The following is a 144,179-nucleotide window of genomic DNA, read 5'->3' as shown; positions in this document are numbered from 1 at the left end:
AAAAAAGAAAAAAAAAATCATACTTTTGAAAGGGACATAAAAATGTAGATGAGTATAGTTGAACTGCACATTTCACTTAGCTGACTATACAAAGAAAAGAATACCTAAAGGAAACATCGTGCTTTCGTTTCATCATAGTACTTTTGATGCACAGTAGGAAAAGAAGTAAAGGAAAACATACATCAAAAATTATTATCAGCAGTCCCTTCCAAACCAGAGACTACACTAGACTTAAAGTAGTGAACAGTATAATAAACAATGTAATATGTAGGTGGGAGTATTTCTGCAGGAAAGAAAACACCACAGATTATGGTGAGAAGAAAATTTTAATATTTAGACTTTGTAGGAAGATAATCACATCTATACTGCTCACACTACTCATAGCAGGTATCTGTACACATCTGCAACACAAACAAAAATTTTTCTAAATAACTTATTAAAGATAGTACTGGCCTTGGATTTTGATAATATCCAAGTGATTTTAGAGAAGAGATTAACTTGTGTAAAGCTTTCTTTTCTTAACAACTAAAAAAACCCTCAACTTTCCTGCACTGAGAGTTCCAACTTTCAATAACTTCATCTATCTCTGAACATTGTACCTTAATCTTTAGAAGTTTTTTTGAGTATTCATGAGACAAAAGAAACAGCTGTTCTATAATTTTGAAAAGCTCTGTGTACTGGGCACAGCAAAGATGAAATGACTACATGGCTTTTTAAAATTTCTGGTTCATTACCTGAAAGTATTGTGGCACGTACAAATACCATGCATATTTGTACATGCCTACAGTATCTCAGCAGTTAACCACAAAAATCTTATGCAGTGACTGCCTCTCCCATTTCTTCTCCTTCGTAAGTGGACTCATGTAAGCTCAAACATTCATAGGTGAAGAGAAATTTCAAATTTTGAAAACAGTTATGAGTCTAATTACTACAATCTAAGATGAGGAGAAAGCATCACAAGGAATGCAGCAAAGACATATTTAAATATCTGCAATTGAATGGGCATCTACCCATGTTCAAGTATTAATGTTATGGCATGGTGAGTCACCAAGCAGTCTCCAATATTCTTCTTGCAGTATTGATCCAAAGATTTTTTCAGTCTCAGACAAAGCAAATGGTTTACTGCCACTACGTGCCACATAAGTTCTCTCTGCTGTGATCTAGTCCACAGTGGAAGGTGGACATGATATTTATATATGTGATATAAAAGAAAGAAAAACAGTCTATGTATGTGTAATTTTCCATTTCTTAGCCATCACATAGACATAGACATTGACAAAGGTGTAGATGAAGATAAAGGTGTACACGTAGATGTAGATGTAGACATGGGATGGATATTTTTGGTCTGGTCTAGTGTCAGTCAAGATTTCTAGTGCCACTATTGATTGCCCTTAAAAAGAAGAAATTATTGTAATATGATGAGGCATATATGTATGTATTCTAAATATATATGTATATTTAGATGGATTTTTCCTCACTAATATTTGTTCAAATCACACAGTTCAGGTCAGTTTCCATGAAAATATTGCATGAAAGTGTTTTAAATTGGTTCTTCTTAGACATTCCTGACTATATGAGCTAAGCTTACTGAATCAAGGAACAGAGACAGTAACAGGTGAAGTAAATTTACAAAAAGCATACATGCTACTCTCTCAGGATTGCAAAAGACAGAAGTTTATCTAAACCATCTTAAAATATTCTCATTTATGATGATTCCACTCCCTTTCCTTCAATAAACTTAAAGAGTTTTCTGTTGATATCATAGCTAAGTGAAAATGAATAAATAAAAAACAGAGTAAAAATGAAGAAAATGTAAGAAATTATGAAATTATATTTTAAAATGGTATATCTAAAATAATTGCTACCTGAATCAAAATCTTTTGAAAGAAGGCTTAGAGAGCAAAGAGAAACTGTTAGAAACTTTCTGCTATGCTGTAATGAAGGTAATGTTTCTCGCACTGTGCAAGCATTCTCTATTTGAGTCTAAAAGGAATTTTAGTAGATATTATTTCTAAAGCTCTTTAATATTTCTTGAAAATTTGGTTAAAGCAGTATTGAGACTGTCCAGTAAGCCTGTGTACAGTTTGGATGCATATACAAATAAGTTCAATTACCTCATCCCGAATTCATTCTAACTTCTGAATGTTGACTTCATGTTGAGTTTTGAGTCACGTTGATTTGCAATTTGTTCGTTAAGTTAAATAAGAGAAGTACTGGACATCCTTCCTCTAACAAGAATAAGATTAATAGCTCTTCTGCATGCAGCAGTTGTCTATGGTAAATCAGTTTCATAATCCTAATTCTGTGAGTCATTGAGCAGTGTGACTCACCCAATCTCACCCAGCAGTACCTTGAATTCTAGAAAAATGCTTTGCTCACCAGGTAACTGTACAGCTATTCTGATGTCTTTTGTTCTTTTTCCTAAGAGCCTCTCTTAAGTACACGATATATGCATGATCAGACTTTTCACTGATTGCGAGAACTGTGACTGTATTTGAGTATATATATAGTTCTGTAATGTGGAGCTACATGTATGCGTTCTCTTAGTTAGAGCTCCAAAATCTATGCCTTTTTGTCCCTTTGAATGAAAGCGAAAGTGGTGTGCACCATTCTTCTGGAAATGAAATGTGTTTGTAATTCCTGAACAGGAGCTCAGAGTTAAATTTTCTTAGGTGGTAAACTTTTAATACAGAAAGATAAATGTTTTAGGGAGGAGGAAAAAAAACCAGAGTAATAGTGTGATCTGTAAGTGAAAAATTCAATTAAAAATTTGTTAGAAAAAAAAAGTTAGACGATTTTACTTTTAATTCCTTTACATTCAAATACAATTGGCTTTTCATTTATGTTAAACATTTATTTCCTACAGTGATCTTAGCATGTGCAGGAAGAAATTCTCCTCTGGATAACTTGTATCACCTGGCATTTACAGTTTGAAAATGTGGCAGACCCAGATCTTTGCATAGTTTTTTTTGTTTTTGTTTTTGGTTTTGTTGTTTTTTTTTTTTTTTTTTTTTTTTTTGGTTGTTAGCATACTGTGTTCAGGGTGTGATGTAAAAAGCATGTAGGTAAAAAAAAAAAAAATGACCTGAAATGGGGAAGGCTGGGTAATGGACCAAAATGCTGGATTCCACCAACCCACCTTGGGACTTTCTCAGTGCATGCTTACAGACCATGTACAGGCACAGTGAAGATTCATAACATTGCATTCCATTTGAAATGCCAAAGGGGTGGAATTTTATTTCAAGCAGAGATTTTTAATATTCAATTTTAAATTCTTTTTAAAACTGTCAAGTCTGAACTCCTTCCTGGAATTCCTTCAGATTTATCTGGACTGTGTTGTTTAGTTTACTGATAGCAGTTAAGTTGTTGCCTTGTGCAAGATGATGATGTGTGCAGAAAATTTAATCTACTGTGGCTGGTCCATTCTTGTAATAACATGTAATGTGGTTGAGCTGGCTAATTTAAAACAGGAGAAACAGATCTGCTCAGGTAACTGCTATTTTCTTTTGGTGTTATTGCTGCTTCTGCTAAATTGTTTTCCTCAATACTACATGCCCAAAGGTGTCTGGTGATCTTAAATTCAACGAAATGCAGCAAAATAACCTCATCAATATCTTGTAAGCTTTGAGTGTGAAATTAGCTGAAAGGGCTGTAACTGCTTGGGGAGATGCAGTTACTGGGATTCAGGCTGGGCTGGGGAAGAAAGAAAGAGGACGACATGATATTTTTCATGATGCAGCAAGAAACATAGGCCTGTAGATTGCCCTTATTGGAAGGCTCCAGAATTCTAACAGCTCTACTTGCCCTCCTCTTTTCCATATAGCACATCCACAGATGAGTCTTCATTAAAATGGCAGCAATCAGTATTGGTCATACAAAAGACAGTCTTATCTTTTGTGTTTGGACTAAGACATTGCAGAGAGGACTTCATCTCCTGTCATGGCATTGGCTTCATTTGAGTTAAAACAAAGTCAGCCCCAGATGTCATCTGTATAACACAGATAATTTCTCATTCAGGGAAGAATTTCAACTTAATTTTTTTTACTTCTGGATTTCAGAATACAATGAGCTGGTAGGAAGGTGGTCAACACTGTGTCCCTCTGAGGGGAGGGATGTCCTGTTAGTGCTGCTCTACCAGAGAAACAGTAGAAAGTACTTTAAGACAGAGCTGAAAGCAAGCAGTTTTTGCATTTGTATTTCTGGACTTATCATAGAGTCTGTGCAACCTGGATTGTACATTTAGAACAGAAAAGTATCATAATTTCTTTATTATATCATGTTTTCCCAAGTTATTACAGCATAAGTAGTAGAAACACTCTCACTGCACATCTTACTGTTATTCTTTGAACTCATCAGTGTCGTGTTGTTTCAGTATGCTATATTTGAATGTCAGTGCCATATGTCACACATAGGAAAGTAATTTATTTTAAAACTAATTAAAAATTAGGGAAGAAATTGAAGTGAAACTTACAAATTTCCATTTCAAAGCAAATAACTCGTTCCTTTTCTAATATCACTAATTAAACTGAAGTGTTCTGATAAGTGTATTGGAAGTCTCAAAGTATTAAAAAATCTTACCTTCATTTCAGTTGTAATACCTCTTGGCTTCACAATAAATTAAGGAAAATGTAACAGTTTATATTCAATATTTCACAATTTGATCTTCTCTATGATTACTTTAACTTTAACTCTATGATAAACTTCAACCAAGAAAACCAAGACCACAGAACTGAACAAAAAAATTCATCCTTTAGAATTAATTTTCACACTCAGGCTGCCAGCGCCTACTGTGTGAACACTCCATCCATAGTGCAAGCTGCTCAGCACTTTGCAGATAGGAAAACTCATTTGTAAATTAATGCTGGGTGTCTTACAGTTTCAAGCCAGGGTGTGTGGCACCTGAGTGCTCTTTGGTTTGATGAGAAGTCTTTCATAGGGCAGCTCGGCACAGATTGATTGCAATGATCACTGAGAATTTCTGTAAAACAATGTCAGCCCCAGCAATGGGGCTCTGTGCCTCTGGGCGGAATTTACTTCATTATTCCTGTCACAGGAATAAAAGCTCAAAAAACATGAAAATGTCTGTTAGCTGAAGTTGCTGGTGTATTTGTTAGGGTTTGAGACCTATTCTGTTTATATCCTTGTACAGTACATGGAATGTGGATATTGAAGCATCTGCCAGTGCAACATTGTAAGATTTGCACAGGATCTATCTCAGGCAGACTAGATGCATCTCTTTGCATAAAGGGAATGATAGTGAAGACAAAAAATGCATTAACTTTATGGCATTCTCTTACCTCAGCATAAGGATTAGTATGGTTGAAGCTTATAATAGAATGGCCTGGGTTGAAAAAGACCACAATGATCATCAAGTTTCAATCTCCCTGCTATGTGCAGGTTTGCCAACCACCATACCAGGCTGCCAGAGACACATCCAGCCTGGCCTTGAATGCCTCCAGGCATGGGGCATCCACAACCTCCTTGGGCAACCTGTTCCAGTGCGTCACCACCCTCTGAATGAAAAACTTCCTCCTAATATCTAATCTAAACCTCCCCTTTCTCAGTTTAAAACCATTCCCCCTTGTCATATCACTATCCACCCTTGTAATTTCTTATTGTTATCCACCTCTCTTATTCTTGCTTATTCTGTTATCCACCTCTGTAAACAAGGCACACAACACCAAAACAACACCGTCATTTGTATTAATTGCAGAGGTCAAGATATGCAATTCCTCTACGTAGATCTGCCCAGTAAGTGAAAAAGCAGAACGACAAGTTGTGTCTGTCCCAGGAAGGAAAAAAGGGCGTCTTCAGCTCTGTTCTTGTCCTTCTGTCTTTCTGTTTCAAAGGTCAGGATGCAGGAGAAGGTTGAACAAAATGGGTGATTCAGATCCTTTAGCATGTGTGATTAGGACAGTCCAGCAACAGCTTCATCTCTTCAAAGCTGTAGGACCAGCATGAGAAACCCACGTCCTGTGGCTACCCCCTGCCCCAAACCATCATGGCAGAGGCTCTGCCCCACCAAGTGGCCAGACCTGGCCCCAGGCACACAACCATCACTCAGCAACAACCACTCATCCGTATGTGATCAACACTGTCTGGGCTGAAACCAAAACAAGTGGAATGCACTCTGTGTGCTAATCTCATCCTCTTGCGCTCACCACACCATTAGTCGAATTGAAAACTGCACGTGTTACACATTGCATGCACTTGTTTCAATTGGTGAGACACTGATTTCAACCTAATGCTATCCTAAAAGAAAACAGAACCCCAAAAAAGAAAACTCATGGATGAAGGAAGTGTGTTCAGTGAAATGTGGGCTTATTTGTTGAGATAAGTAATATGGCACTCTGTGTAACTTGTAAGGAAATCATGTCCATTTTCAAGGATTGCACTTTGAAAAGAGATTGTATGCAAAAGCATACTGCCAAATTCAATGCATATCAAGGAATGTTTTGTAAAGACAGAATAGCAGAACTAAAAAATGTCTGTCATCTCAACAAGTTTGTTTTTTAAGCTGCAACTCAATCAGACTCTATTATAAAAGCCAGTTATGTGGAGGCAAATCTGACTGCAAAAAAATAAAAACCATGTACTGACAGTGAGTTAATTAAGCAGTGTCTGGAGAATGTGACAGATATAATTTGTCCTGATAAACAGAGTGGGATTTTCTAAAATCAGTTTGTCTCTCCAGACTGTAGCCAGGTGAACTGAAAAAAACAGGAAAATCTATCAAAGGAAATTTGAAGAGTAAAGCTGCTAATTTTGAATGTTATGCTGTAATAGTAGATGAAATTACCAACGCTACAGATATGATTCCATTTGTCATCTTTATTAGAGGTACTGATATCAAATATAATGTCACCAAAGAAATGGTTTCTTTGGTGCCATTAAAAGACATAACTTAATCTCTTCACTTGAATGAAGCAAGGAAGTAACTGAAGGTGGAAAGGTAGTGTAATTAAGCACCATGAGGATTAGTAAACTCCTCAGCAAGGCTTGAACCTACATTTCTTGATCTGTGGAGATTCTTAAATGGTACTTGCTCTTGTGCTTTTTGCACTCCATCCTAAGTTCCTTAGCTACCTGTGCAAGGTACCTGCTGAAGAAATGCAACAGCATTGCATAGTTCTGCTCTTCATTTATTTCAGGGAGTTAAACATATGCACATGGGATTTTTTTTTTCAAATTTCTAATTCCATTAAGGTGTAACAGACCTTGCCTGAGGGTGCTTTATGCAGACTGCCTGAATCTTTTATCATTTCAATTTGCATATTTTATATAAAGAGTACTCAATCTCAATGTTGAATCCCACCTATGCAAACATGCATGCACAGATTGAAGAGTTTTATCCATTATTTTTCATTCATAGTGCAATATTCCCACATAAATTTATACCCAGATTATATTTTATATGGTATAAATTTATTTTAATATTATTTTAATTTGACTGATGAATAACAGCAAAATTTAAAGATGTTAAAGTGAGAAGACATTAAAACTTTGTCCAAAATTTACCAGAATAGATGACATCAGAATTATATTTAATGAAAACTGCAGGGGAAGATAAATTTTCTCAGTGTTGAAATAATCAGATTTGAAATTTTTAGAATAATATTTGAGAAAGTTATTTTTATTTGAATTTAATTATTTAAGGACACTATTAATTTCAACTTTGTAACTTTTTCTTTCATTTGAGTAATCAACATAGTATCTCTCCCTATCATTTTTTCTCCCAGCATTTTAACTTCTTGAGAAATAGTGAAATAATTTCATTTGGAACAAAGCTTGGTTTTGAAATTTTTAAATCCATTAAAAATGGCATTTTGGTTTTCAGATGAGCCTTAGTCTGTCAATAAGTAATGACCCCAAACTAAAAGTCCTGTCAGTATTTGAACTTGCAGATTGCATTCTATTTTGTGGTAGCACATTGCAGAATACTGTGTAAATTTTAAGAGCTGATTAGCATGTTCATTATCTGTTTGGATTATTGAGATAATGGTGACGAAGTTTTAATGTAATTTGAGCTATGAATTATTGACATAAAACACATTAAATATAGAAGTGCAGGGAAGACAAGGCCCAAGTAATGCAGTCAGAACAACTGTTTCAAGTATTGGGCATTTCAGACTGGCTTTCCAGGCAGAAGGCTTAAGCTTCCACCTATGGCATGGACTTTGTGTATAATTAAATATTTCTTCAAATTTAATTTGTGTTAAATAATGGACAACAGATAAAAAGAGTAATGAGGGACAAACTGAATGCACATTGATCTAAATTTGCATAAGTTTGCTATGAAATGCAGCGGCAGCGGCTCTGAGTTGAAGGTTCTCTCTACAGAGAGAGCAAAGGAAAGGTGAAAGAAATTAAACAGGTTTTCTATTCTCATTAGCTTTATTTTCCTGAACATTTCATTAGGCTGTTTCTGCCCCAGGGAAGAGAGAGGAGATTAACTGGTGCCATTTAACTGTTATATCCTCTCCCTCTGCTCTCATCAGGGGTTAAATGGTTCTTGGAGCTGTGTCTGTGACAATATTCCCTACTTGGAGCTACACTGGAATGGCACAAGTGACTACACTGGAAAATTTAAGAACAAATTATCTAATGAAAGATTAACTTTTAAATGCTATGAAGCAGGAGAATGCGAAACAAAAACTAAGGAGGAAGCAAATTTTTATTGGCTGGTTTCTTCCACAAGAAAATCCATAAGAAGCAATATATTCACAGGCAGAAGCTCCGCATTTAATACATTGACAAAAAGTAAACAGTTCTGATCAAAATAGAAAGGTGAGGAGATGTATGTCTACACATTGTTCATGGGACATGCATCTGGATACTTCCAGCATTAATGAAGACCATCAGCATGCTTTTATTGACACACATTTTGAGCAGGCTCAAGAAAAAGGATAGGTTATGTTTTAAAATATTAACACAGCACGTTGTTTTAATTCAAAAAGGCTGCAGGGAGTATAATTTATTTGAGGTGATAATTGCTGGTTTTCTCTCCTTTCATACATAAGAAATCAGCAACGTAGAGATTATTACTCCAACTTTAATTAAATATTTCTACCCTCTAGATGTCAGGTTATTGTTTTCCCAAAGTAACTTTTCCATACTTCTGCTGAAGTTCTTCTGCTGAAACAGATGTTTCAGCTACTCTGCAGGTAATGCTTCCTGTTTTATTATATTAGCCCATGACATCAGAGGTGAATGTTGGTTGATCTTTGCTAACATGCCAGCTTTAATACAGAAACAAAATTAACTGGTGTGTTGTCTTTCTCTAGAAAGAAATTTCATAAAGGATAAGACATAAGGAAAAGCTTTTTCTCTCAGACAGTGATCAGGCACTGGAATGACTGCCCAGGGAGGTGGTGGAGTCACCATCCCTGGCAGTGTTCAAGAGGCATCTGGATGAGGAGCTACGAGATATGGTTTACTGGCTTGTGGTAGCAGGAGTAATGAGAGGATGTTTGGTCTAGATGATCCTGTAGGTCTTTTTCAACCTTGTGATTCTGTGGTTCCATTAATGGCTCTACAGTATAGTAAGGTAGCCTCAGCTATCTGTATTATTTGCTAATAGGACTGTGGGAACACTGGTATGGGAATGCTTTCCCAAACAGGACCTGAAACAAAAAAAAGTCATGCTGAAAAAAAATGTATTTATTTCCAGCCCAGTTGTGTTCCCCTTCCAGGTTGTTTCCTGAATCAACACCATCCATGGCTCATTTAGAAGACATTGCAGCAAAGAACAAACATCAGGTGATTCCCATGTTCTGAGACAAAAAATTACAGTCATTATTTAAGGCAAAAATTCATCAGTTCTACTTTAAATGTAAGAATTGTACTGAAGACCACATATTAGAGCTGCATGTAAGGATATAATGTTTGATGCTCTGTGTTCATGTTTTTTGACTAGGAAAATTAGGAATCATTTAGTAACCACTTTCATAATCCTTTCAGCCTTGTTTTCTATCACACTGCCAGTTAAGGTAGTGTCAGTACAGTCATGCTTTCAGTTTAAGATCTTGTTTTCAGGACTGCATTCAGTAATGTACTTTTGGAGAGGACAGAGTATATCCACTCAGTACATGTCAGTGTTCCAAAATTATTTTTATAATTAATAATCTCAGAAAAATTTGTTATATATACAATCCCTCACACACAGAGATGAAAAGTTAAGAATTGTGACATGATCCAGAGTGGGAAGAAAAGTTGAAATTAATAGTTCAAAAACTAGTCACTAATTTTTGATAGATGTCTATTAAAATATTTTCCTTGTGTATTTTTCTCATTTAGCTGGAAGAGAAAGTCCATACCCACCAGCAAATACAGCTATACTTGCAAAAAATACTATAGCAACAGTCAAATGCTTTTGTTGGCATAGACTATGTTATTTATGGAAGTACCGGAATTATTTAGGATGAAGAGTCCCCTAAAATGTGAGACTTATTCCACTTTCCAGTCCCAGTTCATTATATTTCTATCCAGAGTTTGGTCTTCTAAAGGAACTTGGTTATGGCTCTGTTGCTCTTTTCTCCTAAACCATTATCTTCTTCCTTCTCTAGAGTAAACATTTTCTTTACACATTTTTCAGTCTTCTGTGGATTTCACTTTTTTCTGTCACTTTTCTGCAGCTAGTTTTACTGTCTGATGATATCTGAATTTACTAAGCCAGTGTAGTGAATCACCTGCTTCCCTCTTACAGGTCTCCTGGTCTTCTCCTGATTCCCAGCAGACCTGAAATGACCTGAAAGTTTCCTGCACAAGCACATTTCTCCCAGTTCAGGCTCATCCTGTTCATTGCTTAATCCCACCTTTTTGCTGATCCATTTAATTTTAAACAATCTGTTCAGAAGTTCATGAGAAAATGTAAAATGTTTTACTTAATTAAACAGAGGTAGGTGGGCAAGAGGTCTGTCTTTGTGGAAGAGCTTTCTGTACTTAAAAACAAACAGGAAATTTCCAGTGGATTAAGTAACAGGGAAGCGTTTTCACAGCTTACTCTCAGAGTGTCGTCTGGTTGACCACGATCTTTTTATAAACTGCAAGGAAGAAACTGTGATGTATCACAGTTGTTGAAGTTCTGTTAAATGGCAGCTAAATTTTGTGTGCATGCTGCAAGGGTAGTTGTTTTAAACTTTTGTAGTCTTCTGCGTGGCCTTAGTGTCTCTTTAAGGCTGTTGTGTGGGAATGAAATGCTTAGTGCTGAAGGATCAGATCCAAAAATAGAAAAGGAATACTTGAGTACATGAGCAACCAGCTGAAATACAAAGCCTAATGATGAATATTATTATTAAAAATAGGAAACAGTGTTATAAATGTTACTGAACTATTCATTTCTAGTAACAGTTTATTTGTTCTGTCTCCAGGAAGACAAGAGTTCTGGAGAAACTCTAGAGTTAAAGGTAGTAAACTGCAGCTTACCACCACATTTTAAAAGCTGCAGTGCACACTCCACTGAAGTGCAAACTCTGGAGAATCCTTAATCCTCTGGAGATTAAAAATAAAACAAAAATGTGTAAAGCTGACACATCATTAAATTTCTTATAGTTTTTGGTGTTCTTTTTGTTTGTTTGTTTGTTTTTAATCCAATTAATTATTTACAACCACTGCTCTGACTTGAGAGAGTCTCTTCCTAAGCAGTGTTTTAAAAATACTTAGGATGACATTTCAGCCCGTGTGTCCTCTTTCTGAGGTGGTGGTATGTGAGGCAGATGTTGATGTTTCTGTTTGCAAGGTGAAGGGTCGTGGAATGTTTTGAGTTTCAATTTAGGCCCAGGAAAAAGTCCTGTGGCCACTTGGGAAGAATATTCTCATCTGAGAAGCAAAACATTCCATAGCCCTTAACCAACTCAGACATCAACATCTGACCTTCATACAGTGGCATGAATGAAAGATTTGGAATTCAAGAATCATACTGCTTTAGATCTGAGTTCTCCATTGTGTCTGGCATTGTTATATGGTGACTCAGTAATGTTAAGGGACACAGTGTACTAGGAATGTGGTATTCACCTAATAAGAAAACAAAAAAGATGTTTATCAAACGTTCATTATTGCCCTGATGTATCAAATACGTAAAGGACTACAGGGCTTGGGGCCACAGAAGTTGATGTAAATTTATTTCATAAGAGACAAAAATTCTTAAAAAAATTTTCTTTAAGATACTATAATAAAGTCTTCCAAATCTCATAGCATCATAGCATAACAGAATTATTTAAGTTTGAAAAGACAAATAAGATTGTCAAGTCCAAGCATTACATAGCACTGTCAAATTCACCACTAAAACATGTCCCTAAGCATGTCAAGCTTCAGAGTAACTACTTTGAAACATGAACTAAGCTAAGACATATTTAATTAAGGTTTAAGTTACAAATTGTATCTAAAGTATTAAAAGTAGACTGCCACTATTTTTTTAGCTATAATTTATGAAGTTCTGAATTTAAAATGATCTCCAGTGAGCAAATAAACTCTAAATCTAGAAAAATGTTCATTTTACATCTAAATAACTATCCACCCAATGCATTTTTAATATTTATTAAACCTCCTCCTCCTGCCTTTCATCACTTTTCTGTGGTGCAAACAGAAATAATTTTTTGCCTCAATTCCTTTTCTGGATGACCAGATAAAAGCCTTCGTTGTTTATTTAGGCATGTTTAAGTTGAATCAAATCAGTTTCGGCCTCCCTCTAGGCCCCAGGACCTCCATAAAGAATGTAGCTGATCCTCAGGACACGTATGAGGAATAACCCCCTGTTGCATCACTACACTTACTATAAAGGAACACTCCCTTTAGTTAATCTACTATATTTGAGTAAGCCTACTGTAGACAACTAAATTTAGACAACTAAACTGAGGTGGGAGGAATTTTTCCCCATCAGTTTACATGGTAGTCAGAAATGATTATCTCACTGTCGTGGGCAAAGATGAAACTTGCTGCTTATCTTGATGAGACTGAAAATCATAGTATCACGACCTGGGGAGGCTTTCAGAATTGCCCTGTTCTGTGTCTGAGAAGCTACTAGAGTCTGGAATTAGTCTCTCTGGTGTGTTACTTATACTGTTCATTTTAAAACAAATAGTCATTTCATTTTAATCTATCATGATTAGATTGTCTCACGCAGGGTTAAATTGTTATATTCCTACAGTGTACAGCTCTGGGTAAATTTGCTGTGTGAGTTAAAGGCCAGAGATAAAAAACAGTACAGGAAAATGTCAGGTTTTTGTTTTGTTTTGTTTTGTTTTTCCCAAGCATATTTCTGGAATCATATGTGACAGTGAATATTTTTTGTCTGTTTCCATTTTCATTCATATATTGAATCTCAAAGTCCTTTTGCAATAACTACCATGATAGTAGTTTGTCTTTCAAGGTATTTCAATATATATTTACCTAGGTAATGAAATATTTTTATTTTTTTAATCAGTTCACCCTGAAAGATGCCGTTACAAACAACTTATTTAGCCACGCTTTAATTTGATTTACAGGGTAAGGATGAAGGAGTGAGTTAACCTACAAAGCCTAGAATTCTGCCACTGGCAGCTGACCTGTTAGAGATTAAGAGTGATGTTCTTACGGGAGTGAGATTGTACAAGATGACAGTCCTTTCCCTTCTGTGCTGTATTATGATTTTGATGAAACACTCTTTAGAGCTACATTGTTCTGCAGAACTCCAGCCATTAAAAAGATATACCAGACCATCTTTAAAGATTTTTTATGCAGTTGGAAGATTATCCTTTACTTCACAACAGGCTTCTTGACATCTGCCTCCATCTTCCAGCTGCATTTTGAAATTATGCTAGTAGAAAATTCAAGTCATATGGACATATTCTCAAAGGAAACATCCACACTGAAGATACAGTTGATCCATATGATCCCTTTAATTTAGAATACAGCTATGTCTACTGAAGCTAACTTGAAAAAAGAACAAAGTTGGATCATGTGAGGAGCCATTTTTAGATTTCTTTTAGCAATAATCAGAAATAGTATCACAATACAATGTAGCTCCAATTAGGCATTTGCAGGTGATGTAAGGAGAACATTATCTTAAGAGAAAGGATATACAAAGCATCTTTATTCAGACTCATTATAGCGGGAAACAATGAGGAAGATTTGCTTCTGGATTTAAAAAGCCATGAGGTAATGAGTTCAGCAGCTTTTGTGGTTTCTAGATGGTAGAGTTGGTTCTGACCTGCAAATGAACATAAGAAATTGCAAATCCCTAAATTACTGTTCCTAGGTAACTTTTCTGGAGATGTCTTAAGCATAAAATACTTTTGCATTGTCGGACCGTCTGGAGCAATATTTCACTACCATGTTTGATTTGCAGAATTTCCAAAGAATGTTTAAAAAGGCAAATTAAACTTCTAATATGTTTAGCACATTGTACATTTCCACCTCTGCTGTTCTATTGTCTATAATGTTTCTATGATCTTAAAACAGCTGCAGAGGTTTGCAGAGGTTTGTTTTCAATCAAGAAGGAGCAAAAAGTAGATGTAGGTAGAGACAAATCGCTCTTGACATATTCTAGAGGTCATTCTGGACAGAATGTAATGAATTTGATTTTAAAAGTGTGCATTGCTATCCAAAATAGAATTACTTGCTCTTCAACATCTTCATCAACAACACAGATGATGGCATCGAGTGCACCCTCAGCAAGTTTGTGGATGGCACCAAGCCGAGCAGTGCTGTTGATACATTGGAAGGAAGAGAAGCTGTCCAGAAGAACCTGGACAGGCTGGAGAAGTGGGCCCATGAAAACCTAATGAGGTTCAACAAGGCCAAGTGCAGGGTGCTGCACTTTGGTCGGAGCAATCTCAGGTATTTATACAAACTGGGGGAAGATCTCCTTGAGAGCAGCGCTGCAGAGAAGGACTTGGGGGTCCTGGTGGCTGAGAACCTGGACATGAGCCAGCAGTGTGCACTTGCAGCCCAGAAGACCAACGGTATTCTGGGCTGCCTTAAAAAAGGGGTGGCCAGCAGGGAGAGGGAGGTGATTGTCCCCCTCTACTTGGCTCTTGTGAGTTGGACCAGAGGAGGGCCACTGAGATGATCAGAGGGCTGGAGCACCTCTCCTATGAATAAAGGTTGAGGGAACTGGGCTTGTTTAGCTTTAAGAGAAGGCTCTTGGGAGATCTCATTGTGGCCTCGCAGTACTTGAAGGGAGCATATAAACAGGAGTGGGAATGGCTGTTTACAAGGATGGATAATGATAGGACAAGGGGAAATGGTATTAAACTGAGACAGGGGAGGTTTAGGTTAGATTTTAGGAGGAAGTTTTTCACACAGAGGATGGTGACACACTGGAACAGGTTGCCCAAGGAGGTTGTGGATGCCCCATGCCTGGAGGTATTCAAGGGCAGGCTGGATGTGGCTCTGGGCAGCCTGGTCTGGTGGTTGGCAACCCTGCACATAGCAGGGGGATTGAAACTAGATGATCATTGTGGTTCTTTTCAACCCAGGCCATTCTATGATTCTATGATTCTATACTTTTCTTTGTTTAACCAATATATTCTGCTTACTTTATCAGTAGTTCATGGTGCGTAGTACTAGACAGTCCTGAATGCAGAACCTAAGACTTGACTCTTCCATCCAAGTGCCTATCTTTAGCATCACACTCAATTGCTTTGTCTAGTCTAGTCAGTTTTATTTCTGTTCTTCGGTGGTGCTTTTCAGAAAGAACACTGAAAAATATGGCCCTTTAGAACAGCACTTTCATTAGGAGAGAAGAGTTTAAAACATCTCAGAATGTTTCCTTGGAATCTTTGGAAATGCTGCCATTTTGAGACCCCACTCTGAAGGGTTTCTGAAAAGTTTTACTAAACGCTGAGTAAAAAATCAATTCATGCGATACAGGGCAATCCTATCATCTAAGTAAATGAATACTTCTGTCCTCACATCAAGTGTTTTTTAAAAAAGTATACTACTAAGTTTATGAGCCCCCAGAACCTGTGAAAATAACTGTAATGCTCTCATGTATCAGTGAGGTAGAGGGAACTTTCTTATCTATTTAATGATCAGAGCAATTTACCTCAGTGCTTTAGTTTCAATTCTGCAAATAATGGATACAGATACTGTAGCTATATCTAGATCAATCTGTTACTATATCATCCCTTTAAGTGAATGTCCTTATTTTTTTCCTGCCAAGCTTCGTTTGACATTGCAGCATGTGAAATACATTTCTTTGCAATGACCAAAAGCCAGAGCATGCACTCCAAGCCCATGCTTAGCAAATCCCAACTGCTACCCCTCAGCTCACAGGACCAGAATCACAGAATCACAGAATCACAGAATGGCCAGGGTTGGAAGGGACCTCATGGATCATGAATCTCCAACCTTCCTGCCACAGGCAGGGCCACCAACCTCCACGTTTATTGCTAAACCAGGCTGCCCAGGGCCCCATCCAGCCTGGCCTTGAACACCTCCAAGGATGGGGCATCCACAACCTCTCTGGGCAGCCTGTTCCAGTACCTCACCACTCTCTGGGTAAAGAATTTCCCCCTGATGTCCAAATTTCCCCCTGATGACCAGGACAGTATTCATCTTAAGTAAGTCCCATGAAATACAGTTCTCAGTGCCTTCTGTGTCAATCAAGATATCCGTTCCTAATGCATTGCTTGTGGTGAGGGGCCCAAAACCAAACATAGTAGCAGGGCTCAGTCTGTTAGGATGATTGCCTCCCTGCTCCTGCTAACTATACTATTTATGATAGAAGCCAGGATACCATTGGCATTCTTGGCTACCTGGGCACACTGCTGCCCCATGTTCAAACAGCTATCGACTGACACCCCTCAGATCCTTTTCCTCCACTCAGCCTTCCAGCCACTCTGCCCCAAGCCTGTAGTGCTTTGTCTTGTTAAGCCTCATACAGTTGGCCTCAACCCATTAATCCAGCCTAGGGCCTTCCTACCCTCAGGCAGATCAGTGCTTCCTCCCAGTGTAGTGTCATCTGCCAACTTACTGAGGGTGCACTCAATCCCCTTGTCCAGATCATCAACAAACATGTTAAACAGGGTACGCCCCAATTCTGACCCCTGGGGAATAGCATTAATGGCCAGTTGCCAGCCTGATTTATCTCCACGTCACCATACTCTGGGCCCAGCCATCCAGCCAGTTTTTTACACAGTGAAGAATATGCCTGTCCAAGCCCTGAGCTTCCAGCTTATCGAGGAGAATACTGTGGGAGACAGTATCAAAGGCTTTGCTGAAGTCTAGGCAGACTAATTCCACAGCCTTTCCCTCATCCATTCAGTGGGTTGCTTGATCACAGGAGGTGAGTTTTGTCAAACAGGATCCCTCTTTCATGAACCTGCATTGGCTAGATCCAACCCGCTAGTCTCATCGAGTGAGGTTGGACTTGTAGAGAAGACATAGAGCTGGTCACAGGCCAATCCAGCTCTTCACTTCTACCTTCTCACCTAACACAAAATAAAGTTTGAAAGATAGGCTGCTAACAGTTTTCTCAGGACAGTTGGCTTTATTTCCTTATACTTACTATTTTTAGTTCACTCTGTTATTTTTTGTTTTCACTGGGGGAGAGGTGTGGATGAACCGAGAAGTTAATTGAAAAATTATGAAGGTAAAGATAAGGTTAAAAACTCTTGCTTCATGATACTACTGAAGATGGCTTATGCTGTCACCTCTGAAAATATAACAGCAACAAATCATGAATGTACTAAAAACCACTGTTCATTGTTCAATAGCAAAAGGCACACATATAACCAGCATATCCCAAGTCTTTGTAGTTAATTGATGGCGTACATGAAAATAGCTAGGTGGAATCGTTGTCAATAAGCAGGCAGTTGACAACATGTACTTAAGTAGGTCGTTATGATTATAAATAGAAGTAATAGGTTGAAAGTTAGCAAAGTAAAATATCAGCTTAATATCTCAAAAGCCTTTTTAATACTGAACTGTGTTGGGCTGTGAAACTTTTCCCTGTGGTGTTGAAATACTTGCATATGTATTCATCATTTATATTCTGTGGTGTTTTGCCCTTCTAATGTAGTACGAAAACCATGTATCTATGAAAATTATTGGGAAATCTTGCGACCTCTGAGATAAACCTGTCAGTGTATAACTCTAACAGGGCAAATACTGAACCGAGTATCATAGATCGGGAGCACCAGATGGCAGCCCAGAAGGACTCTGACGTCTGCTCAAATGTGGTGTAACAAGGTACCAAACTGTGGGATGATGACACCCTGTTGCCTGATAGCACTTCATGTCAAGGCAAAAACTTTACTTGCCCGCAAAGTGCCTGCAACAGCTTTGTATGTGCCAAAAGATAACTGCTAATGTATCATCTCTTACTTTCTCAGATACAGATTTAACAGAAGGCATTCTTGACTTCATTATCAGCAGCAACAAGTACATGGTAAACTCCAGCTCATACGGTGAGGTGCAAGTACCCATCCATGCCAATATGTTACTGTCTTCTTTGAAGACAATCTTTGCTGGCCTTCTAACATCAGCAAGAAAAGACATGTTGCTTTCCAGCCCTTTGACCTACTGTATGGCTTTTTATAGACTACACTGGCAGGGAGCACTTTGGCAGTAGCACCCTTGTCATTGCAACCGCTTTGTTGTGCATCATGTGTATTCCTTCTTCCTCAGTGAATTTCTGAACTCAGTGTATTCCTTGGCTGTTCTTAGTGAGTAACACTGCAGAGTGTACCTGCTGAGAAAGTACTGCCTGTCATGACTTTTTCTGGCTCCATTTCAGGGACCTCTTCTTTCCCTACTCACATTTTATATCTGGCTGCTATTAATTTTAGATAATAAAGCAGCCATGTGGTAAATCTTTGAACTACTGATATGACACTCAGGTATGTCACCAACAGCACTGATTCTTGGGCAGCATGCTAGAAAAATGCCTTGTCTGTCATTCCAGAGGGCATGGGTCCCCAGTGGTCTTGTTTCATGCTTGTTAGTCCTTTGCGAACATCTCTGACACCCTAATGTACCATCCTATGACTCCAGCCAACACTATTCAGGCAAGTGAGTTCTGCTCAGAAGGGGGGATTCGGCTCCAGACCTACACAGGATCTATATACAGGTGTCTGTAAGCGTGACAGTGTAGCCTGGAGAGTGTTGCAGCTAACTAATACGAGTAGAATCACTTTGTAAATGCTGCTGTTTGCACTGAGTGAAGTTGTGAAGTGGCCTAAAGATAGGTGTCTAATGCCATCTGAGATGGCATCCTATCTGCCTTACACCTATAGCCAAAGAAGCATATACTTATTTATACTTATTTCAGCCAGTCTCCAGAGGTTTCTCAGGCATGTAAGATATTCTAAAGATCATCAGATTCTTTGTTTAGCAAAATTAATGCCATCCTGGCTATCTTCTGACAACATAGGTTATTTAGGGACTTACCTCAAATGCTAGTGTCTACATATAGACAGTTAATGTAGGTGTCTTAACCCTGAGCTGAATCCCACCCACAGTTTTACTCTCCAAAAAGGAGTCAAAGGACACGAGATTGCCAGAAGGAACTTGCCAGTAAATGACTGACAAATATATGCAGCACTTTGACATAGCTCTCATCCAAACAGTTGGTTGTTTCTCAGAAATAAATGAGTATACTTTTAGAGTCCCCTGACATGAGCTGTGATTCTCAGCTCTGTGTCATTTGTGATATTTGGATGGACACATTCTGTTGCTTGATCCACTGCCCATTCTGTGTGTACATGTGTTACAATTTCACTTCTGTCCCAGTCCTGCCAGCTAAGCCACTGCTAAAAGTGGTGAACATTTTCTTCTCTTACTGATCTCTACAATTTGCAGAATCAAGCTACCCTCGTTCATTCAAACAGAATAATTGTGTCTGACAAGAGTTTTATTACCAGCTGCCTTTTCTACCTTGGGGTTGACCTTATGTTTTCAGACAATTAGTTTGATTAAGTTCTTCCTGACATGCCACTGTGCGATAAGCAGTGGAACTATCCCGCACAGGATACATCCAAATTATACTGCCTTTAAATTGTTTAAGCAACTGAGTGTGATTATTCTACAAAGACTGTGACTTCTGAAAAGCACAGTTGATGGGCTTTTTTTCCGTGAGAATGGTTAAAACCTCTCCCAGCATTTCCTCCCTCAGCCAGAGTTGACTAAGCAGTAAAGCAGAGAACAAAGCAGTGTCAGATTTATTTTCCCCTTTGTTCTAAGTAGTGAGTTTGGCAGAAAGTGTGCTCCATGAACATGCTCCTTCTATGGCTCCTGTAACTCCTTCTAGAACTCTACGAAGTTCTGCAACTTCATATAACTCCTTCTACAAAGGAGTGACCAGACTGGTAGACAAGGGAAAGGCCATTGATGTAGTCTATCTAGACTTCAGCAAAGCCTTTGACATGGTCTCACAGTATTTTTCTGGGGAAACTGGCTTCTCGTGGCCTGGACAGGTATACTCTTCTTTGGGTAAGGAACTGGCTGCAGGGCCCACGCCCAATGGGTAGTGGTTAATGGAGCTAAGTCCAGCTGGCGATCTGTTACAAGTGATGTCCGCCAGGGGTCGGTACTGGGGCCCATCTTGTTTAATATCTTTATTGATGACCTAGATGAGGGGATTGAGTGCACCCTCAGTAAGTTTGCAAATGACACCAAGTTGGGAAGTGGTGTTGATCTGCCTAAGGGTAGGGAGGCCCTTCAGAAGGATCCTGTTGCCGGGTCTTGCACTTTGGCCACAATAACCCCATGCAGCTTGGGATGAATGGCTGGATGACTGTGAAGAGGAAAGGGACCTGGCGGTATTGGCTGATACTTGGCTGAACATGAGCAGACAGTGTGCCCAGATGGCCAAGAGAGCCAACGGCATCCTGGCCTGCATTAAAAATAGTGTGGCCAGCAGGAGCAGGGAGGTGATCATCCCCCTCTACTCAGCTCTGGAGAGGCCGCACTTTGAGTACTTGTTCAGTTTTGGACCCCTCACTACAAAAAAGACACTGAGGCTCTGGAGCATGTCCAGAGAAGGGCAATGAAGCTGGTGAGGGGTCTGGAGCACAAGTCTTATGAGGAGCGGCTGAGGGACCTGGGATTGTTCAGTCTGGAGAAGAGGAGGCTCAAAGGACACCTTATTGCACTCTACAACTTCCTGAAGGGAGGTTATGATGAAGAGGGATTTGGCCTCTTCTCCCAGGCAACAAACAGGACCTGAGGAAATGGCTGCAAGTTGTACCAGAGGAGGTTTAGGTTAGACATAAGGAAGAACTTTTTCTCTCAGAGTGGTCAGGCACTGGAATGGCTGCCCAGGGAGGTGGTGGAGTTGCCGTCCCTGGCAGTGTTCAAGAGGTGTCTGGATGAAGAGCTACAAGATATGGTTTAGAGGCTTGTGGTAGCAATGGTAATGGGAGGGTGGTTGGACTAGATGATCTTGCAGGTTGTTTCCAACCTTGCGATTCTATGATTCTATTATTCTATGCTATCCTCAGCATCTGATGACCTTACATTTTTTTTCCTACAATAAAACAATATTACTTTGAATTTTTTTATTCTTAATCCTTCCCAAAAAGAATCATCTTTTCATTCACCAGCCTTCACTTTAAATTGGCTGCTTTTAAGATAATTGCCCACTTTTTCCCACAGAGCCCTGGTAAAACATATAAACTGTTTTTATAGTGAATGATGACAGGTTAAAAATGATCATTTCTCAAGGGCTATTGCACATCTGGAACTGTAGCTCTCAACGGAAAAAAAAAAATGTCATTATATAATTTTAGATTTCCTCAAATAGAAAACACCATTGTTGGTTAGAACATCAGTGCTCTAACCCACTAACATCACTGTTCAGTGTTCAGCATAGTTGGCCACGTGTACCGTGTGGGGAAGCATAGGAGGGACTGATGGAGATCCCTGCAGAGAACACCAGGAGGCAGTTTGGTGATAGGGAAGTGATGGCTGGAGTGCAAGTTGCTGAGATAAAATGTGCTAGCCGTGCTTTCAGGGAAGATGTTACTGTCAAGTCAGAGTAATGTGTTCTTTATTTAGTTAATGCACCCTGTGGGCATGGAATTTATAAGACAGTCGTTAATTTTTCAGCATTTCTTTGCAGTTTCATTTGTGCTTTGCTCTTCTCTCTGAATACCTATCCTGGATACTTGTTTTTCTTTCAAGTCCAGACATGTCCTCTCTAATCAACTTCATGGACAATTTTCTCTATGTCTTTCCTTATCTCTTTTGCAAGTTTTCCTGGCAAACTAAAATTCATCTTACTTGGATCTTCTGCTTTACACTGGAACCTGAAATCAACTTACTTTCTGTTGATCTTCCTGCGTTCCAAAATCTGAGTAAACTCTTTGCGATGTGTTATGACTTTATTTTACAATTTTCTGAAAGTCTTCATTGACTGGAATGAAACCTGAAGAATGTTAAAATAATTTTAAAATGTCTTGATATGAATTTTTAGGCCTGTGTTTTGAAACTGTGTTTATGATTCATAGTATTGGCCTGATCTTATATTATCATGGCAATTTAATAACTGAGAAGATGAAACAAAAAAACACTGTAGATTGCATCTTAGCATATATTACTTTTACATTACTTTTTTTTTACTGCACCGAACTGTTATTTTCATATTAGTAATATTCCTTTGTTCCTTGTCTACAGGAATAAGTTTATTTATTACAGAAGTTCAGCACCAAAATAGCATTATTTCAATTTCTCCTTATTTCCTGAAGTCAGAGATAAAGCTGAATTCCTTCCTAAGTGGAAAATGACAATTCAGGTGATCTATCTATTTCTGTTAAAGATAACTTTAATTCCTCCTTTAAAATGAATCCCAGAGTGACTCAGAAACTCAGTAAGAGATATTATTGTTTATAAAAACGCATCATGCAGTTGGGAAATTAGAAAAGTTATTCTATAAGCAGATGTTTGAACAAGAAAAACTGTCTACAAGAAATTTTAGACTGGAAATTAGATTTCTAAACAGGTGTGTTCCGCAGTGATATTTTAATAGAAGCATGGAGTTGAGAAACTAACTGCTTTCAAGATAAAGCATGACAATGTTGTAGTAGAAGCACATAGCAGTATTTCTAAAAGCCTTTTTGGATTCACCAGTAGTTTTGCCTTTGGTTTATGTGGCTTATGCTCAGCTTCATGTACCATTTCATTTTTAGAAGAAAACTATATTATTTCTAAATGGAAACTACATCACAAGCAATTCTTTTTGAAATAAATCCCTACATTCAGTAGGTAACTGTACAGTGGTAGCATGCATTAGGCTACAGAGAATATGGGATACACTTTCAGAGAGATGATTATGTATCTGCACTTTAAGGTCATCTTGGAATGGAATCCCTAGGGAGGTGTTCAAGAAATGTTTAGACGTACTAAGGGTAGGTCATCACTTCTGCTATGAGCATTCGTATTTAGAAGGGAATTAGAATTAGGAATAGGTTTCCTGTAAAGTGAACTCTTCCTGAACTCAGATCACCCCAGATCCTGGAGTTAGATTATTACTTTACATAATGTACAATACTGGCAGGCACCTACATATCCCTTGAAAAACGAGATATCCCTCATCAAGGTAGGAACATGTCTTCTATCATTCATCTTCCTTTGGTTTTGACCAAATACCATGTCAGATTTGAAATTTCTTCCTTACAAAATGAACTTTCTGAGCATCTTTGGTTCAGAAACTTCTTAACATGCACATCTTCAGGCTTAGATTCAAACTGATTTAACTGAATGTTTGTAGCAGAACTCTCATTGTCTTTCTCCAATAATTTTAGAAGGACTCCAAGATATATACGTTTCATCTTAACAACTCTAGAAAGATGTCTAAATTTAGGTAGAGTGGGTCTAGGTGCAGCAACACTTAATGTAGTTAATATCTACATTATTTATTCCTTACAGTTGCTAGTATGAGATAGATTCACTTTATTGACTTGGGAAACTGTAAACACTATAAACTTCTCTTTTTGATGACTGATTACTGTTTTGCCTCACTGACAAAAATGACAAAATGGAAGAAAAGATTTTATAAATCAAAGAACAAAATAGTTTCTCAGTAAAGGAAAATGATGACAGGTATATTTAGAACAAACTTTTCAAGAATAAAGTTCATGCGGTTCACAGGGAGCATTTGACATTCATAACTACAAGAGGTCTTAGAGTCAAAGACTTACTAACAGATCCAGAGAACTATGTGATGCATGTAAGTAAAGAGAAAACTCACTAAAAATAAAGCACTGGATTGGGAACTGATTAATGCAAGGGAAAGAAAAAATATATCTTTTATTTATACACATCACAACAGAATTAAATACTTGCTTCATGAGGTTTCTTTTGTTTTCCTCCTGAGGTCAGTTATTTCACTAGTGCGGGAAGGAAAGTACAGTTTAGACTAACCTATCAAGAACAAAATACAAACATAAGACTTATAGAAGAAAAAAAAGGTCCTGTAACTTGATTTTTAATTTCGTGGCTTTTTTTTTTTTTTTTTCATAAACTGAGACAGCCAAGGAGAACATGGGTTATCAGCTAATGGAAGGCGATGACTGTGATACAGCTTTGAACAAAGTAACTGCTGTTCTAGAACTCTACCAAGCAAATTATCTAAGCATGAGATAGGAAAATATTTAAGGAATTGTCTATGAAGGCATGGAAATGTGTCTTGAAGTAATGCATACACTTCAGTTTACTCAGAGAAGGTGGTATTGCAAAGAAATAATACAAACTTGAAAGGAGACTGAAAATTCAATTTGATAGCTTACTTGTAGACATGTATTACCCTTTGAATGCCCAGGGTATTTGGGGTCTGACACAAGAGCTGGCAAGAATGTATGTCCTTCCAGGGAAGTGGTTGTGCACAACACCTTGAGGCATTTAAGGTAATGTAAATGGATGAGAAATTGGCTAACGATAGAACTAAATTTGTGCAGCCTGGCAAAATGAAGTCTAAGAGAAAGACGGTTTTCTCTCCAAATATTCTGAAGAAAGGATAATCCTGAAAGCAATCCTCAACAGCTGAACTTGATTTAGGATTGAGATCATCAGAGAAATAAAGTTCTGTTCCCCACTGCTCACAGGAACAGCAGAGGAGAAGCTGGGTCAAGCCTAGGGATCCCAGTTACTACTAACAGGAAATCTGATTTGCTCTTAAAAAAAAAAAAAGTTGTCTGTGGGAGCTGCGTGCAATAAAGAGGCTGGACTTGGTAATCAGGTTCTTCTATTTAAGGCTTCCCAGGATGAGGAAGCAGTGCTGATTTTTTCTTGATTGCGTGATGTTCATATGAGATATTTGAGCTAATCTTTACATCTGTGGCTCTACTACAACAACTCCTTGACAGCTAAAATAATGTTTCAAAGAGTTCCTGGTAACCAAGTTTCATTTTACTGAGATATTTATAGCACTCCCTGTTCTTTTATCTGATTAATGTGCCAAACAAGTATTCCTGTATTGAGAATTACGATTGCAGCTCTAAGATGGGCTAGTTTGTGTTTTGACAAACTTGTCCCCTTTTGGTTCTAGGTGCAGGAACCATACCACAGATGCTTTTAAATGAAGTTGCCTACTCCCTCATTCCAAGGATAAATCTGAATTATTGCTGATAAGCTAGATAATTGGAAAGCTGTCCTAAATGAGCACATAATTAATCCTCTGTTGATTGGAAATCGTGACAGGACATATTTTCCACAGAGAAAAATTTTTACATCAATTATTGATTTCCTATTTCCATCTCTGTCAAATATAATTTTCCCATGAATATCATACTGGAATTATTATGTGTTTGGGAGAGGAGTCATTGTTTAAGATAAAGGGCTTTACATAGTACCTAAGTGTGTGTTTGGTAGCTATATTTGTTGTTAGCATTTTTAGATAATCTGCTTTTAAAAGCTTTGTGTTATAATACGGTGACTAAAAATCTTCTGAATTTTTAATCCAAGAAAGAAAATATAAGTTTCTTAAAAAGTGCTCAATGTATTCTGTCAGTTCTCAAGTTTAGGTAATTACTGCGTGATAGAAGATCTGTAGAGCAGTATATTAGATGTGCCTATATGAGGTAGGGTATCCACATGAAAACTGTTTTCACCACTTAATTATGAGAATTCTCTTACTGTTATTCTCCATGTTTTAACTTCTATTCTCATTTAGCAGGAGACTTTTACTCCTGAATTGTGATGATTAAGGGGCTGGAGCATCTTTCTGGTGAGAGGAGGCTTATAGAGTTGGGCCTGTTCAGTCTGGAGAAGAGAAGACCAACAGGAGATCTCATTAATGCGTACAAGTATTTTGAGGGGGGAAATCCATCCACAGGATGGGTACATGCTGTTTTCTGTGAGGCCTAGCAACAGGATAAGAGTCAGTGGGCTTAAACTGAAACATAGGAAGCTCCATCTCCATATGAGAAAAAAACTGTCACTGTGAGGGTGACAAAGCAGTGGAACAGGCTGCTCAGCGAGGTTGTAAAGTCTGGAGATGTTCAAAACTCATCTGAATGCAATCTGGGGTAAAATGCTGTAGGTGACCTTGCTTGGACTAGATGATTCCAGGTGGTCTCTTCCAACCTCAACCATTCTGTGATTCTGTGATTTGTGCATCTGCATAAGTCGTAATTGCTCCATGCAGACAAATTTCTGAAAAGGAATGTTCCCTTGGATTCAAGCAGCCTTGTGTAATACCTCATCACAGTATTCATTAGGGCTTGTTCTGTGCTATACATTTAAAAGTCCTGAGTGACATGAACCTGTCATTTTATGACTTCTGGTAAATAGAATTTGACAGAATTGTGGTTTTCTATTTTATTCTTTGAAATCTTTACAGCTACAAGGCCAGAAGGGTTAGTTGCCACATGATGATATAAGTTCTTGAGAAATAAATTATGACTAGTTTTGTCAGACTTTTGTCCAGATAGTGGTTTTGCTTTGGTGTTTTAACTAGTTAGCTGATCAAATTATAAATTTGATTAATTTCAATCAAATTCCTTTATCGGAGCTTGTAGCCAATGGAGGATAGTCTTTCCTAGAGTTGTGTAATAACATTTTTTGGAATCTGTTTTGATTGTGGAACATTGCCTGCTATTAAACATAATTGATTTGCTTTGATCTCAGTTTGATTTTGATTCATCATTATAATTCTTTCTGCATGAACTAGTGTGATATTATTAGTAGCTGAACTTAGGTGATGTTTTTCCAATTTTATTTTTTAATGAAGTCTTTTAGTTAAATACATTAAAATGCACTGCCTCACATGCCTCTGAATAAGCAGAGGGCAAAACCATTAAAGGCCTGAGTGGACACAGGCCAAAAAATTCTGAAGACTGACTAGTTTCCCATAACTAGTCTTCATTTCTTGCCGCCTTACAAAGTACAAATACCACTCTGACAGCAATAGCCGGTAATGAAATGTTTATGGGAATGCATATATTTGTACACAGATCTCTTTGTAACCAGCGTGCTATCAGTCCTAAACAATAGAAAGTGTCACAACTTAGTATAGCATAGCTTGTACATTTGAAAAAGGACCCTCATTGGAGTGTGTTTATTAGGATTTCTTTACTAGATGTATTTGGGCAGTCTTCCCACAGCCTCCCATTTCTAGCCAAACTTTATTGTGCCTGGAACTTCTTCATGCGAAGCATGGGAAGATGTACATCAGTGCATAAATGCATCCTGAAGCACAGAAACATCACTGACACTTGCAGCATAACTCCCACAAGTAGTGCTTCAGAAAAAGCCCTGTCCTGACTTTCCCTAGCTATTCTGCCTTTTTCTCAAGTCAACTTTTACAGTCAGAGCATTTCTGCCAAGTTATCTCATTTTTCTCAGCAGAAATTGTGTACTTGTTTTTTCTCCCATGCTTTAAAGAGTTGCATTAACATCACCTATCCTTTCCCTAAGCAGGGGACAGTCCCCTTCCCTTATCTTCTGGGAAATGTTGACTGCACTTGTAAGAACTTTACAGGATCACACTCATAGAGCACAAAGCCAGCACTACTGTTTGGAATGCTGGAAGAAGGTCTTCTGTGTAGCCAGATGACATTGAAGTCCTTTCTCTTAAAAATTATTTTGTGTAATTCCTTAAATTTACCCAGGAGAATAACCCCAGCCAAATAGACAGGGAGGTCAGCTTAAATGGATGGTACAGCCACTGATTAAGATCACTATATTACTGCCTTCTCTGTCCTCCCATCAAACTGGCTGCCTACAACATGTAGGCTGTGCTGCCATCATCCATGCTGCATCATTTCAAAAAGCAAGTTTGTGTCAGTCCATTGAAAACACTCCTCTCTTCTATGCTCTGTTTCAATATTCCCCTCTGAGCACAAACAAATAGTTCAGGATTCATGCTTAATTCCTTATTTTCCTGAGGATCTTTGCATACTATTGCCAAGTGTGGTGTTCGGCTTTTTTTCGTTTGTTTGTCCACTTGGTTGGTTAGTCCGTTTTTTGTTCAAGGAATATCTATTTCTAGTTTGAATAAAACTGGAAAGATGAACAAATATATTATGTACTAGAATGATACTAATGTCTAATAGTATTTGTGTGTTTGTGGTGTTCTTCTCTTGTATCATGAGAGCAGTACTTAATGAAATTATCTTCAGTTTTAGCTGTGAAGAAGTGCTTGAATGCTTCTGTCTTTAACACACAGGTTTGCAATAGCAAGTGCCTGGTCCCAAATCATCTTATTCCGACACAATCCTTTACTCGGTACATCTCATTTCTAATACCACTTTTTTTCAGAAGCCGCATAATCCAGTCTCCTGGTATTTCTCAAGCTGATGACAGTTTTAACCTTAAATGTCACTGTTACAAGAGGAACCTGTCGTTCTCCATTGAAATCTGGTGTGATGTCATTTCTAGAAGATGAAAGTTTTCTCTTATTTGGTGTGGCCTAAGCAAACATACAGAGCATCGTTTCTCTATACATGAAGCATTATTCTTTAAAACCAAAATATTGCTATGAAATAGCAATAATACAGTGAAATGCAACATTCATCACATTCCATGTCAGCATTATATTCTCCTGGGACTCAATATTTAAAGCTTCTAATGTAAGAAGCTGGAAGAGTTTCATCTGTCATATATCTTATCTATTGTGGCTCTGGAAATTAAGAACAACTTCTAGCTGATGTCCTGTTTTGCTGATTGTGAACCCAGAAGATATTTAAGCAGAAAACAAGACAGCTTGCTTCTCAACATCCACTGACAGCTCTATAATGTGTCATTTTCTCTGCTTTACTGTAACTCAGTTACAGGGTACTTTAAGACAGAGGACAAATAAAAGATTGTACTCTATTCCAAATCAATCAACAGCCTCAAAGAGAATGTACACTGTGTTATGCTTTTTCGTTTATCTCCTGCATGCATGAACTTCATGTTAAAGTCCAAATTACTGCATCTGCTATTGTTAGCTTTCAGGTCTGAAGCTGATTACAGAGCTAATAATGACAAATGACTTTCAGGAGAGGACCCTGTATATAGTATTGTCAGATCTAAGAATTGTATAATAAATAGTGCTGGGAGACATGCATGGGCAGTGGATCTCCATTAGCTGTGCCTGACATTGTTACAGCAGCCCTTGGAATGGTCTTGGCTCCAGATAATTAAGGTCTTCCCGCACAATTTCCAGGCACAATGTTGGAGTTAGCATGGACCACAATTTATTTCCAGTAGATAGTTTTCATTCATCTATCCTATTTTTGGCGTGAGATTTTAACAGTATGGGCACAGCTCATCCAGCTGACCTCAGTACTAGAAGCATGCTTAATTTACTTGTCTAAACATTCACTTATACACAGTATTTGGACTAACACTGGGATCAGAAATCAACGGTTTATCTGCATTTCTTTTGTTCCTGTTCAAAACTGACAGTCTGCATTGATAACTGAAATTGAAGGAACTTCATACTTCTTTTGGATTGAGGCTTTCAAGAGCTGGAATTTTGTTTTCAAAAATTCCCTTTAAACATCATCTTTACTGTGTATCAGATAGGACTCTGTATCAGATTAAAGTTAGTCTGTCCCAGATCTATTTTGGGAAGAAAATTTCATGCTTTCATTAATATAACAAATGTCAGAATCTCTCCTTTGCCTTGAAAAGTACATATAAAGTAGTTTCAGGAGACGACAGACAAATCCTTGAGTTACTCACTTGTCTGAACTGAAGGCTACAGAGGCTTCTCAGAAGCCTCTATAGTTACTTCTTAGGAAGTTTCACATCTTGTTTGAAATATTGGTTTGTAGCAAGTAAAAATAAAATAATTGATAAGGACTGACTTCACATCAATTTTTCATTAAAGTATTATGCAGGGAGCACTATATAGTGTGGGCATGCCCATGCTTAAGTGGGTACATCTACTATAAGTTATCTCAGTCAATATCCTATCTTCCAATATCAGTAGCTATTTCATGTTTTTTCCTTTAATGTTGGCTTTCTGAGAGAGGAAAGGATGCTAGAAAATCTAGTAAATCACTTATTATCAGGTCCACCCGGTAAAGTATTTAAATAATTCTCCTTTTCAAGAGACTGTTCTGAGCCTGAAGCTATTTCCTATTCTAAGTCTGTGAATATTTTCTCATAAATTATTTTTCTGATGGAAATAACACCAAAGTGCTGAAAAAATGGCTCTGTTGCTGAGACTAATCATTATGTATAATTACCAGTGCATATGAAATTCTTAGCTTTTGGAATTTCAGCATGCCCTTTGTCAGTATTTCCTTACATCAATGGCCAACCAAATTTATTTGTAGTAGGGGATAACACAAAAGTGCCTTAGTGGTGTTTTTTTTTTTGTTTTTGCTTTTAGTTAGAAGGAATAAAATAGAATTGAAAATTTTACTTTTAAAAATAAAGATGTTTAAAAATGTGTCAAAAAGGATTTTAAACTCAATTGTCTGAGTCATCAGCTTAAAAAGGAAATTAAGAATAACTAGAAGACTACAAAGAAGAGAGAAAGAAGTGATCAATACAGTAAGATAAGTTTTATAGGTCACAATGTGCAATACCATTAGAATAGTCATAAATCAAGATGAGAAGGCAATTAAAAGGGAAATGACATCTAAATTAGCTTTTAACCATGTTAAAGTAAGGTATGACTTTTCTCGACCTATTGCAGCAGTCTAAAATGAGTCAGAGAAATCACCGTTATGAAGTGCCTTATTCTTATACTGTAAATAATGAGGGCAAGAATCAGTTTCCAGAGCAGAATCTGTGTGTTTGAGGCTATTTGAGATTACTTCACCACTGGGCTGGCAGGTGCAACATGAGACCTGAAGAGACCTCAGCCCTTCTGTAGAATCACCAAGAGATGGAATGGTAATAATATGATGACAAATGCTGATATTTAAATACACTGACTTCGCCCCTAATATTGATTGAGATGAATCTTCCAAGGGAAGTTGTACCCCTTTCAGACTTGTCTTGTGCTGTGGAAGAAACCATAAAGCACAATGACTTCCTGTCATTGGAAATGGCTTGAATACGAGAGTCAGTACGTTTGTCATTTTTCTTTTTATTTATGATTGCCTAGAATCATAGAATCACAAGGTTGGAGAGAACCTACAAGATCATTTAGTCCAACCGTCCTCCCATTACCATTGCTACCAAATCACTAGCTTACAGCTAAACTTTTTACCAGCACTGAGCTGCAATATTTTGTAGATTTAATATTCTGTTTTTGAAAAATTCCTCTAAATTGTTAAAGTATGTATATAATTGTTAAAATATATCTTAAAATGTACATTAGAAAACATAGCATACTGTGTGGCCAAAGTAATGGGATGAAAGCCATTGAATAGTTTTTAATAAAAATGAATAAAATGTTAATCAATATTTTTATTAATGTTTGTTGTATTATTCCTACAGCTAGCTTGGTAATGAATATAATAATTGAAACTACTGCTAAAAAATAATGAAGATAAATTTTTGAAAGTATTTGATGGTGTTTTGTTTTGTCTAGTTGTGGGAAAGCTAGGCTCAGTATTTTAATTTGGAGAAATATGCACTTTGAAAACAAATTTATTTTCAGCCATGACATAACTATCTAGTAAAGATTATTTTGAAATGAATACTTTTTTTTTCTTTTTTCATGGAGTGATACTTTTTTTCTAGCGTAAGTCATAATTCTAAGATATTTAAATCTGGGTTTTCATTTATGCACCACAATTTCAAAATATTATTGGCATGTTTTACAAATAGTTATTCAGGTATTCCAAAAACATAGTATCATATAAAAACTTCATATGAATGGTCCTTGAAGAGCGAGTATCATCTTTGCACAGCTTGAAGTTATTAGGTTTTACCTATCTACATGAGACCTAAGTCATCCTGAAGAAGCAGCTGTAGCCAGGTGATATGCCCTTCAGCATTCAGCAAGAGATCTCCATAGCTGTAATGAGAATGTAGCAACCTAACTTGCATGTAGGTATCTATATATGAATATGTACATTTAGGTTTATTTATTTGGAACTGATTGCACACATTCTTGTTTTCTTCTTGAGCCTGAGAAACAAGAGAGTGAATGGCAAACTGATAAAATGCAGTATACTAAAAATAAGAATGTGTTCTCTCTGCTCCAGGGGCACAAAAATGTGCAACAGGTAAGTTATTTTATTTATAGTGACTGCAACAGAACATAATCCACCAGCTGTGCACTCTCTAGTAGCCTATGGTGCAGACTGATAACACCGTGGAGGAAGAACTGGGAAACATTTTGTTTGCAAAGTGCAATTGCTGAGTTTCTATATATATGGATCTACATGCAATTTTTTCCTAGTATATCTCCTTTGCTCCCACCTCTCTGCCTCATGCTCTGTTGATCTGCTCCAGAAAACAAAGAAAAAAACTTGTTAATGTCCTTTCTATTTACCTCTCCTTGCACTGCATACAGAGACTGGAATAGATGAATCACTGCTTCTCATGCCATCTTATGAAATTTTTAATCAATCAAAACCTCACGAAATAAAACAAACATTATGTCTTTTTCAATGTTGGAAAAAAAATGGAGGAAGAGACATTGTGTTAATCAAACTTTTGTTGTCAGCGGAGAAAATGACAAGAAGCTACATTTCTTTGACTAACTGTTTAGCCTTAGCATTTTTTTATGTATGCATACCCTGTTCTTTTAAGTCACTTTTTTTTGAAGGAACTTCTTTTGAAAAAGTTCTTGCTCAGTAAATACAGAGTAAAAGCAAAGTCATTAAAGTCTTCACCAGCTGCAAGACTTTAGAGTTGTTTCATAGTTGCAGTGTTTCAGTATTTGAGTACAGAATTGAATAGTGTGTTATCAAAACCATGATCTTTATCTACCAGCCCTTGTGATTTTATCTTATATAGATTTTGTTTTTCCTTTCAGGCTCTGGATTCTAATTTATATGTTTGTAAGTGCTGTCTTGAAAAGCATTTTGTATGAATGTTTTTCTTAATAGTATGTGAGATTGAATCAAAATCTTAGTAGTAAAGCACACTACTGAACTGTGCTGAGTCTATATATTTCAGATAAGTCAGAAGAGACTAATTTATGCTTCTAGGGTATTTGAAGAGCACTTGGCAGAGCTAACAGCTAACAACTATTCTAACCCTAATGTAGTCTTCCCAACCTAAAGAAACAGGTAGAAAGATCTGTATTCAGTAGACCACACACAGTTACTAGAGATGGATATCAGAGACATTTGTACAGAAGTCTGAAGAGGGAAAGACCCATGCCATGCTGGAGTGCAGGCAGAATAACAGGTGTAATTCAGACAAAGCTAGGTATCTTTAGAAGGGCAAAGGAACAGGTTTCAAAGTGGCATACTTACTACTACTGTCAAGCTCAAAAAAATGTTGCCTTAAGTTCTGGGAAACAGCACCTGCTTGTGAGGATACTCTCAAACTTAAGCAAAGATGAGATAGAAGAACTTAGTGAAGGAATGTGGCTGCACATCTGATGCAAGCTGTGTCACCTCATTCTTGCCACAAGTTTAAGAAATATATATGGTGTGCTGACATCATACTTTGAGTGAGAAGTATGAACAAGATGGTTACATGTCTTCTTTTCTGCATTTGTTGGTGATTTCACAGGTTATTTTGATAGAAGACATTTACTTTTTTCAACATCACTTTGAGTTTTATATAATTATATACTTAAAGTATTAATTTGGTGCGTTGTACCACAAAATACACTATTGATTTAATCTTTCTTTCGATGTTTCAGAGATGAAGTATTAGAATGGCATAAAATATGGCCCAGTTCTACTACAAAAGAAGTGTCAATGCTCCCTACAGAGATCGTATCCCTCTTCGTATTGTACGAGCAGAATCTGAACTGTCCCATTCAGAGAAAGCCTATCTGAATGCTGTGGAGAAAGGAGATTATGCTACTGTGAAGAAAGCATTGGAAGAAGCAGAAATTTATTTCAAGATCAATATTAACTGCATTGATCCCCTGGGAAGAACTGCGCTCCTTATTGCAATTGAAAATGAGAACCTTGAGCTCATTGAGCTGCTCTTAAGTTTTAATGTATATGTGGGAGATGCTCTTTTGCACGCCATAAGGAAGGAGGTGGTTGGTGCTGTGGAACTGCTGCTAAACCACAAGAAGCCCAGTGGGGAGAAACAGGTATGTATTGGATTTGCTCTTGGTGTCTAGTCTGATCTGATCAAAAGAGGAGAATCATGCAAAGAGCATAAGCAAGAAGAAAAAGCCAAACATCATCCTAGAGCATAAATATTTCAGATCAGAAAATCAATGGTTGTGATGCTGTATTCATTTGTGTTTAGACATCTCTGTCAATCAGTCACATCTGCATATGTCCACAAGGCTTATGGGCTTAATATAGTTGTCATGAGATTTGGCATCTAACAAGTAAGAATGAAAATATTTTTCATCCTTCTTACCCCAGACTTAAGAATGTGTTCCACTTACAGCTGAGTGAAGTGTTAACTACCATTTCTATGAAGCTGGGGTGGGGCTCACATTTAGCTTATCACTCTCAAAACTCCCTTTTGGAATACTTGTTTAACTTTGCACTAAATTAGACAAATAGTGTTCATTCAGTCACTTGTAAAGTCTCAACAAAAGCAAAAAGAAATGAACGGATGTGAAGCAATGACTTCCAGTCAGTAAGAAGGAATTGCCAGGGAATGTCTGATTTCCACCTTCTTCAAGCACTCTACCATTTCATTGTTTATGTTACTCTTGCAGATATTTATAGGAAATTGCCTCTCATACTATCTCTAGGTACCTGGGAAAACAGACTGACTCCCACCTCGCTACAGCCTCCTTTCAGGTAGCTGAAGAGAGCAATAAGGTCTCCACTAAGCCACCTCCAGATTAAACCTCCAGGGAAAGAGCAGGCTTCCCTGCAGGAAGGGTCTGCTCAGCCCTCTGTTCCCTTCAGAAGGAGGTCTCCTAAGAATCACCCTTCTTTTGTTCTTGGCAGAGGTAGTCTTAAGGTGTGCAACTGACTGATTTGGCCTTGAACTCACATCACCATCCTCATTTGCCTGTCCCTCAGATTCCAGAGCCTCATATCTATTGTGTAAGGGCACCTGGGAAGACCAAGTAGGCTATGAGGGGATTTGCTTGTCATCCAAGCAGGGACCTTTTTTCATTCCTCCTTATTTCATAGGGCCCCTCTTTTTGCCTTATTACAAGAAGGAATGAGAAGTGCTGCTACTTATGTAGTGTCCCCTCTAGTGCCTTTCTTGTAGGAATGGTAGCTTGTGGCTCCACCAGTCTATCTCCCTTATATACTCCCTTAATTTTTCCACCTCCTCTTTCAGATCTGCCACCACACTGTACAGGTCACATGATACACAGGTGATTCCTCTGCTACCCTTTGATAGCACTGATAGGTTCAGGCAGAATTCTTAATTTCATTGAAGATTTTAATCCCTCCATGTGGTGGTCACCATTTCTTCCAGCTCAGCAAGACACACTGAGAGCCAGGATCCAACTAATTTTAATTCCAGCACTATCTTCAGTAGTCTTGCATCCTGTCTTGTTATGTACATACTAAAAGATACAAACTCCTTCTCCTCCCTTTGCATGGATCTGAAACATCTTGAGAAGATGTTGCTCATGTATGTCTTGTTCATCCTTGCCCTTTTAGGAAAGTAGTGGAGACAGGATGACATAACCCATACATTCTGATACTTTCAGGACTACTTCAGGAAAGAAAGACTTATAAAAAGTTACAATACTGTATTCTGTTTTCATCTATTTCATTATATTTAAATATATTGTAGGTATTGTATGAATGCATTTCAGTGAGTAATATGATGGAATGATTAGAACCCTTTCGGATAATGCTTACAATATACTTTAATTACAGTATTATGTACTTGCTACAGGTAGAACTGCAGATGATAGGTGAAAGTATAATTTTTGCTCACAAAATAACATGAATTCTAAGCCTTTTTTTTTTGTTATGGGAAGAAAGAAATATAGTAGCTCTTTGTACAAATGTGTGTGTCTGCCTTGTCTTCTAGACAGAAAAAGCAACAACAGATTTATGTCAGAGAAGGGGAAGGGAACTAAACTTACTTTGTGTTTGGCTCATTTTATTATTTCTCAGCTGAAAGTACAGATAAGAATACAACATATAAGACCTTCTCAGTGTGATGTACCAGGAGCCAGAAGGCACAATGCAAGGCCTAGTGCCAAGTCAGTTAAATCACCTGTCTCCATTCTTCAGTCTCTGTAATAGGAGCTGCCATTTGCACAGTGAAGTTAATCTCACTTAGTGGTAGACATTCAGAATTGTTTCAACTCTAATCTGGCGGCCTGAGCTACAGTTACCAATGGAGAAAAGTGGAGATACTGGGAGAGGAATTCATGCTGCCTTTTGCAGTTACTTGTCTTAAGATGCATAAGGCTCTTTATATGAATGTATGGAACAGCCTGCGCAGGGCTTTGGGCACAGCACCAAGCCTGACAAAGATCAGAAAGCATTTGAACAACGCTCTCAGACACAAGATTTGAATTTTGGGTGGTCTGTGTGGAGCCAAGAGTTGAGCTCAGTGATCCCTGTGGGTCCCTTCCAACTCAGTATATTCTGTGATTTTATATCTTTGGGTATGCGTCACAGCTTCTGCAATGGAAATGCTAGTGGTACTGCTAGATGGTATGAAAAGCAGTGTTTCTTCTCTTCTTTAGTTTGCTTGTGAGATAATGGTGTTAACATCCTCCTCACATTTCATCTGTCTATTTTACAAATGCTAACACTCTTTTCACAATATATTTGCTGAGGGTCTGCTGATTACTATAAAGCATGAAGAATAATCATGGATCATTTGAACAGTGACATCTCCATTTGTGTCTGCACAATGCTAGGAAAGCTCGTTACAAATGCAGATGCTACATGCAAGCTAGTGCTTGCAAAAAAAGTGTCCTTTAAAAAAGCTGTGATTATTTGCATGTTCAGGCTGTTTGTATTGGGGACCCCAACAATCACTAAGCTTCTACATGTGACATAAATGTAGATAATCAGATTGGCTCATTTTTAGAACAGGGAACGATGAGGTGAATATAAGTGTAGGTTACATTTTTGCAGTAAGCATTTTGCTGTAGCGAAGCAGATAGAATTGCATATTAAGCATAATCAATAGTAGCATGCTGGTTGAAAATTCATTACAACGAGCTAGAGATATAAAATCTGATTGTTTAGAATTATATGCTAAAACTTATATTCTTGGTCTGTGGACAGAAAGCTACATTTTCCTCACAGGATCAAGTTCCTTTTGAAATTCTATTTCAAACTACAGCTTGACTTTGTTTGATTACTTTTGTTATTTGTAAATATTTGCCATTATGTTTAGATGATGATTCAGTTTCAGACTCTGTGTTTTAATAACACGATATCTTTGTCTGTTTGGTTTTCTTCTTCTTTGTGTAAAGTTGGTCATGTGTGGTAAAATCTTGGCCCTTGAAGTTAGTCAGAGTTTTGCCATTAAGTCACTGTGGTCAAGATTTTACTCTCTTGTTGTTTTTTTTTGTTGTTGGGTTTTTTTGTTTGTTTTTTTCTTGAAGAGAAGTTATTTGCAGAGGAGGGAGATTAATAACAAATAAGAAAAATATGTGTGCTAAATATTGCCAACTTGAAGAAGTTTAGTTTCCCAAATATTTTATTGGTGATGAGTATTCAAGTGTATATATATATATTAAAAGCATTCAAGTATATATATATATATATACATATATATATGTATGTATATATATATATATAATTCATAATTTACAATTAAATGAATTAGCTCTATTTTTTTATATATTCTTGAGATAATGTTTTATATATAAGGAATAGCTAATTACAGCTTCATCTTCATCAAATAATCTGGTAATATTTTAAATTAAAGGATTTCTAAGCATAGAATTTAATGCATAGTTCAAGAGCTCACAGGCCACATCAGAAAGCCAGAAAAAAATTTAGTTTGTGCCAGCAGAAAGGTACAGCTCTTCAAGACAATTGAAATGTCTTTGGAAAGAAGTAATTTTCCTTCAAAATTTGGTGCTTTAAAACATTTAAATATTTAAAAGGAAAAGGAGAAAAAGAGTGAAAAGGTGTTAACTCTAAGCAAGAATCAGTGCATTTAATTAAAATAATACTTTTGTTCTGCATTTTTAAAATTTTATCCAAAGAATATTTTCAGAATCAAGAAGGACCACTTATTCTTCTTCTTTGATGTTATCCCCCTCAAAAAAAACATTCAGTCAGATCCTGTTTAAGTTGAATCTAAACTCCCCAGTCTACTTACCCCTCAGCTGTTGGGCTCCACCATATGTAGTGTGCTTTGGATCTCAAAGACTTGTACAAGAGTTACAGTAGTTTTAAGTTGATTATCAGTACATGGATACATTTGGTGCCATCTGGTGACTACAGATGAAGCACATATATTTAACAGCTTAGAATTGTATTTGATTATTTCTTTCAAAAACCTCCTCAGTGAAGTTTTTGTGCTATACGTTAGTATTACTAAGGAAATGGTTATTCGTCACTTGCATTATATTTTCAAATTTTTTAGCTGCAGCAGCTGCTACAGCACATGTAGAGGAAAATAACACAAGGTGAACAAGTTGAGGAAAACTTACCCAAGTACTTTTAAATTATCAGTTTTTCAAAGCCATATGTCCTGAATTATCTGCCAAGACACTTGTTGCTTAAGCTGATGGACAGTTGAATGCCAACTTAAGAGGGGAAAAAAATCACTGTTCCTTAAAATTTAGAATCTGCTGGAAATATTTTTATCTTATTAAACCTTATTAGCATACAGTGTTTACAGAGGGGATTTAGGTTAGATATCATAAAAAAACTGGAAGACAGTACGTGTATTCAAACTATAGTATGCTTTGCTGCTTAACAAACCCAGGCATCATTCTCTATCTGGATGACTGGTATGGCACTATGCTTATATTTGTAAGGAAATATTATCAGGTTTCAAGGATAACACTTTGAAAAAAACATAAGCAAAAAATGTTGCTAAATTTGATGCATATCAAGGAACATTTTGTAAAGACAAAATATCAGAACTGAAAAAATTCTGTCGTCTCAGAATTTTTAATTTTACAAGTTAAAACTGAATCGGACTCTGTTATAAAAGTCAGTTATGTTGTAACGCATCTGACTGAAACAAACAAACAAACAAACAAATAAATAAATAAAAACCATTTACTGATGGTGAGTCTGTTCAGCATAATCTGCAATGTGTGGCAATACAATTTGTCCTGATAAAAAGAACGGGATTTTATAAAAACAGTTTGTCTCTCCAGACTGTAGCCATAGCTAGCTGAAGTAAAGAAACGGGAAAATATATCAAAGAACATTTGGAAAGTAAAACTGCTAATTTTGAATGCTATACTGCAGCAGTAGATGAAAGTATTGATGCTGCAGATATGGCTCGATTTGCCATCTTTATTAGAGGTATTGGTAAGAAACATAACATCTCTGAAGAAATGGTTTCTTTCATGCCATTAAAAGACACAGCTAAATCTCTCCATACGTATGAAGCAGTAAAAATTACACTAAAGTGGTTTTCTTTAACCTTTGTCAGCATATCTGATATAGCTACTGATGGTGCTCTGGTGATGGCTGGAAAAAAGTAAGGACTTATGCAATTAATTGACAATGATAAAACTGCTGCTAGAAACACGTTTGATGAAATATCACTGCATTATATATCAAGAAAACATATGCACAAAAGCTTTAGAAATGAATAATGTCACACAAATGATCACCAAAGCTCTGAATTCATAATATCCAAGGGATTCAATCACCATCAATTCTAGGAATTCCTTAAAAATATTGATTCTGATTATGGGACATCATTTACTCTTCTGAAGTAAGATGCCTAAGTCAGGGTGAACTGTGAAGAAGAGTTTATGATTAATGAAACAAAATCATTTAGGAATCAAAATTTGTGCCAGAACACAAAAATTAAAAATGGTTCACAGATTTAGCATATTTGATGGATTTGACTGCTCATTTAAATGAGTTAAATACGCATCTTCAAGGTGAAAATCAACTTATCAGTGCTATGTTTCAAAGCAAAATAGTGTTTGAAATGAAACTTTATATGGCAAGATCAAGTTACAGCAAATAATTTTATGCATTTTGATACACTGGCTATACTGTCCTGTGAATAGAAAAAAATATGCAGCCTTGCTTTCAGATTTGATAAAGGAATTCAAGAATAGGTTTCAAGATTTCCAAAGAAGTCTTAAGTTTTTTGGTATATTTGTGACTCCATTTTCATTTGACACAAATAAAATACCTGTGAATTTTCAAATGAAAGGTATAGGGTTGTAATCAAATAGGCAACTCAAGAAATTTGATCTTGTGTCTTTATTAGACTTTTTTAAGCCCTATTACCAGAGAAAAAATATGCCTTGCTTCAAAATCACACCTTTTTCATGCTATCAGTTTTTGGCAGTATGTACTTTTGTGAACAACTATTTGTACAGGAAAGTTAAAATTTCATTAAAAATGTCTGAGAATCCACTAAGAATGGCAACTGCTTCCAGTGATCCAGACTGGTGCATTAGTTTCACAAAAACGAGGTCAAACATCCCACTAGTTGCTCTCTTTTTATATGATTTTAATGATTTAATAAAAATAATGAATAATGCAGTAAAATAATAATAAAATATTTAATAAGTTATTAAAATATTATTTTTGTTACTTATATACATCAGTTATAGCATATGTTTTATATGCCACCAAAGACAATTTCATTTCACTCAGTGCTGCCCAGGCTAACCAACAGTTAGGACACCCATGGTCTAGATTCAGGGCATAGGGAACATCATGACTAAAATGTTTACAGACATTGCTTAGTCATGCTTTTGTGACTCCTTGTTTACTATTAGATACTGATTTTGTGACGTTGGTGTTTTTATAGGTAGGTGCTCAAGAGACAGCTTCCTGCAGATGTCTGGAAAAACAAAGTCAGGCTAATGCAGAAATGACATTCACAAACATAAGGAGGTTGCAGGACGGGGGGGGAAGTGATCATATTATGTCCCTTGCTCACTCATTCCACGGTATGGAAGCTTATAAACATGAAAACACAGCTTGTCATGAAGAGGGGGTCATGGAAAGAAGGTGGAAGTTGGATGTCTCCAATCCCTGCAGCACTATTCCAGTCTGCTGTAAACCTGAAATTTTACTAGACATCAAAGTAGACTGGGAGGTATAGCTGCTATACAGCAGATTTTTCAGTCTCTAGCTCGTTGGATGCATCACTCTTGTATACTCTTCAGAAGTGGTGCTGGTGTCCTCAGTGAGACATCTCTGTCTCCTGCACAGTTATCTCACTGCTATCAGTTCCTTATACATCACCTCTTCATTTCTGGGGTGTCCTGGCAAAGTACAGTATACTAACTTTTTCTCATATTTTGTTTGCAGAACTTTAGCAGTCAATGTGTAACAGTGCAAACATTCTGAAGCTCCTAAACTCTTTGATAAAAAAAACACACAGCAAAGCTAGATATCTTTGCAGTGCCTTCAGTCTGGCAGCATTACCTAAAACGGATAAAAATTCCAAAGGTGAAAAGTCAGGAAATAGCATGAAAGCAGAACTGAGCCTGAAGAGTCGTTCTGTTTTACTGAGATGGTGACAGCCTAGATTTGGTATATCTTTAACAGCTTCTGGGTCTCTAGGTCTGACATAGCACCCTGAAAATTCCCCTTGTATCCTCTTCACCCACTCTGGTCATTTCATGTCTCTTGGTATCCTTATACTTCTTAAAAGTGCCTCTGAGAAGTCTGAGGAGTCTGAAATGAAGCCAGTGCTCTTCTCTGAAGCTGTACTCATAGCCTAACTTCAGTCTCAGTTGGAGTCCTCTCAGCATACATAGAGCATTCAGTCAGTTTCAGTCCATTATTTTCTTAACAGGACTCCTAAAATTATCTAATTGTCCCAGCTCTCCCTTGCCTCACAACGCAGTGGTGTTCACAGGGAAGTTGCTGTGCTGGGGTTGTACCTCCTGCTAGTAGCAATGCTGGTAATGAAGGAGAGGATCAGGTAAACATATACAAGTTGAAGTTCCAGATCACATGCCATGGACTACAAAGATGCTGGAAATGCTCTTTCAGATTTTCTCCTAATTAGAGAGCCGAGGCTTACAGTGGTGAAGCAGAGGCAAAAGGAAAGATGTAATGAGTACTGCATAATGCCTTATAGTTTTCCTTATCTAAATCATTTCCCCAGTAGCATTGGAAAATATCAGTCACAGTCACTTGTGTAATGTTCTTTGTCTGTTGAGATTAAAGCATCATTTTTTGTTTTGAAAATGTCTCCCACAGAAGTTCATGAACTAAGTTCCTTTTTGAATGTTCTGATTAATGACAGTCTAGCTAGTAATGAGTATGGAGGAGGCAATGCAACACTATTTTGTCGAGCTTGAAGTATACAGTCTTGAAGTGGAATGTGAGGGCACAAAGTTGAATCTTCCCACTCTGAGTGGGTAGCTGAGTGCTTTTTTTTTTTTCTTTTTTTTTTTTTTTTTTACAGTGGTGTCTTATTAATTGTAATTCTCTGACAGATTTTAAAATATTGAGAGACAGAGATGAATGTGAGAGGCTGTGTAGAGGATAATCCAGCTTATTAATTGCATAGATAGAGCAGTTTATCCACATGTTCAATCTTTAATATAATCATTTGGGCACATGGAAACAACATGTGGCTCCGAAGGAGAGGTGTAACATAGGAATGGAAATGATTAATTGCATGAGAGATGAAGATCGGGATTTAAACAGGTATTGTTCTTCAATTTTTTTTTAGGCAGAACTATTTCAAGTTAAAAAAAAAAAGCTTCAAGTGTCATTAGACCTTGGTAATGCATCAAAATTGTCTGTATTTGTATGCATCACAGAAAGGTGGGTAGCTATGCAGAAAAATCTGTGACAATTACTAAGGAAAGACTTCAGAAGCTGGTGCCATCAAATATTGCTGCAAGTAATTTCAATATTGAGGTAGGCAATGTATTCTACAATATGCACCCATCAGCTTGTAACAAATGTTAAATCATAATATTCCAAATATGAAGTATGGCAAGAGAAACATGCCAGAATATGGGGGAAATGTGACAGCTTTTTGACCTGTACAAAATTATGAACCATTTTGTTACTGGCACCATAAACATTGCAGGATTCTTAAGGCCAGATTACTGGCAGGTGTTATTGATAATGATTTACTAAGCCTCCTTTTTAGCAGTTTTCAGAACTTCATAACATATTGATGAGAACAAATACACATTTAGTACAGTGGCAATTGGTGACAAAAAATACACTCCAAATGTTATTGATTTTGAATTTTTTTTTTTTTTTTGTCATTTTTTGCTGGCTTTTCAACTTTTTGTTTTCAGCTCATTCTGCAAATGAAAGCACTTTGCTACTGTGAGGAGATAAGTGAAGATTAAACCATTGAAAATATAAAATGTACTAAGAATATAAAAGAAAATCTTTAAAGGCTTATGCAAAAATGAGGTCCCTTTTTCAGTGCTGTTTTACTTTCCTCTCTTTATATATTTCCTGATAGCCATTTTATAGCACTCACCCAAGTTTATAATAATAAAAGAAAATGTCCAAAATCTCTGCCTTCTACAGTTAGTAGACATGTACTGTCATTTTCAGAAACTCCCATTCCTTTAACCTGTTTTTCCAAAGCTACTTACCTTTATTATATGTTAACAACTACACAGATAGTTTCAACAGAAGATTTGGACAGATTTCTGGTGCTTGAAAACTTGCTAAAAACCAGCTGTGATACCAATAGCAACAATCTTTTAAGAGGACTGAGAGGCTCAATGAACAATACCTTCTTTGACTGAGATCTAGAAATATTCATAGCCTGAAAATTATGAAATTTATTTCATAAATTACATTTTACTTCAATTAAATCTTTTATTTCATTTTTATTTCATTTATTATATTTTACTCACATTAATTATCCCAGGAAAGGTTTTGGAGCATCTCATTCTGGAGGCCATTTCTACTCATGTGGAACACCAGAAGGTGATCAGAGGCAGTCAGCATTGTTTCACTGAGGGGAAATCATGCTTAATTGATTTGATAGCCATCTATGATAGAATGACTTGCTGGGTGGTAGGTGACAAGAGGAGAGCAGAAAATGTTGTCTACCTGAACTTCAGCAAGGCTTTCAACATGATCTCCTATAACATTCTCATAGGTAAGCTTAGAACATTTGTTTTAGATGAATAAACAGTGAGGTTGATTAAGAACTGACTGACGGGCAGAGCTCTGAAGGTTTTAATCAGCAGGACTGAGTCTGGTGGGAGGACTGTACCTAGTGATGTCACCCATTGTACTGATTCCTATCTTGTTCAACTTATGCATCAGTGATCTGGATGAAGGCACAGAGTGTGCTCTTGGAAGTTTACTGATTATACCGCAGTGCGTATGGGAATGTGGAATTATACCACAGTCCACCTATGTGGAATTATACCACAGTCCACATATGGAAAATCACCCCTGCAGGGAAAGCCCTTGGAGTCCTGGTGGTCAGCAGGCTGACCATGAGCCAGGATCTCTGATGAGGAAAGGCTTAGAGAGCTGAGCCTGCTCGGCTTGGAGAAGAGAAGACTGAAAAGAGGTCTTACTAATGTGTACAAGTATCTCAAGGGAGGCTATCCATAGGATGGGTCCAGATTGTTTTCTGTGATGCCTGGCAACAGGATACGAATCAATGGGCTTGAACTGAAACACAGCAAGTTCTGTCTGCATGTGAGAAAAAACTTTTTCACTGTGAGGGTGACTGGGCACTGAAACAGGCTGCACAGAGAGGTGGTGAAGTCTCCTTTGAAGACATTCAAAACCTACCTGGATGTTACCCTGCTGGAAGCAGGGAGTTTGGACTAGATGATCCCAAGTTGTCCTGTTCAACCTCATCTACTCTGTGTGATTCAGCATGTGTGATTACCTTTCATTTGGCTATGCAAGTTAACTTTTGAAGTTAACAAATATAAAATATTCAAGGAGCACTATAAACAATCTACTGTCCCCTCTGATTAGAGCAGTTTCTCAAGGGGCAATTAATGGTGTTGCTCTTGCTGAGATAGACTGAGTAGGTATGTGTTATATAAATGTGTATACAGGTATATTTATATACGGACTGGGAGCTGAGCCCCAGTTCAAACGCCTGAAGCTGACAACAGTGTAGTTAGTGGTAGAGTCCCATTCCTCTGCAGAGACATCTCTTGTCTCAAGAGATCTTGTCTCAAGATCTTTCTTCATCTGTGAGTCACTGTGCTGAAGAGCAGTTACCTGAAATTTGCCTTCTTTGCCTTCACCTCTCCTAAAAAGACAGACTGAGGGAACTGGGATTGTTTAGATTGGAGAAGAGAAGGCTCTGGGGGGACCTCACTGTGGCCTTCCAGTACTTGAAGGGAGTGTATAAACAGGAAGGGGAATGACTGTTTACATGTGTTGATAGTAATAGGACAAGGGGGAATGGTTATAAACTAAGACAGAGGAGATTTAGGTTAGATTTTAGGAGGAAGTTTTTCACACAGACGGTGGAGATGCACTGGAACAGGTTGCCCAAGGAGGTTGTGGATGCCCCATCCCTGGAGAGCTAGGCTGGATGTGGCTCTGGGCAGCCTGGTCTGGTGGTTGGCAACCCTGCACATAGCAGAGGAGTTGAAACTAGATGATCATTGTGGTCCTTTTCAACCCAGGACATTCTATGAATCTATAAATCTATGAAATTAGTTATATGCAAGGAGAAGTAGAAACAAATGGACTGCTTCATGGTGATCACTTCTGTAGAGAAAACAGACCTGGGGGTGTTGCTCAATGCTTACCTGAACATGAGCCCGCAGTGTGCCCAGGTATCCAAGACCAGTGGCATCTTGGGTTGTATCAGAATTGACATTGCCAGCAAGAGCAGCGAAGTATTTGCCCCTCTGTATTCAGCAGTTGTGAGGCCACACCTCAAGTAATGTGTTCAGTTTTGGTCCCACACTTCAAAAAAGACATCAAGGCCCTGGAGTGTGTCCAGAGAAAGGCAACTAAGCTGGTGAGGGGTCTGGAGCACAGGCCTTATAAAGAGCAGTTGAGGGAGCTGTTATTGTTCAGTCTGGAGGAGGCTTAGGGGGGGCTTACTGCTCTCTATAACTACCTGAAGGGAGGTTGTAGTGAGCTGGGGTCAGCCTCTCCTCTTCTGTAACTAGTGACAGGACGAGCGGGAATGGCCTCAAGTTCCACCAAAGGAGATTCAGGCTGGATGTCAGGAAATACCACTTTTCTAAAAGAGTGGTCAGGCACTAGAATGGGCTGCCCAGGGAGGTGGTGGAATCACCAACCCTGGAGATATTCAAGGAAGGTCTGGACACGATGATGAGGGACATGGTTTAATGAGAACTATCAATGATCAGCAGATGGTTGGACTGGGTGATCCTGTGGGTCTTTTCCTACCTTGGTGATTATGTGATTCTACAATCAATCTTTGAGAGTGAGTCATGCGGTCATCCCTAATGATCTTAAAATGTATGGTTTTTAAAATGTTTATGCACAGGAGAAACCTATGACAATTAAAAGAAAAATAAAAACCAGAAACATGCCACTGTTGAGGAGCTTGCTCATATATAGCCCTACACTCTATCATCAACTTCGCTCTCCTTACAAGACATCTGTCATTTTTGTTCTATGAACACTGAACTTAGTGAAATATTGTTTCCACACACCTGTGTGCATCATAATTGAATTTCCTTTGGTTTTAACAAGTTTTAAATGTTCGTCAAAACTTTTTAAGAGGTTGGTAATTTCATAACTTTTTTTTTGGGGGGGGGGGGGGGGGGGGGGGTTCTTTTTCCTGTGGGCATGTGATTTTTTTGGCATCTGGTAATATAGTTCTATATATTATATATTATATAATATATATTACTATAGTAATATAGTTCTGGTAATATAGTAATGGTAATATAGAATCACAGAACGGCCAGGGTTGGAAGGGGCCTCAAGGATCATGAATCTCCAACCCCCTTGCCACAGGCAGGGCTACCAACCTCCCCATTCAATACTAGACCAGGCTGCCCAGGGCCCCATCCAACCTGGCCTTGAACACCTCAGGGGCAGGGCATCCACAGCCTCTCTGGGCAGCCTGTTCCAGCATCTCAACACTCTCTCTGTAAAGAATTTCCCCCTGACATCCAACCTAAATCTTCCCTCCCTCAACTTAAAACCATTTCCCCTTGTCCTGCTGTTATCTACCATTTCAGAGTTGACTCCCTCCAGTCTGAACAAGCTCAGCTCCCTCTGCCTATCTTTGTAGGGGAGGTGCTCCAGTCCCCTAGTCATCTTCATGGCTCTCCTCTGGACCCTCTCCAACAGCTCTCTCTGTCTTTCTTGTACTTGGAGCTCCATACCTGGACACAGTACTCCAGATGGGGCCTCACAAGAGCAGAGTAGAGAGGGCAATCACCTTCCTGTCCCTGCTGGCCACCCCTCTTCTGATGGAGTCCAGGATACCATTTGCTTTCCGAGCTGAATTTAGATCTCAGTCATCCATCTTCTGAACATTTTCTGGAACAGCCCAACAAATTCCAGAGTCACAGTGGAGTGACTGACAGTACCCATTAATGTGATTACAGTCTTACTAACTTACTTTAGATTTAGATTACTTTACTTTAACTTTAGATTACAGTCTTACTTACTTACAGTTTTAGGAGACCACCACTTACATTCTCAATTTATCAAACATTTTCTGGATGGAGGTTACATATGTCATATATTGTACTGACAGAAATCTTTTAATTACACTTTATGCCAGTGTTGAAATTCACATCTTCCGCATCTTCACCCCAGACTGGCAGGGGTCAAAATTATTTCCCTTTTAAATTGAGCTAGTAGAAGCTGGTACTAAAATATTTTGTAAGTCTGTAGGTTTCTGTTAGGAAAGAAATGAAACCTGAAATATTCACCCTCAAACCTTACTTTTCATATTATGTTCATATTATGTCCATCTATATATAAACATTTATAGAAAATGAAAAAAAAAAAAAATCTGTCACCATTTTATTTGCTTCCTACCTGTTTTGTGATGTCAACTATTAGGAGAAACATACTGCCTGACAAGTTGAAATTTCTCTGCTTATTAAGTCTCTGTTACTACCATGCACTAAGTAGAGTAAAAATCTATTTTCATATGCTCAAATCAAAACTTTTTACATCTTAGTGCATGATAGGGTTAGTTCTCTAACCCTAGCTGCATTACTAGGATGCACTGTGTAAAAGATGTGTAAGAGATCAAGATATATGATCAATCAGTAAGTTCAGGAGGACAGAAACACAGAAATAGAACTAACACAAAATATGAAAAGATTTGGACCAATCCATTTTCGCCTTAGCACCAGTTTCAAAGGCTTCTTTATAGCAGTCTACCCTAAAATACTTTTAATATCCAGCTAATAGTCTTTCAGAGCATAGGGAAGTATACATAGTAAGGTATATCTCTCTCATTTCTCCTTTTATATCTTTGCAGTGGAAATTTCAAAGGCTATGTATCTATATATGCATACATTTAATTTCTATCAGTCTTCTCTGCTACAAGGACTGCTTCATGTTCCCAGAACCTCATAGTCAATCAGATTGTTCTATTGATTTTTAGATGTGGGAAGAATCTTAAAGTGCCTACCATTAAGGAAATGAACACAGGTGAGGATAAAATTATTAAAATGCAATTTTCAGTCCTCTACCTGTTAAAGACTGTTCAGTTTTTCTCTGCCAGTACAGCTGCATTAACTTTAATCTCCTCTATCTTATACAAACTAGTCTTGGTCTTCATCTTCCAAAGTTAGAATACTTGCTGTATGCTTCAAAAGCTAGAGCTGCTGCTAAACAACAAAGCACGGCATAACTAAGGAACATACCAGGAACAACACGGTCATGAAAGTGATTGCTATAATGTTTCTCTGCATCCTTTTTATTGTTTATGGGTGTCGTGGTTTCAAGCATGATAGGACAAGGGGGCCCCTTTCTCCCCTTTTGAGGACAAGGAAAATAAAAAAAAGACCCAAATAAGATAAGGAGAGAGAACAAATTTACTACAAATGGTAAAAGAATGTAAGATAATAATAAGAAATAGAGTTCCAATTAATAACTCAAATGGAAGAGAGAGGAAGGCTATGATCGTACTGCTGCTCACTGTGCTGCCTGAAGCTGGAAGCCATCTCACCTCCATCACCTGGAACTGTAGATCATGTGGAGGCCCTTGGGAAATGTAGTATATACATCTCAGTGTATCTTTTGGAGAATCGGAACTCATGTGGTACAGCTAGAGAGCACGAGACTAGGAAATACAGCTCCACAGTGCACTGTGTCTCTATACCCAACACCCTGTTGCATGATATCATGATATGGAATACTGATATAACCAGGACAGTGGGGTTTCTATATCCTTTCAATATTCTTTCATATTTCCTTGCATAATATTTTGAAAAGATAATGGGCATATTTTTCCTGAAGTGTCTTTTACATTTGTCTGATTTCTGATTTGTTCTTTGACTGTACAACCTTTTAAATTTTCTTAAGATGTGAAGTTTATTTCCCAGGTGTGAAGATATCACATTTCAATTTGAAATACTAAGTAACTGCAATCAGTTCTAAAAAAAATTAGCTAATTCACACTCTTCCCCCTGAACACTTATTTCTCCTTAACATTCTGTTGACACATAGAGAAGCCACCAATCCGTTACTCCTTTTTTCAAAATCTCCTTTTAAAAACGACATATTTATCATTCCGTAGCCAGCAGGACACCTTTTTGCTTTTATGCCTGTGAAGCTGAGGTAAAATCAAAGGATCTATGTCAGACTAAAAGACCCTTTCTAACTTTTCCATTGAGACTTCCATGGAGAAGCAAGACCACTTACTCTCACCTCCCCAACTGACTCTTGGAACCATCCTGCGAGAAGGCTGGGGAAAAGCAAGAGCTCTTCCTCTGAAGTGGTTTCTCTCTGATGGTATGATAAAGTGCACGATACTGCTTTCTCATTCCCTCTTCTCAGTGGAAAAGGGGGAGAAAATGCCATGAAAAAGAGCGCAAGGATTGAGATAATGACAGGGAGATCATGCACCAGTTACTGTCATGGGTAAAACAGACCCAGCACAAGGAGATTAATGTAATTTACAGCCTATTACTAACAGACTAGAGCAGTGAGAAGTAAAAGCAAACTAAAAATACCTGCTCTTCCCCCCAACACCTTCTCATACAGTTTTCCCCTGAACAACGCTAGGGTATGGGGGATGCAGTCAGCCCATAACATTCTGTCTCTACCACTCCTTCATGGTCAATTTACTGCTGCCCTGGTGTGAAATCCCTCCCACACAATTCTGTCTTTCCCAAACTGATCCTGCATGGGCTTCCCTCAGGCAGTAGCTCTCCAAGCACTGCTCCAACAAGGCTCCGTACCGCAGGGTTCACCCTTCATGTTTTGCTCCACACAGGTCCCCATGGGCAGCAGCTCTCCCAGCCCTCCAGGTGACCTCTGAAAACAGAATATCAACAATAAACTTAAAATGATTTTGCCTGTTTGGACTGTCTTGCCTTTGAGAAAAGAAACTGTGTATACATGTAAGAAGATTCAAGTGAGAAGGACTCACCCAAGTCTAATTCTGAATATTTTGAAAGTCTTGATTTTTGCTTCTCTTGCTGAAAAAGGCTTATATGAGTTTGATTACGATGTAAGAGAAATAATTTAAGTTATCCTTAAATTGTTTCCATACGATCTTTTTTTTTTCATATATTTTTCCCTACCATCTTCATTTTCTCTCTACACTGTTCCTAAGTGAAAACAAAACTCATACTTGTCATTTGTCATTCTGAGCACTCAAGGAATGCTCAAAAATCCTACCTGAGAAGCTCTTCTCATTCAAGTTTCAAAAATATATGTGGTGAGAGAACAGGTCCCAGCTGCAGAGCAAAGAACAAATTCAAACTATCCTGACAGTCACTTATTATTTATATAAGTCATTTCTTGCCATTGCTCAAGATACTGAATTGACTGAAGTAAGGACATATCCATCCACTCAGAATGCTCATGAGAAAACATTAATTGAAAATGACCACTTTTATGTACAGCAGTATTTTGGATCAACTCCCAGACATACAAGAAGGAAAAAAAAAGAAAAGAGAAATGAAGTGCTGAAGGCTTTCTCAGCAGTCACACCCAACAAATGTATGTCCCAAATCTGTCAACTGAAGTATCTTTTTCTATGATTCCATCTGGAAACTGTCATTGATACGTTTTACATTTCCTTTCCAATCTCTATTCTCCTTTTCCAAATAAAAGAAAACTGTACTTTTATTACACTAGGAGGATTCCAAAGAATATAATCAAATATACTGCCTGTAAGTACCTAGAAGAAAACGCCGATATGAGTAGCAGGTTACCTGGATTTGTCAGGAATAAATCTTGTCATAACAACACAATTTCCATTCATCACCAGATAGCAAGCTACATAGGTTAGGGCAGAGCAGATCATATAGCTCAAGTTTTGTAAAATTTCAGAAGCTTTCACTCAAAATATTGACTAAGTGTAGTTGCCAACAGTCCTCTGTAAAGCAGAATGAGTGAAGGATGAAATGAGCAATTCTGCAAGGGTCTATTCCAATCAATATATTAATTTATGATGCTTAGAATGAAATAGAAGGAGCGTGTTAAAGCTGTATACGACATAAAACCGAGGCAGTCACAGATCTGTTGCAGGGCACAATTAGAATGCAGGATGATTGTGGCAAACTAGATAAATGATTTCTATGAAAATAGAATAGCTTAGTAATAAGTATCAGGTTGTAAATGAGCAGAAAGAGTCAGCCAAGTATAAACTGGAATTCAATATAGCTAAGACAACAACATGTCATGGGCAATTTAAACAAAACTAATAGAAAATGACAAGACAGTACCACATCAATATCACACTTGGTCACCTCAAAAGAAGATGAAATATATAAATTTGTCCTCGTCTATACTGAGAAGTGGTGAAGAATGTAGAGAAAGAAGTTAGTAGTCTCATAGAAGTTAGAAAACATGCTCCATAGCACAAGTCTGAAGGAATGAGAGTGTTTAAAAGAGAAAAAGGAAAGTATAGTAAATAAATAAGGTTTTCATTGCATCCACATTTTATAAAGCAAAGCACTGTACGCTTAATCTGTGCAAAGGTGAAACAAATATCATAAAAGTTACCAGAAAAGAGTGCAACATATCCATTCATCACTGCAAGACTTCAAGAATAGTTTGATTAAATATCTGTGAGGAACGGTGTAGTGTAGTTACCATGCTTGAACTGCAAGCACTGTCAAGGGGACAAACAAGAGCTTCTCAGGACTGTTTCCTCCCCATTTTATGCCATGTGATGCTTCTATTGCTCTAGTCTTTTACACTATTTGACTGGAATGTTTTTCAGTTGTGTTAAGAATATATTATTATTTGTATCATGGGACAGTGCAAGTCATGATCATTGTTTAGAAAATGTCATTTTCAGTGAATTATGAAATGCTGTTGTAATTATTTTTCTTAATATATAGTAGCATTAATTCTCTTTGTGCATCTAGGCTGGTACAGAAACTGGAAGTCATCAGTCTATGATGTGACTGTTGAAGCACAATAATTCATTTAGCCATAATAGTATGAGCATGAAAAAGCATTAGAAAACCACTAGGTCACAGCTTATGCTAGTTTAAGTGTAACCGATAAGAGAGAAAAACTGTGAGATTTGGAAAACTGAGCTTGAACTTGGATGAAGTATAATTAAAATAACTCAGGCTTGTCAATGTAACTTTAGTAATGTCCTTTGTACACAAAAGGCAAGCCCTGAAGCTTTCTTAAATGTGACAGGGATTTAATATTGGCTATGGCAACTTCCCCATTGCTTGTCATGTCCCAGAAAAGCTGAAAGAAAATTTTTAGCAAAACAAATGGACATGATATTACATAACCACTATTCTAACAAGGAAGAAGTTACGCCTTGCAAACCAGAATGTGTATTAGCAACAAGTAAGGATATGTAGGCCTGATCCACGGACATATTTACGACTCTTACAGTGTACACTGAAGTGGGTTTTCAGGTTTTCAGGAGAATCAAAACTGGCAGCTCGGTGCCCTACTAAAGTAGGATAGAAAAAAGAAAACTCCACCAGATAGCATGTTTTAGCATTAACTGTTAACACCTTCTGCTCACGAACTGGAAAACTGGACAGAATGATGAGTGGTGCAGGTTTGGAGATGTGAGTTAGGGTTAGGTGCGGATTGGCATTAGCATGAAATAGCTCAGACACTAAATTGCGAGCTAGTTCAGAGCACAGTCTGCTAAGTAAATTATTTTGGGTCATACGCTAAAGCAAGTATTTACTTTACCAAACTTGAGCTATCTAAAGTTAGATATCTGTTTTGATATGTTTATTGAAGCATCCCTTTTAAAGAACATCTCTGGGCTGACTTGACAAAATAATACTTTGTTGGGAAAATATTAAGGGCATTAATAAAATTAGTCTTTAGTACTGAAATGATAAAATACTTTCATCATGATAATTTTATCTAAATCCAAATGATAGTTCCTTTCTATTGTTAAGTTATAGGCAAGTTTTGGAGTGAAGCTCTGTTTCAAAATTAAAAAAAAAAAAAAGAAGAAGAGAGAGCATATTTGTTCAGATATGGCCACACCAAAATCTGAGGTTTAATTATTATTTTTTGCTAAATCTTCATAAAATTCTGCATCATTTGTTCAAAAAAGTAGACAAGTCTAGGAAAAGCAGAAAGAGATGGTCTGCCTAGGCAACCTGTAGTGACCAGCAGAACTGGGAACAAATCTCATGTCCTGAGGTCCAGATAAGTTGCCAGCTGGGACTGCCTTAAGTCAAATTGACTGTTATTTTTCACCTGAAATGTATCTCCCACTTTTTCTCTTCATATCAGCATTCGGAATCTGACAGAAGACACTTCCATTTCAAAACTGCAGCCAAAGAAATCTTCCCACCACAAAGTTAGTGGCTAAGATGTTATTTTGGCTAGGCTAATCACTCCTTCCATTTTACTGTGAAACAGATCCTATAATTTAACACAAGTGGGCGGTGGCCTTACATGTCTAGTAATTTGAAGTCTTAATATATTTTAAATAAGAATCAATATTTTAATATTTTAAATGTACATCAGCAATTCATATTTAATTCAGACCCAAAATGATTAACATCACTTGACCTCAGATATGTTCTGCCCCATTTCTTTCATCTCTGTGGCTTGTGGACAGATGCCAGAAAAAAAAAAAAAGAAAGAGGAGCATTAAGCATCTTTACAGCATTGAGCTGAACTGTGAGTGTGAAAATGTTAAAAGACATAATTTGTAAAATTTGTAATGAAATCTTATGTGCTGAACTTACACGGGCAGCATTTCACAGAATCACAGAATCACAGAATTGTAGGGGTTGGAAGGGACCTCCAGAGATCATCGAGTCCAACCCCCCTGCCAAAGCAGGTTCCCTACACCAGGTCGCACAAGTAGGCATCCAGGCAGGTCGTGAACATCTCCAGAAAAGTTCAGGTGTTTAATTAGTATTTCAGGTGTTTAATTAGTACTCAAAGTGTGCATTTGCAAGAAGGTACAATATCTCTGAAATTTAAATTTCATTGCACATTTATAGGTTGCTGTGCATTTCATTCAGTCTCTGGGCTCCTGTTAGTTAATTTACGGTGTCTTGGAGCAAGGATGAGAGTTTGTGGGTACATCTGTTTCTGACCAAAATTAGATGTAGAAAAAATTAGATGTAGAGGGAGAATTCTGTAAATAAATAAATAAATAAATAAAATGGGAAAACAGTTTACATTAAGCATTTGGTACTTAACCTCCACAAATCTTTTAGGAAATGTAGGGAGTACAAGGGTAATTAACAAATTGAAACCTTTCCAGAGAGGCCAGGAAAGCTACCTACAGAAAGCATGAAAATGACAATATAGCAGATGGCTGTTACATGGTGCGTATCACACACGCTGCTCTGAAGTTAGTTTTTTCTTAAGCTCATTTTGGCATCTTCCATCCACTCAGTAACCAAGCAACATTCCAGCTGTGCAAGGCACAGCAAGTATCCTGGCATGGGAAGAGGAACCCTTTCCCATATCTGGGACACCATTGTGAGCCTGCTATTTGTGCAGAACTGTGAGGAGAGTTTCAGCTTTCAGAATAAACAGGATCCAGACTCTTCCAGTGATGTGGCAACTGCACCCTAATTGTCTTGAAGTTATACCTTCAAGATATTTAAAATATATAGAAATTTATTAGGAACTTAATGCATTTGAAAGGAGTTAGAGTAGGTAGGCTGTTATTTTGAAATTTTGAAATTTTCATTTTTTTTTCAGCTGATAATCTAACAATGTGGAACTAAGGAACAGGAGAAATCAACTAACTAGAGTCTGAATCAGTTAACTATATATGCATAGGGATATCTTGTATGCTGTGGGCTGTACAGAAAGTCAAAGTTCAGTCTTTCCAGGATGTTTGGTTGATTGACAGTTGTAGAGAAATAGTTCTGAACTAACTGATGAGCTTGCTAACACACCCTTGTAATATTAATTTCCTAATATAGTTTTTTACTCCATCAGAGAACATATGTATTCATTTTTCTATCTGTCATGTATATATGTCTTTATAAAGGCATGACTTAAGCAAACGAAGTAGGAACTGAGCTATCCAAGAAAAAAAGTTTCTTTACATAGATTCTGGTCTCCTGCACCTAAAAAAGAAATAAAAGGACATTGGGGTTTTTAAATCTCTCTGTTAGAGTACTGCAGGAATGAGAATCATTATGAGAAATCTAAACAGAGACAGAAACGTACGTAGGGTTTCTATTCCTTCTTTTTTCCAGAGTGACTATTTCCTGAATATCCAACAGGACATCAGAAATCATTCTCTACCTTGATGTCATTTTGCCTAGGATAAAATGTCTCAGGTTTGTTTGGCATTAATTTATACCAGATTTCTCTTTCTGTCATAGCAAAGGGACTTCACACTAGCCATAAAGGGAATTTGTACACATATTCAAGAGGGCTGTTTCAATTGGTATCTAAAAAAATTCTTAGGTATCTAAGTCAGACTGACTCATTCCTAATTACAACAAGCACAGGGGAAAAGAATGCAATTAGAAAAACCTCATGTCCCTGAACAATAAAATGTACAGATCTGTGACATGCTTTCTTTCTTTTCTGATGTTTTTTTTTTTTCCTACTCACCCCCATACAGATGTACATAAAAGTATATAATCCTCAAACTGCTTTGCTCAGCCCTATAAATAAAGTTGAAATAGGAAAAAAAATTCAATAAAACATACAAAGGCAAATATCATTTGACCTTCCTAAGTTTAAGCAGCCTCACACTTGACGTATTAACTCCAAAGTGTATCTCATATTCACACCCCTTCTGAGCCTTGGGGAGTTACAGTCACAGTCAGTGTCTGTAAGACTTAGTAGCTTTTTATCCTCTCTGGACTTAAGAAAGAATCATATATTTTCTAAAAATGCTCTGTCAAAGATTTAGATTGGGTGGCTGATATCACTGAGTGTTCATTATATGTTTTGGCTTCTTTAAAGGAAATTGTACTTCAGTATTGTGGAATTAAAATTCTTTGTAGGTCTAGTGACTTCAGAGCAAGTACTCATAACTTTAGGGTAGTGTGGTTAAGTTGCAGTTGGACTTGATGATGTTTAAGGTTTTTTCCAAACTGAGCAGTTCTATGATTCTATGATTCTATAAGTTCAAAATGTAAGTACTTCATTATGCTGCTGATGAGGGAATAATTTGACCTTCTTGCTTTGGCATTCTTAATATCTTTGGTTTAAGTGAGGAGGAAATTTTAAAATAGGATGTAAAGGTTCTGAGGTTAAACTCATGATGTAATTAAAATTACAGTCTCAGGGTCTGCCCTTTAAGCTTAAATGTCATTGTAAGTTAAGGCTGAAATGATTTAATGCACATTTCTATATTTGGGTGAACTGTGATGGAATGAATTCCAAAATGTGTGCATCAGCCTTACAGCCGGGTTTCTTTAAGATGAAATATTTTTACAAACAAGGAGAAAAACAAGCGAGTTTTGAGCTTAAGAATCCCATACACAAGTCAATCACTGTAATACCATGTTGTTTAGAGTTGTGTGTCCATTAACATTTCAGAGAAGATTGAGGTTAATGACGTGTTGCGATAGCTTTCAGTTCTGGCAGTGCTGGAAGCAAGTATTAGTTTAGTACTGTCAGACAGCACAAAGATAATAACATGCTAAGTGACACAGGCATGGCCTGAACTGTTGCTAAGATTTGAAGCTATGTCTTCTTATCCTTCAGCTTTCTGCCCTTCCAGCTATTGCCTCTGCACCTTGTTACCCAGGCCTGAGCGCTGGGAGACTCACTGGCTGCGGTGGATGCTGGCAGAGCACAACACATCCCTCCCAGAAAACCTCTGTTCAGCCAGATCACCAAAAGCTCACTTTTCCTAATGCAGTCTTTGAGCCACTACCGCCATTTTCATTTCTTTCTAGCCTAAAAAAACATTGATTTATTTAACTGTGATTCAGAGAGCAGGAACAACGCATGCATGTGTGCTCATGTGCTCTCTTTTTTGTCTGTATAATATGCAAGTAACAGAGAAGATAAATCTAAAACTACATAGCTGGAGAGATTTGAGGATTGGAAGTGTCTCATTTTGCTCAGTGACATCACAGACAAGAGAACAAGAGAGAAAACAGATATATGCATCAGACAAATCTATATATCCAGGCGCATATCAAACTCATGAGCTTGGATTATTTGTCTTCTTCAAGCTGAAGCAGATTGACTTTGTACCTGATTACCAAATTGAGGACTAAAAGCTGTCCATAAATGCTGCTCTCTACACCACTTTTTTAATTGATATTGGCTCATTAAAAGTATGTGTCTTTGTTGTACTAGTCTAATGAGATCTAATGAGATGTCTTGATATGCAAAACATTTAGAGTCAAATGTTGTAAAAAATAAAAACAAGGTTAAAAATAAACATCTTGCAATGTTTTGATAAAACGTGGACCACAACAGACAACTAAATCCACGGTGATGTTTCCTCTCTTGGGACCCTGTGTTACCTCTTGATAACCCCTACTCCTGTTTTCCTATAAGCAGAATACATTTGTCTGCACACGTGAATGTAAAACTGAGACTAGTGAAATCTTTTCAGCCAGTATCTTTGTTTCACTACACTGTCACGTTTGTAAAATTCTCCTGCAAATGTGTGTTTTCTTTCACACTGATTTGCCCTTTTTATTTTGTGACTCCAGCTTGCTGTCTCCTGTTCACTGCTTCCTTCAGAGAATCACAATTACACCTCCATGACTCTCCCTTATAAAAGTGAGATTAATCAGTGAGAAATCAGAAAGTATTTCCATCTTTCTCACAGCTTGCGCTTCAACACACCTGACAAGAACATTTGTATCTGACATGTTTATTTACTCATTTGCACTAACAAATTGCTGCCTGTGGGCTGTACAAACAGGTTTTAAAAATCAAACTCTCTTTATGCAGTTTTATTACTTGAACAGAGGCTATCTTGGCTAATTGAATTGTTACATTTAAAGGGTTTCCTTTGCTTCTGGCCGCAAGCAATAATCCATCAGTAACAGTAAAGCTGATAAATTATCTGTACCATAATTTTCTGTAGCTGTCAGTCAATTAAGAAGCCTGCAACAGTTTTTGCCTTTTCTTATAGGTCCCACCAATACTTCTGGACAAGCAGTTTTCAGAATTCACGCCAGATATCACACCCATTATTCTGGCTGCTCACACCAACAACTATGAAATCATCAAACTCCTCGTGCAGAAGGGGGTCTCTGTGCCCAGGCCACACGAGGTCCGCTGTAACTGCGTTGAGTGCGTCTCAAGTTTGGATGTGGACAGCCTTCGGCACTCCCGATCTAGGCTCAATATCTACAAGGCTCTGGCGAGCCCATCTTTGATTGCTCTGTCCAGTGAGGATCCTTTCCTTACTGCTTTTCAGCTGAGCTGGGAGCTACAGGAACTGAGTAAAGTTGAAAATGAATTTAAGTCAGAATATGAGGAACTGTCGCGGCAGTGCAAACAATTTGCAAAAGATCTTCTGGATCAGACACGGAGTTCCAGGGAATTGGAAATTATTCTTAATTACAGAGATGATAATAGCTTAATAGAAGAACAAAGTGGCAATGATCTTGCAAGATTGAAACTGGCAATTAAGTACCGTCAAAAAGAGGTGAGTATGCTGGAGAATATTTAAACATATTAAGTAGTAGTAATGTGCTAGATAATAGCCTGAAGCTTATCCTTTTAACTGAGACAAATTCTGCTGTTTTTCTACATGGTCTCTTCTTTCTTTATATTTTTAATTACATATATTTGAGTAACTCTTATTATAATATCAGAATCTGAACTGTTTTTCTATAGCCTGTGTCCAAACAATTTTTTCTGTTACACCTGTACAGACTCTCTCCTGTACCTGTGCTCTGAGATACTCTTCAATAGGAGGATGAGAAATATGTACAGCATACTTCAAAATAACTTTATGTATTAATTGTGCCTAAAAGAAAAAGGAAGCTATGTGTTCAGATACTTGTGACATAAGTTACTTCTCTGGAGGTTTCTTCAGAAAGGGTCAATGAGTACTATAAACAGACAAGGAAACATAAGGTTACTAGCAATGTGAAACTCCCAGAATTTTAACATTCTTGATGTTTGTTTTCTTCTTCATAAAATTCAAAATAGAATTACCTGGGTATTTCTTTCCATAACAGTTAAAAACTCATGAGTATATTTCACAGATACAGTTATTCAATTGAAGCTTGCATTTCTTTTAAAGATATGCATGCAAAAGCAAGAGAATCATAATGTAAAGATGTGTTACAAAGAAAATTCCTCTGAGACTTCCAAAACTTCATTTGATCCCTGCTAGAAATAAGTTGAAATGTATTTTTTCATCTCATTTGGAACTTCTATATCAAAAATAAAATGAAATGTTGAAGTGTAAAAGCAAGAAAAAAAACTAAAAAAAGGTTAATTGTTTTTATCAGGTATTATATATATTTTTTTAAATCTGTGCTGTATTGAACTATTTTATCATTGCTAAGTCTCTATTCTGAAAAAAATATAAAATTATTAATATTTTAAGTATGTGAGAAATATTTGCAGGAGCAGTAACTACATATGAAATGACTCTGTTGACCATTTAAAATATAATTAGCAATGTTAAGATATCATGAAAACAGGGACCTACTGAAGTACCAATGCAAAAACACCTGAATTGGTCTCTGATCTCATAATAACCAATCTAACGTGTATTTTTTTTTCCTTCTGGATATGTACTGCATTATTATATAATTGTTTGTCTAATGTTTTAGGCAATAAATTCTCTGCCTTTGTAAATTATTTTCAGATGCTGCAGTTCCAGACTTGCCTTGCAGTAACTAGTTTTTGATTGCTTGAAATGTGAATTTTGTATTAAAATGCATGATCCTATAATCATTTAGGAAATTCTGGTTTCATTAAACAGCTAGAATACAAAAATCCGATAGGTACAAAGCTTGAATTTTCTTAATTTGAGATACAGACAGTCAGAGACATCTGTTGGGGGGAAATGATTTTTATAGTTGCCTTTGATTCCCATGCCTAATTAAATTGCAGTATTACAGCTGATTACACTTTATTGATTCTGTGTAATAGCAAACATTAAAGCAATACTGTTTTTTTCGTATTTTACATACATTCTTCACTTCTATAAATATTTCCTGCTATTCCTCCCCTTTGAGTCTCTCTGAAGTAAAATCAGATTTCATTAGATTCTTTAGCTGTGCTCCTTAATATATTTGCTACTAGATACTGAAGTATTTGCAGGTGTTAATGATTAGTTGTTTTTCTTCTGATGATTAAAACAGTTATTTCTGGCAAATCAGGCACAAAGACCAAGAAGCTTACCTTGGGCATAACAAATACTTGGATTCTAGCTATACTGGTAGATACAGATCATAATTAAATTAGATCAGATAGGTATTTCTGTTTCTGGTGTTAAGGATTTTACAAGATGTCACAAGAGGTACCAAATCCAGCAGGCTCCAGGGCTAGGGCTTCTTTCAGCCTGGCTCCTTTTGGCCAGCCTGTACGGTATCTAGAGAACCCAGGGTCTCTAGCATACTGATCAACTACTCATACAAGACAGGCCTGGACTGCTTTCTCCTCTCCGTTTTGTCATGTTTCTTCCTCGATCATTCGCTTTCCCCCTCCTTTGCCCTTTCCATAAACATCTTGTAATAAAGTTTATGTAATCCTAGAAGTTTTTTCTGATACTCCATAATTAGTTTCACAGTTTCATGAGCCCCGTAACTCTCACGATGATACTTTCCCCTCCTTATGGTCTGTTGCAAAGCTGAGGTTGACCCTTCTCAAAGCAGTTGCATCCAGTCCTTTAATGGCCCATTCATACAAGTCCTGGTCTTCATCACTGCCTCTATTGTCCTCTGGTTTCTGTACTTCTGTGCTGACTTCATTTTTTTCCTTTTTATTTTCTATTTTTGTTATGTTGGTTAACCTTTAACCAGGTAATTCACTGTATCAGATGCTGTCACATTTCATAATTCTTTACATGTTTGATTACCAGCAGAAGAGGAGATTCATAAAATTTATTTGAAAATGGCAAGAAAAATATATGGGATAGATTAAAAAAAAAATATATATATATATATATATAATTTAATTTGCTTCAAAATACAGATTTGGCTTCCTCTGCCCTATATATCTCAAACACCAAAAGTCAACTCCCCAACAAACACATTCCTATTCTAAGAGAAGAACCATAGATTTAACTTTTTTAACTGGGGGGAAAGAAAGGCTTTAATACTTTTCCTCCTCTGTTTTCCTTTTTCTTTTTCTTCCTCCTCTCCTCTGCTCTATTTTCTGTTTATTTTCCTTTGTTGTTGTTTGTTGCTTGGATGTTTTAGTTGTTGTTGTTTTGTGTTTTTTTGTATTTATTTTCTTTTGAATAGTAAAATTCCACATTATGGTAATATATTAGGGTTGAGGTCAGAGATCCATGAATGAACAGGTCTGATTGTTCAGAACATCCAGTCTAAGTCCAAGAAATGTGACTCAAAATAAGAAAATAATTTAGCATGATGAAAACTGTTTCAGAAATGTGCCATGTTGTTCAGGAGTCAGAGTTCTCTTGTTTTTTTCTTTCAAATTTCAAATTAGTCTACGAATTATAAGCATTAATTTATCTTGGCCTTAATAAGCAGGCAAGCATGGTGATTGTTAGAACTCAGTATCGTAAAGGAGTGCAGTAGGTTTTGGATAATATAACTTGGTTTAAACCAGATACTAGACTGGGTAGGAACATGAGATTGAGAGATCTTGTGGGAAAAGCAGATAATTGAATGATAAAGAATTTTTCTGGTGTAAAGAGAAGAAAATTCGCATATATGAGAAAACTCCAGCTGGGAGTTGTTGAAGAGCTTCTAAAATGATGCAGTGTTTGATCAAATATAGATATAGAATCATCTTGTAATGAACAAAGGTCATTAAAGTTGAAGTGATTAAGCACTGCTCAATGTAGTGACCTACTAGCCCATGGTACCACATTTGTATTATCATCTATGGAAATAAAGAAAGCATACACATTCAGAAAGTTAACTGATAAAGCCAATTGCTTTGTCAGTAAATAATAACATGAAAAAAATGTACCAAGTTTACACTGTGGAATGATATCTGCAGGACTGTTAAGAATATCCTCGCAGACTTGTGTGGCAGAACTAGGAAGTATCTGTCAGCACTTATGTGTAATTACCTGCAATTTTAGCATAGCACGTGGGACAGAACACCCAAGGTACATTTTTTTCTTTTAATTTTGCACCACTAGTGCTGTTTGCTTGTAAGAAAAGAAGAGTTGCTAATGCTTATGATGCCACTTTCTACCATTTCCCAATCTACAATTGTCAGCAATATGAGAGATTCCCTGATACCACCACTCTACATTGGGTGCTTACTCTGTGCTGTACAATAATATCTAGACTAAGGCACAGTTTAATTTTGTAAAGGCTGTCACTTAACTTTCTCTGTGAACAGTGAGAAATAGTTTCCTGTTTTCCTGAAGCAAATAAAAATACTGCCCAATTCAACTGTGGTTTCATTTAAGTACTCAGAAGGAATATCCCCAGTTTTGTATGTGATTCACAAGCAGAAGTTATTCTCAGATGTCACGTATGACTCATATGTCACTCTGAGTTCAAGCAGATTGCAAACCATGGTGCAAAAATGCAGTTAAATACTGGAGAATAGTGCAGTCTATAATAAGAAGTAGAGCCAGTCATCCTTGCTGCTGATTGTGGAGTGGGTGTCTTGTCTTACATATTGAGACTATGTACTAAAGAAATCTCAGCAAAACCACGTTGTCTGCCACTATTCAATTAGCTTGTTTTAACTGTGGTTCTGCTTAAATATTATACATGTATCTACACAAATGGGAAGAAGCATTTACTACAATGCCTACTAATTGTCAACCATATCTGAAAAGGAGTATTAATAGGCTCTAGTCTCTGTATTCTAGGTTCATAAGAACTTTTTTTAGGGCAATGCAAAAAATTGTATATGTAATTTATCTCTCTGATTAGCCTGGCCTGCCTCATACTAACTGGCCACTATCATTTAAGACATAGTTCAAAAATAGTAGCAAGCTATGGTTGCCATTATTGGCAGTACTATCTCATTTTGCTTTGCTATTAGACATTTGGTTATCAACCCAGAGAAAAAGAGAAATGTTAATTATATTTATATTCTTCACTTTTCAAAAGGATGGAGGCTACCTGTTCTGTTTTGTTATGGTTTGTTTGCTCTTTTTCCCATTTTTAGTTTACCATGATCATATTTCTCTTCCTCTGTAAGTAGTAAGCAAAAGATCTTCTTCAGTCTTGGCTTTTAGGATACCATTCATTTGAGGAAAAAAATTTTAAAACACTAATCTAACTAGAAATGGGTAAGAAACATGTTTGCAAATTCCATTTTTCCTGAGACCAAGTATGAGACCTTAGAGTCACCTTGTCTTCTTGATGGCACCGTTTTTATACAAAAATACAGATTTTCTTACAATACTTACTATGGAGGAACATCAGTTCTGCCATAGAAGAATGAGTAAGAAGTAAAAAGCAATGGTGTAAAGTAAAGGCAGAGCTCTCACATGTGAGGTGAGGAAAAACAAAAGTGGCAGCAGTATTTCTGAAGGTTAGGAATGGACATTTCTTCTGATCTTGAATTATTTTGTAAAGCTTTGATTTAAAACACTGAACAGTTGCTAAATTTCCATTTCTCTTTCGAGTACATTTCTTTAGAGCTGAAATGTTGATTTTTACCAAAAATTTGGCTACCTAACTTCAAAACCTTTCCTAAATGCCTACTGCTGATCTTCTAGAAGTTCCCAGTTCCGTGGGCAGGCTTATTTCTGAGTCATTGGTGTCATTGGTACCCACAGAGCCTGAACTGGCAAAGAAGCTGAGAAAAAGACAGTGGGTTTTACCAATTAGCATGGTTAAAGACCATACTCTAGATTAAAAAGAGTAGAGACTTTAATAATGAGGATTTTATGGAAATTATGTAATGGAAATCAGCTTCAAACTACCTTGCACATTTATTTCCAGGCAGACAAGAAATAAGACTGACACTCCCACAAATAAAAAATAAAATATAGCTTATGGATCAACTGTTTATAACATAAACATATAAGTTAAAATGCACACCAAAGGTTACTGATATAACCAATATCTCTAGGTTATTAACTGATTAATTAATTCTGAAGTATAGTAATGTGGTAGTTATATTTCATGGATTTATTTTTGTTTTCTAGGAAAATGGGCATGCAAGACTGAAAAAAAAAAAAAAAATTGCTTAAAAATGCCATTGTGAATTCATCATTAATTTTCTATGTAAAATACAGTTCCACTGAAATGTAAATGTTTCACGATACTGTCACAAATTCAGTGAAATTTTCAATGAAAAAGTGTCAATTCATTCCAAATCTGTCATTTCATGCTGATGCCTAAACACTTTATTTCAATAAAATAAAGCTTTTTGTTTTACTGTAGATTCTTCTTCAATTGCACTTTAACATTTTTGACAGAGTATTATTGATACCTAATATAGTACATATCATTTTATTGTACAAAGCAGTATACATTTGATACAAAGCAAAAATTATCCCTTATCACAATGGAGCATTTCAACAATGACTAGATTAAAAAAAAAAAGTGAAAGTACTAAAATAAAAAGTTGGCATCTCCTATGTAATATGTTCTAATTGTTTAAACTGTCATTCTTCTGGAAACCTTGGCTTTTATTCTGATATGGAATATCAAATATGTCTGAAAATGCTGGAAATTTCCACGCAGCTCCTCTGGCAGCAATGCATTGTGGAAATCTGACTCAGTGAATTTTCCTTTTGAATCACAGATTGGTTTTGAGTGATTTTAGTAGCCATTACATTGAGTTTCTGATTAAGATTCTTTGATATACAAAATCCTGAATTATTGACTATGTGACGAGGAATGACTTTGGAGACACAACATCTAAGAATTGCCTTGTAAAAAACAGTAAGAAAAGTAAATAGAAACACAGGAACTATGTGTTAGCCAGTCACTGCAGCTATGTGATTGTTTGTCAAAAGACTGGAAAGGTGCAGTCAGAAGTCTCCATGAAAAAGAAAATAGCAAAACCCCACAAAGCACTGACTCAGATAATATTTGGACATTTTTAACACAAAAGGAAGATGTGTTTAGTCTATGAATCCTATAACTGAAAGGAGTGATGTATGCAGGTTTGAGTAGATGTCTCCAAAAGACCAGTTTCTGCAGACACTCAGCCGTAGTATTCCAAAAGTTTGATAAACAGTTTGCCAGGTATTCTAAAGCAGGTCATATGTTTGCTTTGTAAATCATGTAAAAGTCTCTATGTTTATAGATAAAGACTCCTCAGATTGTTAAATAGCATAAATTATGAAAGTAGCTTATCCATCTATCACATATGCTTAAAGTCTTACTCTAATTAATTATCTGTTACATCAGAACCCAGAGAAAGCTGTGGTTATTGCTGTTAGGAAAAAAATGTTCTTTAATCACAGAGTGGGAGCACATCTGTTTAAGATGGGTATTTAATTTTGCCTACATTTCAAACATGCAGTGAAGCAATTTTCCTAAAGCGAGTATGAAAATTCCTTACATAGTCAAAAGAGAGTGGTACACACACAGGGAAATCCTGCCTGCTCAAGATAAGATGTCTAAGTTGACTGTGGAGACATCTCTGCTCCCTTGGCTTGGTAACGAAACAGGAAACTTCAATTAGAAGAATTATTTCATGAGCCATTGAAAATATGATGCAAGTTAGATACTTTATTGCATCAACTGTAGGTTTTAACCTGTGTTAATGGAGATTTTAGATTCAGAAGGCTCAGAGGCCACATAAGGGAAAGGAATTTCTGCACTAACTTTTTAATGATGTCTCCAAAGGCAGCAGTAACCTTTGAATTCTATATGCTGCACACAAGTTCCTGTCATCTCATCAAAGTTCTAGTTAAACTATTCATGAACTGACACCAATGTCTTATTATTTTGACACCTGGTAGAAATACTTAGCTCAAGGAAACTTTCTGTTAATGAAGTACAGTGGCAGTCTCTCATTTCTGTTCCTTTTGTGCATCTTCCTTAAAAGAAACATTGCTGTGATGTCTGCATAAAGCAGAAGCAAGCAGTAGTGCATATCCCTAACTAGCAGTGCACAGCCTTTCTGTTAGGATGAGACTGGCAGCAACAGAAATTGGCTTTTTTTGTTTGAAGGAGTCAGTATTAATGCACCAATAAACTTCCCTAGAGACCTGGGATACATTCAGCCCCAGGAACTCCTTTTTCATGCTTAAAGCCATAAAGCTTTCATTTTACAAACAAATTTTGAGAGACATAGTGGATAAATACAGTAGCACACAATATTTTATTTGGAATGTAAACGTGTTTTACAGTCCTCTTTTCCCCCTCCTTCCCTTCTTCCATTTACTTGCTGGTTGTCTGGTTGTTCTTCAGCCCCAGCAGGAGCACTCATTACACAGCTCAGGATGATTAGTTTTGCTGAGTGAAGAGCACCAAAGTGAACTGTGGAGGAATCTGCTTCTACTGGCTGCCTCCACTCCTCCCACAATCTCCATCAGTCCTTCCTAAGTGCTACCACCTCTCCCTAGTGCAGCAACCCCTTTGTGCTCCCTCCTCTTACTGCTGTAGCATACCATCATACCATCAGCTATGTTTCACTCTAGTCCTCGCTGCAAAGCCCAGTACTTTCAGATAGTTCATGTTACATCAACTGTTAGCACCCGCCCTAGTAGCAAGAAGAGATCATGTGGTCATCTATCTCAAAAGGGTCTATTTAACTCCATTCTCATTTTTTCTGTTTCTTAGCTCCCAGGATGCTCTTAAGCAACTCTTCATCTCTCATGTGTCATGTAGGATTCTGTCACACAGAGCTGTCCAGTATCTAGCCTTTCTGTGTCTTTGCTAGGAGCAATTGAGCTAAGATTGAGTAACTGCTTAACAGGCACATTTGAACAGTCAGATGGATGAAAATTCTGCACAGTGTTGCAGAGGGATATTTTCCCCTGCTTCACAGATCTCCCTCCATTAGGATAAATGTTTATTGAATAAAACAAGACAAAAAAAAAGCAAACTTATGTTAGGCACATCTGCTTGTTCTTTTCATCAGCCTTCCTTATGCTCCATCAGGTATCCACAGAGCATTTCTCTCTTCCCTTTTGAGCCCTGATTTTTACTGTAAGTCTTAACCGTCAAGCTTAAAATATTCATTCATTGCCTCCATGAGTAAATGCATCCATTATCAAAGATAAGATCTATGATTAAAAAAAAAAATCCAGTAATATCCAACTCATTCAAGTCTAAGAAGAGATCAGTACTTTCCAGTAGAGAATAGTCTGAACTTTACAGCCCTAGGAATTAAAGCAGGAAAAATGTCAAAGAGGTATTCAATATGGCACTGGTATGAAAAATAAAATCTTATGTTTGTGAAAGTCATGTAAATCTCAAGCATGACTGGTGACATTTGAAATTCTAGGAGATTTTGAGTACTGAAAACAAAATGTTCCCACAAAACTATTAAAAAGTCCTCCTTAAAGGGGCATTTGGCTTCCTTCTGAAACAAAAGGGATGACATTCTTCTTCAATCCATTCCTTCTTTATCAAATTATTCTCAGACCATATCCTTCACATAGTCCAGCAGTGGACATTCTACCCATGTACTCTAACCCAAGAACTGAAAAATTCTGATGATTACAAGATTCACAAGAAAGGTAAAATTGTCAGCAGTCTGTTAATGTTTATTTGAACTTAGCTTTCATAATCATTTCAAGATTAGTCCAGATATTAGAATAGCTTTCAGATAATTGTTTAGATTGAATGAGATTGCTGAGAAATGTAGGAAAATCTTTGTTGGTTATTTGGATGCCTAAAATATACCTGGAGATTCTAATTATATGTCCCTTTTCGTACATATAGGGACACTCCAGGAATTTCAATATTCATATCAGTTTCTTCTTCATCCTCTGTTCTTTTTTTTTCCCCTAACACTTTCTCTCTTTTCTTACTCAATTGTAGAGACTTCTGCATTTTCATTGCTCTAATAGCAGAGCTGATATTACTGTAAATACTCCTGCCCCATTCTCTGCAGCTTTTTTTGCCAACCTTACAATGGTTACACATCCATGGCAGAGGGAGGTACTGTCATGAGTGAATATAAAACATTGCCACTTTTTGTTCTACTTCTATGTTGTTTTATCTTTACTTGTAATTTCACTTGCATTTATATAATGTGAGATTACAGAGTCTGACACAATTTGAAACAAGTGCAAAGGTGTATTGAAATAAAATGAGAAGAGAAATGAAAGCCCGTTACTTTTCTATGCCATTTTCCTTTTACAGTTCATTTGGCCTGACAGTAAGTGAAGTAGACCATTTAGAAAGTTATATGTGCTGCACGTTGCTCTGCAGACATACTCAGGAACTGGTCTGTTTATCTAATATGTAAGTGCTTTTGAATTGTTTCTTTTTCTTTTAGCATATCAAATGCTTAGCAAGCCCAGGACAAAGAACTGAGATTGCAGACATGCTATCTTTTACTCTTCACATTAAATGTTGTCAGGGACTCAACCGATTAATAGCTGTCATTTTAACAATAACTCTTTTCTCCTGTATCATGTATCTCAGTCTTGTGAAGATATCTTGGATACATTTGAGAATGTCAATAGGTACAAGATACAAGGGAACTGAGAACTCTAAGGACTCTACGTATTGTTGTTTATGGGCGGACTCTGTGTGTAAACTCCTGCTACGGCATCTAAATTAAGCGCAACAGGTCCTAGAGAATTTTTCAGCACTGGAAATCAGTTTATTTTCCTAAACATGTGTCTAGTGCTATTTGAGAAAGCTATAATTAAGCTATAATCAGAGATGGTAGATATGCTGCTATAGCTGTAGCGAATACATACCCTTCCAGTGAAGGAAGTAGAGGCCAGAAAACTGTATAATGTTCAGAATAGCACTAGATGTCTGTGTTTATATAGGTAACTGAATTGTAGCTCCAGATGTGAGCTGAATTTCTTCCTAAGATTCATTGTCTGTATTAACTGTATAATCACTAATGATGGGAACTTGAACAGCATTAAGGCTTGCTACTGACATGTACCTAAATTTGGGTATTTCATTCTCAAAGTGGATCCCTGGTCTGTGGTAATTATTCATGGAAAGTAACAGGCACTTCCAGAATCTTATTCTATTCATCTAATCTAAAATGAGATTATTTCCTCTTTTCTCCCAAATGATTGGTGAAGAGAAGTCCAGATACTCTTAAACCATGTTTTCTATAGCTAAATGTAAAATAGAATTAATTTTATTTTTTCAATTCAATTCGATTTGATTTTGCACATTCAAATGTTATCTGGAAAGTTGTCATCTAGTAGTGATATAATAGGAATGAAAACACCTTCTGATATCATCACTTTCTGCTGTTACTTGCCCCTTAGTATCACATATAAGAGCATGTTGACAGTGTTTCTTAGGGAACATCAAATCACACAGCTGTGTGGTTTGGTGAGGACTTTTCTCTCTGGATATCCAGTTACGCATTGTTACTTACCACTAGTCTTGACCATCTCCATACAGTTTTGTGTCCAATCTACATGGGCTGCTTTTCCTACCTCTGCATATATGATTGAATAGCATCTTGGCAGGGCTAAGTTATTGCGATTTTTTGCCTGTTATCCCCCAACACTAAGAATCTATCAGTATTTATACTCAGATCTTTTTTATTTCATTCTTTGCTTAAATTCTGTGATCTATGTGGTACTTCCACATAGGGTGTTTCTTTTTTTTTTTTTTTTTTTTTTTCCTTTCTGCTTTAATACAGGCCCTGCCATTCTAATTCTGTACTGTTTTAGTTACTGTAGTCATAAAAGATACTCGTAGAGAAAGATGTAGAGCAAAACACTGTGGAAAGCTTGTTGAAACAAGACATTTTGGGGAAATATTTTTTAAAAAGTGAGAACTCTTTTGCCAGAGAGAGAATAGGCTCAGTCTAGCTTCAACATTTTCAAACAAGAATGATAAGGAAATATTTTTATAGAATGTTTTTAAGAATAAAGGAAAACCAAAGATGAGTGCATATGAATATGAAGATGAATCAGAAACTGAACATCTCCTAGCATGTTATTTATTACATCATATCATGCATTTTTTTTTTTCTCTGACTGTGTTTCTTTCATAATGTGGAAAAAAAATATGAGCATCCTTATCATTTGTAGGAGTGAGATGACTGTTGCAGATCTTCAGTAAGGAGAAACTGCTGAAAGTCTTATAAAGTGCAGTGTACCTATGTTCTGTTTCTCAAGTACAGGATCTAGCTCATTATTTTTTTAGGTAGATGAAGAGGAAAAAGAAACACAGCCTGCTGTGAAGGAAGATAATAATATTTAATTAGTATGGTAATGTATTCATTTAAATTAGAGATTGTTCTAAAAAGCTAGCCTTAAGGGCTTCATTAGCAGCCTTGTTAGGGTTCACAAAAAGACATGACTCAGTTATGCAGCATTGGACAGTAAGCCAGGCTGAAAGTGTTAAGGAAAGTAAAAAATGTTTGGCATGTTATTAATAAAATTAGTTCAAGGCTTGGACTCTGAGTTTTTTGGTGGGTTTTTTTTTTTTTGTCCTTTTAATAGCATGCAGTGCTATTTTAATAGCTGTTCTAGCAGTGCGTTGGTGATATGGGGTCCTGAGATATTCTACATAACTGAGTATTTAACTAAGGCACCTGTCATACTCAGCCTAACATCCCTTCATATTTGATAGGAAGAGATAGACATCTCCAGACAACAACTCAAAATTTTTATGAACAAAATCATTCTTGGCACCACCTGCGGTCCTTCCACTGATTGTGACATGGGATAACTAGATGTGTTATATAGGGCAAAGAGAAGGTAAAATTCTTTCAGAAAAACATAGCGTGATAGATACAATTTCAGAAGGTAAAGAACAATAGCCTTAAGCTAATTTTGTGAAAGTCTTGATATTCTGTTCTGAGAATTGGAAAAACCCCTTAAGCTGAGATGGATGAACCTTGAGGGCCTGTCTACCGGAATCTGTTTGGCAGCCAAAGATGTGGCTTCCCTTCTGATTCACCATGAGTTCTATATTAAGCAGAAACTTTCAGGGAGAAAATGAGTTTCTCACAGAGACTCATGTTGTTTATATGCATTCACCTGTTTAGATCTCAGTTTAGAGTTCTTTGTGGGGAAAAAGCTTGGACATGGAAAATGTCTGCCTCTCTTGAAGGAAAAGGTCTCAGTCATGCCATTTGCACAGCTTGTGTTTGGGTTACAGAATGGGTCAAACAGTCTTGGATTGACTCTTCCTAAACAATATTAATTATTTCAAGATTAGATGAAAATTTTTGCAGGCGATAACTACTTTTGGAGCTATGATAGCCTGCAAGACTACTTTATGTGGAACCTTTTCTTCATTATTATTTTCAAAGCTGGAAACCTGTAGTGAGTTTGTTCAAAACCAAAGCAAAACACTTGAAATAAAAAGAAAAAAACTGTTATATGCACTAAATGTGGTCCTATTCTCAATATAAATGTGTTAGTCAAATCACATGAAAGGTTAAGTAGCATAATCACACTTGACTGAAGAGAGGTTATTGTCTTATCCATTAAAGAAAATTAAGGTTGAGTCTTCCTAACCTGATTGTGAAAATGCTCTTTGCTCTGTACTAAACCCTGGCAAAATTTGTTTAGGAGTAAGAGCACATTTTATTTTCTGTGAAAGATCTTTCCATGTATCATCATTGCAACTTACTGTGTGCAAGTAATGGTAAAATAAAACTTCATCAGTACTTAAGATGATGTTGATTTGAAGTTGGCTTGCTTTTGAGTTCAAACATTCAAGTGAAATTTTACAATCAGAATATACATATTTGCTTGGATGCTAATTATGTTTGTGCCTGAAGATATGTCCTTTACTTCAATTTTAGTAACACTCTAACAACATCACTTTGTACTGTATTATTGTATCCAAGTTAGACGTTAGTATTTTGCTGTGTGGACTGACTAGCAAGATAGGTAAAAAATGGATTGAGTAATCAAGATCAGAGATTTGTGGTTGTTATGTCATAGACAAGTAAAAAAGACAAATAAAAACTGCATTGCTGCAGGGTTCTGTACTGGCCTCTAACCTGCTTAGCAGATGTATCAGTGCCCCGTCCCTGGAAATGTTCAAGGCCAGGTTGGATGGGGCCCTGGGCACCTGGTATTATACCTCTAGTATTAAATGTGGAGGTCGGTGATCCTGCCTGTGGTGGGAGGGTTGGAGCTTCATGATTCTTGAGGTCCCTTCCAACCCAGACCATTCTGTGATTCTGTGATCAGTCATCTCAAGAAGATGGAGCTCACTGTTGAAAAGTTTTTAGGTGATACCAAACTAGAGTGAGCAGCTGATACTCTTGAGGACAGGGCTGTCAGGAGGCCAAGAAAATTATGCCAGAAGAAATCAAGTCCTGAATCAAGGAAGGAAGAAGCCCCTGCAACAACACAGGCTGGGTTCTGCCTGCCTGGCAGCTCTGCAGAAAAGAAGCTGGAGGTGTGAACAAAATGCTGGATAAAAGTCCTTCTGAGTTCCCTTCCAACCTGAATTACCCTTTGATACAATGACAGGAACTGAGGTGTCATATGCATAGAGGCCAATGTGCTTGGAAGAGTCTACGAACCTGTGATCAAAAGTACAGACAGATACTCTCTCTCATTCTTTGGTATTAAGAATTCTGGCCATGTGAGTCTTTCTCACATGTTTACCAATACATGCCCTGACATATTAGCTGAAAGCATAAAGAGCGGAGCACTTTTTATCTTAATTCTTATCAACTTTTAATGGTACATACATAATTTTGCTGTTATTAACATTGAAGCAGTACTCTAAGGATATTTAACTTTACATATAATTCAATGCATTTGAAATGACCAAGCAGTATGAATTTTCAAGTGATTCACCAAGGACATAGGTAGATGGATGAATTGGTAGAAAAGTATTTGTCACATCAGAAGGTAAAATATGAAAGTGTTCAGTTCACAGATGTTTTTTCCCTGTGGATGAAGCACAAGTACTTCATATTAGGAATAAAAGTAGTAACAAAATATATTAAGGAAAAGAATTGACTGTTTATCAGATGCATATGCTCTTCCTCAACTGCTTAAAAATTATCATCATATCATCTCAAAATATTTAGGAGAAGAACATTATCTTGTAATTTTCAAAGAGAAAATTAAGGCAACAAATTTTCCTTGTTTTCTGCTTTCCCTCTTTCACAAATACTATTAAAGTAAATTGGCCATAGTTGTAACACTGCCAATACACGTATTCTGCCAATGCAATCGCTCTCTCAGCTTTCGGTCCTTTGGCTTCTGTTCTCATTGAATTTCCATGGATGAGCTTGGGTATGTAATAGGTTCAGCAAGTTCAGTACTGCAGAAAAAGAAGAATATTTCCTTAAACAGTGAGATGCATCTGCCATCCAGTCTTCTTATCAAAACAGCAGGTGAGTTTTTGTGTTTGTAGGCTGTCAAAGTCAAAGAACGTAAGGTTTTGTGTACCAGATTCCTCACTGAAGTTTTTAAAATTCCCCACAAAAAGTACAAAAAAGCAAAAACAAACAAACAAACAAAAAAAACAACCAACCACACCTGTTGTTACGGTAACTTTGAAGCTCTAAAATGAAGCACTAAAGGAACTTGCAGTTAAAACTTAAGTGCTGTTGCTGTTCCCCTGTGCATTTGAGATGTAATTTAGTTGGCATTATAGTTTAATAGTATGGATAGCTTTGGATGACATCCTCTCTGCCTTTCACTGAAATGTTTGGCTGTTGAAGAAGTTTTCAGTTTTGATGGAAGCTGAAAATGGAAGGACTACAACATTTGCCAGGGTTGGAGCTGACAGAAGCACTGAGGGGGCTCATTATTACCAGCACCTCAGCAAGGTGGTATTTAGGGTGTGAATTTGAGAGGATGGGGTTGCAAAGAAGTTTTGTTTCTGTGATTAATGTATGTGATGCAATTAGCTTCAGGCCTTTACAGCAACAGGGTAGATATTGGGGAGAAGATCAGAATCTGGAGAGAGAGATAACAGATAGAATAGATACAAAGAGGTAATAACAGCTCAAAAGACATCATACAGTCTATCTATGGTTCAAGGCAGAAATCCTCTAGTTAGTTGATTTTTTTAATTCCACCTGGACCAGCTGGTGATGGGTCACTAGTGATGTTCCCCAGGAGTTGGTATTGCAGATAACCATGATTAATATCTTCATTGATGATCTGGACAAGGGGATTGAGTGCACCCTCAGTAAGCTTGCAGATGACACCTCCCTGTACTCAGCACTAAGGGGCTACACCTCAAGTACTGAGTTCAGTTTTGGGCCTCTTACTACAACAAAGACATTGAGATATCAAGGTCCTGGAACACATCCAGAGAAAGGCAACAAAGCTGTAAAGGTTTTGGAGAATAAGTCTTACAATGGGTGGCTGAAGGAACTGGAATTTTTCAGTCTGGAGAAAAGGAGGTTCAGGGGAGATCTTATCACTCTCTACAACTACCTGGAAGGAGTTTGTGATAAGCTGGGAGTCAGCCTCTTCTCCCACACATCAGTGATAGGACATGAGGGAATGTCCTCAAGTTGCACCGGGATTCACATTGGATATTAACAAGAATTTCATCTCAGAGAGAGTGATGAAATATTGGAACAGCCTGCCTACGGAAGTGGTGGAGTCACTGTCCCTGGAGTTGTTTAAGGAAATGGTAGATGTAGTACTTAGCATGATTTAGTGGGCAGTATTGGTGACAGTTGGACTAGATGATCTTAGGTGTCTTTTCCAGCCCTAATGATTCCACGATTCTATATGTTATGCATAAATACAGATTATGTGAAGAGGATGTGCTATCTAAATTTAAATTTTACTTTACATAGAATCTTCAATGTTTTTGTGGATTTTTTTGTTTGTTTTCTCCTTATTCAGTTATCTTTTTCTCTACCACAAGTTTCTGTGTTCTTAATTATAATGTAGGTCTGATTCTTGAATAAATTTCGGTTTAGGGAATCATGACTTCATATGTACGACCGGTATGCACTTGCTTAACACAATAGGACAGTGAAAAATCAGTAGTGGAAAATACTCCTTCATAAAGATTAAAGAGCAGCTGTTTTTTAGAAATATACTTTCTGACTTGCTGAAGCAGAAGCTGGGGCATACATGTCATGCAGTGACAATAGCCTTCAGAGTGTATTTATCTGACAACGAACAAATCACAATTACTCAAGGAAGAATATGCCTTTCACCTACAGGGACTGAAACAGAGTGTTTCTTTATATCGTTTCGCATACACAATATGCCTCTTCCACTTTTAGCTTTTGGCAAATGGGATCTTTGTCTCACATTTTTTTGAAAAATATACACACATCTAACTGACACTATAAGCCAGTGTGTTCTATTCCATCTCCATGTGAGTATCTGTGCAAGTTGGCCAAACAAAAGCGTCTTCTGAATTATCCAGTTTCTAGAAGCTTGCAATGAGTATTAGAAATGCTAATCTAGCACAGAAACACACTACACAATTCTGTAAAATATAGATATAAGTAACCCGTGCTTGAGAATTTCTCTGTACTGCTAATGGAGAGCAGACCATAGCCCAGCCCTGAAAGCAAGTGACACTAAGGGAACCGTCTGCAAACTAGCTACAGACAGTTGTAGATTTTCCCTGAATAGAGCCAGATGGAGAGAACAGAGCTAGACCTAGGCAAGAGCAAACAGGGTTGTGGATGACTGAGACCTGGGGCTCAAACTCAGTCACTGTCCCTCAAAATCACTCAGTTGTACCCTGAATCATAGAATCATAGAATCACAAGGTTGGAAATGACATATAAGATCATCTAGTCCAACCGCCCTCCCATTACCACTGCTACCACAAGCACTAAGCTCTATCTCACAGCTCCTCATCCAGACACCTCTTGAACACTGCCAGGGGCGGTGACTCCACCACCTCCCTGGGCAGGCCATTCCAGTGCCTGACCACTCTCTGAGAGAAAAAGTTTTGAATGTACCCTAAAAGTGATTCATATATAAAAACTCAAGGAAGGAAGGCTTTTTGTTTGTTCCTTCAATTGTTCTGGTCCTTTTCCATGAAAGAAACCAGCAGTGTTACGATATTTTTTCACATGGATGCAATGAAAGTATCTCCAGCACTTTCTTGAAGTACCAGACTATAAAGTTTATCCATAAATAGAAAAACTTCATAAGAAAAAGAACCATCATCATTTCTCCAGGCTGGCAAATTCCGAGTACAGAGAATTTAATAAATAGCTGTCATAGAAAATCTTCTCATTGTGGGGAAGAACATTATTTCTTAGATCTCTTCACAGGGAAAGGACATTTTCTTGAACCGCATCCTGCTCTTAAGAGTAAAGGAGCATGGCTTTTGAGTGAGCAATTATACTCTCTGCAAACCTTCTGAGATTCATATTGTGTGTTTAAAGCACTGAAGATGCACATGGTGATTGTCAGCTTGCCATTTAAGAACACACATAAGGCAAAACTGGAATAAAAGGTAACTAGTACAGCTAATGAACCAATGAAAAACATATCTGAAGGTCAGCAGAAAAGGCTACACTGGATATACAATTGATAAATCTGCTGTGGATTTATTACAAAATGTATATTTCTCCAGCAAATGGTCTCAGAACACACTGACAGTCACTGACCAAGTTCAGTTCAGTTTCAACTCTGTCTTTGTGCAGAAACGAGGTGATTAATCTGATTTTTTCAAGGGAATGCATATCCAAATTAGACAAGAGAACTTAAAGATGAAAAACATTGAAGCATTGGAAGAGAAAGAAAAGTAGACTAAGCGACTGGATACATTCAGTTCTTTACTATTAATAAAGCTGAAAAACCAGACCTCCCTACAACATATTAATAGAAAACTTTCAAGAGAAAATATGGAGTTTATTGCTTTATTCAGTTTAAATGACTGTTATGATTCTGTTTATTTATTTTTCTGTCATCTCCCTCATTCTGTATTCAGTCAAGTCTTCAAACAAGCATTAAGCTTTCCAAAACTCGCTTCTCTTCATATAAACAGGCAGAATCTGAAAATGGTGACAAGTTTTCTCCTGAATAACCTGCTCAAATCTGAAAGGATGTTCAAAAAGAGAAAATGAAGCTAAGAATGTCCCTATTACTTGTTTGGTTTCTGCAACAAACTGCACAAAGTAGGAGAGTGTCAGTCTCCAGTGAGGCCCATAGAAATTCCCAGATGAGCAAGTGTTCCCTGAAGAGGAAACCGACTATTCTTGTCTCTTTGGTATCTTTCCCTTACTCTCTTGAATTTTGATAGGTTGGTTTATTAATTTGCAACATTTCCTTTTGGCAACACGGCAGCTAGAAAAAGTGGACGAAATGTTAAAATAAGCAGGGTCTGAGAATACTCAATTGCACTGGAATTGTAGCTAACTGAAATATTAGCCCTGTCTGGCTGACCACTTAATGGTTAGAGGCCTTCCTAATTAGGGCACAAAACCCGTTTTGATATCAGAAATATGTGCTGACATTTTGTAAACAACATTGGTGCAAAAAATATATATATATATATTGTCAGAGGTATCCAAAAACCACTTTGAGAGTAATAGGGTTGAAGGGACAAAAAAATATGCAAATATTTTGACAATTATGCTTTTTTTACCTGAACATGTTTCACAGATAATTACAGCACAAATGTTTGGAACAGTTGAAATGTTTTTTTTTTGTATTTGGAAATAATATGGTTCAAAGATATCAGGCAAACAGGCTCTGCCTCTGCTCAAAGGGAATAAGCATCCATGAAAAGGATCTTAACAATACTTTCAATTTCTAGGAAAGTAATTTAAACCTATGTAAGTTAATTCAACCTGTAAACACAACTACTATGGCTCTTACTAAACATTTTTTTTCATTATACGTAGGATCATAAAAATACTTGCTTCAGAAATACCTCTCAAGATCATCTGATCTGACTTCCTGCTCAAAGCCAGACTAACACCAAAGCTAAATCAGGTGGCTTAAGAAACTTCCCAGCCAGCTTGCAAGGATGGAGGTTCTGCAGTGTCCTTTCACATCCAATGCTTAATTGCTCTGATAGGGAATAACGGTTTTTTTATAACTAGAATTTTTCTTATTGCATTGCAACCATATTCATCTTTTGTTTTGGACTTCTGAGAAAAGCCTGCTTTTGTCCATAAAAGCTTTTGTCCAATTTATTTGTGTCAGACAGCAAGTGAAACCGAGGATTCCTCTCATTTTTAAGCTGAGCACAGTCAATTCCTTTCCTCTCTCCCTGTACATCCCTTGAACCAGCCCCACAACCTCTTGGATTTGCCTTTCTAGGCTCATTCCAGTTTGCCTGTACCTCTGTAGTAGTGAGTAACCCAAAACAGGACACTGCACTCCAGATGTAGTCTCGTAAGTGCCAAAAAGACTGGGAATTGTCACCTTTCTTGGCATGCTAGTGACACAGGCTTAGTCATATTCAGCTTCTTGCTTACCATTGTTCCCATGTCCGTTCTGCTATTCCCTAGACCTCCAGTTCCACCTCGTACAGTTGCATGAGGCCATTCTGTCTCAGGGGTTGCAGATAAATATCAGCCTTGTTTTTTAGATTGTTGTGCTCCATTTAGCTGTGTGAAAATAGCAGTCCAATACAATGACAGCTAGTTCATATTGTGTTGTATCTGTAGATACATACTGGAGTTCGAAAAGTGTTTCTCACTACAAAAAATGTTTTATGTGTTGTAAGCCTTACTTGCCCAAAATGGAAACTGGAAGTATTTAGCCAACATCTCAGTTCTGAAGTTGTGATCTATACACATGCTCATCTCCAAAACAAATATCTAATTCACTTATCTTTACCACTGGGAAGTCTAACAGGGCTATTCACGCGCAGCTGGTTCCTAAGAACTGCATTTTATTTTCAATGGCTGTTAACTTTTCTGAGCAATTAATCAGAATCATTGCAATTATAGATAAGTCTTGACTTATTAGGTATTTAATAACGTTCTGTGTGCTGATTCATTTTACTGAGAAGTATCAGTGAGTCAAATGGAGAGCATCTGCTTGTGTCACTGTGGTGAAAAGGAAATTTAAAATGTTAAAATTAAAAAATGCAATGTCATTTTTTGTACAGTTACATTCGTTAATTATTTTAGTGAAGTATTTCAGTCTTCACTTTTATGTTTTCCATTTATTCTTTTTTCTTCCTTCTCATACTCTAAGTCAAACAATAGGATAAGTTGGGTGGAGAGGAAAGTGATGAGGTTCAGCAAGAGCAATTGTAGAGTCGTGTACCCGAGGAGGAATAACTACATGCACCAGTATGGATTAGGGGCTGACCTGCTGGAATGGAACCCAGTGAAGGACCTGGGAATCCTGGTAGGCAGCAGAGTGGCCATGAGCCAGCATTGTACCATCGTGGCCAAGAAATTCAATGGAATCCTGGGGTGCATTGCTGCTATGCTGGCAGGTCAAGGGAGGTGATCCTCACCATCTGTTCTGCTCTGGTGAGGCCAACTCCAGTGTAGTGTGCTCACTGCTGGGCTTCTCAGTTCAAGAAAGACAGGGGTCTCCTAGAAGGAGTCCAATGGAGGGCCAGAAAGATGGTTATGGGTCTGGAGCATCTCCTGCATGAGGAAAGGATGAGAAACCTGCAGCTGTTCAGCTTGGACAAAAGAAGGCTGAGATCTCATCACTGTTTATAAATATCTAAGCTGCAGGAGTCAAGTCAATGGGAGCAGACTCTTTTCAGTGGTGTGCCGCAATAGAACAAGGGGCAATGGGCAGAAACTCCAACACAGAAAGTTCCACAGTAACACCAGGAAGAACTTTTTTGTGAGAGTCATGAAGCATTGGTGCAGGCTGATCACACAGGTTGAGGAGTCTCCCTCTCTGGAGGTATTCAAGACTCATCTAGTCACCCTCCTGTGCAAACTGCTATGGGGAACCTGCTTTAGAAGGGAGTTAGACTGGATGATCTCTAGAGGTTTCTTCCAACCCAACAATTCTACATCTGTTTCCAGAAGTACAAAAAACACTGCCACTTTATTCTGTTCCCCACGAATTTTTTGTTGACTCTGGAGGAATCATGTGAATTTGTTTTGCTGAAGGAAACTGATCTGGTGCTGATTTCCCTGATGTTATCCAAGCTGGTTGGCTCTGGTGCTCTAATCCTGAGTGAACTGGTTAGTTCCCTTCATCACAAAGCTGTAGACAGAGTTGAGGGAAATCTGACCCAGTGGTTTCTTTCCTGCAGGAATTATGATTATAACGACAGCCTTCTCTAGTCAGCTCTAGACTTGAACAGCATGGACTTGAGAGTATTCACAGTAATTGGCACAGGACTAAGGGTTCCTGGCCTGAGGCAGAAAGCAGATAGCAGATATACACCCGAAGGAGTCCAAAGAACAGTTCCCAGCTTTTAGAAATGAGAATTAGCACTTATTCAGTCAACCAAGTTAAAGCATTTAAAATATAATTAAGTGTTATTTGTCTTACTGAACCTGTCCTCACAGAGTAAGTGCCTAAGTCCACAAATATAACTGGAGGGGGGGTAGATACATAGGAGAATACATAGTGGTGTCTCCAGAGGAATAAAATAAATCTACCAAATTGAAGAAGCTGCTTAATGAGATTTGGACTTGAATCTGTCATTAGTGCAAAGCAAATATACTTTTCAGAATCAACAGAGAGAAAATTTTGACATCTAAATTTGAAGTTAAATAACTAGAAGAGCTTGGGTTTTCATAATGTATTTGGGAATATATATATAATAAGTAAAAAAAAAAGTTATCTAGACAAAGAAAAAGGACTTGTGCTTATAATCATTGTGTAATCATTGTGATATGAGTGGGACAAAAGAGCAGACCTCAGTTCTAACATTTTTCTGAAACTTAGCTGTAATGGTTGTATGGAACAGCAGAGTAGAAAACCTGGACCATGGCTTAATAAAAGGTATTACTAAGAAACTTGGTGTTTCTGCTCAATTCCTCCTAACAGATTTTCTTTAGTATTCTTCCATTAGGAAATGATATCAGGGATACTTTTCTGTGTGACAGCATAACTCATTTGTACCTAAAGCTAAATAAATAAATAAATAAATAAATAAATAAATAAATAAATAAATAAATAAATAAAGGATTTAAATATTGCTTTTCTTTGATAACTTTTCATTTATAGGTGATTAATCACATTATTTTGTTTAAATCACGTTTACAAAACACCTTCTGATTTCAGAACAATAATTTGATTAAGATCTCAGATTTTGTAGATTGTTTTGTAAAATATAAAAATGTGCACTACCTTACAATTGCTTGGATTTTTTTGTTTATTTTTGTACATTTGCGTATTTTCTAGTACAGTGAAATAAATATTTAAAGTGCTGATGTGCTATAGACAGAACAGACTTGCAATGACTAATACATACTGTATAAAAACGTGTACTTCTAGAAAAATATTATTTCTTGAAAGTAATTATATATCAGGGTACAGCATCTCTTATGTTATTTCTTCATCACTTCAATTGAAAATAGGACATGTATTATAGGGAAATTACAGATCAGATTTAAAAAGCTTGTAAAATGAAATAATATGCAATATATTTATCTGCTATAACCAGAATCTGGCTCTGCTGTTATTTATAGTAGATTGTTTTCCTGCTTGCTCTATGAATAATTTCTGATTTTCACCACTGTCAGGGAAGAGCCAATTCCTTGCACAACTGAAAGGATGAACACCAACACTGTTTCTGACAAGCAGAGTCTATGAGGGAGCTGAAGATGTGCAACTAGGAATAATCAGTGCAGCAAAATCCCTCACATAATTATAAACTGCTAGAAGCAAGAGGAAGGCATTGTAATGTGAAAATATAAACACACTGATTGCTAATTACATGGAGACAATGTCAAAGTCAAATAACATCCAACATAATACTGACAATACAAAAGATGTTTTGAACACCTCAGAATGTAGTATCTTCAATTGAAGAAGAGAAAGTACATTAAAGTGAAAATATTTTGGCATAAGCAGTGTAGAGCTACCAAATTATTTTCACAGAATATTCCTATTTTTTCTAGTGGTAAATGTTTGTCCATTTTTATATATGTCCATATATACATTTAAAAAAAAATCCCCAGTTCACCAGAAGACTTATTTTTGTTCTTAGCTTTGCCATGTAGTCTCCCAGATGAGATCCAATTCATTTACAGAGGATTCTCATCAATTGGAGCATGAAGTCTTTTTCCATCCATATCTACCAGTCCTTTATGATGAAACGGTTTAGAGTAGCTAGAGTGTAAATCTAATTCAAACAGGAGAGACTTACTTTTCTTTTTCTTTTCTTTTTTTTCCCCCCAAGTTAAGGGTATTTTTTTTTTTAGTGAGTAAATCACAAAAAAAAAATTGTAATAAGGAATGTATTTATAGATAAATTTGGGCTGTTGGGCTTGTTCAGCTTGTTGGGCTTGTTCAGCTTGGAGAAGAGAAGGCTGCGGGGTGACCTCATTGCAGCCTATCAATACCTGAAGGGAACCTACACCCAGGAGGGGAGTAAACTCTTCAAAAGGGCTGACAGTAGCAGGACTAGGGGAAATGGATCCAAGTTGAAGGAGGGAAGATTTAGGTTGGATGTTAGGGGGAAGTTCTTTACAAGGAGAGTGGTTAGGCCCTGGAACGGGCTGCCCAGGGAGGTTGTGGATGCCCCGTCCTTGGACGTGTTCAAGGCCAGGTTGGACGGGGTCCTGGGCAACCTGATCTAAATGTGTATGTTTGGTGGCCCTGCTAGGCAGGGGGGTTGGAACTACATGATCCTTGAGGTCCCTTCCAACCCGGGTGATTCTGTGATTCTGTGATTCTGTGATAAACTTAGCTGGCCTATATAACCATACATAACGTAGAGTAATGCCTTTGAGACAGCCTATATAGGCAGCATTTACAATGTGGGGCCCAGGGGCCCAGGAAGAATTCCCAGTGCAGGAAGACTTCCAGCCCTGAGTTCCTCAAACACATGAAGACAAGTTCGGAGAACATGCCATTTTTCCTGATTTCCTCTGAAGAAAGCAGGCCCACAAGGACAAGAAGGGAGGTGCAGAGTGCAGTCACAATCTCCCCCTCTTTGGGCAGCTGAGGAAAAAGCCTTGATGTTCATCACTGTGTGCATTTTCCTGGCATCAACACAGTTCCCCATTTGAACTTCCCTCATTATTCAGCTACTGTAGAATAGTTATTAGTACTGAGCATCTTTTGTGACATATGGTGACGCTGTCTTCAGCACAAAAAATGGAGCAAGCAGTCGCTTTTGTGGAAACTAATTTGGACATTTTTAATAATGTTACGCAATTCCTTGATAAATGAAGTGCAAAAGAATAACTCTAAAAGAAAAGTCAGCAGGAGATTTGGGTTAATTTTCCAGATGTCTGAAGAAGACACTTGAATAGTTTGGAGAGTATTTATACGGTCAGCAGAGCTTGGAACCATAAAGAAAAGGCTGCAGTGAAGATACATTACTCTGTTGCTTCAGGACATTGTTCACTAACCTCGCCAACAGTGTTATTTGATAAAAGTGACAGCATGAAACTCTGTATCTGGACCTCCCAGAAATGCAATATATCATCTGTAGACATTGTATTGTGGGTTCTATTATAATCCTCTGCCTGCACTACTAAAATTGCCTCACTGCTTGTGCAGCTTATAAAGTGTTGACGTAGTGTTTTATATGCTTGATCCATATCACCCAATTAATCTCTTCCTATGTTGCTTTTTTTTAAAAATCTATAAGTCATCTAGAGAACAATTCCAGTTTTCTTCCTCTATAGCTAAAGGTGATAACTCTAACTCTGGTCACATATGATGCATAGTGTAAGTTAGTTTTCCACTATAGCGAGAGGATCCAACCAGTGCTAAATGTGTTATGTCATATCTGTAATGGTCATAATTTTAAGAAAAATTTTGAAACCTAATTTATTGAAAAATTTGAATATAAAAAATTAACGGTCCATTGTGCAGAATTTGAAAATTTCCTTCAGTTCTGAAAAATTTCTTGTGCCTGAAAAATAAACATTTTCCTTTATATGTCATACTTCAGCAATGCACTCAAAGTATGATGGAATCTGAGTGTTAATTTTTCAAGTCTATTCAGAAATTCTGCAATTACTCATTACACCTCCTTACTGTATTAATGCTGAATGTTTTAATCTGGCTAAATATTAGTACTAAGCAGCTACTGCCAACTCAGTGTGGAGCATCTTCCCGATGGCATTGTCAGCAAATATCTCCTCATGGCATGAGATAGTTCTGCATATTTTTGGTCTACCCAGTCCCAGGACAGCACACTATTTGGACATGGGAAGGAAAAAAAAAGAAGCCCTTATCTTCCCTCTTTTCCTCCACATTAAACCAAGGGAAATTAATTCTTTTTTGCCATGTTTTGCAAGGACTGCGCCTCCTACTTTTATTACTAGCCTTTGAGCTAACCATTGCATTCATCACCACAGTCCCCAAAATAACTAGAGTGGACCAAAGGAATTGAGGAAAGGGACAGTGGCAAAATTCAGGAAGACTCATACTTTAGGTGAGATGCTATGTAATAAGAGGATATTACGAAGAAGGAGAAGAAAACAGCTGTAGCAAAATGAATATGCTACATTCTGGTGTAAAAACAAGAGGAAAATATTTTAATCAGGAACTAGCCTAAGAGTCATATTTTTTCCACCAGTCAAGCAAAGAGCTAATCTATGTATACTCAAGGGTTGTTTGTTTGTTTGTTTGTTTCTTTGTAGGGAGACCCCCATTAAAAAGTTGGCAACACACAACTCAGATACAGCCTGTTCTGATACAGTATTATTCTAGACTTTTGTATCTTGAAATAAGCACCCAGAAACCTTGTGAATGCATTTTTTTTTCCTTGACAAAAGAGAAAACTTTGTTAGTCTTCTTAAAGGTTATTGTGAAGATGCTTATGGTATGAGTAGATTATCTTTTCTTTCACTACAGTCAGGGGCAGCATCAGTGCTGGTGTCTGGAAGGCAAATATGTCTCTGTTAAGATCACTGGCATTTCATTAATGTACACCAGGTCTGAACTTGGCTCAGGTTAACGTTTCTGACAATATCCAGACGTATACAGAAAGATGCATGCTGACTCTCATTTCAGTCCAGACTAAATAGCATTTTCTCCTGGTAGGAGTCCCAGTGGTTTCAGAATCTGTCTGAGAACTTACCTATTATTCATCTCCAAAAGAACTTGTCTTCTATAGTTTATTGGTATTAATCAAAATCAGGCAAAATCAAAAACTATGTGCATTTAATTAGATCTCAAATATTGTTTAATGTAAATTAACTATTTTAAAGTATTAATTTTAAGATAAATAATTGCCTTCACATCTTTATTGTCTTCAGCTTCTGATTTAAAACAATGTAGGTATTTGTGTTGAAAACATGAGAAGGAAAAATATTCTTGCAGTTCTTTTACTAAAAATAGTACATCAGCTCAGGCTGTCTTTGATACATATGTTGCTTCAATTCTATATCTTTTATGTCAAATCTAGCATGCTGCTACTGTTCGTCCCTTTCATAAAAGAAAGCACTAACTAGTGGTCATGTCAAAATATGTCCTAAAAGCTTTGAATACACTTAAAGCTTACTTGAAAAGATAGCTGAAAAATATGAAATACTTAATGATATATTTATTTTTGTTGAAACTCAATTTTAGGAATTGTATTTTAAAACTGAAATCATATCACAGAAAATGGACAGATCATAGAAGATCATACATGATAGGAATACAGCCTAACAAGGATTAGTGAAGTGCTATGGAGTGCTACTGCTTGGTTCATATTGTAAATATTATATAAGAGTTTTGTTTAGTATAAAAGTATGTAAAGCTACTTTTTAGACCATTAGCAGGGAACATACTGGAAATAGTTCATTTTCCCTTTGGAATTCAGTTCTACTGTTTATATATCTTTTGCTTTAGTAAAAAATATTGTGCTTTCAGTTTTCTTGGTGACTTCCACCTGATGATCTGGGAATTCTCTGCAAGTGAAGTGCTGCTGTTCAAATAACAGAAGTATTCTTTGTGAATGTGTTTGTGAATTTGACATCAGGTTTGAGATATCTGTGTTTTACAGTCCTTTGACTCCTCGTGTACCTTACTCATAGGGAAGTCAAGCTTTACCGTGCAAGTGAAATTTTGGGAGATTCATACTATACTTTTTGCACTAAAGGAATGGTAGACTGACCCTTCCCTGCCTTGCTGGTGTTAGTGAGCATGAAAAGGCTGCGGAATTTTCCTTCTATTTCTATCCGAATGTTACTTACTGTATCACAGATAGCATGCAAATAATTTTGCAGTGGTAACAGGGAACTAACCATCTCCCTTTCTTCTTTCCTCAGTTTGTTGCCCAGCCCAACTGCCAGCAGCTGCTTGCATCCCGCTGGTATGACGAGTTCCCTGGGTGGAGGAGGCGACACTGGGCTGTGAAGATGTTGACATGCGTTGTCATAGGACTCCTTTTCCCAGTCTTCTCTGTGTGCTACTTGATAGCTCCCAAAAGCCCCTTAGGGCTGTTCATCAGAAAGCCATTTATCAAGTTTATCTGCCATACTGCATCCTACTTGACTTTTCTGTTCCTGTTGTTGCTTGCATCTCAACACATTGACAGGTCAGACGTGAGCATGCAGGGACCACCTCCAACCATCGTCGAGTGGATGATATTACCGTGGGTCCTGGGTAAATGTATTACTAAAGAAAATACAGTGAAAAGTGTTTTGACCCCTATGGTTTTGCCAGGCATTCCTGAGAGGAAAGTCATAGTTGAGAGTCATAAATCTGTCACAAATTATTGACCTGCTATAACAAATGTATGATATCTATCTACTATGTTATCTATCTGTGTACTCCAGTACTTGGTAGAATTAGTAGAGAACTCAGGAAATGTTTAAAAATGCAAAGTCTACACACCAGTAGGATTTCTGACATACTACAGCGAGGGAAAAGATTAAATAGCGGCATGAAACATTAATATTGATAATACTTTTAGTATACATTTTCTCCAGAGCAGAAATTGTTCTGATTCTTCTAAATGTCCATTTAGTGGTTTTTTGTTGTTTTTGTTGTTGTTGTTGTTTTCCAGTGCAATTTTATTTTATTTTATTTTATTTTTTAAGTAGGGGTCCTTTAACTCTAATAATTACTTTTTTCATGTATTAGAATGAGGCAGTGTCAATTCTGGAGCATTACTTTGTTACCTGTGAAAGTAAAGAGCTCTTTCTAGTATCACCTGTTGCAAGTAGTGCTGACCAAACTTTTCAAGCGACTATTTACATTCAAATACCCATGCAGAGTAATTTTTCTATGCCAAACCACTGATGAGAACTTGTCTTGCAAACTCATACAAAATCTTTTCTCATCAGAAAGCATAAGAAAGTTTGCTAGGATTCTTCAAAAGGAACAATTAACTTTATGTTCTGGTAGTTCAAAGTAAAATTTCAGTTGGAGTTTATTGAAAGGCATTTTTTGTATGAGCAATGTCAACCTTACATGTCTGCCTGTGTGTTTGCACTCTTATCAAATGCATTATTTTAGGTATTGCACTATCTTAGGTGCGTCTCTGTTTCTCTCTGCCTACCATGGCCTTTCCTGTGTTTCTTAATTTATTCAATTCAGTCTGATTGTTGACCACATCAGGACAAATATAAACAGTATTGACTGAAATGGAACTGTGGAAGAAAAGACTTGGTAGCTTTAACTGCAAAAATTTAAGCTTGATATATTCATTTAAATCATCATGGAGAATTTCATGCACAACTTTCTGAAATGCTTTGGTGAGCTTTTAATATACTTACCTCTCCCAGAGCTTCCAGTTAAGATGCTGCGTCTCTTCAGTTTTGAAACCTTTCCTAGACATCCATCTTTTTTAAGAGCAACAGACCAACAAGGCTTTTGGCATCATTGATGACATAACTAATAATGCAGTGTGGATTTTGTTATACTCTATTTGTCAGTGGCATTTTGGAAGAGAATGAGTCAGTGCATTTTTGTCTATATGTTCCTTAGTAGAGTACTTTTCCACTACAGGAAGAGGCAGGGCTACCTCTGCCTTTCTTAACAACTTAAACAAACAAACTTGTCTGCCTGATTTACTTGTTGGGAAGCTCTCAGAAGAAACAGCTTGATGGGATTTTCCCCATGACAAAACAGTGTATAAGTCTTCACTGCAAGGTGTGCTTTCCTTCACTAGGTAAATTATGCTACAAATGTTTTTTTTTTTAAAGCCAGTATCTTGTATTAGAATTGTAAAAAAATTAACCAGTGTTGCAGGCTGGTCAGAATGATGCTTCCTTTGAACAAATTAGTGCATTTAAATGTAAAGAAAAAATCTCCCCCAGTAAATTTTCCCAATTTTATGCCATCAAGAAGTAAGAAACTAATACAAAGCTCATTAGTTTCATGCCTCAGAAATCAATGCTACAAGGCTGAGGAGAAGCAAGGAGTTCTTTGGTACTCTTCCATGCCTGGAAGTAATAGTAGTTATTTTGCTCTCCAGCCTAGCAAGTAGTCAGTACCTCCTTTTCACAGTATCCTAAGGTGAAAGGGTAATAAGAATTAATGTGTAGCTAACACATAGACCCCGATATGTCAAAGTGGGTTTTACCTTTAACTTAATCTTTTAAAGATGTAACATACCGTAGAAAGAAAGCACAATTTGAGAAGGGTAAGGGCTATTTTTAGGTAACTGCAGTATTATGATTATATGACTAACTCCTCCCCAGAAAAAGTGCAGTGGGATAAAGAACCTCTATTACCTTCAACTTCTAACACTGTTGTTTTCTTGGGAATGAGTTTAAATAACTCAGCACCCCAAGGCACTTGTTGGAAGAAACAATTAACCCTGAAAACTATTTCTATCTAGATGACTATCATTTCTCAAAGCAATATTAATATTCATAATAGAGCCTCATATGGACAGATTATCCCTCTCCTGCCTGTGCTGAATAGGCCCTTCACAAGTCAATGAAGGCAGCTGCTGCATAAACAAATGTTTATGAGCATGAATAAAGATGAATATTCAGATAACATGGTCAGAAACTTGTGGTTAATCTAGACTATAATTTTCAGAGAAACCTGTGTGTTCCAAAATCTACTGTATCGAAAGCATTGCATGTTTTATACAGTGATCCCTAGTAGTTATTAGTGGTTCCATGGGGCATCTGGTTTCATGTTGAGTGTTTGATTGCAATTCACATATATAAAGATTGTGGTACAGAGATTTTTTAATAAATTAAATGCTTTTATTATGTTCCTATCAATAAGCTAAGGTTAGATTCTATACCACAGTTTAATCTGCCTAAAAGAGTATGCATACTTGATTCTATCTGAAAAGTACATAGATATCTTTGGATTTTATGGATGCAAATGAAAAATGTTGAAGTCTGAGATGAAACTAATATGGCACAAGGATTTAGTTTTACTCTGAAATTGGGAATGTGCCCAAGTAAATCATTTTCCCAAAGCAAAGGTTAGCCTGGAGTAGCTACAGCATGTCAAAACTATTAACTTTTTAAACAATAGAAGTCTTTGTTTGTCCTTCTTTCCATTAAAATGCCTCTGCATGTAATTTGCATTTTAATAGCTGCTTCTCTAAAAATGGAGAGGAAGAGGAGCTTTACTTTCCAGGCTTCTCTTCCAAAGGAATTTCAGCATACATATATTTCATTGAATTTAATAAGTTGTCCATAAAGATCTAAGGTCTCCAGCAGTTAAACAGTAATTTTTATTTGCCTACTGCTATGTAAAAGAAGATTGAATATGCATAATTAGCACATATTAGAAGTGTCACTAGAGTAGGAGGTTCAGAGGAAAAAACATGTATTGGGCTACATTTCCATGGAGACTATCAATTTTACATTTTAAAAGTCTCTTAAGGAAACTTCTGCATTAATTTTGCCTTTCACATGATTAGAAGATTACGCAAGCAGTGTAAAGTATGTGGAGATTATCTGTGGAGCAATAAGTCAGTACAACAAGGCCAACAAATGTTATAGCTTTAAGAAAGAGTTGTGGAAAAATCTGTGAATAACAAGAACTGGAATTGCCTTTCCTTGTATCTAAGAAAATGTGAAATAAGCTTTTGCTGGTAAGAATTTTATTTTCTTCATGGCAGCTGATAATTCAGATTTTCCAAGTATGCCAGATGTTTCACACTGCAGAAACATACTCTTGTCTCCTATCCTTGAGAATCTATCACCACTAAAAAAAAAAACAGGACAGAAAACAATACACCCATGTAGTAAAAAAGTGGGAAGAACATTTTGCACCATCAAATTTCCCATCCAGTCCCTGTATTGCCTTCGAGTGCGCTGACAGTGATGCAAAGTGGAAATAAGCCTAAGTGCCTTGAAAGTAGCGCGTATACAGATATTACTGGTCCCTATAGACTTCCCCATATCTGTTCTAATTTTGAGCAGTAGCCGCAGTAAATGTCCCCTGAGTCCTCTGGGCATTTGATTCACCAGAGAATGCTGTATAACTCAGAGGAGAAAGCCAACAACAGTTTCTATATTTCTGGTGCTTAGAAGATGGGGCTAAAAAGTTCCTTGGCAGTTTTATGGAATGACTGTAGCGAAAAAAAAGGACAATTTTTAAGGCAAATTTGTTTTCATGATGCTTTTACTCTCTTATGGGCATTGCAACTATTTTATTCAAAACAGTGCCTGGAGCAGTAATACATTGTGACTGGTCTCTGGAATAATACTTTCCCTATCCTTTTCTTTCTGCCAGTAGCTTGTATGAATTATTAGACTGTAGGAATCTGTGGAGCATGTGGTTGTGCTTTTGTCAACAAACTGTTATGAAGAATATATGGGAACGTACACTATTGTTAGTACTGAACACAATGCACATCCAAACTGCATAGCAAGACACTTCAGATGAAGGAGTCATAAAGGTGGCAACACACATCATCTTCTAAATTTGTTAGAAAAAAGTGTGTACAAAATGTAATTATACAAGTTGATAAGTTCCATGGAACAGGTATAAAAGCTAATACAGCCAGCAAAGTGAAACAGTATGTAGCCAATAGTGATAAATACGGTACAGTGGAGGACAATACCTGACAAAGCTGGAATGCAACTTCAGACACAAGGGATAATGCACATGATGACCATGGAAGGCCATTTATTACAAACTACTGCTCAACACAGGCTAACTACAAAGATACATGGAATGCTCAATTTGAATACACTTATATTAGCTATGGAAAACTTCCTTCCCACTAGGCAATATTTATAAATGAGAACTCTGATTTTATATGATAGTATCAAATAATCATGTAAAGACAAGTATTCAAGTATAAAAAGATATTAAATGTGATCCGATTTTTTCTTACCATCACAAGATTTTGCTGATGGAAATGGGTTTTGGCAGTATCCTGAGATTCTCTTCGGCCTCAGTCCCATTTTCAGTGAAATGACATTGTGCTTACTCCTCTAAAAATCAAATATTTCATATTTGGACTTCATAATCACATAGCTTAAGGATCACAGAATCACAGAATCATAGAACACTTTTACTTGGAAGAAACCTTTAAAGCTCATTTAATTTCAACCCCTCTGCCAAAGGCAGGGATACATTCCCCTACACTGGAATCATCACTAGGTATGGATAAAATTCTTTACTTGATCAGGATAAAACAGTGTATGCATAAGGCCTAGCTTTTATGAATTTGCTTCCTTGTAGATCCCCCACTAAAGGTGCTATAGACTGTGAGGGTTTTTTATAGATTTTTTTTTTCTGTTATTCTTGTTGCTGGGTTGTTTTATTTTATTTTGTTTTTTGGCTGGTTTTCTTTTTTATCTCCTTCTTCAGTTTCCCCTTTATCAAGAAGGTGAATGTTTTCCCACACAGCATTATTCCTGACCTAGTACTCTTCTTGGTTAAGAGTGTTCTCAAGAGATCTCCAAATTCTTACATGCTCATTAATAGTGGAGAGGGGGATGAATTGTTTCAGACATCCCTAAATATCCACTTCTGGACTTGCCTAGAGATTCATATGATGCTAAACTTCTCTATGCAGGGATGTAAGTGCTTTTGAGAAGTGCTACGAAGGATTTTTTGTGCTTCATAGACAAGTTATACATTAATTTATTCTTCTTGCACTGCTTGTCTTACTTTATGGATCTTGAATATACTTGAAAACTTTATTTCTTTTCACTAACTTCATGATAGGAGTATTCATCATACTATTCTAGCAACACCAAGAAAATGCAACTAGTACTGGGAATAATAAAGAATATATAGATATATGTCGATACAATATGTTAATAAGTATCAGATTGCAGGACTCTACTTCTAGGATACGTATTGTTTTATAAGTTAATGCTACCTTTGTTAAGATGTAAGCCTTGCTTTTTACCCTCTCCACAATATTTTTGTGCAACTAAGAAAGATTTAAATCAACTTCAATGATTGCTTGCCAGAAATTTTCAGTGAAGTCATGGTGATTAATGCATAGCATTATGCGTGGGTCCACTCCTTGTGTAAACATGGAGAGCTTAACAGATATGCAGGCAGTAAATGCGAATATATTTTTTCCTTAAACAGATTTATAGACCCTCATGCAAAAGTACTTGAATGGACCTAGGCATTTGGATGGATAATTTTCTCTCTACAACATAATTTTAGAGCAGAATTCAAACACAGAAATGTGTAGAATTTTTGTATTGTATCTCCATACTGAAGTATCTATAATCCCTTACTCTAAACTCAGGCATTTAGCAAGTTTGGTCATGAAATGGTTAAATCAAAGTCAACATTAAAAGAAAGCAGCTCAGATGCCTACAAAGTGGAAACTGACATAAATTTTGAAGTCTTTGAAAATCTAATATTTTTTGGATGTATCCATGATAAATGTCCTACAGGAAACCCATACCTTTTTTAACAATACATGAAGAGGCAGCTTTGATAACCTCAGAACATCTAACATAACACTAGATATTTCTGCTTAAGCACATGATCTATCCCAAAAATACAGTCTTCCATGCTCCTTGAGTCTGTGACAACTACATAATCTATGTTTACAGTCCACTGATAAGGAAAGCTTAGGTACACAGAAGATGAACAGATTGGATGAGTAAGTTTATCAGTTTAAGTAATTTTATGGCCCCTTTGGCCAACTGAACATAACAGTTAATCTAGGGTTGCAGTTTATTTCTGTGTGAACCACGGGTTATTTTTTCTTGGTTTATATTTCTGTTCTTTACCAAAATTGTGTTTTACAGAAGAATAATAACAGGAGAAGAAAAAGGTCTGATAAAGTTTAGATGTAGTAAGTTAAATCTCCTTTAAAATTCCATTATGACAACATACCACAATTGATTTGCATTTCACAACATTTTGCTAAAGAAATTCAGAAGATTTTCAGGGGAAAAAAAAAAAAAGTAACTGCTAATTGCGTATGTTTCCTTTTAGCATTCATGAGAGTACTGGAAAAGCCAGACCTCTTCCCATTTAAGATACTAGGTAAAGGGATCAGCTATCCCATTATATAGACAAATTTCTGAATAAATACTTAAACAGCTGAACAATCTGATATTTGATGAAACTAATCCATAAATACTCAAGGGGCTGTTCAATTCTGATTGTCCAGAATATTTGCTCTATCACAGAACTATTTTTCACCATAGTCACAATCATTAGCTATGCATTTTTGCCAGTGATGAAAAGGATCCTGCATGCCACGCTCGAGAAAATCTGCACCAATGTAGGTGACATTTGCTATTACAGCATTGTTTCTAAAAAAGTGTTGCCAACTCCTCACTGTGCTCACATCCACTGTATTCCCTGTAAACATTTAGCAAGCCTCAATTAATGTCATTGGGTGCAATTTTTTCAGCCTTGAAGACCTTTGTTTCATATGCACTTCCATGTCAGATGCCATTCTGTCAGACAGATCCTGTGCTGTCCTCTGTCACAAGGCAACAAAATGTAAACAAATACTGGGAGGAAGGTTCAGCTTCTACTGCTGTACCATCAACATCTGCCTCTGACATCATGGGACAATATTATAAAAATAGGAGGCACTACTTTTGAAGCATAGCTCATATTTGTATGTAAAATATATATGTGTGTGTGTATATATATAATGTCATAGTTAATGTTGTGCTTAGACTAGTTTCATTTGCAGGTGATCAGTGTTTTTTGGAAATTATACTTTTCCTTGAACACATGAGTAAATGTACTGTTGATAAATAATCAGCAATGAGTGGATTCAGCTTTGATAGAGTGGAACTTCAATGCTCCGTATTCTTTATATTCTTCTTTACCTTTTGTCTGTACTCCAGAGGTATTAAAGAAGCTCATTTTCACTGCTTCCACATTGAGGGGAAGTTGAATTGTGTAGCTAAGAAAGTGAGGACAAAGAGTAAACTGATTTTAGATATGAAATATTCTCAGTGTTGAGATGTATGTTCAGATAATTTAATCTGCAGTAGTCCCAGATTCAGGTTACTTGAGTATCACTGTCCTGAGAAGAGAGCTGGGAGAACGGCATCTCTGGCTATGCCATTCCCATCTTGTGGCCTGACCTTATACAGGTCGCAGACACGCTCCACAAAAGTCCATTTCCCTATGCCTAGAAGAAAGCATAGGATACATACAATAGTTTGGATTGGAAGGGACATTAAAGATCATCTAGTTCCAACCTCCCTGCTATAGGGACATTTCTCACTTAATCCGGTTCCTCTAAACCCCATTCAACCTGAATGCCTCTAAGGGTGGGGCATCCCCAATTTCTCTGTGCCAGTGCCTCATCATTCTCATAATGAAGAATTTCTTCCTTATATCTAATTGAAATACATGCTATTTCAGTTTGAAGCCATTAGACCTTGTCTTATTGTTACAAGCACTTGTGTAAAAAAGCAAAAAACCAAAACCAACCCACCCTGGTTGCTGGTTGCTTTTAAATTCATACATGTTTCATTGCAATAGCTGTATTTCATTAACAAAATATGCCCTAGAATTACACCAGAAGAACTCACTGTTCCTCTTGCCACCGTCATCTGCCTTCCGTAGAAATCAGTTTGTCAGATCACGTGTAAAACAGAAGAGAGATTTCAAGCCTTATTAAAGCTCACTGAATTCCCTGGAATTACCTCCCCTTGTTTCTGGGAGCATTAGATCTTTAGCATCTCACTTCTTATACCTGTAAAAACTCTAGAGTAATTTGCAGAGAAAAGTTGAGTTTGTCAGTTAACTACTTTCACAGCCCTGTGAAAACATACTGAAAGGCTGTTGTTGTACTTGGCATGCAGAGACTGACTCTGGAGAGCCTTCTTCTTCCCATCACTAAATGGTAAGGAACAAAAATAGCACAGAACTCTAAACTTTTCACAGGAAAGGTAAGGGCAAAACTAGCTACTAAACCATAAATCTTTTTTAAAACAAAGTTCAGAATAATATCATAACTTTCTTTCACAATCAAGCTGAATTATCAGTCAAACTATACTACAGCCAAGTTGCATTCATCAGCTTACTTGTAATACTTCACAGTGCTTCACAAAATGTCTCCATGCTGCTTGTAATTCCCAGGTCTTCATGTGGTCTGCAGGATTCCTGCCCTGTATTTAAGTCTATTTAATTCCATTAAAACGAGAAGATACTAACTCACATTAATTTGTATAGTGCCAACCTGTTTCAAAATATCCATGCTATTATTTCTCTTTCTTTACTTGGCTTTTAAGCTATAAACAATAAATGTTTCAATGTCTTCAGCATCTTGTTCTAAATCCTTGATTAATGAGGTGGAATAGCTGCATAGTGTTGATAATTTACATGGAAATAAATGATAAAAACAGGATGATGAGGACTGGACTCCTCAGATAATAAAGTCAGGTTGTGTCCAGATACTCTTAAATATTCCAAGTAGAAAGAGAGACTATGTAAGGTCACAGAGAAAATACTTCCTTGATTTCTGTGTGTCTCTTTCTTTAAGAAAAAATGCATTATTTTCTTAGCTGCTGATTCTCCCAGTGAATATAAGAAAACAAAATTGGCATGTGTCAGACTCTGTGAAGAGAAGACCTGGCTTCTTCATGCTGACTTCTCCCTCTTGCAAAAAGTTCCTTTTTATGATCTACAACAGCATTTCACAATCTCTGGATGTGTGACTTTATTAATGACATTGATGAGGGAATTGAGTGCACCCTCAGCAAGTTTGCTGACAACACCAAGCTGAGTGGTGCGGTTGATACGGTGGAAGGAAGGGATGCCATTCAGAGGGACCTCGACAGGCTGGAAAGCTGGGCTCGGGTGAACCTAATGAGGTTCAACATGGCAAAGTGCAAGGTTTTGCATTTGGGCCGGAAGAACCCCAGGCACCCGTACAGGCTGGGAGGAATGGTCCTTGAGAGCAGCTTGGCAGAGAAGGACCTGGGGGTCCTGATGGACGAGAGACTTAACATGAGCCAGCAGTGCACTCTGGCAGCTCGAAAGGCAAATGGGATCCTGGGCTCCATCAGGAGAGGGGTGGTCAGCAGGGACAGGGAGGTGATTGTCCCTCTCTACTCGGCTCTTGTGAGGCCCCATCTGGAGTACTGTGTCCAGGTGTGGAGCCCTCAGTACAAGAAAGACATGGAGATTTTGGAAAGGGTCCAGAGGAGGGCGACTAAGATGATCAGGGGGCTGGAGCACCTCCCCTATGAGGACAGTCTGAGGGAGTTGGGCTTGTTCAGCCTGGAGAAGAGAAGGCTGAGGGGCGACCTCATTGCAGCCTATCAATACCTGAAGGGAACCTACACCCAGGAGGGGAGTAAACTCTTCAAAAGGGCTGACAATAGCAGGACTAGGGGAAATGGATCCAAGTTGAAGGAGGGAAGATTTAGGTTGGACGTTAGGGGGAAGTTCTCTACAAGGAGAGTGGTTAGGCCCTGGAACGGGCTGCCCAGGGAGGTTGTGGATGCCCCGTCCTTGGACGTGTTCAAGGCCAGGTTGGACGGGGTCCTGGGCAACCTGATCTAAATGTGTATGTTTGGTGGCCCTGCTAGGCAGGGGGGTTGGAACTACATGATCCTTGAGGTCCCTTCCAACCTGGGTGATTCTGTGATTCTGTGATTCTGTGACTAGAAATTAACTCTGAACCATGCAGCTTGGAATCTTGGAAGCTCCTTGCCCAGTGTAGAACCATCATGTAGGCTTACTAGGCCTTCAAGAAGTCTTTGGTTTTGCAGAAAGACCTTTTCTAGGAAAACCCTCCATGTGCATTTGGGAGGACTTACAGAACATTCCAGTTCTTCCAGCATTCATTATTTCAATACCCATCAGAACACCTATCCATAGAGACCTGGTATCTCCAAAGACTGAACTCAGCTTCCATGATGTCATTGACACGGAGTTACAGATTTTGGCAATTCATCTTAGGACTTTGTGTCTCCCAAGATTCTCATTTGAAGAGAATAATAGGTATCTGACTTGCCTGGGAAATGCTATTGTTCACATATGGATATGGACACATGCTTGTCACGAGTATAAAATCCATTTGCTGGAATATTCATTTCAAACCTGAACACCTGACACCAAAAGCTGTGTTAAAAGCAGAAAAGTACCAATACATGGTACAGAATCTCATGCCTCCAAATCCCACTTCAGTATCACGGCCCTGAAAGCTTTTAAAGTCTTGACCCAGACTCTGAGTCTCAAGTCATGGAAATTGCTCAAAAGCAGTGCCATTTTTAAAAATACTGAATCTAAATGAATTCCACTTCATTGAAGAACTCCTAATGAGATCTTTTCCCTAATTTCTACATTAGGAGTAGACTGCGAGACTAGGATTCATCTGATATGTAGATATCTGTAGTCCAGAATCTGTATCTGTGCCAGATACCCTCTCTCTCCATTGAATTTAAAGGGAATCCAAGGTGGCTACCTCAGATGGAGCTGTTTGCACTGCAGACAATTAAAATTAGGTCAGAAAAATCTCATCCCCAGCCACAGTGAATCTGCTTTGTGTCAGCTGTTGAACAGAAAAGAACAATTTTATCACTTAATTATCGCTTAATGGAGACGATCTGCTCCCTTATGGTCAGTTAGAGTCAGCTTCTCTGGAGTCCCATAAAATTTCAGTAACTGTGTTTATTTAAGGAGTTCGCACTTACATATTTGGATGTCAAGAATGATTAATATATCAAATCTCCAGCATGGCCAAAAATAATGTAGGACTTCCAAAATCATTTGCTTAAAAAGAACAATCCCTGCATCAGAATAAAACTGATATGTAGTCTTGGAGCAATAAAATAAAATAAAATCACCAATATTACGATATCAAACTGTATTCACAATTTTTCACTGACAAACAACTTTAACATTATTCTGTTCCACTAGAAATCTTTAATAGGTCAGTATTTCCCTTAACATCAACTTTATAAATATATTTCATTTTCAGAGAAGAAGGAACTGTTTGGAATAAGAGTGTGGCTTTTCATTCACAAAACAAAAGATCTATGCCAAAGCATTAGATGGCATTTATTTTTCAGTCTGTACATAATTCTGTATTTCCATCAGTGCTACCAAAGTATGTGATGCTGAACAACAGCCTTACAGAGAATAGCCCTGTTGCATTTATGTCAGTTCATGTCTTTGGCAGTTGTAAATCATGGAGTACTTCAGCAGAAGACTTTAATGAACTTACAGTCTTTAAGTATTTATTTTATTGATCAGCCCAACCTACTCCTTCTCTAAGCACATTTTAAAGGAAATATTTAACTGCAATGAATTAGAAAAGATTATTTTTTTTTTGTTATGTCGTTGTATTCTATTTTTATAAAGCTTTTTTATTATTTTATTTCATTTCATTTTATTTTATTTTTTAAAATTTGGAAGCTTTTTATCAATGCAGCTGTCTGCTTTCTGAGTGACAGGAGTCATCCTAGTGTCAAGATCGCATAGTAAGAATTGGCAAGGATCTGTTCACTAACAACGAGGCTTAGGGATCATACCTCTATTGCAAGTCTTAGTCTCCAGGTCTCTTCTGAGCCCCACCACAGGCTCCTGTGGCACACTGGATTTTATGTGCATTTTCGCAGTTTGAGCAGGACCAATTCAAAGCAGAGTTTGAAATGTGATGAGTATATTACAGCACACAAAACCACTGCTTTTATGGCCTGATGATGCTCAAGATGTTGTGCCTACAGCATAGCAAAAGACCAAGCAAGAATATTTGCAAGTATATGGACTACATGTTGTATGCCGGAGGGTAGTCTGGAGGGAAGAGAGAGACAGATCTTCTATAGTCTTGTTTGTACTCTGTGACAGGAGTGTGCAGCCCTTTGAAAAGCAGATGGTTAAGGCTTTGTACAAGCTGAAACTGGCAGGCATTTATGAGCCTGCCTAGTAAACTTTTGAAGGTGTATTCCCATTGTGATGGTGCTTGGGCAAAAAGTAGGAGCAGCAGACACATAATGGATGTTCCTACAACTATGCAGGCAGGTGAAATAGTGATGATGATGTGTTTGAAATAGAGCTGTATGAAAATAAAAGTTGCTGGACCTATTAGATGATTCAGATTCTTCTGAGGCTCCTGATTTCTGATGATAAGTTGCAGAAACAAAATGGGAATGTGTGTCTGAGACCTGATGGGACAAGGTAGAGAGGAAAGGATTTTTTCCTTTGAAAAGCAATCAGGAGACAAAATGATTTAATGCAAAACACTACACAATCAAATTGTACGCATCCCATCTATCCCCCCCATTTGACCTCCTTTACCCTTACAGTCAGCACTGAGACAGAATTTCAAGGTTCAAAGTCAGCTAAGCTATGACTTAAAGTGATGTGGATCCTGCATGAAATCTGTTTGATACTTTCTAAAAGAACACATGATCAGCAGCTGAAGGAAAGCCATGATGAATTAACTGTATCTCAACATCCATATGTTATAGGCTGGCCTTAATTACTGTAAATGTTATCTCTTCAATGAGCACAAAAGTAGGAAATTATTTTAATCAAATAATTAACAGAAAAAATGTAAAAACTCTACTGGCACTACAAAAAGACCTGTTGGTAATATGCAGTATTTCTCTAAATATGCCATTGTTTATGTGTTTTATCATTCCATATAATGCAGAGCAAAGCAGCTCTTCTTTGCCAACATATGCAATAAATCATATTTTATATGTATGCAATATGAATCCATTCAGTAAATACAATATTTGGAGTAGGCTCTTCAGAGAGATTTTACAGTTTGCATCACTTGGGAGTCTCCACACAGTTGTTTCTGAAGCTGTTGAATTGAGGTCGTGTCAGACAACTTGCAAGATTTCCCACTGTTTTGCAAACCTGAACAAAGTTTCTATGCCTTTAGACCCCAAAGGAAGGAATCAACAAAATATTTTCAATATAAGAAACTTCTTTCCTACAGGAAAGGCAGACTTTACTTCAGCTTTGGCAGCAAACGATAGAAGTTCTATCCCTTACAGTGTTTGTTTTATTTAAATAAGTTAATGAGTTGTCTTGGCTCCTTCAATCTCCAGTTGAACTCTATTGCGATAGATAATGAGGACAGCTTGGCAGTAATGACTGGTTTTGAGACCTTCTTTATACTTATTAGAATATGATGGAAAAGGGGATTGAAGAAAGCCAAAGAAAATTCCCTTGTACAAGCAGATTAGTTATTTTTATGAGTAATTATACCTGAAAAGTTAATTGCAGAAGCATTAATTGAAAAATAAAAATTTCACCTGACTAGATATGTAATTTAGAGCACTCATCCACCTTCCCTGTGTAACTAAAGTAAGGAAACTCAATCTATTGTGAGATAAGTGTCTAGAATAGTTGCAGACGTTTTTTATTTAGTGTTCATGCTCAATGAATTGTGTTCTATTTACAGGCTTTATCTGGGGCGAAATTAAACAGATGTGGGATGGTGGACTACAGGACTACATTCATGATTGGTGGAACCTCATGGATTTTGTAATGAACTCCTTGTACTTGGCAACAATCTCTTTGAAAATTGTTGCATTTTCAAAGGTAACTTTATATTTATTATTTATTTCAGCAAAATATTTAAGGTAACAAATTAGGCTTCTTTTCTTCTGTACTTGATGGTTTTCAGGCTGAACAATGATGCTTAATTTGCTCACGAATCTGCTGCAGCTATGAGAAGAAGTCAGACCAGAATAAGAGCAAACAAAAGATTGCAGCTAATTTTTTTTCTTCTCCTTGACTCGTGCAATCTCTTTTTTTCTTTTCCTTTTTCCTTTTTTTTTTTTCTTTTAATCATTAATAATTCTTTTACTATAGTATTTTTCAAAAAGGCAAATCACACCCAATACTTAATATTGTTTGTACAATGTTAAGTTTTATTTTATTTAGTCTTTGCCTGTTTTTCAGTAAGAAGTTACCATTCCTAAGAAAATTGTAATTACCATGTAAAACTAGAGGACAGGACTGCACGAAAAGTATTACTTAAAATTAGGGAGAAAAAATGCTGAAGAACAAGATTTTAATTTTTTTTATCTAAAAAATCACAAGTGCAACTTGATTAGAAATTAAAACTGAATGGCATAATATGATCACGTAACGTTGGATATATTCATTTTCTCACCTATTTCGTGGACTTTTTATTAGCACTGCTTGAAATTTCTTCCAGTAAAGCGGTCTTTCTTTGCAAAATCATGTGACATGCCACATTTCCTATGTATTCAACGTAAATCCATAATACAACAGCAATTGCTTCTAAAGATGAAATATTTGCATTACAAATGGTCTCAAATGCAAGGAAATCACAGCTGAAAAGAAATGAAAGCATTTCTTAGCATCTGTCTCAAAGATCTTGTCACATCCAAGATAACAAGCCCATTTTTACTGGCTGCTCTCATCAGCATTCTACTTTTGCTGTTTCGAGTTTCCTGTCACCATCTACCCCATATACATGGAAGCAGTCTCTGAACTGCCAAGATCCTTTTGGCTGAAAGTAGGAAACAGCCATCAAGTATCTGGTTACTGTCCCTAAACTGCAGCTGTTCCTATGGCAGCCCTGCCATTTGTATAGAGCAACATAGGAAACTTATTTATGTCATCTGATGATTACCCACAAGGGTACAAAAGTGAGCTGATCAGGGGCAGGGATAAGTAAAGACGTGATCAACTGGCTCAACAGCTTCCTCCTCTCACAGAAGGTTTCTGATTGCGAACTCTTGGAAATCTCAATAAAAGAAATTTTGGCATGTTGCCTGAAAGAAAAAGGCTCAGATGTGGGAAGAGATGTCATTTAAAGTTGGTGGATGGGCAAGGTTTTCTCATCATAAAGTGACTGGAATAAAACAATCATTTCACCATTCCAGGTAGCAAAGCAAGTAATTCACTGAAAATGCTCGTTTCCAAAGCATTGGAGATGGCCAATTACTCACTTTAGACTAATATTAATTACAAGATATTATAATTATTTAATCCCAGATAGTTTCTGCTTGTGGTAATCAGACTCCAAGATGAAAATATGTTAATGTGCATCCATCGGTCTCCAAATTAGAGCTTGCATGCCCATCATAATCATCACAGCTCCTAAAGTACTATCTTTGACTCTGCAGCTAATTTTTTTTTTTACTGCATGTGCAATGTTGCACCCAAATGACTATCCTGTACTTTTAAAGAACCTCAGTGTTGGTAGACAATCAAAACAATGTATGTAATGACGAACCAAGTAATGCAAGTGTAACTTACTTCCTTCAGACACCTGCAACAGGGTTCCCCAGCTCTGAGTAGGGGTTGAAAGGATTCCAAACGTAACCAGAACATTTTGATACAAAACTTTTGCTTTCATTTCCTAAATCTTTCAATATAGGTTTTTCTAAAATACAGCTTTTCTGTATTTCTCTTTTATCAAATCACTATGCTAATATTTTTGATGCATCTTACCTTCTTTGAATCACTTCAGCATCTCAAGCTGTGTAAGAAGCCATTTTAACCAACTCCTTTGAATCAAAGAGTGAGAGTATCATAGAATCACATATAGAATATATTCCCATAGAGTTCACAAATAGAATTAGACTGTCACAAACCTGATCTTCACTTACAGCAGATGGACCTTCCTTCTTCCTTTGCTTCCTGCAGCTTGGGCAGTGTGGCTAGAGTCCTTGCCATGAAGACTGAGGCAAAGAAGTCGTTGAGCACCTCAGCCTTCTCTGTATCCCTTATGACCAGGTCTCCATTTTCCTTCCAGCGAGGGCCCGCATCTTCCCTGTCCTTCCATTTATCACTGGTACACCTGTAGAATTTCTTCTTGCTCCTCTTAATGTGCCTGGCTGGATGTAATTCTTTCTGGGTTTTAGCTTTCTTTACCTGCTCAGACCACTTTTCTGTATTCCTCCCAGGTAATTCATTCCTACTTGCACTCTCTGTAGACCTTCTTTTTGTGCTTAAGTAAGTTCACGAGCTCCTACTGGACCTATGGAGGCGTTCTGGCATTCTTCTCTGCCTTCCTTTTTCTTGGATCTCTTGTGTGATAGATGTTCTTAGAGTAAAACTTACTGTTTATTGCCTATTTGAGGCTCTCTGAGTGATGTACTGATTAAGTGGACAGTTATTATTTACAACAGCTGATATCTGTATAGTGTAAATTTCACAAAAGACTGTTGAAAATTCACCAAAAAGTGCACAGGATGAGCAAACTGCTAAGACAGATCAGTTATCTGTTTCATTTTCAGTATTCAGAAAAAAAAAATGATGGGTACATCTCATATTTTTCAAAAGGCTATGCTCTTTGCCTCTAATTGTGTATCAGTGTGTGAGGTCTTTAAACTGTTATACCCACTGAAAATGCTCTCTCCCTGATAAATAACGGCATGATTAATACAATAAAAAATGAAGTTCTTATATTTTACAGGAGTACAGGATGACTAATTTTAAGCATCACATCTGATATAATTGAGGCTTATAAATATGAACAGAAGAGTTTGTCCTCTAAGCAAAACGGTTGCTTTTGTGTTTTTGGAAGAGTATTTATTTTGGAATAGTATATGAAATGATGTACGATGTCAATTCATGTGTGAAACCTGTTTGATTTATCTTCAATACTTTCTAAATCTGAGCACTGGACCAAGTGTTGTCCATTCCCAGCTCTGCTAGAGAATGCATGCAAATTCATGTTATTGATTATGAGTCTCAGTCTCCAACACAAAAATCTAGTAGGAAAGCATATTCTTGTTCAAGGCAAAAGCTCTGAAAAGTAATTGAAAATGCATTTTTATCTCTACATTTATTATCTTCATGATCACCATGTCAGATACACTCTGCTTAGTAGCAAGTGAGATACTTATGCCACCGATTCTGCAGAAGCTGACATTTTTTTAACTCCTTGCATTGTGAAACAAGGGATTGTTTTTGGGCACAGGTAAGGCCTCTGCTGCCCTACCAGCTGAAAAAAGCAATTCCAGCATGGTAATAGGATCCTGCCCGAACAAACACTGCCACGGAAAACACTTACATCAAGAGCAGTCCTGTTCTGTGGATGCTGAACATGGAGTGGAAATGTGACATATGGCTATACTGTTATATCTGGCCACAGCTGACAGGAAGTGTCCCTTTCCTTACCACTGAAGACATGCTGAATATCTCTGAAGGATGTGTCTGGGTGGTCCAGAGTAGATATATACAGACTGCATCGTAGTCTGTCTTTATATCTGCTTCGCATTATACTATCATATAGTTTTAGAGGGCTTCGTAGCTTAGATTCTGTCCTCTGATACATCTTGTAAAGAAGACTAATGAGACCCAATAAATAATGAGTTTGCCACAGTAGTCAAGCATTAGCTGAAAGTAACATCTTCAGTAAATGTTTTGGTAGAGCTGGATCCTTGGAAATGCTGAAGAATAGCATTTCCCAGGATCAGACTCTTTGATAATGAGATACACAAGCAGTTTGCCATGGTTCATTAATAAACCACTTTCCCATCATTTGTAAATGTCAGTGATTAAGCAACGTATTTATTCCTTAGTTAAATATTTTATTCCAACTTTTTCAAAGTTTTTGTGAATTTCATGCATAATTGTTATTATTACTTCATCAGAATTATTAGAAATTATTTTGTTTCTGTAAAAGTCATAATCATATGCAAAGTGCAGTAAAAAACAAGAAAGTTTAGAATGTCCCAAAGATGAAAATGTAGAATGAGTACTCAGAGACCATCCATTTTTGTTTTTGCTGAGATAAAAAGCACTCAAACAGACATAACTCCTTCCAAAATACATTTATTTTCATTGTACTCTCAGCAAATTAATGGGATGGCTCATAAAGAAACAGACACTTGTTTGTTCATATAAACAGAAGAGTAATTTTTCTTTTCCCTTCTGCTTGTTTTCAGTATAGCGGGTTGGTTCCACGACAGAGCTGGGACATGTGGCATCCAACACTGGTGGCTGAGGCACTGTTTGCAATTGCAAACATCTTTAGCTCCTTACGCTTGATCTCGTTATTCACTGCAAATTCTCACCTGGGACCTCTGCAGATATCTCTAGGAAGAATGCTGCTGGACATTTTGAAATTTCTCTTCATATACTGCCTTGTGCTGCTAGCATTTGCAAATGGATTGAACCAGCTGTACTTCTACTACGAGACACAAGAAACCAAGTGCAAAGGGATACGATGTGCAGAGCAGAATAATGCATTTTCAACGTAAGTGACTGATCTATTTCTACCCTCACCCCAACATTTTACTCACTTAAATGTTGCTTACAGGAAAGAGGCTGTCTTTTTGTTCTCTTCTGGTATCTTTTTGGTCAGTGGAATACTGACAGACACTCCTAAAGTTACCTTATTAAAAAATAAATCCAGTTAACATCACATCAGTGTATAATAATGTTCATCCTATGCTGGAGCAAAATCTATATAACCAAAGATATGTTAAAAGATAAAATAAAAAGTAGGGGAAGATAATGTGAGATTAGAAAGTACGTATTTAGAATTAAGAGATGAAAGATCACCAGGTCAGAGTTTTCTTATCTAGGCAGCTGTTGCTCTGTAATTTTTCTGTATCTACTTGTGGACATTAAATAAGTCCAGAGTTGTAAAACATAAAGATTCCTTGTAATTGTGATAAACTCAGGAAGGAAAAAAAATCATTCCATTCCAGACTTCCACAGGCACAGAGTCCATTCTACACATTCACATTTGTATTCTATTTTACAATTTTTAAAATTTTCTTTCACTTAAAAATCGATTTTACTCCTCACTGTTCTTTAATTCATTCATAGCACCTAAACACTATCAAATGAATACTCTCCATCTCATTTCCCATCTAGACTGAACCTCTACAATAAAAAATTCCCTGTTATCTTCTGTTAATCATATGTAGGCTGCTTTTAAAAAATGTTTAATATCAGAGGCATCCTTCTCAAATGTATATGTTTTAAATAACACCTTTTATTTCATCTTAATCAAGTAACTGCTCAGGCACAGCATATTTATAATCTTGCATATTAATAACATCTCATGCAGATCTAAACTCTAACTATTGAGTGGACACAGGTATGCTGTTTGAATAGAAAAACACGTGGGAGGTTTTCAGAGCTGATCATAGGAGGAAGCAATATTATTCGATATTGTCATTTAGCTTCCTATCTGCTGCCCTAAACTTCTCCAAGTATCATGTCAATTAGTTGCAAAAGCACGTGTAATTTGAGAGAGGCATGTTTGTTTTTTTAATGTCTGTATTCTTTAAAAAAAAAAAAACACAAATGGATGCTAAAGATACAAATGCCCTTGTAACTATTCTTCACTTTTTGTCTCAGTGGCTCTCAACAAGTAAAAATGGCATAAATTGATATCATCAAACAAATACAAGCATACCATAATTACTTTACCATGTTGCTGAAACACAATCAGTGAGTTCATTTTGGATCCGTGTTCTATCCTCTAAATTCAAGGCACAGAGACAAAATTCTTCAAAGACAGATGTCCAAAATAATGTCTCTAAAATATACCCTTTGGAGGTTTGAACAATCTTGTACATACAGGCTTATTATTTTATTCCTGTTTCGGATATCTATAGGTTCAGATCTGAAACATTTAGGTAATTTTTCTCCAGAACAATATTCTATATATATTGTCTTTATTGTAATGAGCACCATCTACCTTAATCAAGTGAAGGACTTTGTGTGTCTTGGGAAAAAACTAATCTGAAAAGTGTATGTGTTAGTATTAAACAGTTTTTCCTCTTGGGCTTTGTCTTTCAGATTATTTGAAACGCTGCAGTCATTATTCTGGTCTATATTTGGACTCATCAATCTATATGTGACCAATGTGCAACCAAAGCATGAATTTACTGAATTTGTTGGGGCCACCATGTTTGGTACCTATAATGTAATCTCTCTGGTTGTTCTGCTCAACATGCTAATAGCCATGATGAATAATTCTTACCAGCTGATTGCTGTAAGTTGTTTATTTATAACATATACTGTCTTTCTGTTCCTGCAACCCATTTTTTTTTTTTTCTGGCAGTAAATCTATTTTAAGTATAGAATATAGATTTGTTCCAATTATTTTGTGCTTTTGAGGAAGGGCACAGAAATTAGACCACAACTGGACTGGAACAGGGGTGAATTTTCCCAAAATTCAGAATGGGAAAGAGGTGACTCTACTGCAGAAGCCAACTAGTGGGTAGAGAAGGGTGCCTTGGAGGTGCAAGCAAATGGCGCAGGCTTCAGCACTGCCTGAACTACACTGTGCAGCTCTTGACTCAAGAAAGAGACTCTGTCACAGATCGTGCAGTCCCTACTTTATTTTTCACATGTTGATTAACCTTTATAACATTTTTATTGTTGGATTCTTGTACAACATAAATAAACAGTGAGTAGAAATTAATTGCTTGAATTTCACATACAATTTTGGACTCATTAACAAGTGAAACAAAAGGTCAGGACTCTTCATCAAGCAGTGTATTTTTTCTCATTTCATGAAAACTGTGTTTATTGTTATCAGAGCTGTTGGCTTATTTTTAATTCTCAGCTGACTGTTAATGAGACTAATGAAATTCATAGTATGATAATTCAAATATAGTAATGCAGAAAGCAAGCAAATAGAAGAAAGCCTCACATTCTTAAGACTTTTAAACGTTTGTTTTTTGTTATTTTTTTTTCCTGAAGTTGTCCACAAAAGAAATGACTATGTGTGTTCAACAGCTGTTGTAGTAGTTATAGAGTTAGTATATAGTTATACACAACACCATGGCATACTAACATTCACAAAAACACATATTGCAGGCAGAATACTTTTCTCCAGGAATGTCTTAATAACTGTTTTGATTGTAAAAGTATATATGGCTAAATATTAAAGTTTAGGTTTTATCAGTGGTTGAAGTTCTTGGTCTCTGTGTCTGTTGTCCAAATCAAACCTTATTACTTTACATTTCTTGTTCTGCTGCTAAGATTTTGCAACTTTTTCAAGCCCTGGGTTTTGATTATTTTTTTAAATTATACAATATTATATAATATCCAAAAGAAATAAAATTTCAAACTAAAAATCAAAACATCAACAACCAATTCCAAATATTTAATTTTGAAGTAGGAGAAAGAGAAGGATATACAACTCAACAGACTGAAGCAGCCTCATCATTTGTGGATAAACTATTTATGAATTTCTGAGGCTGGAAGCTGAGAGTGTATGAGGTTTGCAGACTTGTTGAAGCTGCTACACAGCAGAGAAATTAGAATGATCTGTGTGGAATAACGATGAGCTGCTATTGTAACAAAACATCTCTATCAGAAATGTAGCATTTTTTTTGCTTGTAATCATCCTTTCTTGTTTGAGTGATTGTTAATTATGTAAAAGCCTGTAGCTAAGCAAGAAAGATTGAAAGCATATACTGTACGCATCAAATATCTCTTTACTGGAGTAAATCAGCTTAAGTTTTCTTTGTGCTAAAGACCTTCTTTGAAGAAGGGACAAGAAAATTCATTAGTTCTGGGATTGTTCTAACTTTATGTTCAGCTTTCCCAGAGGTTTGTTTCGCCTTCTTTGTTACAGCAACATGTGTGCTTCTGTTGTGTTTCTTCTGCACAGGATCATGCAGACATCGAGTGGAAGTTTGCTCGGACAAAACTCTGGATGAGTTACTTTGAAGAGGGAGGGACTCTGCCCACTCCTTTCAATGTCATTCCAAGCCCTAAGTCCCTCTGGTATCTGATTAGGTGGTTATGGAGACACCTGTGCAAGAAAAAAATTAGAAGAAAACCTGAAAGTTTTGGAACAATAGGGGTAAGTCTTATGTCCTACTCAGCTTTTAGTCCTCCTCTTTTCTATACAGTAAAGTATTTCTCAGCCTTGTCAGAGAATAGAGGCCTCTAAAATGTCAAGTACTGTGGATAGGAATTACGTAATAATTCTCGCAGAGAATAATGGTGCTATTTTTTTTTAATATTCAAGTCAATGTATTTGACTAAAGAGAAAGCATCATTGGATTTCTGCACAGCAGTATGAACCATGATGATGCTTCATCTAAAGATAGTGCAAGAAAGATTAAAAGCAATACAGACATCAAGGAACATTTGTCTATCACTCTCAGAGTTCTAGATGATGCTCCAAGTATCACGATGCAAGTACCACTGACATATCATAAACCACAGAACTGTGTGTAAACTACCATGGCATATTCTTTGTATCTCTTTGTCTCTCTATGTGTACTGAAATGAGTTTTCCATAAAAGCATTCTTACCAACAGCTGTTTCCATTAAAGAAAACATTTTGAAACGTAGCCACTTACTTGGAATTGCTTACTTGAATTTACAAGTTATTTCAGGATCACATTACTATCCTGTTCTCCTGTTCTATTAGCACTCATTAGAAGTAGAAATGTCTACAGGGAAAAAAGTAAAAAAAAAAAAAAAAAAAAAAAAAAAAAAAAAAGGAGAAAGATGCACAAAGATTTCAGCTAGGATAGAGTTAATTTCCTTCATAGTGATTTGTTGTGTCTTGGCTGTAGGAGAAAAATAATGTCTACAACACACCTCTGCTTCAGTTGTTGAAAAGCAGCGCTTATAGAGCCAAAGACATTTAGGCTTACGGTGCTGCTGTGACAGTGCAGGGCTGCAGTGCTGCCCAGGCTTGGGGGGCACATGAGGCTGGTGGGGAACAAAGCCAGGACAGCTGATCTAAACTGGCCACAGGGATATTCCATACCATATGACGTGGTATGATGCTGAACAATAAAACTGGGGGAGCTGGCTGGGGAGCTGCTACTTGAGGGCTGGTTGGGCATTGGTCAGCAGGTAGCAAGAAATTCCATTGTGAACCATTTGTTTGGAAATGCATTCTGTACATATAAAGATAATTATAATCACTATTATTTTTCCTCTTTTTTCCTGGTAAATGGTTTGTATTTCAATCCATGAGTTTTGCTTTTTATTTATTTTTCTTCTGATTCTCATCTCACTGGGAGCAGGGAGTGAGTGAATGGCTGTCTGTGTGATGCTGAGCTGTCTGCTGGGTTAAACCACAACAGTTCTGCATTTGGATTCAGTAGATATTGTGTAGTATCTCAATCACAGTCTTTCTCTGGTACACGTAATGGATAAATTAAATTTGAATTCTCTCCTAACTTCAGGTGTCCACTTGAGACCTTTCAGTCAGCAGCTCAATTTTCAGGCAACAATCTGATCCATAAGCAAATAAATCTCTCTAGGAATATTTTCTGCATGTTGAATAAAAAAATCAGTTGCATGACTAACTAGTCCTCAGTAAGGCAATGCTAGCATAAATAAATAAACAAATTAATCTATTGTGAGTCAAACGTGGATGATGGCTTTTTCATTATAAGTACATGGTGTGTTTAAGTGTTTTCACTGTAAGGAGCTCAAGTAGCAAAGCATCAAGTGAGAGTATATGAGTGTCATGTAAGAGGAAGAAGACAGGACTGTAGTCCTCATGCTATTAACCCTGGTTGCAGTATACCAAAGAAGCCAAGAGTGTGGTTCAATTATTTGCTGGACCATTACTCTACAAACTTCTTTTTTTTTTTCTTTCTGTGGCTCTGTGTCTAGTTCCTTGACAAAGTGAGTACTAAGCCTATTTTTTTTTTCCTGTTTATTCTTCTGTTATATCCTGGCATTCAGTTTTATCACCAGGTACACCTCGCGAAACAAGTTCATAGAGATGCACAGATGCATGATAAGGAGGCAGTACAACTCATAAAACTAAATCACATTTCCTAAACTGATGAATAGATTCTCTTTGTACTCTTTGTGAAAAGCTTCTAATCAGGCTTATTGCAATATCATGATCTTGCTGGCATTCTGAAAAGGAAGTGTGCTTCGCTTCACTGTTGTGCTCGTAGATATGTAAGAGCCAGAAAAAGAAGCTTGTAAGCATGAGTATGATATTGAAACAAACTAACAGCAGACTGTAAGAAAGAAGCACTAAAAAAAAAATCCTTCATATTATTATTAGAAAAGCAGCGTAGAAAAATAAGTAGTGATTCAGATAGAAATAAAAATAAAAGATAATTGAGAATGAATGGCGAAAAAAATGAGAATAGAGCATCTTTGTGTAAGCTAGCAAAGAAAAGAAATTTAAAGTTGAGGAAAATGTGTGATTTTTTGTTAGAAATAGAGAGATTGTTGTACTTGTGTAGGGGGAGAGTGGGCAACGCTTCTAGGCATTTGTTAAGCATTCAATAGGAATGATTAGCTAGTGTAAACTGATAGAGTGATATTAAATCAGTGGAGAAATGCCAGTTCATAGCAGCTGAGCATCTACAGTTGGTTATCACAATACCCCTGACTGACTGGGACAGATCCAGAATATCTTATCCATCCCATCAAAGCCTTCAGGACAATATTCTCTGTCAGACTTTCCATCCAGGATTCTTTTTCCTTTGTTTCCCTCTCAACTTGCAGCTCTGCAAGTAAATTCATTCCTGGCTGTCTAGAAGGAGGAAAGAGGGTGCTCTCAACCCTACATGGTGAGACTGGGGGGTTCAGACAGACCACCAGGTTCCAGCAACGGCCTCCTGCTGGGGTGCCTAAATAACAACTGCTGGACGGAGCAGCTTAGGTTTTGGAAAACTGCTGCAGCAAAGGGTCAATGTATAAGGAGTGTATATACAAAGCTGATTGGGAATTATTCCGCATTTAAAACCACGGATTTTTTAATTTTTTAATTTTTTTTAATGAATGTATACCAGCTTCAAAGAATCTTTTGTTGGGAAAGACTTTTCAGCTTCAGGACAGAATTTCTGATTGGAGCGCATGCTAAGAATAGCAAATAGCTTGGGCTATGGGAGACCCAAATTCACTTCCATTCTCCAGTGTGTATTCAACTATTTTTGCCAAGCAGAACAGCACTGACAGGAGACAATTCCCATCCCAAAGTAGTGAATACCCTGGAGGAAAAGGTGGTCCCTTGGGAAAAAAGAAGAGAAGGAGGTGAACCTGGTTTTCCCTATGATTAGGATTTGGACAACTAATAACTGAACTAATTGAAAGCAGAGGAGATGGAGGAGGGAGAGGTATAAGGATTTTTTGTGTGTGTGGTTTTTCTTTTTTCTTTCTATAAACAAACAAACAGAAAAAAAACCCACATTGTTTGAGGAGCAAAAGTGGAAATCATGAAGCTCTATGAGACAACAGTGCTATATCCATCACCAGTTTTCTACAGTTTTCTACTACAGAAATAGGCACTTAGCTGCAAGTGTATCTGAAACCCTTCTGAAAGAGTTTTCACCAGCTGAGCCACCAATAAACCAGAATTCCAGCTGCCTGGAAGAAGGGAGTGGCCTTGGTTAACCAGACAGATTCAGACTATCTCATAAAACTACAATATTCTTCAGTTAGCTCCTCAGGTGTAACAGGAGTCCCAACATGGCTGTCTGATTTAGGAACATTTTGCATTTTTTAAGCCCACTTATACATTCAAGCTCCAAAGTGAACTAAAAATTGAGTTTGCACTATGCCCTATGATTTCTGCATAGGGAAAATCTGTCTATAGATACCAGAGCATGACAGCCACTGTTCACTCAGGTCTACACACAGTTCAAATAAATAGTATTGCAGACACAATTGAGTTAAGTGAATTTTCCCAATAAAGAGGTTAAATCATTGGAGGAAAAACATGGGCACACCATCATGAGCTCAGAGTTTGTCCTGGAGGAATGTGCTGTTTTCAGATAGTGAAAAACTTGTTCACATCACTCACAGCTCAGCCTTGGGTTCCCAGAATTTTTCCAGTTATCCCAGTAAACACCATCGCCGATTAAATTTAGAAACACTGTGCCCTTACAAACAAATGGAAGTGAAAAGTTATCTGGGGCTTTTGTCTGAGCTTAAGTGACAGCTGTCTGACTTCAGCTCACTGGAATCTCAGCCCCAGATCTACAAGATAAGCTTTGCTGGGACCTACTTGTCTTCACATGAGCCCTGTATTATGATCTCTGATACCTTTCCTATGACTGATAGTGGGAAAAAAAACCCTATAGACTCCTGTAAGGCTCATTTTCTTAGGTCAGCTAGATGGATACTAGTTGTCTGTGACGTGGAACTCTGATTTCAAAACATTTTTTTTCTGAAGCCTCTAAATAATGTTTGCTATTAGAAAGCAGTGATGTACTGCAATGTTTGCCAGTAGGAATAACAGTAATGGGAATCCAAAGGCTGAGTTAGTGCTAGAGAGTGCAAAACAAATTACTGACAGAATATAGCTGTCTTGTTAAGCTTGTCTTGTCAGTTTTCAAGAACTGGATATAAAATAATGCATTAAAGAAACGGCACCAAAAAGCCAGGAGTCATGAATCAGGAGTGAACCGAGGAAGTATAAATGTGTAACCAACAATCCACTCTGTGTGTGTATGTATCTACAGATATATATGTATAAGAATATAGAAAGAATACATACATATAGATTTATGTTGGATTATATATATAATGTATTATTTATATATATAAAAAATTGAAAAGATTATACACAAGTAGAAGTCATAGAGAAAGGATTCAGGGTCAGGAGAATTTACAGCAGGTACACAAAGAAAAGATTTATGTGACTCATACAAAGAAAGAAAAATGTCAGTGGAGATCGAATCATTGAATTGCAGAATCACCAAAATTGGAAAAGACCTCCAAGATCATCCAGTCCAACTGTCCACCTACCACCAGTATTTCCCCACTAAATCATGTCCCTCATTACAACACATAAACATTTCTTGGACACCTCCAGGGACAGTGACTCAGCCATCTCCCTGGGCAGCCCATTACAGTGCCTGACCACTCTTTCAGAGAATAAAATTTTCCTAATGTCCAACCCGAAATAATCTGATAATTATGATAACTAGTTAACAATGGCATGATTGCTTGGGAGGACCATTTACAGAGCTTGTTACTACAGAGATATTACATGAAAGAAGAGAGTCTGCAAGGAAGCGAGGAGCTTCTGAAGAGAGATGATTAATTTGATTCTCTTTGACTGTCCTGTGTTTCTGGAATCCTTTGTTGTACTAAGCTGCTGAAGAGGTGGGTGATGGGGTCAAGGAAGCTTTTCCATGGGACATCGCCTTTCTCAAAGGCTGTCCAAACATGCTGGTGGCACATTTTAATGACAACTACAGCTGGCTTCTTTGGTACAGGAAGGCCGGTATGTTCACATGTCATTTACTCACACTTCATCACCGTTGTTAATCAGAGATCTACCTTTTCAGATTACAGCACATCGTTATTTTCTGTCATTTTGACATATCCCAGGTATGCAGCATTCTCTTCAGCTATTATCATAAAGTATCTCCTGCACTTAAAACTCTGAAATAACAATGTGTGCCTCCCTTTAAGCTATTTAAAGTATTTCTGTTAACTTTGTCAGCTCACCTTAGCAAGAGCCAGTTTAGTAATGCAATTCTATTGATCAGGCTGAAGTACTCCTCACTTCCTATAGGCTTTAGGTGTCTCAAGGCTACTCTTGTTAATCATCTGAAATCTATTGTTATTTTAGAATAGAAGAGATGTAAGTAAAGAATCCCCAAGAATATACTGAAGTAATTGTGTTATTTTCCTCAAATTCCATTCCAATTTGTTCCTGGTCAGTCACCAAAAAGTGTTTTATCTATAATTTTAAGTATTCCAGAGGATATAATGGAAAGGATTTACCAAGCATATCTTTAGTGTTTTTTGTGTACCTGATGTTTAGATAAATAGCTTTTTTTTTTTTCCTAGCTACTTTTTCAAGCAATCTACATGATAATGATTAGTATTTGTCAGAGAAAATCTTCTTTCTTATTCTCTTAGCTTTCTTTCTCCAAATGGAAATGATGCAAATTCTGAGTCAATACACTGTTTTGTACTTTCCCTGAAATGTTTGTTGCTGAAAACTAAGAGAAGAAATAGCACCTTCCACATGGAATGGAAGTCAATAATCTGGAGCATGTTTGTTGTATAATCAAGGACCATCTCACAGGAAAACCCTTCTGTCAACACAGACAAGTTCTTGTCCCTGGCATATCATGCTTCCATTCCAAATATGGGAATATATCCCATCATAAATTCATCAGATTATTTGGGCATTTGTCAGAAAGAAATGAGGTCAAAGGAATTTGAATTCATACTTTGTAAAAAATATATTTTTGATAAATAGCTCCCAAAGAAGTAATATAAACCGTGGCATTTTTTGATTGCTAGAGATATTTTTCTTCCAAAAAAATACAAATTACTCAGAATGGCACAAACAGGATGACCAAAATAGTTTTCAGTGCCAGTAAAACTGCTAAGACTTCCTACAGTGTATTGGTGCCACCCACTGGAAAGTGATGAAATACTGCAGTAACACAGTCTCGTACGATACTGACATCACAAGACTGTTTCCTCCTGTGTTGCTATTTTTCAGTCAGATTTAATTTTTATTCCTTTGTCAGTCACAGTTTCCAGTACTTCATGCACATAGCACAGCAATTACTTGAAACAAATTTTGAACAACAAGTTAGGCCAAGTAGAGAAAAGCTGGCTGAAAACCAACTAAGGAAGAGATAATTGCTATTGTCATTTTATGTGAAGTGTCTTGATCTTCAGATGTGTTTAAGTTTCATTGCACTTTGAGAAGGATGCAAAAGAAGATTATGAACTGAATCTGAATCAGAATCTGAACATGTAAACTGGAGTTAGAGAACTGATGGGGTTAATAACTTGGATAGGCTATGTGTCTGCATATTTACCTTTGCAGTATGTATGTACAAATGCATCATTAATTGTATTCTCTTGCAGCTTCTCAGAGTTATTGATTGAAAATTATTGTTAGGGAGAGTACAACTGTTCTGGACATATTATTACTTAAATATATCTGTTTGTATACTCATTTCAAATTGCACTTTTTGTCATGGCATAGACTAGAAAAACCATAGCCTTTGTTTCTGGGAGTTTCAGAATTGTTTTTTAAAAAGGATAAATCAGATTGAAGTATTTCTTGCTACAGGTACAGAGTTAAACCTATGCCTTTATTTCACACTTCACTGTAAAACAAAGCAGAGAACACAGCAACTGCAGAAAGCAGTTTACAAGAAAAGAGCTAGCATTTGTTTTATTTGTAGGAGTTACTAGCTTCACCCGAAATTAAGTGTGTTTCATATACACCTTAAAGTGATTTTCCTTCTGCCTGTGAGTCAGAGCTTTTGTTGAGAATTCTCATAATGCCTCAGACTCCCCTGGCGCTCTCTCAGCAGGAGTGAAATATCTCCATCGTGTGGTCGGCAGAGAAAAGCCAGAAAAATAATCCTGGCTAGTGGTGTAGATGGTGGGAGGGTATTGTCCTTCCCATGGCTACATTGTCCCTTCAGCCATGATGGTGGACAGGAATTCCCACCTCCTTCTGTAAACACTCATATGAGGAATTTCCATCTCGTCTATGAATATGACATAAGATGCAGAAACATCACTTCAGATTGCCCAAGGAGGTTGTGGATGCCCCATCCCTGGAGGCATTCAAGGCCAGGCTGGATGTGGCTCTGGGCAGCCTGGTCTGGTGGTTGGCAACCCTGCACATAGCAGGGGGGTTGAAACTAGATGATCATTGTGGTCCTTTTAAACCCAGGCCATTCTATGATTTTATGATCATTTGGAAAAATCTTGAAGGCAAGGTATCTATGAATAAAGCCCTATCTCGTGGTAAATGTACAGAACAATTAGTAAATTGTGATTTTCCCCTTTTTATTTTCTTTTGCTGAGCACGCAGGTACCGCAGCCCTCAAGTTAATTACAAAACAAAATCAACCATAAAGCAGAAACATGTTTCCAAAAATGGGAAAGTGGTAATCATAAATAAATTACTAATCAGTTGCAAGCAAAAAAAGGTGACAAAATACCTTATTGTACTTGGCTTATGCAACGGAGATTAATTTTAATGAGTCTCTTGAATATCGTTCTATCCTGTTTTAAGACATTCTAAGTGTTCTATTTTGTAGAAATACAACCAGTGGTCAGACTCGTACTTTTCTAATCAGCAGCAGATAGAAGAATCCAAATGAAAAAGACAAAACCCTCTTTCACCAGTCAGGGATAATTAAGTTGGAGAATAAAGAGAAATGTGACTCAGTATGTTGAGGACAACAGTAATTCAAGGACTAAATAATTCAAGGCTTTTTTTTTTTTTTCCACCACCTTTTTCTGGACATCTCATAGATACAGCAGTATATGCAAATGCAACGTTTTCTTGAAGCCTTTGCTTTACTTTCATCCTGCCACTCTTCTTTTTGCTGTTCCTGATCATAGTCACTACACTTCTTACTCTCCTTCCTTATCAACAACAAACTCTGTATCTCATAGCTGAGCTGCTGTCTTCTGTGCTTCCACATCTATCAAGAGTCCTTTTAACAAAGAACTAAGCAGGGAATTTTCTCTTTTAAATGGTTTTATATTGTAGGCTTTGGATAGCTCTGTCTTAAATGAGACATAAGGAAACAACCACAGATACCACCACTTGTATGCCAAGCTCTTCTCAATTCCTGCTATCTGTGTGAGTGTGTTACACAATCACACTGTTCTTCTATATCAGATTTATGACTTTCAAAGTCATCTGCAAGCAGATAACCGGCTGCCACACCACACTCATATCAATGCCAGAATAGCAGCACACTGATGGAAATGTAGTAAATCCACTTAGCTTTTTTAGTGACAGCATACTCCCTTCTGTAAAGCTAATGACAGTCTTCAGTCCAACACTGCCACTTTTTCGAAGGATACTGAACAACGTCTTTCAGCTTGTTAGTTACCACAGATTGCGTGGAGTTGCTGTTTTACTGTGCTGTATTTTACTACCAGGCAGACATTCATGATTTTTGTGGTATTCCATTCTTTTCTTTTTTCAGAGACGTGCAGCTGACAATCTGAGAAGACATCATCAATACCAGGTAAAGCTGCATATTTATTTTTTTGGCAATTTTTTTTTTTTTTTTTTTTTCTTGTGCCTCCAAAAGATCCTGTTGGAAGAGGAGAGATGGAATAGAAGGGGAAGATTTCTGAAGAAAGTAGAAAAAAAGAAAAAAGAAAGAAAGAAAATCCGTGTTTATTTCATTTTCAGCAAAAGAGTGTAGAATATTTGTTGTTGAAATAACAGCATTAGAAAAGTAGTCTACTTGTGGGTTTAAAAAGGATAGTTTCCTAAAGAAATTCTAGACTAACTAACATTTAATCCACTTCAACATGGATTGCCTTTAAAAAAGACATGGACACTCCCACCTCCCTGCTGGGAGCAATTGAGAACATACATGTATCTACCTGTCGTGCTCTATCAGTCAGCTCTACATCTCTCCTTCTCCAGTTCTGCTCACCTACCGAGAGCTCCTTAATAATACCTCTGCCTAGAGGGATTGATTGACTTCTGCCAATTGCTCTTCTCCGTCCTTCTTGCTTCTGTCTCTTGATTTTGGGAGATTATTGTAGCATAATGGATAATTTCAGACCTATTTTCCATTTTTTGTTGTGTTAATGGGGTGCATATCCACCAAGATGTGAGTTGTACACTTGAAAAATTGGAAATGAATGGATTCCATATGGAAAATAACTATAAATCAGGACTTTCCAACCAGAAGAAATGACAGCTGTGGAGGGTACAACAGGAGTCTTTGAAATTATATAGAAGGTGAATACACAGCAGCTATTTACCATCTATCCACAGACTGGACATCAGACATGTAATAGGCTGCATTAACAAGGCTGTAGGCAGCACACTGAAGGAATTGGTTATTCTCCTCCAGCCCACTCTTGTATAATTGTATCTGAGGCAGTGTGTCCTGTTTGGGGCCCCCTGCTACAAGAGAGATGTTTCAAACTGGAAGGAATCCAGCAAAGGGCCACCAAGATGGTTAGAGGGCTGACATAAAAGGAGAAGCTGAGATCTGTGTTTGTTCAGCATGAAGTAGGTTAAGAGGGATCTAATTGCTATCTCCAATAACACAGTGGGTGGTTAGAGAGAGAAGGGAGCCAGATTTTTCTTGGATGTGCACAGAAAAAGAACAGGAGTCAATGGACTCAAGTTTCCAGAAGGGAAATTCTGTAAGGAAAATCACTGTCACATTGAGGGTGGTAAAGAACTGAAAAAAAAGCAGTACAGGGAGGCTGCAGCATCTCCATCCTGGGAGATATTCAGCACTTGACTGGACCTAAGCAACCTTGTACAACTGCAGTGATAGCTCTACTAGGAGTCAGGGGATATGGATTGGGCTCCTCCAGACATTTCTTCCAAATTAAACAATTTTAGAATTCTTAGAAGTAGAGGGAAATGCTGGAAACTATCAGAGAACAGATTATTAAAAAAGTAAATTTAAAAACAAGGAGTTTCACTGTGGCTTTGCCTTGAAATTCATCAGCAAATTTGTGGATGCCGAAAGTTTACATGAGTTCAAAACACACAGGGAAAACCTGTTGCAGGCCATTAAACCTAAGGCTAACATTTCTGATTCACAAGGTTCCTGAATCTCAGACTGCAGAAGGCTTGAAAGAATACAGCTGGAAATAACATTACACGACTGTACTCCACTTGCGCTCCTCATTAAGTATCAGCAACTGCTCACTGTAAGAGAGCAAGTTACCAGCATGAGGTATGCAGTTGGTCAAACCCTGTGCAGCCATTCTTAGGATATTTAATATCACTGTTGAAAAACAGAGGGAAAAAAAGAAAAACTGTATCTGAGGTTTGTACATTTTTTGTCATGTTGCTAAAGCACAAAAAATTGAGCAGACCTAGTAAGCATAGATTTAGTAGCTATGAGCCAGAAAACTAACACAATGTTTTATGTTTTTAGGAGGTTATGAGAAATCTGGTTAAGAGGTACGTTGCAGCAATGATTAGAGATGCCAAAACTGAGGAAGGGCTGACAGAAGAAAATTTTAAGGTATGTATTTAATTGTATGTTCATAGATATTTTAGAAGACTGTGAAGCACATTTTTCACAGTCCCCACCTGTACAATTGCACATATCTTCCTCCATAGAGCAGTGTCCGTGGGCTGATGGACCACACTCAGATAGTATTGCTATAGACTACTGCAACAACCGTTGCTTGCTGGAAAATAATCACTTTTATCATCTAGTTTGAATTACGGGGTGAAGAGAGGGAAGAACTAAGGGCACACCAAAGTGGGACTAAGGGTATGTAAAAAAGTATTTGGTAATATAACATGCAAATAGTTCCACCGTAGGAAATACAGATTATGTGCAGTTGAGTGCACTTACACTTTTGTATACAGAACTTTTTGTATGGCTTAATAAATTGAACACTTAAATAAAGAGTCAAATATTAAAATCTGTTTAATCTGACAAGACTAAGTGAATGGGGCCGTATGCACCACAACTTTTACATAACTGTGTATTTTTTGGCATTAAATATTTTGTTACTGTTAGTGCCTCAACCTTCAAATTTCCAAAATGATATTCATCAGCCTCAACTTTGGCACACAGAAGATGAAGAAAGAGCCTGAGCTAGTTGCTCTCATATTCTCATCTAGAAAATGAAGAGATAGACAACTTGTAAAAGCAAGATGTCTTTTCCTAAGATAGGCCTTTAAGGGACAGAGATCAGAAGTTGTACTGGCAGGAAGCATCCTGCAGTGATTAGCTCTTTTCTTGGCTGCCAGCTACCCAACATCGAGGAGAAATGCACAAAGTCCTGCCTGCAGTTCTTGCATTCCACTCACAGAGAAGCTTGCACATATATGTCACTCATAAGATCCTCATAGAAAAGCTGTTGAATTACAGGCTGAATGAGCAGACAGTGTGGTGAATTAAAAGCCAGCTGAACAGACATACCAGGAGGGCAGGTAGTTGGTTGTGCAAAAGCTAGCTGGACACTAGTAATGAGCAGAGTACCCCAGGGGCTAATACTGGGTCCAATCCTATTTAACATCTTCCTTAACAATCCGGATGCATCCTCCGTAAATTCATGGATAAGAGGATGGATTAGAAGGAATGACTGATTCACCAGAAAGCCAACTAGAGGGATCTGGACAGGCTGGAGAGATGGGCTGATAGGAACCCCATGGAGTTCAACAAGAAGTACAGAATCCTACACCTGGGGAAGAATATCTCCAGGTACTGAAACGCACTAGGGCTGCACAGCTGGAAAGCAGCTCTGTAGAAAAGGGCCTGGGGGTCCTTATGTACACCAAATGGAACACGAGTCAGCATTGTGCTCTTGCTGTTAGGAAGGCTAATGGTATATATATATATTTTGGCTGCATTAGGCAAAGCATGACCAACAAGACAAGAGAGATGGTTCTTTTCCTCTATTCAGTGTTTGTGAGGCCATTCCTGGAGTGCTGTGTCCAGTTCTAGGACTTTCTTCTGCATCTCTTTTGTTAGGAGAGGCTGAGAGATTGGACTGTTCAGACTGGAGGAGTCTTGGGGGGATCTCAGTGTCCACAAATACCTGAAGGGAGATCGCTCAAAGTATGGAGCCAGGCTCTGTCACTGGTATCTACTGCCAGCACAAGAAGCAATGGGCACAAACTGGAAAACAAGTTCTGTCTAAACATCAAGAAGAAATTTTCTACTGTATAAGTGACAGAGCTGCCTGGACATGGTTCTGACCATTCTGCTCTGGGTGTCCCTGCTTGAGAAGAAGTTGGGCCAGATGATTTCCAGAAGGTCCTTCCACCCTAAACTGTTACATGATTCTGTATGCCTATTGTGTTTGTGTTTTGGGATGGTGATAATATCTGATCTATCTAATATCTGGCATCAAAATGCCATTATAGTGTTGAGATAATGCAGTCCAGCAGATTAGCTGCAGGTGACAAATTTGTCCTTGATCCTTTCTCCACCACTGTCATCTCTTAACCAAGATACATTTCCTCTGAAGACTCCCCTGATGAAATTGCTGGTCACTTTTTTTGCCTTACTTGGAAGATCTATTAAGCAGAGTCTGCTAAGTAACTTGAATATCTCAGGTTATCCAGATGATGAAGCTCATAACTGATCCATAGCATAAGCTTTTTATTTTTCTAATTTATTTTTTGTTTATTAATTAGAGGAAAAGTCACATTAGGTTTCATTCTCTGATCTTTCTTCCTGAACTAATCCTCTGATCTTTCTTATTCATTTTTAGGAGTTAAAACAAGATATTTCCAGCTTCCGTTTTGAAGTCCTGGGTTTGCTAAAAGGAAGCAAGCTTTCTAATGTGCAGACTCCAAAAATGAATAAAGATGCTGCCTCTCTGTCAGAAACTGAAGAAAAGAATGAGAGTGAAGGAAACAAGAAAGGAAAGAAAAAGGCATTCAGCCTTTTTGATATTACAACAATGATTCACCCACGATCAGCCACAATTGCCTCTGAAGCACATAACGTAAGCAATGGCTCAGCAATGTTGGTGTCAGAGTCCATTAAGGAGAAACAGAAGTGTGTGAATTTTGTAACAGACATAAAAAATTTTGGGTTATTTCACAGACGATCGAAAACAAACTCTGCGGAGCAGAGTACAAATAAAATATACACTGTTTCTGAAGAAGTTTCCCGTCAACAGGCAGAAGAACAATGTGAGAAAAATGATGAACTGGAAGAGGGAGAACTGACTATGAACTGTGAAGTAAACACCCAAAGTCCTGATGAAAAGTGCATGGTAGCTGAGTTGCAAAATGACAGCAACACTTTGGATTCACAGGATGAAGGAAGTATTTGTGCTTTAGAAACAGAGAAAATGGAGTTACAGAACTCAGAGTCAGCCACACCACAGGATCAGCTGGACAAGGAATCAGACATTAGCACTAACTGTGATGGAAAACAGGAAACCATTGAGCAGGGTGACTATGTGATAACCAGGTTGTGATGCTTACAGGAAGAAGCATTTACAAATATATATATTTTGCATAGTGCTTTTGGGGGGGAATGTTTTAAGAACATATTAGCAAATGCAGAATTACACTTTATAGTACTCAACTGTGGCACATGATCTTGTAACACAGGAAATAAGAGAAAGATAATAAAGGGACCTTCTGTTTTGTAGCCTGCTTTAGCTTTCACAATTTGTTTTACATTTTTTAATAAATGGAAGCATCTTGTATTCTTGTACTGTTGCAATAACCCACAGAAACTTTTTAGCTATCTTTTTCAATTTCAACAAAAGCAATTTCTCTCATATGATAGTTGACTCCTACGATAAATATTTTTCTATGCAAATAAAAAGTAGCTTCAGAGACTTGTAAGCCTTTATTTAACTTTGTAGGTTCTTAAAAATTCTGGGCAACATAATAATCGTAAGTGGTTCCTGTCAACATATGTCATGTCAAGCTATTAGAATCATTTATTTAAATTGCTAGGAACTTGATTTGCTTCAAAATCTATAAAGAAACAAACTATAAAGTATATTCTTTTATTTATTGAAGGAATATGAATACCTGTAAATTTTGAACAATCAGTCTATTTGATTATTTAATTACAGCTTCTCCCACTCAGCAAGAGATTTATTACCTTCCTGATGCCGCTGTTAGAAATACACCGGATTTGAAGACTGTAAAAATGTATCTTATAGCAAAAGAAATATTTGTGTCTTGCTAAATTTTGATGGTGGATTACTTCCCAGGAATCCGTAGTCACAACAGCTACTGCTTCTTCAACCATTTCTTTTTCCAAACGTGGACAACCTATGCACTTTAATGTTCTGCTGCTTATTAGCTTTTGCCTTCACGATACACTTGTATTTGCTGAGAGAAAGATATATCAGGAATAAACAAGCAAACAGCGATCCCCTGAGTACCTTGAAAATGTGGCAGTTTGCTGAGAAGTTTTTAAAGAAAAACCTGAAAGTTCCTTTGACAGCTTCAGAGTTTGGCGGAACCTGATTGGAGGTTTTATAAAATTACTTAGACATTTAAATGTATAAAGAAAATCTAATAGTATTTTTCTTAATTGATAAGTGACTTCTTGTCTTAGTCAAAAATGGTATTTTTTAAATTAAACAGTCTGTTACTTTTTAATTAGTGACTGGTGTCCTACATTATTAAAAACTTAAATTTACAACTGACCTAAGAAGGAACACCTTTGAGTTTCCACACCATTCTTTGTCCATGGAGACATAAAAATACCACAGCACTGTGGTCATTTCATTCTTAACATCCCTGTCCCTACTTTAATAGATTTTCTAGTTCATTTTTGCCGGTGGTAAGAAATCTGCCGGTGCATACAGCACACCTACATCCTATATTCCTAGGAACACAAAACATGCAGAAAATGAGGACAAAACAAGTGGAATCCATGGCATGTTAACTACTACCTTGTAGGATATGACCTAAAGCCATACCAGTCTGGACATAAACTGTCCTTTTACTGAACTGAGTTTTGAAAATCCTTTCATTGATACACATTTGGGTGAGTTTTTCCGCTCTGCTTCACTCACATACTACTCTCTATGAGCTCACATATTGTGAGCTTCCGTCCTGTACATGCATATGCGCCATGCGCCTAGGAGTGAATTCACTGAGCCAGAATGGAAAAGTGGGACAAAAGGTCTGTATTGCTTTGCAACATTGTGTTTACACCACATTTGATTACTAAGTTATGGCTGATTTCCATCTTGGCGTCTTGACTGCGCTGTGGACCCCTTCTCCTCATCTCTTCCCTTGTCCACCGTTAGATTGTGAGCTCCTCGGGGCAGGGCCAGAAGCTTTTCTGTTTGGAAAGCACCTGAATTATAACAAGCGTATCAAGAAATAAATAATAATAATGATGATGAAATAACTTCATATCATTTTTACTAGATCAACTCTTAGAGAGTTCTTTTTTCTACTGTAACGTCTGTGCTAAGAATGACGTAAAGTCAATGTGTCACATGTATCTTTTGTTATGAACTTCTCTATATCCCAGTTTTTCTCCATCACAGATTTCATAAAACAATTCACAACATATTTTATAAAGGCCAATACAGTCATTTGGGATATACAAGTTTGCCAGTCCAGAGATGCTGGGTTGATTTTCATTTTAAAAACTTTGCCTCCTTTCTTCTTTCTGGTGTGGCACCTTGTCATACTGCCAGTTTGAGATGGAATTACTGACTCAGCTAGTTGCCTGATTTTTTGCAGTCCAGCAAGAAGAGAAAGGCACCATGACAAGTTCTGATCTTTTGTTACCACTGACAAATAAAATGTTATGGCCAAGGGCAACCATAGCATAGGTTTCATTGCAAATGATTTCCATCATAAAACATTAAAAATGCACTAGTTCTTTGCTACGAGGGTGGTAGGGTGCTGGAACAGGCTGCCCAGAGAGGTTGTGGATGCCCCGTTCCTGGAGGTGTTCAAGGCCGGGTTGGATGGGGCCCTGGGCAGCCTGGTATAGTATTGAACGGGGAGGTTGGTGGCCCTGCCTGTAGCAGGGGGGTTGGAGATTCATGATCCTTGCGGCCCCTTCCAACCCAGGTTGTTCTGTGATTCTGTGATCCCAGGTTCCTTGTTAACAGCAAATCATGGTGACTAGTTAAAAAATAAATTAAAAATATAACAAGATCTCGATACAGAAGATTTCCCTCAGTGGGAATGTAGAGATAAATAGTATGAGTGCAATGATATAAACTGGCATCTGCAATTTTACTACATTCATGGCAGAATTTAAATTTATGAGTTGCAAAAGTGGGACTACAATTTATGCTCTTTTCTGTCATTAAGAATTACATGCTCCCAGTAGACAAAGGCTTGAATGCATTTCCCTTCCTTATTACTTATCATCATTTCTAACATCTCAGAATCCCAACCACACTATCCTCTCACTAGGCAAATTCAGAACAAAAGAGCAGTCCTTCCTCCAAAGTCACATTCCTACCACTGTTTTCATTCCAGTCAAGATATTCCAGTGAGGGTATTTATAATCCGATCAGTATCATTATCAGAACAAGGAAATCTCCATAGGTCTAAGAGCTTTCTTTACATGCTATCTTGCCATCTTAAGAGACTCCTTCAGTGGTACAAAATATTTTGTCTTCCTACACTTGTGAACTTCCCAACAGAGCAGAAGCATGGAACAGTTAAAATGAAATATCAGCCATGAGCTGGGGCCTCACTATGCTTGTCTAAGTCTTGGAGTAGATATAAGACAGAGCAACAAAGAGAGAACAGATAGAATGATAGAATAATAGAATTATTTGAGTTGGAAGGGACCTGTAAAGGTCATCTAGTCCAACTCCCTTGTAATAAACAGGGACATGTCTGACCCCAGGATTTGCAAAGCAATAGCTGTACTGGTTGAAGCAAATGTCCACCTATTTCCAATAGGCACCGTGAAGTGATACAGTTTTTCCTAAGAAATTATCAGCACAGACTGGGCAGGATGCTTAGCGCAGAGCCATGATATTGCATTGTGTAGCAAAAATGTAAGATTTTTTTTTTTCTTTTACAACCAAATATTAAGGTATATCAAATAAAATATACCTCAAATCATCATCTGTTCTATTTTTATGTGATTCTTAGGTGATCAGAGTTCTCTTTAATCACAAATATGCATCTCATTCTGTGAAAATAGGTAAGAGCATAAAAAAAAATTTGAAATGGCAGTGTTGTTTTTTGTTTTTGTTTTTTGCTTGTTTTTTTGTTGCTTGTTGGTTTTTGTTTGTTTGTTTGTTTTTTACTTTGTGAATAGACAAAACAAAACAAAACAAAACAAAACAAAAAAAAACAACCAACAAAGAGCCCTCCTCATTGAATGTTTCCAGGAGGACATTTGTACCAAGAAAGATTTGGAGTTGCACAGAGCAACATCCAATATGCCACAGCAGAGATATTATAAAGCTTTGTAAAACAAAGCATGCTTTCTCCTTGAGCAAAGTGAAGAGTTTTGAAGATAGTTGTCTCTGTCTGGAGCTGCCATTATCATCAATACAGGAGGAAAACACATACACACACAAAAGCATGCAAATTCCTAACAAAAAGTCTTCTGAAATATAGCTTAATTAGAAAACAGTCAAAATTTGAAGTGAATTTGCACCAATATTAGGCTGTTCAGAATGTTCAGAAAGCATCTCTAAAATTCATACTTTTTTTGGTGAGGATGAAACCTCACCTGCATACCATATCTTCAAAAAGACAGTGCAAAAGCTTCTTACATCTGCGTAGAATCCTAGAATCATTGTGGTTGGAAAAGCTTGCTAAGATCATCTAGTCCAACCATCAATCCATTCCCACCACGCCCACTAACCCATGTTCCCAAGTACTACACCTACATGTTTCCTGAGTCTTCCAGGGACAATGAGTCTATCATTTCCCTGGCTGGGCAGTTTGTTCCAATGCCTCAAAACCTCTTAGTAAGAAATTTTTCCTAATATTAAACCTGACCATCCCCTGGTGCAACTTGAGGCATGTTTTACTATGCAACCAGGATGGCCAAGGAGGGCACTGCAGATGTGAAAGCCATGAGTATGCATCAGAAGACTTGCGCTGCAAGACCCTGTGAGCCAGATGCAGGTCACTGTGCTACCTCTGTGTTGTACAGATGTCAAGTCTGGTAGATGCCTCCCAGGGAGAAGCCACAGCTCTACAGCCAGTTTTAGTCTTGTTTTCTCGGTCCAAAGATTGAGGCCATTACAGTTTTGACTGGTGTGTGCCAAACATCTTGTGCATCCTGATTACATGAGTCTCTGGCACAGTACTGATTAGGTACATCAGATAGGTCAAGATTTCATAAAAAGACCCACAATAATGTTCTTGATCTGAATTTTTCTGTGAATAAATAGTGTCTATTTTCCTGACAATACAAATGTTTCTCATAGCTATAATTATAGAGAAGTGTAAAAAGCAGTTCTATTAAATGTGACCCCAAAGTTCTTAAACAGAAGGTTTGAAACAAAAGTATCTTCCTTAACAGCATCCTTGAACCAATCATTCAGGAAGATAATTTTGCAAGTACATCCTTACGTAAATACACTGTAGAGAAAAGATCTAAAGAAACAATTATATGCCCATCACAAATTCTACTATATATATATGTAATGCAGGCTATAACATCCCATTTCCTCTCTAAATCTCTGTAAGTAATCAGTAAAGGCAATGTAGGGAGAGTAGCGAGAGGCAGCATGAAATAGAAAGGTGAATCATAATGTTTAAAGATGGTAATCAGGCAATGCGTTTTTGCATCCAGATCAAAGTAACTGTATTAAATATATATATATTTTTAATGGAAATTTAGATATTCATATTGGACAGTGATACAACCTATCTTCACTTTAGTCTATTAAGAGGGAAAAACATCTTTAGTTGGGCAAACACACAGTACACATAGAAGATCAATACTAGTAATGGGAAAGGTATTAAACATAATTGTAAAATTAAATGTAATAAAAGCAACCTTGTACCTTTGCCTGAGGAGCAGAACTCCTCTGTTCAGATCACTATTCAAAATTCCCTGTATTTTCACATCAAGCAACCATTTGATAACACTTGCTGTCCTTGGGGCAGGAATTCAAGAGTTTTTCCTCCCACACAAATATGCCAATGTCCAGACTAAAAATCTTCTGTGTGTTACAGCCTTTTGACTAGCTTCAAAAATTTAGTTTTGAATCCTACAGACACTTTAGAAGGAGAAGTTCAGAGATCCTCTGAGACAGCTTACAGTTAAGAGTACGTGATCCAAAATAAACTGTTGGGGTTGAGGCTGAATCTTCCAAATATAAAAATGAATCAAAACCATTGATCTACATCAAAACAAGTTCAACAAACACTGATTTAATGCTTTAGAAGTTGCTATTATTATTATTTTTTTTTTTTACAAATTTAAAAGGATGCAACAGAAATGTTTCCTCTCTCTATAAAACAAACAAACAAACAAACAAAAAGAAATAGCTGCAGCCTTTCACCTCCATGAACACAGTAGTTTACATATATAAAATATATTTCACCTTTATCACAAGTCCCTCCATCTCATAATTCTCTGCCTAAACCAATCAAATTCTCTGTTGTTGTTAATATAGTTATGAAATGTTTGTATTCATTGTTTTGACAGTTTATATTTTTATTCTTTGAGCACTCATGATCTTTTAACTTAATAGCTTTTCTCCACATGATATTTGTTCCTCTGACAGTGTTCTTCCTCATTCAGCTCTGTTTTTTTTTTGGCTTTAAAGAAAATATGTTGTTTTCTTCTTGGCTAAGGCTTTCTGCTCTCTTTAGTTGACTAACATTTACTGCAGAGTGCTGCACAGCATGATGCGTTTCAGTGTTCAGTACTGCAGTGGCCTTTTCAGTCTGGCCTTTATCCCTTTGCAATTCAATTTCCTTCTACTGTGGAAAGGAATTGGTACATTCAAGGGCTGATAAATTTTACCATTTCAAACACCATCCATAGTGCCAGATTATTGGTCCTTGAGAGAGATACTTTGCCCCTTTTTACTCTTCAGACGTTTAGATAGTTGTCTGTGACTTGAAATCTAGCTTTCCAATGGCTGATGTTAGATAAAATGAATACCAGTTCCACAGGATGATGCTTCAGTATATTTTTTCTCACTTTTCTTCTTTCCTAGCTTGCTGATAACAGAGTCTCATTAGGGCAATCTACTCACTACTGCATTTTCAAAGTACCAGAGAACTACTTGCAACAGGAACAGGAGTGTTAAAGACTTCAAGATATAAAATTGGAGTTTCCAGAAAGATGAAACCTTTAAAGTAGTTAGTATTACAAATGCTCTTTGGTCTGGAAATTAGAAATAGAACCTTACACAATCAGGAGTTGTGAGACATTATTCCATTGCATGAATCAAGGGCTAACTCATAAGAGCTTGCATGCTTTTTAGTCCATGGAACTCAAAAAGAAGAATGCTCTCTGGATTTGTTGCATATGCTCAACTTTAAGAAAAAAAAGAAAAAAAAAAAAAAAGAAAATATTTACAGTAAAAAAAAAATTTACAATAAGGTAGATACATAAAACACCATTTTTATGAGTGACAGCTATGAGTTAAATCCAGTAAGTCTTCATGCACATTAGGGGAAAAGATATAAAGTCCTTTTCTTCCCCTCTAATCTTCTCAGTCTGATGATATGTTTATACAGAGAATGTGTCCCTTCCCCAGTAAATATACCACTTTCCATTTCCATTTCCACTGTATGTTTCTGTAAGTAGTCTATTAAGACCCAATGATGCAACATTTTATGTCTCATCATCTGGAGTATAACATGTAACATCTTCTCTGCCCTGGTCAGGCCTCAAAAGAGGGATCTGCTGGAACGAGTCCAGCAGAGGGCCACAAATGAAAAAGAGCCTGGAGCATCTCCACTATGAGAAAAGGTTGAATAACACTTGCTGTCCTTGGTCTCTTCAGCCTTGAGAAAAGAAGACGGAGAGGTGACCTGATCAATGTTTATAAGTATCTTAAGTATGGGTGTCAAAGGGACATAGCCAACCTCTTTTTAGCCATCTGTGCAGACAGGACAAGAGGAAATGGACATGAACTTGAGCATAGAAAGTTCTGCACGAATATGCTTCCAATACTTCTTCACAATGAGGGTGACAGAGCACTAGACAGGCTGATCAGGGAGGTTGTGGGTTCTTCTTCCTTGGAGGCATTCAAGACCTGCCTGCATGCCTACCTGTGCAGCCTACTGTAGGCCTGCTTTGCAAGGGGGCTGGACTTGATGATCTCTGGGGGTCCCCATCCAATCTCTACAATTCTGTGATTCTGTGGTTCTGTGATAGGACCTTGTGTCCATAGGACGACAGGATAGTTTCTAGGAAATACCAGAAGCAGTTTTCTTCAGGTGAATTGCATGTAATACTGAGAGATAGCATTCAGTCATAACACAGATATGAATACTCATGTCCATACACCAAAGCATGGAGATAATCTTTCTCCGTGACTCAATGTAGTTGACTCCAATTATAGCTTAAGAAAAAGAACTAAGCAGCAAAAACAAAATTTAAAGGAAGGTATTCTTTAAGAAATTGGACTTATCTTCTTTATTAGTACCCTCAGTAACATCCACTTTCATTAAGTAGTATTAAGGGTTCTGTTTCTGCTTTGCTTTGCTTTGCAAAAGATACAGAATTTGTATTCAACTGTTGATGAGAATTTCATTAATAAAGATTGCAAATCAAGAGACTATTAAGGGAGATCTCATCTGAGAATTAGATCCACTGATTTTAACAGAATTCAACTTCCCAAGGCATAAATCTCACTGTTTTCCAAGTAGAGTTACAGTCCTTGATTTGCACAGGTTTGATCTGAAATCAGAAACACATAAAGTAAGCATCAGGATTTGAGCCTCAGAGAAATGGGCTCTGCTCATTTTGAGAGCCTGCACTAAGAACTTTCTTCTGGGGAAGACATTCACTGAATACAATCTATCATCATTTAACAGCATTGTCAAAAGAATGATAAAAAAACAATAGACATACACAACATAATCTGAAAAAGAGAGATAATAATGCATGTTTCAGTATGGTAATGGACTTTTCTAAAACAAGCCAACCCAAAGTCACATTCAAACCCATATCTGGCACCATTTCCGCAGTGAAAAGAGTACTGAAAAAGTGTATTCATTAAGGACCATGTATGTGAAAAAAGAGCTCTTCATTTTGGGAGATATTGCTTTGCTTGCTTGTTTGTTTTCTGTTCTTGTGGAACACAAACTCTGAAACGTGACATATTCCCACATACTCACACCCAGATGCTAATGAAGATAGAACCAGATGTATGATACTGAGCCAAGATTTAGCCAGCATGATCAGGATAAATAACTGATGAAAGACAGAGTGAAAGAAATCGGAAACCTGAAAACGGCTGCTCATATTGCAAAATGCAAATGCTTTTATATGGAATTAGATCACTATTTCCCCATGCAATTAATTTTCTATGTAAAATTATTAAAATGTATTGTGGTTTAATTCAGCAGGCACCTCAGCACCACAGAGCCATTTGCTTTTCTGCCTACAGTGGGATGAGGAGAGATTTGGAAAAAGACAAAATTAGTGGCTTAAGAAAAGGCATTTTAATTGGTCAGAAAAGGAAGGGAAAAGAATAATAGATAATAGATAATAATATATAAAACAAGTGGAGCACGCTGCAATTGCTCAGCACCCACTGGCCAATACCCAGCCACTTTCTAGGCAGCAGCCTCCACCTCAGCCAGGTTTTATTTTCCAATTTTATTGCTCAGCATGACAGCACATGATGTGGGACATCTCTTCAGTCAGTTTAGGTCAGCAGTCACGGTTATGTACCCCCCAGCTCCTTGATGGCAGGGCAGCACCAGAAGCCAAAACATCCTTGGCTCTCTGTAAGTGCTGCTTTAGCAACAATTGAAACATCAGTGTGTTATCAGCATTATTTTCATCCTAAATTTAAAACACAGCATCATATCAAGCACTATGAAGACAATTAACTGTCTCACCTGAAACCAGGACAAATCTAATTTAAGTATTCTCATTAGTCAACATCTAAAATCTCACCTGGGATTTGCTTTCTGATTTTTTCTAACACTGTCATCAGTGTCAAAGAAAGCACAGTGTTCTCTCCTGACAGTGTTTAAGTCACTCTTCAAAGTAGGAGCAACTTAGACTTCATGTTGGCTTATTTTCCTAAAAAAAAGTTGGAACAGAACTGGAAGAGTTTATTTAGTTCACAATCTAGAGTAACTATCTAGACTTACTAGAGTAACTATCCTACACAGCAGAGATAATCCTAGAGACAGGTACATCTCTGAGGAAGGTAGAATAACTCCTATCTATATATTTGTGTTTGACAAGAGATGTGCTGGGAAGTTTGAATGTAAATTACAGCAATATTAAATTGTATTATTGCCTCATCTAGAGACAAAGGTCTCTGCCTGATGGAAATCCTTTACATATTCATTTGCTTCAGTTTGATGCAAGGCTGACCTTCAATGTGTGAATAGGAGGACTACACTATAATGAACAGAATTTATGAGGAAAATGTAGCATGCTAAGTCATGTCCTCAACACTTGCTTGGGAAATCAAAATAATTCAGTCAACATTTCTTTAAAATCAATTTGATCAGTAAAGAGCATGTATGAGCAGTGTACATATCTCTGTGTTCATCCTTCATCATTGGAAAAGGTTCTTCCTTTTCCAAGTTTCTCCCTGGTATTCCAGATTTTCTTTCCTTGTATTTCTAACTTAATTTATTAATGGCTCTTTCCACTTTCTAAATCCAGCCCTTGAGTATTTCTTGAGTATCTCTTTCTTTTCCACCATTCTTTTCCCTGCCCTCACATCTCATAATTATTCTTCTTAGTGTATTTCACTCCATGTTTATGCAATCAAATAATCGATCCCCACACAAATTCTGAATTAGTCTATTCCCTGATTAATGCATCAATATCACATGTAATGTGATTCAAAGAAGCATCTTGATGGCCTAGACAAGGGGATTGAGTGCATTCTCAGTAGTTTGCAGAAGACACTAGGTCAGGTGGAAGTGTTGATCTGCTTGAGGGTATGAAGGTCCTCCAGAGGGATTTGGACAGGCTGGATAGTTGGGACTGAGGTGAATAGGATGAAGTTCAACAAGAACAAGTCCCAGCGTGGCTGGAAGGATATGTGGAAGAAATGAACCTGGACATGTTGGTCAGTGCTCAGCTAAACATGAGCCAGCAGTGTGCCCAGGTGGCCAACAAGATCAATGGCATCCTGGCTTGTATCAGAAATAGTGTTGCCTGCAGGAGCAGGGAGGTGATCATCCCTCTGTACTCAGCCCCAGTGAGACCACAACCTAAGTACTGCATTCAGTTTTGGGCCTCTCACTGCAAGAAAGACACCATGCTCAGAGACTGTGTTCAGAGAAGGGCAACAATGCCGTGAAGAGCTTGGAGCACAAGTCTTAGAAGGAGCAGCTGAGGGAACTGGGATTGTTCAGTCTTAGAGAAGTGGATGCTTGGGGTAGACCTTACTGCCCTTTACAGTTACCTGAAAGGAGGTTGTGGTGAGGTGGGGATCGGCCTCTTCTCCTGTGTAACTAGTAATGGCATGAGAGGGAATGGCTTTAAGTTGCACCAGGGGAGGTTCAGGTTAGATAGCAGGAAATTTTTTTTCTTTGAAAGAGTGGTCATATGCTGGAATAGACTGCCTGGGAAACTGGTTGAGTCACTATCCCTGGAGGTGTTCAAAAAACATTTAGATGTTGTACGTGAGGGACATGCTGTAGTGGGCAAGTGTTGGTGATAGGTGGACAGTTGGACTAGATGATCTTTGAGATCTTTTCCAAACTTAGTTATTCTATGATTGTATTATTCTATTTTTGCAGTTATTTCGTCACACTAATCCTGAAGCAAAATGCAAAAATACAATTTTTTTTTTCATTTTCTATTTTTGAGAAATCACTTGTAATTGGTGGGAACGTACTTTATTTCCCATGCCCACAGGTTCCTATGAATCAGTTCAAGATGGGACTCCCTGACACATGAAGTAGTGCATAGAATCCTTTCTTCCACATTAAATCTAATTTTAACTTGTGTATGGGGATTTCATATTATTGTGGCCTTTTTTTTTTTTAACCTGACTTTAGATAATAAGGCTTTAAATAGACACTATTGAATAATGAATAGTACTCTAAAAGCTTAAGCTGCAAGTGAAGAAAGCTACATCCAGCTGAAACTACAGTTAAAATTTACCTCCAGTACAGTTTTATTAAAATGTTCAGACTAAAACACCTACTCACAGAAGAAGGCCATCTGGTTTTCAATGATGATAAGCAATGAGAGTTTAGGATTACAGTTCATCATTCTAATTGCTATCACAGGGCCTATTTGTGTTTTATACCTTCTTACTTGAGTTTCAGACGGAATTATTACAGTTAATGGTTGGAGAAAGAGAACATTAGAATAGATAAAGCATTCCCACCATTTGCAGGAGGACCTATTAACTGATATTTTTTTTTTTTTCAATTTTAACCTTTTAAAATGCAAATGATTTTTTAAAAGTATGCACTCTTTATTTATTTATTTGTTTGTTTAGGTTTCATAATTTGTCTATTGGCTACGAAACAAAGCTTTCACTTTCCACGTCTTCCCCAGACCTGTTCAATCCTTCAACTTCCTGGGAATAGAGGATTTACATGGGAACAGAAATATCTTGTATTTTAGTAGTGTATTTTCTGCTCTTAGTCATGTTTTGTTTGTTAATCATGACCTTGTGATCTTTCTGTTTTTCCAGTGAATTACTCAGACTTGTTCAAGATGTGCTTTTGATTTGAGATCAAGAAAGTGAACAATCATATATTTTTAATATCCAAACATGTTCCCTAATGTTTAGAATATTTGTTTTCATACAAGCTCTTGAAATTATCGCAATAGAGAAATTAATGCTTGCTTTACCACAGTATGATCATATTAACTAAATAAAAAACTGAAAATTAAGTACTTCATTGCTATATCTTTAACCAGAATTAGGCATTTCCATCACAAAACATATAATTGTTTACTGCCTCTTTGTTTAGTTCCTAAAATTATTTTACACTGAGAATTAGAAATAAAACCTCTGTGCACAGAGTCACTTCAGTTATTCCAGGAAAAAATAAAGATGCAAAGAAGGAGGCAATGTTTTTATCTGGCTTAGACTCCTAGGCCAAGAAGAGGACAGATACTCTTTTCAAAACTGTGACAGACCTATTTTAAAGGCAGAATAAAAGTCTCAGTTTGTTCTCTCTCTGAAATATGAATATCTACGAAATATTGTCCATACTTCTGCGATCTTAGATAGTCTGGAACAAGCTTCCCACTTCAGCTAAGCATGCTAAAGAGTTCTCTTTTCTTCTTATTCAGAACAGGCCTGACCTACAAAGAAGAATGTGTCTAATGGGTTAATCTGAGAAAGATGCTCATTAATACAAAATAGTCCAGTAAATTTGGCACTTGTCTCACATACAGCACACTATCACTAGTCAGATTCTATCCTGGTATTGTCATCAGCAAGAATCTAGGTCTCTCTTGAGTGAGTTTTCTCAAGATTAACCTCATATAGAATCATAGGATCATAGAATCACAAGGTTGGAAACGACTTGTAAGATCATCTAGACCCACCATCTTCTCATTACCAGTGCTACCACAAGCACTGAACCATATCTTGCAGCTCCTCATCCAGACGCCTCGTGAACACTGCCAGGGATGACAACTCCACCACCTCCGTTATGGAAGACACATGCATAATACAGACTTTGCTGGGAAAATGGATACCTTGTCAGGAGTTCACATCTCTGTGATATGGTTGACTTGAAGCTGCACCTTAGTCCAGGCTGTGGAGGTATCTTTGTAAAGAAAGGCAGTCATTTGCTGGTGTGACATTAATAGCAGCACCTACACTGCAAACTAGAGCCTACAAGCATTTCCGGAAGGTTCCCACTCCTATTTACTAAATCCTTGGGAATACAAAGGTATCAGATTCTGAACATTTATTTGAAACATACAGAAAAAAAAAAATTGAGAGGTAGCTTTCAATTATTTATACCTCGTCCTTGCTTCTGCCTTGAAGAAATTCATAGGATTTATGTTTTACCTCTTGTGAAACAGAAGGAGACAGACATGCGGCATTTTCAGCATTGTATTATTGGTTTGTCCTTGCATGTGAAAAAATGAATCCAGGAAGGGAATTTGGTGACTAGATATTGCTGCCTTCGTTATTAAATTCTCCCCTAGTTTCTGATGGATTAGTCTTGATGTTTATCAAGCACCTCTTATCAGCTTTTATTACTTCAATGATTGAATTTTCAGACCCCAGGTAACATTGCACTAAATAAGAGAACCTTTCAGAACATCTAAATGTCTTGAACGTGTTCACAATAATTTTTCTTTAGGTTGGATAGGATAATAATATTGTGGAGTAAAATAAATATTTTAAACATACTTAAAGTAGTAAGTAAAAGTAAAAAAAAAAAAATCATAAATGAAGCATTTGAGGAAGTTTAAGTCCTATTTCCAAAGCAAATTTAGGACAAAAACAGGAAAATAAGCTTGACTTTCTGTTCTTAGAACAGCTTAAACTGGAAAACATATCTGCTTTTATTTAAAAAAATTATGAAATACCTTTTAAGTAGTATTCTTGCTTACTGGCATTTATTTTAGATAACTCTAATTTCAGATAGATTTTGACTAAAAGTTTTTTTACGCTTTTATTCCAACAGTAAACAACTCCTAGTCTACAAACACTACTGTGCTTCACTTTGCACACACAAGTGCTCCCAGTGAAGTCAAAACTGTACCAAACGGTAGATTGGACAAATAGAATCATAGAATCACAAGGTTGGAAACGACCTACAAGATCATCTAGTCCAACTGTCTCCTCATCACCATTGCCACCAATATATGCATGTATACATGCAGCTTCCCTTGGAAGATGACTGGCTTTCATTTCTGTATTGCTAAGAGTACACTAATCAGCAAAGAAATAGAAGACTCTCCATTCTAATGCAAGGTGTTTGTTTTAAAACTACTGGAATTTTCAGGAAAAGGACAGTAAATTAATACCAGTTTCTCATTTCAAAAGAACGATTAATATAGCCTCATGTAATCAAACACAGCATAATTAAAATCTCAAAAGTACCTTGCTCTCTGCGACTCAAAGGAGTATTTTCCCTCAGAAATTGTCCAGGGTTTTGATAGAGAGCTGCAGCCTTCTACTGTGGCACGCAGAGGCCCTCCTGGATTTGTGCTGAATATTCTGTCCTGGCAATTTTGGAAAGTTATTTTCCTTCAGCACAAATTGGACCTCAAGCCTCTGAAGTAAGCCAGGAATATGAAATAAGTGCCCTCCCAATAGAAAAGACAGAAAAAACCTAAGTGCTGCTCTATGTGTACCTTCAGACTACCAGGAAGACTTATTTCTACCTTTATAATGAAATCCCTCAAAATGGCTCTCACATCTCTATGGACATAGAGGAGGCCAGCAACAGTAATCAGGGCACATTTTGTTTATGTTCCATTGCACAGAATTCTGCTCTTTCCTCAGGGCCTGCTCATAGGTAGCTATTGTAATACAAGAAGATCCATTCGCAGCTCATGCTGAAAATCCAGCTTTAGATCACGCTGTACATCAGAAGCAATACCTGCAGCATGAATTCCCTGTGCCATGCTGTGTTGTCAACACACTGATATTTCAGATTTTGACAGCACTGTTTTTTTAATCCATTTCCTTCTCTGTCAATACTTTTCCCTCAGCTTATAGGAGAATTACGTGGGACACCAGTCCTTGGGATAATATTAAGGATTTAAGCTCCACATTCTAAATGATATCTGGTTCTCATTGAAAGTAGAGAGGTAAGTAAAACCCTGTGACTAACAAATATATTTTAAAATTGATATAAATTGATAACACCTTCTACTGTTAAAATGGGGAGAAGAGAAAAACATGGACAGTACAAATTCTCTTACAGGAATTGAGTCAGAGTTTACCAAAGAGCAAGATGACATTATTACAATAATGGTTTCACACCATGCATTATATAGTGTAGGTGTGTAAAACACTCTTCACTCAAGAGCTATAAAATGAGATTTGGGGAATTTATTTTATATAGAACTATAAATTTATCCATTCCCTTGTGTAACTGTAGCAAGGAAAAGGACTCCATAATGCTTCTGAATGATGTAATTAAGATATTATTTTCTTTCCATCAGGCAACATCTGAATTGATAAAAGCATTAGAGAGTGTTACGCCCCAGAAATCCAGAGCAGGTGAGATCATGATTTAAATATGTACACTCTGAAAGCCCCAAGTTAAGAAAAAAGACAGATTTAGATGAATCCACAGGATGATCTGAACTTTTACTAGTTTACATGCACCTTTTGTGGATTAATTTACCTGGTCATTATAATTAACAACAGAATAACATTACTATTTTCTTTGTTGCTCAGGCCATACATTTCCTGTTAGCTTATTTAAATCCCAGTTACTCATCTCACGAACATATTTTGGTCTGTAGTTCATATATAAGCATTTTCTTCAGTACATTCAATACCCAAGACCAAGCTGTCTGGTATTGACTGGCTCTGATGAGTCAAGGCTCACACTGGCTGATCCTTTTTAAGCTTTCCTGAAGAAGTCAGTGTTCTAAGCAGCATTTAAAGTTTGCTCACACCTACAAAGTATTTTTAGTGAGTGTACTTTAAATATTTCACCAGAAAACAAATTGATTCCAGGTTTGTGGGCTTTTATTTTTGTGTGTGTGTGCTTTTCTTTTTTAAGTGTCCACAAAAATCTATTCATTCAAAAATCTATTATTCATTGAAAAGTATTTAAATTAGCTTAAGATTCACACTTGCTCTTTGGATTTAGAGAGGAGTTGTGCAGAAGTAACAAAAAAATAATCCATGTAAAATTAAATTTCCATAAAGCACATTTTTATTTTTGTCCACTGCTCATAGTATGAAGATGTATTAATCACATTCAGAAGTACTGTATGTAAGAAGCTGAATTCTGAAATAGAAAAAAGGCAAACTAAAACACTTGAAATTGTATCATAATAGAAACAATTATCCTAGCTGAAAGTTTAGGTTTTCAGCTCCTGAACTGGAAGGTAGTGTGAGGGACTCTTTCCTACACCTGGAAGGGGGAATAAAAGCTCCATTACAGTGTTTACAGAAACATGGCATTGAGCTTAAATCTGCCAAGCACCAAGAATAACGGTAGATATACTTTCGTGAAGATGAGTTTTCACATTCAGATCTCCTGGATTCTGTTGTTATTTGCTTGATAGTAAAATGATCTCTGAAATTCTATGTCCTAGTTCATCAGTTCACAGAATAAAAGAAAAATCACATCCTGCTCTCCAAGAGGGTTAAATGATGCTGTACAGATATTTTAGGAAAGAACTCACACGTACCTGATATTGAAAAAAAAAAGCATATATCTGACAGCAGGATGTAAAGACAGCAGAGCCAGATTCTTCTCAGAGTTATCTAGTGAATGGACAAGCTGCGATGAGCAAAAACTGGGACAGAGAAAATTCCATTTAAACATAGGAAAAATAAATCCTCACTGTGAGGATAGAATGATTTCTGTTAGAAATCATGTAGTTCCAACCCTCCTGCCATAGGAAGGGACAGTTTCCACTAGCCCATGTTGCTTGAAAACCAGGTTGTCTGATCTACTCCAGCCTTGAACACTGGCAGGGATGGGGCATCCACAACATCTGTGGGCAAAGTAAGTAAAAAACAGGTGTGTTATAAGGTAGCCATTTCAAGAAGATGGACTAAAAAGAGTAACACAGCTAGTGAGTAAATCATATGCCTCTTCAGGTTTTGGGAATGCCACTTTCCTGCAGCACTGGATAGGCCACAACTGAATTTTCCCGCAGAGGGCTACGCAGATCCCATCTGTGGAGAGCTTCCCACCAAAGCTGCTTCCTAATAATTTACTGTGCGTATGTAACCTACAGCTCTTACCTATTCTAGGTAGGTCATTACAGGATTTTTACACTGTTTATATGAATCTTATGCACAAAGCACGTCCTCTGTATTCTACATATATTGTCACAACAGTGGAAAACAGTTGGACTTGAGCCTAGAGATGTTAAGAAACCACATAGCTGAGTACTTCAACTGAATTTATGCCTATGCTCTATTCATGAATATGCTATTTGCTAGATTATTAGCTTAGCTTTAATGTTTGTCACTATGTGGAGCAAGATCTGTGAATTTAGACCTTTTAGACTTCAGAGGAAACTGAATTCTAACTAAATGTCACGCTTAGGCTCTTACAGGAAGGATGGGTACTGATGTGTCTGTTGTCTATATTCGACTGTTGAAAAACAGATAATTTTGGCTAAGGTCTTTGGAAGTATCTTCAAAATTATTAACTTTCAAAAAATAAATAAATTATAGTGAGTGAATCACCATAAATAAAGTGTCTCCCAAACACCTCAGATAGAAATGAGCTCCAGCTAGGAAATAGAAAGAAAAACCTTCCACGTACATGTCCTTCTGGTGATTTTCATATCATGATTCAAGAAAATATCTGTTCATCGTGGTGTGGGTGTTTTATATCACTATAATGTCCCACCAACTGTATATGCAGCATCAATACTAAGAGCTGAGGTTCGGACCCCCTCAGGGAACCAAGTGCAAATGCTCTAAGATGCCTAAATCCTTTAAAAGATGCAGTTCAAAGTGTCCATTCTGATCTATGGGAGTAACATGTAAGTGTTAGGGAGTAGTAATAAAACAGATAATAAACTTTTTATCCAATTTAATATTTAAATGATGTGACCCTGCTTTTTAATTGAAAATAATTCCTAGTGTTTAGAATAATACCTGGAATATCTACTGCTTAGAAGCAGTGTCTTTCAAATACTTTTGTGAAGCGCTTCAAACGCCCGTCCTGAATTAAGCATAACAAAAATTCCACCTTCATAGATGTCATTCCAGGACAGAGGCTTCATACTGGTCTGACCATATGATAGCAGTTCAATGTGACAAATCTCTCTTAGAAAAAGAAATGCCATGCAATTCCTCATGTTTGCAAGTTGTTTTAAAAGGACATCAAATCAATCCATGGAAACATGTCCTTCCTATGTCACAACCTCCATTTCTGATAACCAATAAATCACTGCATCATAGAATCACTAGGATCAGAAAAAAAACCCAAGACAATCCAATCCAACCATCCACCTGTCACCAATATTTACCACTAAACCATGTCCCTCAATACAACATCTAAACATTTCTTGAACACCTCCTGGAATGTGACTCCATCACTTCCCTGTGCAGTCCATTCCAGTGCCTGACCACTCTTTTGGTGGTCCAACCTAAATTTCCCCTGGTGCAACTTGTTGCCATTGGATGATAGAAAGGAGAAATTACAAATCTGAAAGTTTGAACTGTGATGCAAGAATTAAAAAGCTTCACTGTGCAGCTGCAGAAAACTACTCTTTGTTCTGAACAAGAGAACTAAGCCCCACCTCCCACCTCTGCAATAGGTGTCACATTATCTTCACAGCTCAGGACCTGTACAAAGTTCACTGGCTCAGTCATATTTATAGGATGTGTTCTACCAAATTTACTTTCTATAATCATTTTCTGAAATTCAGCTAATTAGCACTTGCTGTTTCTACAAGCTACTTCTGCAAAGGAGCTGTCTGAAAAAACAGTCACAGCTGGGGCACAAAACTTTTATCTTTAAATATTCAGGACCTATTATTGGCAAGTGTAAGTGTTCAATTGAAAATAAGTAAAACAGTAGTTGAAAAGTAAATATAAACTGTAAGTTGATAGATTTCTTTGATGAAATGCATGCACACATTTAATTTTTCATTTCATAAACCATGCAGCTTCAGGGTAACTCTGAAAAGATAGCTGGTGATAATCTCCATGCTGAGAAAGTCAAATTAATCCAAGTCTTATGGAGAGAAAAAGCCCTCAAGATATCCTGAGATTTAAATCCAAACAAACCCAGTCCTGTTTTCAAATTATTAAAAAACATAGGCAAAAAAAAATTATTGGGATCTTCAGATCCTTCTTACGGAACAAAATATCATTTCTTGAGATAAGTAGTGCTACGCATATCTTGAGTGGGAGAATTTTACAGTATACCATGATTACTTAAGGAAGACAAATGGATGCCCAACACATCCCACCCCTTATCTTGAAAAACAGACGTTTAAGGACTGTTTGAACATACATCCATTATGAATAGTATTTTTGCTCTCAGGTCTGTAAGGATGAATACACAC

General features: G+C 37.2%; 1 protein-coding gene across 1 annotated transcript; it reads left to right on the top strand.

The window, feature by feature from the left end:
• Positions 1 to 34,156: 34,156 nt before the first annotated feature.
• TRPC4 (transient receptor potential cation channel subfamily C member 4) lies at positions 34,157 to 124,362 on the top strand (the record flags this gene model as incomplete). Its single annotated transcript, XM_079542044.1, has 10 exons — positions 34,157 to 34,534; positions 59,146 to 59,664; positions 87,501 to 87,837; positions 101,981 to 102,120; positions 106,452 to 106,762; positions 108,322 to 108,517; positions 110,147 to 110,341; positions 119,412 to 119,453; positions 121,347 to 121,436; positions 123,646 to 124,362. 10 exons carry the CDS (start codon positions 34,157 to 34,159, stop codon positions 124,360 to 124,362), a joined length of 2,925 nt encoding a protein of 974 aa, XP_079398170.1.
• Positions 124,363 to 144,179: the final 19,817 nt, after the last annotated feature.

This window comes from Tetrao urogallus (assembly GCF_951394365.1).
Source record: "Tetrao urogallus genome assembly, chromosome: 1".
NCBI lineage: Eukaryota > Metazoa > Chordata > Aves > Galliformes > Phasianidae > Tetrao > Tetrao urogallus.
The sequence above is the reverse complement of the archived record's forward strand: the minus strand, read 5'-3'. Positions and strand labels throughout refer to the sequence as shown.